Consider the following 142,308-nt stretch of genomic DNA (forward strand, 5'->3'; position numbering starts at 1 on the left):
TCACCAAACTTTTAACCAAAATCCAATGTGATGGTGAATTTGTTTGTTGATTTCACATTGAACTCACATTAGTTGACAACTCAACCGAATGTAAGCAAAAAATAGACGTTGAACTGACGTCTGTGCCCAGTAGTTATATTCATCATCATCGGGTGTGAGAGTTGTTCTTTGAACTAATAACAGAGCTGTACCATTATCATGGACGGAGATGGAAGGTCATCTTTCCCTCTAGGTGTGAGTAGCATGGCCTATGAGTTGCACATGCACAGTGAATTGTGTATGTACACTGGCCCCTCAGAGTGTGGTCCCTGTCTGGTCTTACCCCAGACATGAGGTTATCATGGCACCACTCCAAATATGAGCAGAATGTCCGAAAGGGATCCTCCTCCTTCATTCCTGCAGTCGTGTAAACGCACCATCACCATCACACGTCTAGACAGATAAGGTGTGTTTGTGTCTACTGGCAGACGAGGGTTCTAATCTACTCCCCCTTACCCACTGTAAAGACTCGCTGCTGCGATGGGTCAAAAGCACCAACTCACTCGAACTTGGGTGGTAAAAATGAGCTCTGAGAATACTGCGTAGATTGGAAGTCGATGACATGCTTTCCTTCCGTATGAAGTGTTTTGATCACTTGAAAGAGCAAAATATCTGGTTCATTATCGTAATTCATTCATTATCTCGGAAAATAAATGGATGATGAGAATTTGTAGAGGCTGAAGGTAAACAATCAGACTTTAGTGCGAGGGAGGACTGGCATGCTGTCATATCTCTCTTGCACGTGTCTCAATAATGAACTATCATGTTCATTCCTTCATCAAAAATCACTAAGTATCATACCCTATCACTTATAATTACACATCTGCTGTATTAATTATTCTTCACGCAAAGCGATTCGGAGTGAATGAGTCATTTCCAAGAGCGTGCAAAGCTGTCATCAAGGCAAAGGGTGGATTTTTTTGAAGAATCAAATATTTATAAATATATATAATATATTTTGATTTGTTTAACACTTTTTTGGTTACTATATGACTAAAAGGGTAATTTCATAGTTTTGATGTCTTCACTATTGTTCTACAATGTAGAAAATAGTTGTTTTTTTAAATAAAATAAAAACCTGTAATGAGTAGGTGTGTCCAAACTTTTGACTGGTACTGTAAGTGGGGAGAAATTGTTCGTGTGAGAGAGGGGAGAGGGGGGGGGGGCTGGGGCAAGACATAACATTATGGGACACTGGAACGCTTTGATAAGCACCTTAGTAAAAGTAACCTAATTGAATGTCACTAATCACCTTCAGATTAGGCTATGTCCAAGCGCTGCATTATAGTATTTTACAAAAAGTCAGTCCTACTCTGACTGCTCTTCACGGACAGCGATAGTCATCCAAGGTTCGCTCAATCTGTTCTCAATCGCGTCATTTCTACAGTGGTCGATAATACGCGCATCTCTTTACCTTGACTCAAGACTGTCAATGCCGACAGATACTCAGATTCAGTGAAATTGTTTTGTAAAAATTTGTCTGCAAAAAAAATGAACACTTTTTCCTTCAAGATGCACGTTCTCGTCGGCGTCTCGCAGATTTTGGCAACTCTTATGTTCCACTTGGCACCTACTCAGGTAAAGTAGTATGCCTGTTTTATAGCCTGTCACTATCAAGGGACAATAGCGAACATGTGTTGTGTAAATGGTCAATACATTTTGTCATGTTGTGGTGATATCATTCGGCTTTGGTTCTTGATAGACAATGGTTCAGCCTCCTTGAAAACCTCTGTACTCAGAAACAAATAATGATAGACTATATATATATATATTCCTATTAGTTTTCAGATATGGCAAGTAACACCTTATTAATGGTGTACTTTATTGTATGCAATGTTCCAAACTGGACTCTCTGTAAAAGGTGAGTTCGTAACTGCTTCACATGTCTGTATCTCAAATTTCTTCTCTGGCCCCAAAATGTGACTCTCATTACGACTTCACGTGAAAAAGTCATTAGAGTCACATTTAGAGCTATTCTTTTCTAGTACTGTAACTCACTTTTTGTCATCACGCCTCACTTTTACAACATTAGGGAGATAGTGAAATATAATGAATCCTCTCCTATCGTATATTGACCCCCTAATACTGAAGTGGCATCAAGGTAAATAATGGATCATTCTCAGGGTATTACAGTAGTGAGTCTACAAACGCACTAGCAACACATTCAACAGACACTGAGTGGCGACCACCTGCATTGGGCTGTTGAGGTTTTCTGGGAAATGTAGTTTCAAGTTTATACCGACGAAATAGTTTATACAGGGATGCTTTGTGCTTGTTTATCGTGACAGCGTGTTGCTAATTAGTCATGCGAGCAGATATTTACAGCAGCAGAAGTCACAGAAACAGACATCCCATCTGCAGCTGCTGGCTAGCCCACCTGGGACGGAGCAGATATGTCAACAACAACAAAAAGATGGATGATATTTACATTTCTAAACGCTACAGTCTGAAAGCGAGAACAGCTCACAATTTGGTGCAATAACTTTGTGGACAGGGCGCACCAAATAATGCAGTAATGATGAGTTAGTGTTGCAGCTGGGAATGTAAGACACAATGAGTGTGTTGGGGATCGATAGTGAAAGCAAATCATGATATTGTCGGTGGGAGGGAGCTGGGATCAGAGGAGAGATAGAGACCCGTCGATCACACGGTGGAATAGGAGGACGTCCTAAGTAAGAGGGTAAAAATACATCAAATGTGTTCTTTATTACATGTAAAGTATAACTCTCATACACAATGCAATCACTATGGTGTTGCAGGCAGGGAGAGATGGAGGGACATGGGTTGGTCCTCAGGGACCTAACGGTAAGAGTCTCATTACGCAGGTGCTTCCTTTTCCTGTAGCAACGCCTGACCCTTATTGAGACTTGGGATGTATCTCAACAATCAAAAGTGGCATCCTCTCCTCCTCTCCTTGTGGAACAGCAGGACTGGTGATACTTTCAGCTGACCAGTGTTTTCAGACCAGTACAGATAAACGAGAGGAGATGTTGAACCCACATTATTGCGATGCACTCAGCAGGGTGTGCAGTGTCATTGTCACACTACTGCTCAAGCGAGGAACTGTACCACTTCAGCCTCCATGTATGTGAAGTGTATACGATGGTCCAAAATAGGGGAGGGTTGTCATTTTTTTTGTTTTTGTTTGGAGAGGGTTGTGTGTTTTTTTTTATTGGGCACGGGAGGGTAGTGCGTTTTTCCCCTGGTTTAACATTCTCTATTTTGCATGTTTTACTATATAATTTCTTCCATCCTAGCCTAATTTCCTCATCTGCTTACATGCACCTCCCCAATACCATGGTGTTTTGGTACTTACCTTATGCACAACGCTTTTCTGCCTCAAACTTTTACTATAGCACATGTCAATATAGTCTACCAGTCTAACTGTTTATCCTGGCCTCTATCCACCATTCATAGTGACAATAGTGGTAGGTGGAGGCCAGGTGCATCATTGCTCATGAAAGAACAGTGAAGACATGAGACACGCAGCTCAAAAAGGTACCCCACTGATCTTGTTTAGGGACAATACAATTATCCTAGCAGCCTACAACCCCACAATGCAATGAATAATTGCATTATTGTTTTCAAGTGAGTACACAATTCTACTCTAGGCTGCAGTGAAAATGTATTTTGAAATTAATTGCAATAGCCCTGTGATTTGAATGTTTCATTCCATTTGGATCAGTGGGTGGGTCTACTCTCAACAGTTTATACGATCTAGAAAGGCACAATAGCTGGCCAGCCTGGCTGTATTTTTTTTAAAAACTTCTGATACTGAGATACGCTGTCTGTTGCAGATCATCATTCTCCCAAGTCGTCCTATAATAACGTGGCCACATATGCTTCTGACAGGCCCAATTATTCAGGAAAGCTTCAAGCCCCCTCTGCCTCCTCTCCAATCCGAGCAGCTATACCTCAAGCACCTAGAACCTAACGCTTCATTATAGCCTAACTATTTATCATTTCACTTTTTTAAACACAACCAGTCACAATGTTTTAGTCTGCTTAGGCTACATCAAATGTACCCTGTAGACATGCGCACATTCATCCAAAACATAATTCCAGCATCCTCAAAATGGCTTGACATCCAGTTTTGATGCGAGTAAAGTCGTACCATATAAAATAATCATGACAGCTGTGATGGAAACAATTACAATTATATGAATGCCAACAGATAATTTGATCGCTAGACATGGTGGGATCTTTTTGCGTCGATTAAAGCTGTTATGCGAGAAATGGCGGTTGGAGAACGCCTTTATGCGAACATAAACTAGAGGTTGTCGATTAATTGGAATGGCCGATTTTTGGGCGCCGATTTCCGATTTTTTTTAATATATATATTTTTTAAATATATTTGTATACCTTTTATTTAACTAGGCAAGTCAGTTAAGAACACATTCTTATTTTCAATGACGGCCTATGAACTGTGGGTTAACTGCCTTGTTCAGGGGCAGAATGACAGATTTTCACCTTGTCAGCTCAGGGGTTCCAATCTTGCAACCGCACAGTTAACTAGTCCAACGCTCTAACCATTGCACTCCACGAGTAGCCTGCCTGTTACACGAATGTAGTAGAAGCCAAGGTAAATTGCTAGCTAGCATTAAACTTATAAAAAACAATCAATCATAATCACTAGTTATAACTACTGATCCAGTTTAGCAGGCAATATTAACCAGGTGAAATTGTGTCATTTCTCTTGCGTTCATTGCACGCAGAGTCAGGGTATATGCAACAGTTTGGGCTGCCTGGCTCATTGCGAACTAATTTGCCAGACTTTTACGTAATTTTGACATACATTGAAGGTTGTGCAATGTAAGAAGAATATTTAGACTTAGAGATGCCACCCGTTAGATAAAATACCGAACGGTTCCGTATTATCACTGAAATAATAAACGTTTTGTTTTCGAAATGATAGTTTCCGGATTCGATCATATTAATGACCAAAGGCTCGTATTTCTGTGTGTTATTATGTTATAATTAAGTCTTATTTGATAGAGCAGTCTGACTGAGCAGCAGCAGGCCCGTAATCATTCATTCAAACAGCACTTTCGTGTGTTTTGCCAGCAGATCTTCACAAGCACAGCGCTGTTTATGACTTCAAGCCTATCAGCCTAATGGCTGGTGTAACCAATGTGAAATGGCTAGCTAGTTAGCTGGGTGTGCGCTAAAACTGTTTCAAACGTCACTCGCTTTTAGATTTGGAGTAGTTATTCCCCTTGCGCTGCAAGGGCCGCGGCTTTTGTGGAGCGATGGGTAACGATGCTTCGAGTGTGGCTGTTGTCGATGTGTTCCTGGTTCGAGCCCAGGTAGGGGCGAGGACGGGGACGGAAGCTATACTGTTACACTAGCAATATTATAGTGCCTATAAGAACATCCAATAGTCAAAGGTATATGAAATACAAATGGTATAGAAAAAAATAGTCCTATAAATACTATATTAACTACAAGCTAAAACCTCTTACCTTGGAATATTGAAGTCTCATGTTAAAAGGAACCACCAACTTTCATATGTTCTCATGTTCTGAGTAAGGAACTTAAACGTTAGCTTTTTTACATGGCACATATTTTACATGGCACACATTTTTACATGGCACATATTACTTTGTTCTCCAACACTTTGTTTTTGCATTATTTAAACCAAATTGAACATGATTCATTATTTATTTGAGGCTAAATTGATTTTATTGATGTTTTATATTAAGTTAAAATAAGTGTTAGTTCAGTATTGTTGTAATTGTCATTATTACAAATAAAAATAAATAAAAAATAGTCCAATTAATCGGTATCGGCTTTTTTGGTCGTTGAAAAATCATAATCGGTCGACCTCTAATCACAACCAACATATTGAATTAAACTTGGAGTCACGCGTGATGACATGGCGAGTGTTCCTCCCACTTTGGAAACCATGCATTTTATTAGGCTACAGATGAAATACATTACGATGAACTTCACGGGGTGGTGAAAGTGCAAGGTGATGAGCGTCATGCTCCTTTCAATAAATATTGAGGGTCTTATTCTGGTGACCAAGATGATCAAGGCTTGGATGCTATTTGACAAATAAAAAATAATATCACACCTTTGTCCATAATAATCTGATGATGTAGTAAACTAAACCTGCACTGTATCTGCAAGCTGTTGGCTAGAGCACACGTGCCAATACCAGAGTGGCCACATATGCAACATGTTTAGTGACAAAACCACTGAACTTGTATTTTTTATTTGGTGCATGGAAATTAACCTTAAAAGTATTGTTTTTTTTGTACACTACGTATTTACGCACAGACTTTTACAAGTCAATTTGATGGAAACACAACTCTGAGGGGAAAATGTGCATAGTGTTTTTATGCAGATTTTAGAATATTCGCATGAAAATCTGTCGCAATTTTAATGGAAATCTGGCTATAGACATCCTAAAGCAGGGGTGTCAAACCTATTTTTCCTGTGGTTCACATTTGGTCGAGGTCCGGAGGGCTGCGCTGAAAATTGGTTATATTTCCTTGCAGTCAAAATGTGCAAAATGATTTAGTCTATCCAGTGTTTTTTCCATTTTAGATTATCCCTGACTGTCTAGTGATTATTAGCGAGCTGGACTGTCAAGAATAAAAGTCCATTATCATTTCTACACAGTTTCATTTTAAAGTATATTGGGTTCATCCCCCCCTCCCCAAAAAATAGTTTTTGTTTCAGTTGTATTTTATTTTATAACCTATTTTTTTTTTAAATACTCAAACTACCCACCGGCTGGTCAATCAATCCAATTTATTTATAAAGACATTCTTACATCAGCTGATGTCACAAAGTGCTGTACAGAAACCCAGCTAAAACCCCAAACATCAAGCAATGCAGGTGTAGAAGCACGATGGCTAGGAAAAACTCCCTAGAAAGGCCAAAACCTAGGAAGAAACCTAGAGAGGAACCAGGCTCTGAGGGGTGGCCAGTCCTCTTCTGGCTGTGCCGGGTGGGGATTATAACAGAACATGGCCAAGATGTTCAAATATTCATAGATGACCAGCATGGTCAAATAATAATAATCACAGTGGTTGTCGAGGGTGCAACAGGTCAGCACCTCAGGAGTAAATGTCAGTTGTCTTTTCATAGCCGATCATTCAGAGTATCTCTATCGCTCCTGCTGTCTCTAGAGAGTTGAAAACAGCAGATCTGGGACAGGTAGCACGTCCAGTGAACAGGTCAGGGTTCCATAGGCAGAACAGTTGAAACTGGAGCAGCAGCACGGCCAGGTGGACTGGGGACAGCAAGGAGTCATCATGCCAGGTAGTCCTGAGGCATGGTCCTAGGGCTCAGGTCCTCCTCCGAGAGAGAGAGAGAGAGAGAGAGAGAGAGAGAGAGAAAGTAAGAAAGAAAGAAAGAAAGAAAGAAAGAAAGAAGGAAAGAGAGAATTAGAGAGAGCATACTTAAATTCACACAGGACACCAGATAAGACAGGAGAAATACTCCAGATATAACAGACTGACCCTAGCCTCCGACACATAAACAGCTGCAGCATAAATACTGGAGGCTGAGACAGGAGGGGTCAGGAGACACTGTAAAGGCAACATGCAACAATTTCAAAGATTTTACAGTTCATATAAGGAAATCAGTCAATTGAAATAAATTAATTTCACATGTCTAGGCAGGGGCGCAGCCATGGGTGGGCAAAGGCCCACTCATTTGGGAGCCAGGTCCAGCCAACCTGAATGAGTTTTTCCCCCACAAAAGGAATTTATTACAGACAGAAATACTCCTCAGCATCCCCCCTCCACAGACGATCCTGCAGGTGAAGAAGCTGGATGTGGAGGTTCTGGGCTGGCGTGATTACACATACTATGTGGTTGTGCAGCCGGTTGGATGTACTGCCAAATTCTATAAAAACCTTGTTGGAGGCGGCTTATGGTAGAAAAATGAACATGAAATTATCTGGAAACAGCTCTGTTGGACATTCCTGCAGTCAGCATGCCAATTGCATACTCCCTCAAAACTTGAGACATCTGTGGCATTATGTTGTGTGACAAAACTGCACAATTTAGAGTGGCCTTTTACTGTCCCCTGTCTAAGGATCATGCTGTTTATCAGCTTCTTGATATGCCACACCTGTCAGGTGGATGGATTATCTTGGTAAAGGAGAAATGCTCCCTAACAGGGATGTAAGCACATTTGTGCAAAACATTTGAGAGAAATAATATGATGGTGCGTATGGAACATTTCTGGGATATTTTATTTCAGCTCTTGAAAAATGGGACCAACACTTTACATGTTGCATTTAAATTTTTGTTCAGTATATGTATGACACATATAAAATCAAGAATTATATCAATCCAAACTGTGCAGCAGCCATTTGATGAATGGGAAGAGACATCTGTTACTAAACCATGTAGGGAGGGATGTATTTTCTGTTTGTCGAGATTGACAAAGTCTACTTATTGTGGTGTTGAAAACGCAAAACGTGATATTGAAGAGCCCAAAGTCAGTATGCTCTGTTTATTGGTTGTGTGGTGCATTGGCACAGAAACCATTTGGTGGAAAATGTGTAGCATATATTTTATACAATTGTAAATATGGCATTGAAATGTTAAAAATCTGATTTCCCCCTAACTAATCATCGTCTGCATCCGGCTCTGATCGCATTGTCACGAAACAGGCAGGGAAGAGTGAGCTCGCTAGTGGTGGTTGGCAAACCCTTAAACCTCTGGCCCGTAGCCCTTACGTGGCATCGACTGTGCCACAAAAGCATGCTGAAGTGGCAAAGTCAAAATCCACGTTTATAAACACAGGGTCACTACAGTTATGGTTATTTGTGGTCGTAAAAATGATTCTGAGTTCATTCTATGGTGCGTAATTTATTTTGAATTTAGATTGGAATGGAGAAAGCTGAGAGCAGTTCTCCCTCTCTGTCACACTTAGAGACCGTTCTCTCAGCATGGTGTTTTGGGAAACGTATGTTACATCACTCGTAAACCGGGCCCGGGACTTTCCACTCTTCTACCTAAATCACTACAAAACCTGAACACCGCCTCCGTCTCACTTCGGGGGGTTGTGTGTGATAAAATAACCCGCTGAAACCCGTAGAGAGAAACTAACTCTTAGTGTCAACAGGATACATGTAATGGAGGTCAGTTAAAAAAGGAGCTAATGGTGAGATTTATTAGAGCCATTGAAACCAGCCCAGATGGGACCACTGGATCCAGAGATACAAACTGACATTTATAAAATACAACTTATGAGAGAGAGAGAGAGAGATGAGAAAAGAGCGAGAGAGAAAGGACAGGAAGAAATCGAGTGAGGAGGAGGAGAGAGAGGGAAAGAGAGACCACGTGAGGTCAAGGATGGCTAGCAGACTACTGTGAGAACTCCAAAACTGTCTCTCTCCCATTGTCTCTGTGAGCTGCCTGTTCACTGTCTGGGCTTGTATTTGTGTTTGTTTGTGTTCATAGTTCCTGACCGGAGACATGTCTCTCACTGTGTCCAAACAAAGATTTACAGTAGAGACATCCTGGGATGCCTTTTTGTACTTGTGCTTTAGTGGTCAGTGGGAAGAGACTAATGGTCATGTATCGTTGGCTATGGTTGGTTATGCGGCGTCACTATGGCGACAGAGATGGATGGCTGCAGTTTTGCCACATCACTGCTCCTTGTTGCTGCTCAGCAGCACTGTAACATTGAGGAAAACGTGTCTCCTATAGACAGACATTCTCATTGCATGGCCAAAGGTCTGTTAAAACCACGGCTTCCTTCCATCAACCCGGCTGACGCAAGCAACGTGAGCTTGTGTCAGCAAAACTATCCTTTCCATGGCTTCAAGTTCACAAAACAGCTTGGTGATTAACATAATGTAACAGTTTATTAAAACAGCATGGGGTATCATTCTGCATTGGAACTTTGGGTTTATCCAAACCATGGCTTCACCGGAACTGTCAACTCTCATTGGAACTCAAAAAGCCCCAGAGTGGGTGAAATCAGTAAGTGAAAATAAGGAGAGAAAATCTTTGGTCCTGAGGAGAAAGATCTCTCTCTCTCTCTCTCTCTCTCTCTCTCTCTCTCTCTCTCTCTCTCTCTCTCTCTCTCTCTCTCTCTCTCTCTCTCACTGGAGATGATCCTGCTATCCTACAGTATCCCACTGCACTGCTTTTGTCTGGATATAAGTCTATGGTCTGGAGTCTGAGGCCCTGTAAGATTATTATGTCTGCCCCCTCTGCCTTGGTTGAGCTGAAAATAGGCTGTAACAGAACTCTTGCTTGCTCACAGCTGTAGCATTCTCTTTCTACCACAAGAGTACGCTCATCAGCTGCCCAACAAATATGTTCAGAGTCAAAGTTTCTGTGACTGACTGAGTGGGCGTCAACTGTCGCTATGTATTGGTTATGTTGTTCACAGTGATGTCTACCTGTGATCATTTCCTTCTATCTGAAATGAAACATAGCATTTTTCCCCCTTCTTTTTATTCCAGACTTCTCACTCCCCAGTAGAACCACACTCTAGAGGTAAGTGCCTCTCTTGTTCCTTAAGTTAAGTAACTGTCTTATTAATATTTCTTAGAGACAGTGAAGACATTGGTCCGCTGTCAATCAACCTGGGTCTGAGTGATAGTTCATTGGTCAACTCTTGTTGCAGTGATGCTGTTCCGGGAGGTTTTGGGGCGGAGTTTGTGTCGTTCGATGGAGCGATTAGTGGAGGTGGAGCAGGAGTACCCTGGAGGGGTGGAATATATTTTTAGCCCTGCCTGCGTGCCCCTGTGGCGATGCGCTGGTTGCTGTGGAGACGAGAACCTGGAGTGTCACCCCACCCTCACACGTAACGTCACCATGCAGGTGGGGGTCACTTTGTGTCAGGAGGTCACACATTGCCTTGGGCTACCCTCTTCCAACCTTAAAGAGAATATATGTTCCGGTAAAACACCCAATGTCAGTCCACATCTTTGAGCGCATGGACACCTCAATGCATGTGTTTGTGTTTTCCTCTGTGTGTTTGTATGTGTGTCAGTTGATGAGGATAACTCCGACTGAGAGGACAGGGCAGTACGTGGAGCTGACGTTTGTGGAGCATCAGACCTGTGAGTGCAGGTAATAAAGCCTAATATCATCTGGCATGTAATGCTATCTAAGTAATTCAAAATATGAACAGCCCTTTCACCCAGGCACATTCTCTTAAAAACTGGGTTGTAATTCTCTGGGAACGAAACTGAAGCAATCAGGCCAAAACGGGAAGGGACTACCCTGACTGTATTGAAGAAGAAATGCTTGTTTTCATTTTCCGTTGCCAAATGTTTTGCTATGGTGCGCACTAATGAATATGAATGACCTTGACGAGACTCATAACACAGGTCTTCTTGTTTTTAGACACAGGAAGATGCATTTGAATGAGAGGTGAGTAAATGAATGATTGCTTCTATGGTCACAGGTCTGATATTGGGTAGCACTTTATTTTACAGTACAGTAATAGTGAAATGGTAATCACATAGTAACTACCTAGGAATTACGTGTTTGTTTCTGTAGATTTGTTAACTCAAGCCCCACTCCTTTCTCTCCTTTTCAGCAGTCCCAGAGTCAGGATCCATCCCAGGAGGAGGAAGCACAAGAAAAGATCCAAAGACTGTGGCAAGTAAGTGTCACTAGACTGCCCTCAGCTGGTGATGGGAAGTCTTACACACACACACAGAGATATACACACCAGAGAGAGACAGGGAGAAAGAAGAGAGAGAGGACAGAGAGAGAGAAACTTAATTGCCTACCCATGATACTAACACTCACGCCGCGGTGGTGGGTTCGAGAGTGGGAGCTGAACTACGCAGCGACCCAGACCTCCCACTGTTGAAGACAACACACACTCCCATTCATATATATATATATTTTGTTGTTGTTGTTGTTGTTGTAATGTACGTCATCTGTAATGTACGTCTTGTATTGTAAATGTTTTGTATGCTTTGGCCATACATACTGCCTGAATTTCATGCCAATAAAGCAACCTTGAATTGAGAGAGTTGGAAAGAGAGAAGAGAAGAGAAGAGAGAGAGAGAAAAGAGGAATAGAGAAGAGGAACAGAGAAGTGCTTTTGACAGTGTGAGCATAGCATCAGATGATGGAGCATTTACTCTGCCTGTTTCTTTGCAGGTGTCAGCACCCACACAGTTAGTAGGATACTTGGATCCCCGTCCTTCCAGTCCGCTGTCCAATCACCACTCAGCTGTGGAATGAAGATAATACACTAACCCCAAACAGCAATTTATACCAGAGTAATAACAACTTTAGTTTTCTGATACTGGATACCCAATATCAGCCTTGAGAATACTTTTACGCGGATGATTTCCCACAGTAATAGCAGATACAGTAGCTCCACCTCGTGGACATAGAGGAGATGGACAGAGGGGTGGCAGGACAGGAGATAAGCAATCGCCAAGGGACAAAGGGATTAAGCCGCACTTTACAGGCAGTGTTCTTGAAAAGCAGTAGGCCAATAAATGGATTTAGCTTCAATCGAGTATGGAACAACAACGAAGAAGGCTAAAACAGATGCAGAATGGGTGTGGACTGAACTCGGGAGAGAACGGACACCTTCACAGTATACCTCCCCTTGTTGATCGCATTGCAGTAGAGAATGTTCTGAACTGAAGTGCATGATCAAAGGGAGGGATGGACATACTGTAGGTTATATCGAGACCTGTAATGTTTATATCTCTTAACTTTCATCAGACAGAGAAGAATAACAAATCCACATGGATTCCACTGTATTATATATGAAAATGAAATATATTCAAATGTAAATAAGTTTATAGCGATCACTGTATCAGAAACGGCATCTGGGAATTACATTTTGAGTTGTTCATGTTAGAATTACATCTTTGTCTTGGGAGTGTGCTGTGTTAATTTACTGAGTGTCATGATGTGTCTGACTGACTCTCTTGAAAAGGAGTAAATATAAGATTTTCTTCAGGTGCGTCGTTTCGATTGTGTGTGTGTGTCCTGATGCCGCCCCTTGAAAACGAATATGTCATGTAACAAACAGCACACTATGGTCTCACATCACGGATTCCCCATACAGGCGAAATGCCAGGTTTCCACTCGTTACCACAAACACAAAGTAAAAATGAGCTATATCGTGAAAATTCATGAAAACAAAAATGTGCTTTATGGTCAGGGTTAGTCCCAAGGTTAGGGTTAGGCATAAGGTTAGCAGTGCGGTTAGGTTTATGGTTACATTTCTAACAAATTGTAGAAATGGGCGGGGTTTGCCTTTGTAGCTGTGGTAACTAGTGACGGCCGAAATGCCGGTACTGTGCAACCTAAGATGTTTATAACTAAACAGACCACAGCCTGTCGTTTCAAACTGGAACAAATTAGACATAGTGGGAAGAACAAGCAAGGATGTGGCCAGAGCAGAGCACAATGATATTGGCTCGTTCTAGAACATATCTGCATATTTCCGTTAGGGGACGCCTCCTTTGTAAATTCTCCTTTGCACTCCTTTTAAACAACGCAATTTGTATTATAAACTGTTTTTTTTTTAAATAAAGGCTAAATAAAGTCTACTAAACTTAGTCCACTCTGTTCATAACAGATTTTAGTTTTGAAAACAGAAAACTGTATTGGGATCAAATGTTTAATCGATGAGAACATTTGCAGAAGGTCGGCCAAAATCCATCTCGTTCCATCTTCTCCCGCTGCCAGCCAAAGGGCTTCCTCTCACTACCGTATTTGGAAAGGCCAAGCGGATGCTTCACATTTGTACATCCGGTGAAATATATGTGTCATTGTTCTATCTGTGGTACAACTCCCATAGTTCACTGTTGAACACAATTTCGTCAGATGGCATACGGGTGAAATATAGTAGTGGGTGGGCTAGACAGCACAAAAAATGCTTAGAACAAGACGATACAGCCACAAACTTCCAAATATGGATAGGTGAGGTACACAGACTTTAGACGAGAAGATCGTGTCCCATCCGTTTTCTCACTGCCGGGAGAACATTGTTGATCATTCGGAACATTAGCTACTCACTCACTCCCTGTGGTGTTGCTGCACCGTCTCGATCAAGAAAATCGCATCACATCGGATTCTCCTGGAATTCCTCGCTGCATGTGCGCTAGCTGGCAGGAGTGCACCAGAAGCCTAGCCCCGTGTATATGTGTACTACCTTGCCGACTAACGTTACACACTCACACCAGACCGACAGACTGGCGGAGAGACTGCGAGCGGACGATAGACCACAAGTTAGGATTGAGCAAGGACACGAAGTTGGGTACATTTGTATCGTTTCAATCATGTCTATGCATTGTTCTGTATTGTAATCGTTGCTAGCTAATACGTCCAACGGAAAGATGTAACTAGATACGTTGCATTCAGACATGCTAACGTAGTTGGTATAGCTAGCTAGTGGTCTGTGACAATCAAGTAGCCAACGTTAGTTAGCTAACTTCAAAATCCAGAAATTGGAGTAGCTAGCAGTTATGCTAAAACTGCAGCTAGCTACTGAACTATAATCCTAGCAGGAGGGACACAGAAACGGCTAGATTCTAACAGAATAGAAAGCGTATTGCACCCCTAGAACAGTGTTGCACCCCTACAACACGGAAGGAGTTGCAATAGATATGTAGTAACGAACCATATAATAATGCAGATTTTTTTTTTTTTTTGGGGGGGGGGGGGGGGGTGCATCCCAGGTTTCCTATCCATTCTACTACACTGATGTGGGTGTAGTAGTCTGAGTGACTGACAAGACCATTGAAAATAAACAAGATGAGTAGTACCAAGAGGAAAGCAGAAGGGCAATCTAGGACCAGGAAGTCTGGAAGCTCCAGAACAGACTCGGAGAGAGACTCTGGCTTCTCAGGTTAGTCCCTCACTGAGTCCCTTCGTTCTGATGTCTTTACTACCGTCTTCATCATCTTTAGCTTCGAAGGGTGTTTTCTACTATACTTCCCTTTGTTGATTCCCAACTGTGTTCCCCCACCATATCATTGAAGTTGTCTTTATTTTTCTGGTCCCGAAAACACTGAATCGATTTTTTCCTTCCCTCCACAGATGCCAGCACCATAGACCTGACAGATTCTGAGGACTCATCTCGCACTGTGTCCAAGAGAGAGGCCCAGCGCCCTCCATCCGGGTCGGGGTCTCATCCCTCACAGCTAGCTGTGTTGGGGGGGTCCTACTCCAACATGTTCCCCATGACCATGAAAAATGTCCTCCTAAAACAGGTATGTTAGAAATGTTCCACTAAACCATCAGTGAAGTTGTAGCTATTCATGATTTATTGGAGTGTCTGATTTGATTTGTTATTACTTTGATGGTTAATTATTATTTAATTTTTTTCAAATCATTCGTCATTGAAAATAAGAATTTGTTCTTAACTGACTTGCCTAGTAAAATAAAGGTAAAATAAATAAAAAATCCAGGGTGTAAGAACATTCTTTATTTTATCCTAATCATGGATTATTAATCTGTGTATTGGGACTGATTTCTATGTAGCCTTCTATAATATTTATAGTATTGTTCATGGGCTAGTCTGTATTGTGGTTGACTGTGTCCTCTGTCTTGAGCCTTTTAGTACTCTCTTATAGTATTGTTCATGAGCTAATCTTTCTGTTTTGTGTCTGTGTCCTCTCTCTCTCCAGCCTGGGAACAACCCTCCCTCTCAGAAGCCATCGGGGTTCAGCCCAGCTGTGGAGATGGTCCAGCAGCCTCAGGTGGTCTTCGTCCAGCCCGTTGTCTCCCCTGTGGTCTCCCACTGCACCATATCCAACCCTAAGGAGGCCACTTCCAAACGCCGGCGCCCCAAGAAGTATCTTCCCATCCTCAGGTCCTACCCGAAGATCGCCCCTCACCCTGGAGACAGTTCGAGTTCCTCCGGGGGAGTAAGCTCTTGTTATTTCCCCGCTTCATCCCCCTCTGCCTCTAGCCACCGGGAACACCATCACAACCACAGAAACAAACAGCACAGGCACCAGTCTAGAAGTTCTAGCTGTGGTTCTTCTGGTTCCAGCACCCCCAGTCTCCCTCCTCCCTTTAGCTCCCTGTCCCCCTCTCCCCAGCATAGGCTCACCCCCTCCCTCACAGACTCCAGTGCTTGCAGCAGCCCTGCAAGATCTTCTCTCGCCGTCAGTAGATCAGAGTTCTCCCCAGCCCCGTCCCCTGCCTTAACTGTAACGCCTTCAGACACCCTCACCTCTGAGGTCCCTGAGAAAACCAAGACCCTCTCCCTCCCACAACCCACCGTCGCCACAACCAACGACAACAGCTGCCACGATGACAGCAACCACGACGACAATAGCGATGACCATGACATAAAGCGCAAGCGTTTCTGCAACACGTACAACATCCTGTCCAAGTCTGGCCTGCTGGAGATCACCCTGAGTACCAAGGACCTGATTCGTCAGAACCGCAGGACCCAGGTAGACCTGGACCGGCTCAAGGAGCACACCAACCTCTTCCTGCAGGCCCTGCAGACCGGAGATACCAGCATCTGGAGCAAGCTGCAAACCAGCCTCCAGGAAGAGAAGGGCAGTGGGCAGCAGAGCAGCTTAAAGGCAGATACAGATTAGATCTGAACTAAGTAAAAGCAGGGTTTCATCTGTTAGACTGGGCAGAGACTGAGTTGAAGTGGGGGAGGCTGAGGCAGCTAGACTGGCATTACTATGCCCACAATTATCACACAGACATATAATCTGACCTACATACTAGCAGTAGTCTCTACTAGCAGTATATATATATTTATATACTAATACCTGCCTGCCTTACCCCAGGCCCGGTTGGATGGGAGGTTCCTGTACATTATGAAATCGCTCTATTCCCCATAAACTGCACTACTGTGACTCTAGTGCACTACTTTGATTCTAGTGAGTCCACACACCCTTTGCACAGTCTTCACATTTTGCTGCCTTAAAATTAAATCAATTTTCTTTCCCTACCGATCTACTCCACATTTTCATATTGAAAGAAAATGTATAGAACATTTTCCAAATGAATAAGAAATAGAAAAACAAAGATGTCTTGATTGCGTATGTCTTCACACCCCAGAGTTAATACTTGGTGGAAGCACCTTTGGCAGCCATTACAGCTGTGAATAATTTTGAATAAGTTTCCTCTAACTTTGCAAAACAGAGGGCAATATATATCCATTGTTTTTGTCAAAATACTCTACATTTGGTTGGGAATCATTGATGGACACCAATATTCAAGCATTGTCTCTGGTTTTCAAGCCAATTTAAACAGGAAGGAGACTGGACCATTCAGGAACATTCAACACCTCTTGGAAAGCCATTCTGGGGGGCAGTGCTAGCTGTGTGCAACTAGAGATTCTGGGTTCGAGTCCAGGCTCTGTCCCAGCCGGCCATGACCGGGGGACCCATGGGGCGGCGCACAATTGGCCCAGCATCGTCCGGGTTAGGGGACAGTTTGGCTGGCAGGGGTTTCCTTGTCCCATCTGGCACTAGCGACTCCTGCGCCCGGCCCGCACGCTGACACGGTAGCCAGTTGTATGTGGTTTCCTCCGACACATTTGTGCAACTGGCTTCCGGGTTAAGTGGGCATTGTGTCAAGAAGCAGTGTGGCTTGGTTGGGTTGTGTTTCGGAGGACGCACAGCTCTCGACCTTCGCCTCTCCCGACTCCGTACGGGAGTTGCAGCGATGAGACAAGACTGTAACTACCAATTGAATACCACAAAATTGGGGAGAAAAGGAGATTAGGAAGAAGACATTCTTCGATATTAACATTTGTTTAATTGTCCAGCGGAAAAAATAAAACTCCCAAGCGTAGGTTTTCAGAAGACTGCGGCGGGTTTCCCTCTAACTTTTTACCTGAGCTTTGCTCCTTTAATATTTATTTTGATCCTGACAAACTCCCTAGTCCCTGTCGGTGACAAGCATACCCATAACATGATGCTGCCAAAAAGTTTATTTTTATATTTATTTGCTGTGTTGTCTTGCAGTCTTGTTCATCGTCCTTGTTGCAAACAGAATGGATGATTTGAAGTGGATTTTTAACACAGGCTTCCTTCTTTTCAATTTGTCATACAGGCCAGTAATGTGGAGTGAATGCAAATGTTGTTGATCTTCTGTATTTTCAAGTATTGTGGTGGCAGCATCATGTTATGGATGTGCTTGTCATGCTGGGTATCTCTGAGATAAGCCACATGGGGCTGTTTTACTGAAAGCTGTAAGTGTCCACCAACTGACACTTTAACCAGTTATAGTTATGACTTGAAATGGGGCATGCTGAGTAAAATAGGCCTATTTTGAGGAAAGCTTGCATGGTATGGCTAGTGAGAGTGCTAGAATGGGTACCTGAACTGAACCCAACAAACAAACAACAATTAAAATGTATGGTCTAAATTTTAAATGAAGATCTTTATTGATATGCTTTACAAGAGCCAGTAGGTTTCCACTGTAAAATGTCTAAGAAGAATGGAAAGCAGGCAACACAGAATACTTTTTTCCTCTTTGTGAATTCATGGACCTCTGGACAAGGAAAGGCGGTGCTTTACCTAAAGACTCCTTCAGGACTCCAGTGAGGATTCTGTTCTTCAAAGCATTTTTTTTAAACAACAAAGACTGACGTAAGATCATTTTCAAGGCCTTATCAAAAAGCTGAACTTTATTTAAAACCTTGTATTGTATTTGCATGGGAAGTTACTCCCAAGTAAGACTAAGTTGGCACAATTTATCATGAGGTTTAAGTTATTTTTAAACCTGCGATTGTGTTTTTGTAATAGACCAAGCATCATATCTCCCTGTCCTATGTTACTTTCATGGCCTTATTTAGACAATTGATTATGTGGTGTTCAATTATTTTATTTTATTTTTCAAATAAGGAGTTCTCCATAAGAAGACAGACTGTCAGACGTACAGTAGCCCTTAGTGACATATCTTGTTATTTTGTCCTGCAAAGCATCGGAGTGCCTCGAAGTTGTTACAAATGCAAAGAAGGTGATATAATATGTGCTTTACTGCCAAAAAGGAAAATAACAGTACATGGTATATTCAGTGTAAGTAGTAATAGGCCTCAGGGAAGCCATTTTAAAACTTGAGCATCCTGAATTTCTCATCTATAGGAACTGCATAACACCTGTATGTGCTTGTTACCACAGTTCAAATAGGTAAAAAACTGTAAAAGTTTGTCTTATATTTAAATGTTGGCAGCTGTTTTTCTATCATTGTTAACCTGCCTCCTCATCGCAAGGACATAAATGAAATGTAATTATATTAATATTATAAGCTCAATGTTTCAATAGCACAGCAGTAGTAGCTTGTGATTGATAACAAAATGAGAAAATAACGCTTAACAGATTCTGTACCAATGTTTTGTATTACTATTTTTTTATTTAAATTATAAACTATGTAAAAGCTGCAGAAAAATAAATTGATCATGACTTCCTAAAACACGTTTTTCTTTTTTTGCAGCTATGCAAATCAGGATCCTTTAATTGAATGATGGTTAGTAAATGCAGTATCTGTGTTTGTGTTGCTCAAGTGAACCTTTTTTTGTTAATTTTTTTAGAAGATACATTGCTTGCTTAATAAACGCTATTTCCAAGAACATCGTCTCTGTCTGTGGTGATGAAGCACGATAATATCTAAGTCAATATAATTGAGCAGAGAAGATGGATGAGATCACACACACTGCTGACTCCTTTATATGTTATATTTCAACAACATAAGAACTCATGATCGAGGAAACCACGTGAACAGACCATTGACAGTAAAATAAAACATACTGACAGATTATTGGAATCTGTGTGGGTAGCTAGACAGGTAGGATGACTGACAATAGTGAAGGTGAACAGGTGGTCAGGTCACGGGTCAGGTGACTGAAAGGAATGGAGGAAACTGAGGCAGGAATTCCTTTAACCAGAAAGTGGTATATTTACTGGGTAGTTTGTCTGTGCTGTATAACAAAGGAAACAGAATAACATGTATCCAATCAAATTCATTATCACAAAAGTCAAATAATAACAATCATTCTCATTAACATAATTAGTTAATTCAGCAATTCAGACCAATAGGAATGATGATTGAGTCATTTAGGATCATAACCATTTATTCATAATCATGAGAATGATAATGCAAATAAATCGAACCCGTTATCAATTATTCAATCAGTAATCTCAATCAGTTTGATATCAGGATTTATCAATTCGGCAAATAATCATTACGTTTCAAATTTCATCCTTCCAGGTTTGTCTTCATATGTACATGTCATTTCGTTACATTTTAACCATATGTCAATGGCATAATTGGCCTGTGATGATCTGTAGGGCCGTGATCATTGTCCATTGTCATTGTAAATAAGATTTTGTTCTTAACTGACTTGCCTAATTAAATAAAGGTAAAAACATTTTTTTTTTAAAAACACAGTAGGTTTGAAGCGTGCGCTCCTACTCTGTGAAGTGGGCGTGTCGGCCAAAATCCTTTTCACTCAATTTTCTCCCACTGCAGGCCTCTGGGTTTCCTCTCATCACCATATGTGGTAGTGAGTGGAACCCCCAACCCCCAATTATTCACACTTACATATCCGGTGAAAATATCTGGCTCATTGTTCTATCTGTGATTTTACTCACTTTTACACACTGTCAACACTACAAGCATGGCACAAGAGGGATAAGTCCATACTTACATACGAAGGCTGTACTTCTTTCAAAAAGTAATTTACATTTATTTTAGAGCTGACCGAGACAGTAGAAAGGTTAAAAACTGTTTTCTGCCTTTGTTGAGATAAAAGTAAAGATGGAGAGTAGTCTCTTCCTCTCTGTTTTTATACATTTAACTAATCAGTGTGGCATCGGAAAGACTGCCTCAGTTCCTACCCTGTCACACATACTGTATGATCAGTTAATAAATGCACATCAAATTCATTGTTTTGACAAGACTGACATAGACTTCAGAGACGGAACTAAAATATCAAATAAACATTAAACATTTTATTATAAGCTACAGTTAACTTCTTCCTTGCAGTGGGCTGTACACCGATCGTAGATAAGATATCTATTGATGACAGCCTTCCTTCGAAATTACGCTACACTATCCTACCTCTATCACCTTTACCTGCAGCTGAACATCTCGCCGGGTGCGGTGGCATGTGCCTGTAATCCAAGTCACTGGGAGGTTGAGGTTGGTGGATCAAGTGAGCTGAGGAGCTCTGGGCTGCAGCACGCTATGTCGAACGGGTGTCCACGCTAAGTTCGGTATCGGTATGGTGTTCCTGGGGGAGCCCGGGACCACCAGGTTGTCTAAGGAGGGGTGAACCGGCCCAGGTCGGAAACGAAGCAGGTCAAATCCCCCATGCTGTCCAGTAGTGGGATAATACCTGTGAGTAGATGCTGCAGTGCAGCCTTGGCAAAACATCGAGGCCTAATCTTTTTGATTCATGTAGCTGTATTTGTTTTTTTTTAAAGCAATTCGCGGTGGCAGCTGCTGCGATACAAATAATCGAGCATCCCACAAAAAAAGTAAAAAAGAAAGCAGACAAACAAATTTAACTAGCACTTTTCTCCTGAACATTTTGAATTATACTGACTTCTACTGGCGAAGGGAGTGATAGTACAGTATTTAGAACAGCTCGTCGAAAAGCAGCCTTTTTATTTTATTTTGTGTTTTTTATTCAAAATACAGATCAACAATATACATTCATTCTTACATCATTCAAAACAGAATGCAGGTATTAAGAAAATACTAAAACAAACTATAAATATAAAAATTAAAAAAAATGTCTAATGCAATTGGTAATTGGTAAAAAAATCTTATTGTAATGATTTTGGAAAATGTTACTCTTGTTATTATTCACTAGGGTTAATGTTTTATAAAATAGTTAAATTCAATATAAAAAAAAGTGTAATTTTGGTATAGAATTATGGAATTTTTGTTTGTGTATAAAGTATTTGGCAACAAGAATTTAAACAAATCACAATCATTTCAATGGTCTTGTTATAATTGCAATAGTAACATATTATATCTTTCATGTCAAAAACATGGGTAGTGTTCATAATGGTAAATAAGTATTTAAGTATTTTGCAAGGTTTTCACAAAATTCTGACACAAATTTACATTCAAAGAACAAGTGAGACAGATTCTCACTTTCTTTTTCACAAAAAACGCAGATATCATCAATAGCCACAAATGTGGATATCATAGAATTACATGGATATATCTTATGTCAAATTTTAAAGTGCACTTCCTTAACTTTGTTTGGTATACAATATTTGTAAGGCCTTAACCAGGAATAAGCATGTTCCATAAAAATGTTTCTCTCGGTGTAAGTTGGTTGTGTGAATGAAGAATTTGTCTTATATATTTATTACAACAAGATTTCTCAAGTAAGCCCATGCCTTCCAATCTGAGTTCTGGATAAACTTTGTGATCATTACCAAAGCTAAGATGAGTTTTCATTAGTGTAGTTAGACCACTAGGAACGGCTTTGATCACAGAAATAAACTCTCTGAAAAGTATTGGAAACTCTTTCAATGTTATAAATTGTTCATATGTGAGAATATTACCCTTGTTGTTGAAAACATCAAGAACAAAGTCAATATTCCTCTCATGCCAGCTGGGGTAGAACAAGGACTTATTGTATGTATTGTATGTATGTATTCTTACATATTATCCAGGCCATTAAAGCTTGTTGGTGAAACCTAGCCAATTTAGCGGGTAATCTTTCAAGAATATAATTACATTTCAGTAAAAACTGAAGATCTCCCAACTTATTAAACACATTATTTGGAATGAAATACCATATTGAATCAGTACTGATCAAACATATTTTCAACCAGTTGATCTTGAAAGTGTTATTTGTGTCAACAAAATCCAACACTTCCAGACTGCCTTCAGCTCTTTTATTACAAAGGACTGACTTTTTATGTTTGTGAGACTAATTTTTCCAGATGAAGTCAAGAAAGGTCTTATTGATCTCTTTACAAGTAGCAGGATTTACACATAACGATAATGAGGGGTACACAAAACAAGACAGTCCCTCTGCCTTGGACAAAAGTACTCTCCCAAGTGTAGAAAGATCTCTTTGTAGCCAATTATTAAATATAGTTTTGGTTGTCTTAATTTTAGGAGAGAATTTCAAATGTTGTCTGACTAAGTGGTTTTTTGACAGATGTATTCTTAAATATTTAACACAGTCCTTTACAGGAATATTTTCTATTTCTTTATCATCAGAGTCAAATAAACATTTGATTTCACATTTAGAAACATTCAGTTTTAATCCTGATGCAATAGAAAATGCAGTTACAGCATTAAGGGCATGGGCGACCTGGTCTTTGTCTCTTAAAAAAAGAGTAATATCATCAGCCAGTTGGGAAATTTAGATTTCTTTGTTAAAAATGGTTAAGCCATACAAATGTGCATTATTCTGAATATCTAGAAATAGAAGTTCCACAACCAAAATGAATAAAATGGCGAAATTGGGCATCCTTGTCGTACACTTCTGTCGATACTGAATCTTTTGGAAGTATTAAGGTTTAGTAACACAGAACTATTTATATCTTTGGAAAACATGCAAATTACTTTGATAACATTTTCACCGAATCCAAAAAGTTTGAGACCTAAAGAGAAATTGATGTTTGATTATGCCAAAGGCTTTACAGAAGTCCAAAAATAAGTCAACCGCATCTGAATAATCTATAAGGTCCAAGACTAAACAAATGTTAGAGCTTATGTGACGGCCCTTCATAAATCCTGTTTGAGTCTCATTTATAATGGTATCTATTCCTTTCTTTAATCTTTTGGAATAAACCAGAGCAATCAATTTGTAATCAATATTTAATAAAGTAATTGGTCTCCAATTGTCAGTGAGAGAAGGGTCTTTATTGGGCTTCGGAATCAATGAAATAAGGCCCTGTTTCATAGTGGAGACCATTTCCCCACGTTTTATTTAATTTTTTATAATATGTTTATTATTTTACAATAAAAAATCAAATAAAAAAGACAGCAATACTAACAATGACATTTTAAATGCAATCTTGAAACATTAAAAATCAGGTCTTCTAGTATCTCCCAAAACTGTCTATAGAATTCAACTGACAGGCCATCAGGGCCAGGTGATTTCCCTTTTTTCATTGAATTCAGAGCCTCTCTAATTTCTTCAATTGACACAGGTGAATTGCAAACTGAGTGGAAATCATCCTCAATTACAGGGACATAATTCTGAATGTGGCAAATGTAGCTTTCACAACCATCTTCCTGAAATTGAGAGCTGTAAAGGTTTTCCATAAAAGGAATTGACAAATGATGATATTGTAATGGGATCTTTGCATGAAACATTGTTCATTTTAAGTGCAGTTACAGATGTTCTTTTGTAGTTTCTCTTTTCAAGTGGAAGAAAGTAACTCGTGTTTCTTTCACCCTCTTCAATCCATTTTGCTCTTGACCTTACAAAGGCACCCTTTGCAAGATGTGTGTAAAGCTGTTCTAATACTAGTTGTAAAGACTTCAATACAGACTCCTCTTCTTTAGATAGATTATCTTTCTTTAGAAAACTGTCAGACTTGCTCATCATCTCTTTTTCTCTAAGGTTCTTTAAGTGCATCAGCTCTTCGCCCGTTTAATGGCTACCACTGACTTTATATTTGAAAAATTCCCATCTACTTCCATGACCCAAGTCATATCTTGCAAAAAATATCTTTAGCTAACGATTTTATGTTTTCAATGAGAGTAGTATCTTTAAGAAGTGTGTTGTTTAATTTCCAATATCCTTTGGATTTTGTAGTAGCTTGTAAACTCAGGGAAATCAAGTGATGATCAGAAAAGGGAGCCAACGGATGATCTACATCTATAACAAATTGTAACAAAAAGGGGGAAATTAGGAATAAATCTATTCTAGATTTACGTGACATAGTTTTGTTGGTCAGGTAGAAATCCGGATTGAAATAACGCCAGGCATCCTCAACACATAGATCCTTGCATAATGTAGTGATAATATTGCTATTTTGAGGGCTTTGATTCGTTCTAGGAGGAAAAGGATCAGGAGATGCATCGGGTGTTTCATTAAAATCCCCTGAAATAATTAGAAAAGCCTCTGCTCGAAAAGCAGGCTTCTCTAAACGGGAAGGGGAGGCATGATGACAAGATTTTTGAGGTTTGGCAACGCGAGACTACAGCTGACCACACAGCAACCAGCGGATATCAACTGCCGTTTCCAAACTGAAATGCGGAAGTACTAGTTTTGTCTCTCAGGAAGTCCCGTAGAATTGGGTTGGCCGGTACGTTTATTTGATGTACAAATAAGAAAACAAGGTAAAATGTTTAAATTAATCTTTAGTAATTAATGCTTTGTCTTAGTGTTTTGATTATAGTGTAGATGTGCGACGTAGATTGACTGTTGAGAAGCTTTGTTTTGGCGTAAGAAGCTAGCAAGCTATTAACTGCAATGTTAACAAACTCACCGGCCAACTAGCTAACGTTAAAATAGCCACAGTTTTCGATCCAGTTTTTTATATTTTTTAGCTGCAATGGGAATTAAAAAATATCTTACTGTATGAAGATAGTCAGAAACTGCTTAGCCAATAGAAATCACGGTTGTAGGTGATGGTTGCTAGCTGCTCATGCGCAGTTTTACGTCATCGTGTCTAACGGTCGTCTCGTGCCGAATTTCCAAGTGCAGGCCGTCAAATCGAAGGCACACCTTCGATATAGTGTTTTTTTTTTTTACGAAATGGAAAACTTGTCAGTTTGTCACTTTCAGGAAGGTGGAGTAATGACATGTTCAAATTCGTAAAACATTGTCTCGAATATAGGTTGTTCCTGTAGATTTTGAGAAAATGACCAACTAAGGAATTTTTTTTACTTCTCACATTGATTTCTTAACTCTCCAAACCCCGTCCTGGTCTGTTTGGTCTCTTTCGCAAGCGTTCCCGGAAGTCTCGCGATGTTGCGACTCTGTGTTTAGAAACTCTGTGGATTTAGTTTTTACCGTTGTGTTACTTACTGTTCATCTATCATAACTGGTAACATAGCTATATTCTGTTTGGAGAAACAGTAGCTGCTGTGCTGGTGGTAGCTTGCTATGCAGCTAAACAACCAACATTATTGATGTTGCATTAGCTAAACATAGAGGCTGTGCTAGTTAGCCAGCTAACTAGTTAGCCTTCACAGATTATGCAAAGTTTGTTATGATTCCTAGTGAGTTGACGAACTAATAAATAGCTCAGTTAACGCACGCACTTTTGTTGAGATGTTGGTTGCTAGCTTCAACAAGTCATTCAACCAAAGAGGTTTATATAATATATTTAGGTTTATGACGACTTCATGAATGGAAACTGATGAAACCGAGATGAAAATTCTCACCCCAACCCTAATAGGACATCTCACTTAAAAGCTCATTTTGGGGGTAAGTAATGGCCAGTAAAGTACAATACGTTTTCGTAAGGATGAAAATTACTCCCCAGTTTAATGCATAGTTTGATTTATCCCATCAGATCTCTCAAGACGTAATCCATGCTGTCAGATGAGCTTGACTCCAAACCTGAGGTAACAACACACTATTCACCTGCCAACATGAATGCATGGATGTATTTATTTGGAGTCTTCCATTTGCACTTATAGATCCACCCGTAGCTACATAACAGCTTGATAGATTCTCTCTTCCTCACTTCCCCTTCTGCTTCTGCAGCTGCTGGTTCAGTTTGTCCAGAACGCATCCATACCTCTGGGGCAGGGTCTGGAGGACTCGGAGCCCAAACACATCTGCCTTCCCCTGCTGGCTCCCGTAGACAGCTCCCTGTCCACACAGCTGGGTTTGACAGGTCAGACAGATAGCATGAGACAGCTATCAAAGAGAGTGACTGGAAATCCTCATAAACCATAAAAAGACCTTGTGTTTTTAATATTCTATATTCCCACTTGGACTAAATCTCTCTCTGAACCTGCTCTGTCATTGGTCCTCAGGCAACTAACCACTCCACTAATGTAATCTGTTACTTTATTCCTCAGAGGGTGGTCTCAGCCATGTGTCAGCAAGGTCTCCGTCCCGTTCAGAGTTTGGGGGTCCAGAGCGGAGCCCCATGGTGGTGCACCACCAAGCCCGCAGTCCTCACATGCCCCCCAGCCCCCCTCCCGTCCTCCATGACCTGCAACGGTCAGAGAGCACCTCCTATGTCCTTCTGAACCTTGCCAAAGGTATGGAGACGCAGGCCCCACGCATAAAAAACAACACTTCTATCACCATATTTCTAAATAGACAGCCCCCTTTTCTTCCAGGGCATGCCTGCATGTGGTGCTGTAAAGTGAACATGAGACGTTGATACTCTTTGAAGCGGTAGGGTTTCAGACATTTTCTGGTATGGGCATGGACTCTGCTGTCCTAGCATCATGGGGAAGCTGGTTCCACCATTGGTGTGCCAGGACAGAAAATAGCTTTGACTGGTCTAAGTGGGAGCTGACCTAAGTACTTGAACAAATTTCACTTTTAGTGTATTAAAGTAGTCAAATGTAGTATTTGGTCCCATATTCCTAATGCAATTATTACATCAGGCTTGTGACTTTACACACTTGTTGGATGCATTTACAGCTTATTTTGCTTGTGTTTCAGATGATGTTTTGTCCAATAGGAAGTGACTGGTGAATAATGTATAGTATCATTTTGGAGTCACTTTTATTATAGAACATGTTTGTGAACACTTCTACATAAATGTGGATGCTACTATGATTATGGGATAATCATGATGAATGATGTAGCCTAGAGGTTGAGGGTGTTGGGGCCCGTAACCAACAAGTCTCTGGTTTAAATCTGTAACTGGTTTAAATCTGTGACTTTCTCACTCATCATTATCTACTCGCATAGAAAGAGAATTACTCCAGTCATCATTCACCATTCAGTTCCTATTGTTTCAAGTTTAAACGTTTGTACGCCATGTGCACAGGATACAACTGGTGTAAAACAGTACAGTGAAATTCTTCCCCCGATAGCTGTTTCCCAACAATGCAGTGATAGTAGTAGTAATAATAATAGTAAATATAATCAAGTGAAAAAAAACACCAGAAGTGTGATATAGGTTGAAGAAACAAGAGAATACAAGTATATACAGGTCAGTGTTAGTACCTTATTCAATGTTCAGGGATACTGGAGTAGTTGAGGTTGGTTTATACATAAAAAGTGACAGGGTAGTAGGATATATACAGTTGAAGTCAGAAGTTAACATACACCTTAGCCAAATGCATTTAAACTCAGTTTTTCACAATTCCTGACATTTAATCAGAGTGAAAATTCCCTGTCTTAGATCAGTTAGGATCACCACTTCATTTTGAGAATGTGAAATGTCAGAATAATAGTATAGAAGGATTTATTTAATCTTTTCTTTCATCACATTCCCAGTTGGTCAGAAGTTTACATACATTCAATTAGTATTTGGTGGCATTGCCTTTACATTGGTTAGCCTTCCACAAGCTTCCCACAATAAGCTGGGTGAATTTTGGCCTATTCCTCCTAACAGAGCTAGTGTAACTGAGTCAGGTTTGTAGGCCTCCTTGCTCGCACACGCTTTTTCAGTTCTGCCCACAAATTGTCTATGGGATTGAGGTCAGGGTTTTGTGATGGCCACTTCAATACCTTGACTTTGTTGTTCTTAAGCCATTTTTCCACAACTTTGGAAGTATGCTTGGGGTCATTGTCCATTTGGAAGACCCATTTGCAACTAAGCTTTAACTGACTGACTGATGTCTTGAGCTGTTGCTTCAATATATCCACATAATTGTCCTCCTCATGATGCCATCTATTTTGTGAAGTGCACCAGTCCCTCCTGCAGCAAAGCACCCCCACAACATGATGCTGCCACCCCCGTGCTTTATGGTTGGGATGGTGTTCTTCAGCTTGCAAGCCTCCCCCTTTTCCCTCCAAACATAATGATGGTCATTATGGCCAAACAGTTCTATTTTTGTTTCATCAGACCAGAGGACATTTCTCCAAAAAAGTACGATGTTTGTCCCCATGTGCAGTTGCAAACTGTAGTCTGGCCTTTTTATGGCGGTTTGCTGAGTGACCTTTCAGGTTATGTTGATATAGGACTCGTTTTACTGTGGATATAGATACTTTTGTACCTGTTTTCTCCGGCATCTTCACAAGGTCCTTTGCTGTTGTTCTGGGATTGATTTGCACTTTTCGCACCAAAGTGCATTCATCTCTGAGACAGAACACATCTCCTTCCTGAGCAGTATGACGGCTGTGTGGTCCCATGGTGTTTATACTTGCGTACTATTGTTTGTACAGAAGAATGAATGTGGTACCTTCAGGTGTTTGGAAATTGCTCCCAAGGATGAACCAGACTTGTGGAGGTCTACAATTATTTTTCTGAGGTCTTGGCTGATTTCTTAAGATTTTTCCATGATGTCAAGCAACGAGGCACGGCGTTTGAAGGTAGGCCTTGAAATACATCCTACATCCACAGGTACACCTCCAATTGACTCAAATTATGTCAATTAGCCTATCAGAAGCTTCTTAGGCCATGACATTTTCTGGAATTTTCCAAGCTGTTTAAAGGCACAGTCAACTTAGTGTATGTGAACTTCTGACCCACTGGAATTGTGATACAGTAAATTATAAGTGAAATAATCTCTGTCTAAACAATTGTTGGAGAAATAGCTTTTGTCATGCACAAAGTAGATGTCCTAACCGACTTGCCAAAACTATAGTTTTTGTGGAGTGTTTGAAAAACAAGTTTTAATGGCTCCAACCTAAGTGTATGTAAACTTCCGACTTCAACTGTACATGTAATCAGGGCTGAAAAGTGACTGGAAGCTGGAATATATAAACACTTATGGTAATATATACATGTAAAGAAGAGTAATAGTGACCAGTATTTAGATAACCCAAAACTAACTGCAAATGCATCTGAGTTTGTAGAGTCACAAGCTTGATGTAGTCATTGTGTGTTAGGAATATGGGACAAATGCTAAACTTTTGATTACATTACATGGCCAAAAGTGTGTGAACATCATCGAACATCTCATTCCAAAATCATGGCCATTAATATGGAGTTGGTCCCCCCCTTTGCTTCCATAACAGCCTCCATTCTTCTCGGAAGGCTTTCCACTAGATGTTGGAACTTTGCTGCGGGGACCTGCTTCCATTCAGCCACGAGCATTAGTGAGGTCGGCACTGATGTTGTGCGATTAGTCCTGGCTCGCAGTCGGAGTTCCAATTCATCCCTAATATGGTTGAGGTCAGGGCTCTGTGCAGGCCAGTCAAGTTCTTCCAAACCGATCTCGACAAACCATTTCTGTATGGCCCTCGCTTTGTGAGGACATACAGCGCCTGACTGCATCAAATCTGAGAGAAAAACTTGCTAGCTACGCGAGGCAGCATTTGCTGCACTCCCTGAGCTTGTCTACAAAAACCAACGAGTCCATTCAGATTAAACAGCCTACCTGATGGTTGCTCAGTGTAGCCTACAGTCTGCTCGTTCTCATTTAGCTAACTTTGAATTCCTTAATTTTAATTCCATTTTGCATTGCATCTCTCACTTTACTTACTGCACATGGATCCTCTTTGACTGTAGTGGTGCTTTGATAGGCTGATCAAAACACCTAGCTACACACATGAAGGCTACCGGTATTTTTTATTTATTTTACCTTTATTAACTAGGCAAGTCAGTTAAGAACAAATTCTTATTTTCAATGACGGCCTAGGAACTGTGGGTTAACTGCCTGTTCAGGGGCAGAACGACAGATTTGTACCTTTTCAGCTCGGGGGTTTGAACTTGCAACCTTCCGATTACTAGTCCAACGCTCTAACCACTAGGCTACCCTACCCTAACCACTAGGGCACACGTCATAAAAACTACATTCAGTTTTATTAAATTAAGAATTTCAAATGTCATGGTATATAACAATGTCACATGGATATTTTAATTTAATTTAGACAATGCCTTTCATTGTTAAAATAGGCCTATACAACAACAACAAAGGTATTCACACAAGTAATCGAATACTAACGTCCGTTTGGGTATTAGAATAACCGTGGCCATCCCTAGTTTTGAAATGCAGTATTTAACTGTTATCTGTATTGTAGTGTGACAAAGCAGCTTTGAAATGTCATGCAAATGCACTGACAAGTGTTTATTATCTCATCTCTGGGTGCTCTGTCTCTGTCTGGCAAATGATCACAATTATTCTCTTATGACCTTGTTTTGTTTACTTTGTAGGACTGAGATAACGTGACAAGGACACTTCATCATGCCCTGACAAACTCTCTCTCCCCTCCACCCTCCTTTTTCTGTTCGCCCTCCAACTCTCCCCTCCCTCCCTCTTCTCCCAGGTCTAGCAGCCTCCTCTGAGCCCCTAATCTTCTCAGCAGATGGTGCAGAGGAAGAGGAAGAAGAGGTGATCTCGTCCGGGGACTGTGGCGTGGATGGCACTGCCCCCTGGTACCTGAGGGTACAGGAGCTGGCGCACGACAGCCTCATCGCAGCCACGCGGGCACAGCTGGCTAAAGATGCCAAGGCTAGCCAGGACGCTAGGGCTGGGAATGGCACCAACAGTAATGTCACTTCTTCTTTTTTTGAAGGGTTTTTATGGTGGTGGGTTGACTTTAATGATGGTTTACTGTAGGGCTGTCCCTGACAAAAAACAAATCTTGGTAAGTCAAGAGTTGTCCTGTTCTTATGAACATTCGATTGGTTGAAATGTTTAAACTTATTTTTCCATATATAGACACACACCCTATCTGAATAAAACCAACTACATATATGTCTGATTCAATAAATAAGACACACAAATGACCCAAGAAAGAGCCTGATGGTCACACTATGTTAAAAAAATGACAGTGAGTGCCTGTGTGACTGGCGCACATTGTCTCGCTCTCCTCCCTACTGCATCGAAAAGGCACCACAGCACAGCAAGTGTTTATTCCTCTGTCCGTGCTGAAGCTGCAACATAGTTACAGACATTTAGGGTCTTACTTGTTTCTGACTGAAAAGCATCTCCTATTCCCTCAACCCTTGCTCTCTTTACATGAAACATGTAAGAATGGCATGCATGTGACTAATAGGGCCTGACCAATATCCTATCATAATCACATCAATAAATTGGTTATAACAAACTCCGAACGCGGTAATGTCGACAGCAGAATGGATACCGAAGATGTGAAAATAAACTCAATGGGCGAATGTTTACTGGTTGCTCAGGAGGGAAGGGGAAGTCAGATCTGTGGAAGACATTTGACTTAGTTGTGGAAACTACTGGAGATTTAGAAAAAGGAGGGTATTGGTGCAAGCATTGCGAGTGTGCCAAAAAGTTGCTGTAAGATTACAATATCATTTTTTTCTGACCATTTGGAAAAGTGTAAACAGCATTCGGTAAATAAGTGGACCAGAGAGTCTGTTCTAATGAAAAACAAGATATTTAAAGCCTTTGCTACAGCAGACAAAAAACAGTTGCATGCCTTCGTGAATTGCAGTTTATTTATTGTTTAGGCTAATTATTCAAAGCTCCCTTTGTTATTTAACTTTAAAACTAAAATGCCCGATTGCATTTCAAAGCATGAATGTCTCATATGCTGTGTGATGGCATGAATTAATAAATTATTGGTTGATACAGTAGCCCATTAATTAAAATATGCAGTAGGCCTAAGTTAGGTTATTAAGCCTAAATAGGACATGTTCTTAGGCCTACAGCTCGATGGTGGTTATACAAGGCTACTATATTAAGCCTGCTAATGATAACGACATTACTTATTATAATGATGATCATAATAATAATTGTAATAATAAGAAGAAGGAGATCTAGAAAAAGGAGGGTATAGGAGTGAGATCTGCTTGTATATTGTGTGTGACAAACAGGTGCTGTTAGATTACAATATTATTTTTATGGTTTGGAACAGTGTAAACAACACTTATTTACATTTATTTATTTATTTTTTTAACTTGTTCTCTCCCCCAATTTCATGATATCCAATTGGTATTTTTTTTTACAGTCTTGTCCCATTGCTGCATCTCCCGTTGGACTCGGGAGAGGTGAAGGTCGAGAGTCATGCGTCCTCCGGAACATGACCCCGCCAAGTCGCACTGCTTCTTGACACACTGCCCGCTTAACCCGGAAGCCAGCCGCACCAATGTGTCGGAGGAAACGCCATACAGCTGGCGACCGAAGTCAGCATGCATACGCCCGGCTGCCACAAGGAGTCACTAGAGCGCGATGGGACAAGCACATCCCAGCCGGCCAAACCCTCCCCTAACCCGGACGACGCTGGACCAATTGTGCGCCGCCTCATGGATCTCCCGGTCGCAGCCGGCTATGACACGGCCCAGGATCTAACCCTGATCTGTAGTGACGCCTCTAGCACTGCAATACAGTTCCTTAGACCGCTGCGCCACTCGGGAGGCCCCATACCAGTCTGTTCTAACGAAAAAATGTGGCTTGGTGCTCAGTAGGTTATTAAAGAATCACTCAGAGGCAACTGAAGCAAGAACTTTCTTATTTCTGTAGATATACAGTACCAATCAAAAGTTTGGACAACTACTCATTCCAGGATTTTTCTTAATTTATACTATTTTCTACATGGTAGAATAACAGTGAAGACATCAACACTATGAATTAACACATATGGAATCATGCAGTAACCAAAAAAGTGTTAAACAAATCTAAACATGTTTTATATTTAAGATTCTTCAAAATAGCCACCCTTTAACTTGATAACAGCTTTGCACACTCTTGGCACACTCTTTGCACACTCATTTCAATTAAGAGGTGTGCCTTGTTATTTTGTGGAATGTCTTTCCTTCTTAATGCATTTGAGCCAATAGTTGTGTTGTGACTAGGTAGGGGTGGAATACAGAAGATAGTGCTTTTTGGTAAAAGAAGAAGTCCATATAATGGCAAGAACGGCTCAAATAAGCAAAGAGAAATGACATGTCAGTCAATCCGGAAAATTTCTTGAACTTTAAAAGTTTCTTCAAGTGCAGTCTCAAAAACATCAAGTGCTATGATGTAACTGGCTCTCATGAGGACCGCCACAGGAAAGGAAGACCCAGAGTTACCTCTGCCGCAGAGGATAAGTTCAATAGAGTTACCAGCCTCAGATATTGCAGCCCAAATAAATGCTTCACAGAGTTCAATTAACAGACATCTCAACATCCACTGTTCAGAGGAGACTGCGTGAATCAGGCCTTCGTGGTCAAATTGCTACAATGAAGCCACTACTAAAGGACCCTAATAAGAAGAAGATACTTGCTTGGGCCAAGAAACATAAGCAATGGATATTAGACCGGTTGAAATCTGTCCTTTTGGTCCGAGTCCAAATTTAGATATTTAGTTCCAACTGCCGTGTCTTTGTGAGACGCAGAGTAGGTGAACAAATGATCTCCGCATGTGTGGTTCTCACTGTGAAGCATGGAGGTGTGGGGGTGCTTTGCTGGTGACACTGTCAGTGATTTATTTAGAATTCAAGGCACACTTAATCAGCATGGCTACCACAACATTCTGCAGCGATACGCCATCCCATCTGGTTTGCGCTTAGTGGTACTATAATTTATTTTTCAACAGGACAATGACCCAACACACATCCAGGCTGTGTAAGGGCTATTTGACCAAGAAGGAGAGTGATGGAATGCTGCATCAGATGACTTGGCCTCCACAGTCACCTGACCTCAACCCATTTGAGACTGTTTGGGATGAGTTGGACCACAGAGTGAAGGAAAAGCAGCCAACAAGGGCTCAGCATATGTGGGAACTCCTTCAAAACTGTTGGAAAAGCATTCCAGGTGAAGTTGGTTGAGAGAATGCCAAGATTGGACAAAGCTGTCATCCAGGCAAAGGGTGGCTACTTTGAAGAATCTAAAATCTAGTTGGAAGTTTACATACACCTTAGCCAAATACATTTAATCCCAGTAAAAATTCCCTGTCTTATGTCAGTTAGGATCACCACTTTTTATTTTAAGGATGTGAAATGTCAGAATAATAGCAGAGAGAGTGATTTATTTAAGCTTCTATTTCTTTCATCACATTCCCAGTGGGTCAGAAGTTTACATGCACTCAATTAGTATTTTGTTGCGTTGCCTTTAAATTGTTTAACTTGGCTCAAACATTTCAGGTAGCCTTCCACAAGCTTCCCACAATAAGTTGGGTGAATTTTGGCCCATTCCTCCTGACAGCTGGTGTAACTGAGTCAGGTTTGTAGGCCTCCTTGCTCACACACGCTTTTTCAGTTCTGCCCACAGATTTTCTATAGGATTCAGGTCAGGGCTTTGTGATTGCACTCCAATAGCTTTACTTTGTTGGCCTTAAGCCACTTTGCCACAACTTTAGAAGTATGCTTGGGGTTATCGTCCATTTGGAAGACCCATTTGCGACCAAGCTTTAACTGACTGACTGATGTCTTGAGAAGTTGCTTCAATATATCCACATAATTTTTATATCCTCATGATGCCATCTATTTTGTGAAGTGCACCAGTCCCTCCTGCAGCAAAGCACCCCCACAACATGATGCTGCCATCTCCGTGCTTCACGGTTGAGATGGTATTCTTCGGCTTGCAAGCCTACCCCTTTTTTCTCCAAAGGTAACGATGGTCATTATGGCCAAACAGTTCTATTTTTGTTTCATCAGACCAGAGGACATTTCTCCAAAAATTACGATCTTTGTCCCCATGTGCTGTTGCAAACGTAGTCTGGCTTTATATGGCGGTTTTGGAGCAGTTGCTTCTTCCTTGCTGAGCGGCCTTTCAGGTTATGTCGATATAGGACTCGTTTTGCTGTGGATATAGATACTGGAGGAAACGGGTACAAGGTCCTTTGCTGTTGTTCTGGGATTGATTTGCACTTTTTGCACCAAAGTAGGTTCATCTCTAGGAGACAGAACACATCTCCTTCCTGAGCGGTATGACGGCTACGTGGTCCCATGGTGTTTATGCTTGCATACTATTGTTTGTACAGATGAATGTGGTACCTTCAGGCATTTGGAAATGGCTCCCAAGGATGAGCCAGACTTGTGGAGGTCTACAATTTTTTTCCAATAAATTTGTTTTGTTTTAAAACAAGTTTTAATGACTCCAACCTAAGTGGATGTAAACTTCCAACTTCAACTGTATATTTTGATTTGTTTAACACTTTGTTTTGGTTACTACGTGATTCCCATATGTTATTTCATAGTTTTGATGTCTACACTATTATTCTACAATGTAGAAAATGTGTACAAAATAAAGAATTCTCACGGGACTAGTATTACTAGAGAAAGTTGGTTACATAATTATTACCCCAGAATGTTCGTTATTCCAGTGAATGACTCAGATGGGATTGCACTTGAGATGTTTAAGCTATGGATGTGAAAGTGAACTACAAACGTTTAGGTCAGTTACATTAAATATCCACAATATTTTTTACTGATGCATTTGGCAATATTCAATTCATAATTCATACGCACAAAACAGATGAACAACAGCATTCACTGTAATCATTGATACATGGAGGCCCTTCATATATAGGCTATGCGCAGCACTTTGTTCAATTTATCAAATCACTTATTGTTTTCTTCTCAAACCTTGTGCAACCCCTGTCAAACAGACATTTCTCTCAAAACACAGAGATGGCGATTCGCATGGGACTAATATTATCGCCAAAAAACATGTGGGTTATTCTGGCTGGAATTGTTACTCTTGCAATGTACAAATGACTGACATGGCAGATTGGTACAGGACTAAAATGACAGATTTGACTGTTTTGCGCTGGTACACGTAATTACATTCCCTTCCCCAGTAAAACTAATCCAGTCCGAATAGGGTTTAAGGACAGGGCCGTTTCTGCTGCCGCTGCCTCTGCCGCATTGTTTTTAATCCCAATATGCTGTTTAATTGAGCTATTATGCACATAGCAACATGGGGTAAGGCGCCAATTCTACAGTGCACTGAAGTTTGTTTCAGAACCGCGGACAGCGACCATATCCAATGAGGGAGAAGGCGCATTTGTTGTAAAATTATATTAGAGTGTACCATAATTTTTTTTACATACTATAACCATATACAATTTCAGCATCACATATTTTAGAGTGATGGACTGTGCCATCCCTGTGGTCTCTGCAATTGATTAGTCCACGAGACAGGCGTGAATCAGATAGTTGTCTTGTGCACCATGGGAAAAAATAAAGTTGTGACTGCTCGACTAAAGAAACCTTGGTTGAACAACAGCCTGTTAACCAAACAATCGACCCGTCGACTAAATGGGGTCAGCCCTTATTTACTGTCACCAACTAACCACTGAAGAGCAAGTGTTATCGCTGATAGCTGATACTTTAGCTGATACTGGGTATTTGGTATATATTAGGATCCCCATTAGCCGCTGCAAAAGCAGCAGCTACTCTTCATGTGCACTATAATGCAGAGGAAGACATCAGTATATGGTATCGCATCCCATTTCTGCTTTTGTTGTCTAGGTGACCACCTGCCCAGCTTCCTATCGGAGGGGGCGAAGAGAGAACAGCCGGCGAGGCCCAATCGTACACTGTCGTCTAAACAGATCCTCCGCTGCTCCTTTGAGGGCTGCTACAGAACCTTCACCTGGCCTGCTCACCTCAAATACCACCTCAAAACACACAGGTATACACACACACCATATTCTCCATATTCTCAAATATCACCTCAAATGTTCATATACGTGTGTGTGTGTGTGTGTGTGTGTGTCAGGAACGACCGCACGTTCCGGTGTGGGGCAGAGGGCTGTGGGAAGAGTTTCTACGTGCTGCAGCGTCTGCAGGTCCACATGAGAACTCACAATGGCGACAAGCCCTTCATCTGCAAAGAGAAAAACTGTGGCAAGAAGTTCACCACCGCAGGAAACCTCAAGAACCACAAACGCACACACACAGGTGGGGACAGTCAGAAACACACACACCACACACACACAGAGGTACACAGCGCTACACAGCGCTAGAGCTCAAGTGCACATACGCAGGAAAGACATCTCTTTTAGTCTGCTCTGTATCCAGTAGTAGGGCATAGAAGTAAACTGAATGTATATTATGTGTTTTCAGTGCTGTTTTCAGTGCTGTGGGAGGACATGGGATAAGTGTATTTGTGTGGGAGAGAGTGGTATAATGCTTGGTCTGAGAAAAAAAGTGTAATCATTGTATTTGTATTTATTATATATCCCCACGCTTCTTGGGGTCCAGCAAAATGAAAGGCAGTTTATACAATTTTAAAAACATTACAATACATTCACAGATTTCACAACACACTGTGTGCCCTCAGGTCCCTGCTACACCACTACCACATATGTACAATACTAAATCCATGTGTGTGTATAGTGCGTATGTTATCGTGTGTGTGTATGCATGTGTCTGTGCCTATGTTTGTGTTGCTTCACAGTCCCCACTGTTCCTTAAGGTGTTTTTTCTGTTTTTTAAATCTAATTGTACTGCTTGCATCAGTTACTTGATGTGGAATAGAGTTCCATGTAGTCATGGCTCTATGTAGTACTGTGCGCCTCCCATAGTCTGTTCTGGACTTGGGTGTCTGAGCTGTGTGCCAGTAGTTTAGACAGACAGCTCAGTGCATTCAACATGTCAATACCTCTCATAAATACAAGTAGTGATGAAGTCAATCTCTCCTCCACTTTGAACCAGGAGAGATTGCCATGCATATTATTAATATTAGCTCTCTGTGTACATCCAAGGGCCAGCCGTGCTGCCCTGTTCTGAGCCAATTGCAATTTTCCTAAGTCCTTTTTTGTTGCACCTGACCAAACGACTGAACAGTAGTCAAGGTGCGACAAAACTAGGGTCTGTAGGACTTGCCTTGTTGATAGTTTATTATGGACAGACTTCTCCCCATCTTAGCTACTACTGTATCAATATGTTTTGACCATGATAGTTTACAATCTAGGGTTACTCCAAGCAGTTGTCATCTCAACTTGCTCAATTTCCACATAGATTTAGGGTGTAGTGAATGTTTTTTCCCTAATACAATGCTTTTAGTTTTAGAAATATTTAGGGATAACTTATTCCTTTGCACCCACTCTGAAACTAACTGCAGCTCTTTCTTAAGTGTTGCAGTCATTTCAGTTGCTGTAGTAGCTGACGTGTATAGTGTTGAGTTGCTATGTATGAGGATGACTCAAAGTCAGTGGCATGTCGTTAGTAAAAAAATATATACTTATTTTTTTTAAACCAAGGGGCCTAAACAGCTACCCTGGGGAATTCCTGATTTTACCTGGATTATGTTTGAGCAACTTCCATTAAAGAACATCCTCTGTGTTCTGTTAGACTAGTAACTCTTTATCCACATTATAGCAGGGGGTGTAAAGCCATAACACAAGTTTTTCCAGCAGCAGACTATGATCGATAATGTCAAAAGCTGCACTCAAGTCTAACAAGACAGCCCCACAGTAATTTTATCATCAATTTCTCTCAGCCAATCATGAGTCATTTATGTAAGTACTGTGCTTGTTGAGTGTCCTTCCCTATACGTGTGCTGAAAGTCTGTTAGCATTGTATTTCACAGTAAACAAATTGACATCTGGTCAAATATACTTTTTTTCCAGAAGTTTACTAAGGGTTGGTAACAGGGTGATTCGTCGGCTATTTGAGCCAGTAAATGGGGCTTTACTACTATTGGGTAGTGGAAGAACTTTCGCTTTCCTCCAGGCCTGAGGGCACACACTTTCTAGTAGGCTTAAACTGAAGATGTGGCAATATCGTCTGCTATTATCCTCAGTAATTTTATATCCAGATTGTCAGACCCCGGTGGCTTTTCATTGTTGATAGACAACATTAAAAAAATCCCCTCTTCCACACTGACTTTACGGAATTCAAAAGTACAATTCTTGTTTTTCATAATTTGGTCCGATATACTTGGATATGTAGTGTCAGCATTTGTTGCTGTCATGTCATCCCTAAGTTTTCTTATCTTGCCAATGAAAAAAATCATGAAAGTAGTTTGGTGGGGTTGGGTGGGATTGTCAGTGGGGTTTGTGATGAATGAGCCAGCTGATTCAATGAATGATGGAGCCGAGTTGGCTTTTTTCCCCAAAATGTAATTTAAGGTGCCCCAAAGCTTTTTACTATCATTCTTTATATAATTGATCTTTGTTTCATATTTTATTTGTATTTTTGTTTAGTTACATGATTTCTTAATTTGCAGTACGTTTGCCAGTTGGGCTGCCAGACTTATTTGCCATACCTTTTGCCTCATCCCTCTCAACCATACAATTTTTAAATTCCTCATCAATCCAAGGCGATTTTACAGTTTTTACAGTCATTTCCTTAATGGGTGTGTGCTCATTAGTGATTGGAATAAGCAATTTCATGTGTCAAGTGCAGCTTCTGGTTGCTCCTCATTACACACCACAGACCAGCAAATATTCTTTACATCATCAACATATGAATCACTACAAAACTTATTGTATGACCTCTTATACACTATATTAGGCCCAGCCTTTGGAACTTTGGTGTTCCTAGATATGGCTACTATATTGTGATCACTACATCCTATGGATTTGGATACTGCTTTAAAGCAAATTTCTGCAGCATTAGTTATCAAGCATTTCACACATATTATCCAGATACTGACTGTTAGCACTTGGTGGTCTATAGCAGCTTCCCACAATAATGGGCTTTAGGTGAGGCAGATGAACCTGTAACCATATTACTTCAACATTATTTAACATTAGATCGTCTCTAAGCTTTACAAGAATGTGATTCCTGTACTGCAAAATCGCCCCTTTTCGGTAGATGTTATAACCATGTATTGCTACCACTATCATCAAAGGTATTATCTAAGTGAGTTTCAGAGATAGTCAGAATATGAATATCGTCTGTTAACAAGCAAGTTATTGACTTCATGGACCTTGCTTCTTAGGCTACATATGTTAATATGGGCAATTTTTTTAGCACATTTCTGGGTTGCTTGATTGTCTTTCATTCTTTACTGGGAAGCTTATCAGAAGTAGACTTACTCATGTTATTTACATTGGAGCTGATAGTGCAGGGTGAGCTGCACACAGTGGTCTTCCTGCTAGGGCACATCACCTCAGTGCTAACAGTGTGTGTTGTCTACAGGTGAGAAGCCTTAAAACTGTATGTGCCTTCAAGCGTGCGTGTGTGTGTGTGGGAAACATGTGATCATTAATTGGTGTGTGTGTTGTCTGCAGGGGAGAAGCCCTTCTTGTGTGAAGCAGATGGTTGTGGTCGGTCCTTCGCTGAGTACTCCAGTCTACGCAAACACATGCTCGTACACTCAGGTGAGAACAACACGCCAGTTTCAGCTTTTCAGTCTATATATAGTGAAATTACAACAGTTAGCTTCGTTTATATATGTCAACTGAATATGTGGAAATCGAGTTCCTACTGTCTACAAACACATAACTTTAGCTTCAGTGTGTGTCACTGGTTGTATCTCATGACGCCCTATTCCCTATATAGTGCACTCCTTTTGACCAGAGCCTTATGGCCTTATGCGCAAAAATAGTGCACTGAATAGAGTTCCATTTAAGATGCAACCACTGATATGTGTTATCGTGTTGCAGGAGAAAAGCCCCACCAGTGTGGGATCTGTGGGAAGACGTTCTCTCAGAGCGGTAGCAGGAACGTTCACATGAGGAAGAGACATGGAGAAGAGGCCCAGGGGAACGAGGGCAGAGAAACGGGTAACACACACACACACACAAACTAGGCTAGTGGTCTCCAAGCCTGGTTACGAGCGTTCTTTCTTCCAGTTCCAACCCAGCATAAACGCACCTAATTCAGCCGCAGCCTTGGTGTGTGTGTGTGTGTGGAACCAGCCCGTTGTTTACCATCTGGAATGTTCAATATGGCACACAAACATACCTGTAATGTACAGTATGTCCCCTGTGTGTTATTGACAGGTGAGGCTTTGACACACAGCAGTTTACTGGAGGCCGACGGGTCGCCCGTCGACACCATGGTCACCATGACTACAGGGGTTGATCCAATTAACGTCCACCATGCCATGCTGCGAACCCAAGGTAGACACACTCTCACACCTTGTCATACAACCCGTCACAAATGCAAAACCCCGATACTCTCCAACAGTTAGCGACGCTGTTATATTCTTGTCCAAAACCATGGGAACAGCCTATGACCATGTTAGTTATTTAATGCCTTCCATCCTCTTCTTCCTTTCCTCCTCCTTTCTAGGCTCGGCAGACTCGGTGGTTGTTCTCTCTCAACCCCATGACCTGGTCACCATGACAACAGCAAGCCACACATACCCAGAGGATGTGGTGGCCCTGTTGTAGTCAAGTCTGTTGGGCAAATCTCAGGCATTTGAGGCAAAGCCCTCTGTACATAGATGCATCCTTCACTTTTAGCCCTGTAGATATCTGTAATTAGCTACTAAGGGTTTTATTTTGAGAAAGACCGTATGAAATGTTCTAGAACTTGTACAAAGACGTTTTCTGTAGTTTATAAATACAAATAACTATCAGGTGACTTTCCAAAGAAATAAGACAGATATACAAATCGTGAGTTTTATTAAAAGAAAGTACATGTAGCTACCTGGATTTGTCATTGTTGAAACGTACTAAATCAATTGTGTAAGCTCAACATGCAGTGTTTTGTAAAACAATATTAAGGCTGTTGCTTTTAGCTTGATTCACAAATGAATCAAGTCAATAGTTGACGTAAGACTATTTGAAAAGGACATTAAATGTGCTCCACAGCAATGTGCTCCATCCTCCATCATTCGTGGAAAGGAAACGTTGAAATCAGTTCCAAACTCCCAAGCTGCTATTGGAACTAAAGCACAGTAAGATTTGATGCACAGAGGGCTGCATGTAGAACAATTGAACACACTTTTTTTTGCAAAGCACACTCTCATACCAGTTTATTTTTTTAATGAAAATAAAGATCACACCCAAGTGATATTAAACAGATGGTCAAAATATCCACCTTTTTATACAGTAACACAACTATAGTGGCGTTTCAGTCAGCGACAGCCCCCAGTGCTTTAATAGAGATAAAAATAAATAATATGAGACCACTGTGCTATAGCAACCAGTCACATGAAAACAACAGACCTACTGAACTATAGGACCAACCATTTAGGTGTTGGGTAACAGAAATAGTTGTAACAATTGTAATGTTATCTCAGAAATGTCAAATAGTAAGTCAAAGATATATAGGCATATTTTTAAGACATTACAATCCACAACAAGGCAGGAACAAAGGCTGTTTATGTTTAAAACAACAATAATTCCTCAGTCCATTTATTTTTGAGCACCATCTAATCCAGTGGTTTTCCCCTCCTGCCCACCCAGACCCGTGGCTCCTTGTCTATCTGTGGATCTTTAGGTTCTGGAAGTGGTTGAACGTGGCACCTAAAGCCCAGCTTGTCTCCACGTTGTTGACTTTCTTAGTCAGCTAGGGAAGAGAGACAACACACACCAAATCACTCAACATGTCTTTTTTGTATTTATTTAAATAAATAAAACATTTGAACTGATCCTGTCTTTAAAAATTGTTGTTTTGCTTGACTGACTTGCCAAAAGGGACTATTGTGCATTACGGCTTTACTGTCTCACCTGCAGTACAGTGTTCTCCTTGAAGCCAAAGCCGTCTTTGAGCAGACAGGTGATGTAGGTCATGTCCATACACAGGAAGGGGTTGATCGGACGGTACTTAGACATCTTGTTACACACTGGAATAAGAAACAAAAATCCGTTTCCAGATCAGTGCAGTAAAGGAAAGAGGAAGACACTTTCAGCCAATGAGACTTCTCCAGTACACAGCGCAGTAAGTCTGATATGGGTATAATACATTGCCATGCCCAGCATGTCTGAAGTGCACTGCGCAGAGAAGCAAGTCTCTCACTAAATAGTAATGATAAATCCATTGCTATGCATATCATGATTCGGGCTTATCTGGTTCTCACCCTCTTTAGCTCTCTTCTTGAAGTCCCTGACCTCCAGCATTCCTCCTTGGGTCCTGTCTGAAAGAGAGGAGCGATTGGGGTCGTTAACCTTTCCATCAGAAAGAAACACTTATCACACTATCATTCATAATGACAGCAGGGCTACACAGTACATCTCCATCATACTAACAATTGGGCCTGCAACCTTTCATCTCACTCACTGAGTCGACAACCAAGGACACCACTGTAATAACTCCACATCTTAAACGCACCACTGAGTCCAGTGTTTCCCCTACAGTTTAAGTCGGACGTTTACATACACCTTAGCCAAATACATGTAAACTCAGTTTTTCACAATTCCTGAAATTTAATCCCAGTAACAATTCCCTGTCTTAGATCAGTTAGATCACCACTTTAAGAATGTGAAAGGTCAGAATAATAGTAAAGAGTGATTTATTTAGGCTTTTATTTCTTTCATCACATTCCCAGTGGGTCAGAAGTTTACATACACTCAATTAGTATTTGGTAGCGTTGCCTTTAAATTGTTTAACTTGGGTCAAATGTTTCGGATAGCCTTCCACAAGCTTCCCACAATAAGTTGGGTGAATTTTGGCCCATTCCTCCTGACAGAGCTGGTGTAACTGAATCAGGTTTGTCGGCCTCCTTGCTAGCACACGCTTTTTCAGATCCGCCCACAAGTTTTCTATGGGATTGTGGTCAGGGCTTTGTGATGGCCACTCCAATACCTTGACTTTGCTATCCTTAAGCCATTTTGCCACAACTTCGGAAGTACAGTGCCTTGCGAAAGTATTCGGCCCCCTTGAACTTTGCGACCTTTTGCCACATTTCAGGCTTCAAACATAAAGATATAAAACTGTAGTTTTTGATTTGTTAAAAAAGTTTGAAATATCCAATAAATGTCGTTCCACTTCATTATTGTGTCCCACTTGTTGTTGATTCTTCACAAAAATACAGTTTTATATCTTTATGTTTGAAGCCTGAAATGTGGCAAAAGGTCGCAAAGTTCAAGGGGGCCGAATACTTTCGCAAGGCACTGTATGCTTGGGGTCACTGATGTCTTGAGATGTTGCTTCAATATATCCACATAATTGTCCCTCCTCATAATGCCATCTATTTTGTGAAGTGCACCAGTCCCTCCTGCAGCAAAGAACCCCCACAACATGATGCTGCCACCCCCGTGCTTCACGGTTGGGATGGTGTTCTTCAGCTTGCAAGCTTCCCCTTTTTACTCCAAAGATAATAATGGTCATTATGGCCAAACAGTTCTATTTTTGTTTCATCAGACCAGAGGACATTTCTGCAAAAAGTACAAAAGTGATATTTGTCCCCATGTGCAGTTGCAAACTGTAGTCTGGCTTTTGTTATGGTGGTTTTGGAGCAGTGGCTTCTTCCTTGCTGAGCGGCCTTTCAGGTTATATCAACAGGACAAATTTTACTGTGGATATAGACACTTTTGTACCCTTTTCCTCCAGCATCTTCACAAGGCCCTTTGCTGTTGTTCTGCGATTTAATTAAGTACGTTCTGTCTCCTAGAGATGAACATGTCTCGTTCCTGAGCGGTATGACGGCTGCGTGGTCCCATGGTGTTTATACTTGCGTACTATTGTTTGTACAGATGAATGTGGTACCTTCAGGCGTTTGGAAATTGCTCCCAAGGATGAACCAGACTTATGGAGGTCTACAATTATTTTTCTGAGGTCTTGGCTGATTCTTTTGATTTTCCCATGATGTCAAGCAAAGAGGCACTGAGTTTGAAGGTAGGCCTTGAAATACATCCACAGGTACACCTCCAATTGACTCAATATGTCAATATGTCTAAAGCATTGACTTCATTTTCTGGAATTTTACAAGCTGTTAAAAGGCACAGTCAACTTAGTGTACATAAACTTCTGACCCACTGGAATTGTGATACAGTGAATTATAAGTGAACAATTGTTGGATAAATTACTTGTGTCATGCACAAAGTAGAGGTTCTAACCGACTTGCCGAAACTATAGTTTGTTAAGAAGAAATTTGTGGAGTGGTTGAAAAACGAGTTTTAATGACTACAACCTAAGTGTATGTAAACTTCCGACTTCACCTGTAAATGCATTTAGCAGCAGCACGCCACTGCAAAATCGTTGCCACCAATGCAAGAAAATATATATTTGGGGATGGTAAAATATTTAAGTGTAAACTTAAACTACTAAAACCAGATATAGTATGTAGAAAATATAATGGCGCAATATATTTTTCAAATATGATTTCAAACTGAAATTTGTCTCTCAGCCTCAGGACAAAACCTGTAGAATTGCAGGAAACTAGCTTTAAAACTGTAAAATGTCCTCTGCCCAATGGGCAAAATGTATCGAATTGCAGGAAATTTGCCCTAAAACCATGCATTGGCCCCTCCCACTACCATGAACCCCCAACCCTCTAACTTTGCCACTGCTGCAGAAAGAAATCCTAGGGAAAACATTGGAGTCAATCACCTCAGCAATGAGTCTTTTTTTCCCTGTTGAGAGGGAGGAGGTGAATAAATCTAATTCTAGCAGTGAGTAATTATACTAACTGTGTGTGTGTGTGTGTGTGTCCTCTCACTGAAAATTCCACTGCTTGGTTGAAGTATTGTGTGTAAGTCATAGTGTGTGCTTCCTCTCACCAATAAGGCCTGCATCCACGGCTCGGTCAAAGTAATAGGAGAAAGCGTAGAACACACTGGTGTCTTTCAACTCATAGGGCTGGTGAACTATGCCCTTTACCACCTTCAGCACTTCCTGGTAACACAGCTTGTATCCCACATAACCTGGGACAGGGACAGAAACAGGATACTATTATGACAAGTTTTCAATAAATCAATGAAATGCATGTGTATAGCACTTTTCACACACATTTGTGACAAACTGCTCAACAGCACCCGAGACCTAATACCCCAATGAGCAAACTCAGGTAAATCTTACCATCCTGCATAGAGGACACATTGATAGGTACCTCAGCATGCTATGTTTTGTGTTACCATCCAAAGAAGTGTTCCAAGGTTGATCTACTATGGTACATATTTGACTGTACTTCTAGCAGATATAGTGAGTTGGCTGACTCTCACCATCAGGTTTCCCACTGACTATGTAGGTGAGTCCTCCAAAGCTCCACTCCTCTCTGAACTTCTTAGGCAGGCAGGAGCTTTTGAACACTCTCCACTCTAACCCTGGAGTGTAAAGTAACGAAATAATATATGGGGGTCTATGAATAACATGGCAAAGTAAACATTTAATACATGTTCTGAAACCTATATTGTCTAAATGAAGATAACATGCTGATGATGATATGTAAAATATGTCATCCCTGTACCGTCTGCCCCCAGTGCTCCTAGGGCTGCCAGTCTAGCTGCCATCAGTCCATTACCCAGGTAGCTGTCAATTAAATCAATCAATCAATCAATCTTACTTGGAAAACAGTTTTACAAATACCTACCTTACGGATTTGTTACGAAGAAATATTACTGTTTATACTTGCTGCATCAGTGGATATAGATTGTATACCTGTGAGTGTAGAGTTCATATGTCGAGTTGAACATGTCAATTCTGGCAATGTAGTCATCAGGAGAACTTCCAATGGTTTTCTGCACAGGAAAAATCAATCAATAAATGTTATTACCATTCCAATAAAAACTGTTAACACAATATCGAAAAACACAATATTGAAAATGAATCAACTTGTACAAATGGAAACTAACCTTGGATTTAGGAAGAAAAGTGATTTGAGTCGATCCTCCCCCCAGATCCAGAATCCCCACTGTCTTCCTGGTCTCAGCATACAGGTGACCTAAAATAACATGCTTCACATTTGAACCAACTTTATTGACAAGTTCCCTCTGAAGACGGTGGGAGTCAGCTGTCTGATGTATGTGTATATACAAGTAACTGCCAAAATAAATGAAACACCAACATAAAGCGTCTAAATAGTGTGTTGGGCCCCCACGAGCCAGAACAGCTTCAATGCACCTTGTCATAGATTCTACAAGTGTCCAAAACTCTATTGGAGGGATGCAACACCATTCTTCCACGAGAAATTCCATTATTTAGTGTTTTGTTTGTGATGGAAAACATCTCAGGCGCCGCTCCAGAATCTCCCATAAGTGTTCAATTGGGTTGAGAACTGGTGGCTGATAATGCCATGGCATATTGTTTACTCGTGCCCTTTGGATGGGGGCATTGTCATCCTATGGTGGCATAACCATGGTAGCAAAAATAATGGCCTGCCCAGAATTTTTATACATTACCCTAAGCATGATGAGATGATAATTGCTTAATTAACTCAGGAACCACACCTGTGTGGAAGCACTTGTTTTCAATATACATACTTTGTATCCCTCTTCTACTGTGTTTCCATTATTTTGGCAGTTACCTGTTTATAGCTGACCCTACAACCTGATAATATAATAGCCTAAACAAAATTGTTTGAAAAGTGACAATAATGCATTACAATATGTACTATGACAAAAAGTTACAAGCTTCACCTGTCAAAAAGTTCACAGTAACCCACGCCAAGATTCCTACAAGAACAAAAAAGTATAATTCAAGTGAGGGTAATACTGATCTGACAGTGCAGTTTAGTGCAGTAAATCCCTTGTTTGACATGCATAAGCATTAGTTTGACATTAGTTTGTGTAAGAGGGCTATCATTTAAGACAAAATGCTGACAAATCAATTACACCGCACAAGATTTGGTAAACCACTAAATCCATTCACCACATAATTACACCTTTTTGAGGTGTAACCAAGACAGACTAACAACAACAACCCTCTTTTTCTACAGCGTCATCATAACAGATCGGGGTTAAGAAAGTGTACAGCAAGCTGTCGAAGGAGAACAGTGACTGATGCCACCAAGACGCGAGCACTGCTGAAGCCTGCCTCCGGTGTGCTGATGAATAGGTCTGACTGGAGGTTGACTACGGGTTATGGGTAGACGAGACTTTACCTTCATTTGTACCATTCATTATGCTGACGCTATCGTCTGGGACGAAGAAGGGAGATTCATCAAAAACATCCTGCACCTGTGGGGTGGAGTGGGAAGATGTTGAGATGACAGCAGAAAGGGTGAATGCAGTGTCAACACCTATGGCAGTGCCATACCTGATTTAGAAGTGCTCCAGCCCCCTATCAGATCTAGGAGTGCCCTAGCCCCCACCACTACCTGTTCCAGTAGAGCCTGGGCTTTCTCTGATGGCAGAAGCCTGAGTCCTGCTGTAGCTTTCAAGACCAGCGGGGTTCTCTTCCATTCCAGCCGGGGGACGGTTTTCTTAGCCACTTTCAGAAGCTGCCTCACTGTGTACCCACCCTGGGGAGAGAATGTGGTGGTGGAGATGATGATTATGATGTGCATTTTAGGGACTCAAGCCATTTTAAGTGTTTTTGAAATATTTGAATACCACTTGCTGCATCGACAATTACAACCGCTGCTGTCTCACCATTTCAGGCATGTCTGCATATGCTGACAGACCAGGCTTGATGGAATGGAACATCTCATTATCCAGCACTGGTAACTCCTCTGTCAGACAAAAGATACACATGAACGATCCGTCAACAACAACAAAAAACATACAATTGAGATGACAAAATCCACTTGGAGCAATAAGCATTTAATTTACAATTTGCAAACATGAACAATGTTTTATGAAGATGTGCATAGTGTTATGTTTATTGATGAGCATTTAATAATATACCAATTCAATTTTGCTTGAAGTAAACGGGCAATTCAATAGCACTACATTGCGCAGAGTAACACATCAGGGAGCATCTAAACACCTCCTCTCTCTCCAGTAGAGTTTTAGCATTACTCACCAGGGTCTTTCTGTATGAAGGTATAGACGTGGATGCGTGTGCCAGTGCTGCCAGCGTCAAACATTACCCCATAGAAGATCTGGCTGGAGTTGGCTGGTCGGCTGAGGCTTGGGAGGAGGTTACCCAGGCTGGCTGAGAAGTCCAGGACAGAAGCCTTGGGCTGGGCATGGGTCAGCCCTGTCAGAGCCCACACAACCAGAACCAGTGACAGGACCACCGCAGGTCGGAGAGAAGCCTGGGAAGACATCTCTTGGGGAAGGAGTAGGAGATGAGTGTCCCTCTGATGGGTACGAGGCCAGGAGGATTAGGCTAAAACTGAGGGACTGAAGGGTATCTTAGTCAACTCAACTAATAGGAGAGTGGACACTGAGGCAGTCATGCAGAGGAAAGTTTAGTTTAGCCAACAGCACGCTAGATAATTGACACTGCTCCTGAGTCCTGACCTAACTGGATAGACGACAAAAGGTCCCAACTAGAAGCAACAACCAACAGAAGAGCCCCAAAGCAATAGCATACAGTTATATGCACTTTAACCACACCCTAACTAGCCATTCACCAATCAGAAGGGAGGGAGCCTTCTGGAGGATGACGTTGACACTTCCACCAAGCAGGATTGTTAGACAAATGTACAGTACTCCCCTTACAACTGTTTCGCCAGAGTGGCTCAGCGGTCTAAAGGCACTGCATCTCAGTGCTAGAGACGTCACTACAGACCCTGGTTTGATTCCAGGCTGTATCACAACCCGCCGTGATTGGGAGTCCCATAGGGTGGTGCACAATTGGTCCAGCATTGTCCGGGTTAGGGTTTGGCCGGGGTAGGCCGTCATTGTAAATTAAAATTTGTTCTTAACTGACTTGCCTAGTTAAATAAAGGTTAAATAAATACAAATAAAATAAAAAGAACCAACTATCATATGTGTGACAAATACTATAGACTATTGTGAGAAATTCAGATGCTCTCTCTCCTGTCCATGCAGTCCATCTTGAAAAACGATCTGGCCACGTATACTGAAAACGGTTCCGGTACAGCCAGAACAGGACTGGCAAGCCCTCCGGGCCTGGTTCCTCTGTAGGTTTCTTCCTAGGTTCCTGCTTTCTAGGGATTTTTTTTCTAGACACTTTGCTTCTGTCTGCATTGCTTTCTCTTTGGGGTTTTAGGCTGGGTATCTGTAAAGCACTTTTTGACAACTGCTGATGTAAAAAGGGCTTTATAAAATACATTTGATTGATTGACCTTGTTTAAAGGAATGTGTTATTGGTTTTTAATAGTGAATAAACATGTATAACCTCATGTTAAATAAGCTAACCCCATCGAAAACCTACAGTATTGCAAGTGAAACCACAACGCTGCAGCTGTCAAGAATATAAACATTTCTGTACTGATCCTGTTAAAAAAAGGCTGTTAAAAGGCTACTCTGTTCAAATTTCCAGTGCAGTGCTGTCAAATTCCCAAGACTATGATAGCTAGCTGCTAGCCTCCGTTCACCAGAGGGCTTCCTCTTTGGTTCTCAAGTTGATGCATTGAAGACTGCATGGGATTGTGTACAATAATCCCGAAGCTTTGCCTACACTTTAATAATGCTTGTTTCCAATGCGATTTTGGAAACTTTTTGAAGTTTACTATGATCCAGAAAGATTTTTCATTAAACAAATTGTTGAATTACGACACACACATGTATAGCGTTAGGGTTCCCACATGTCCATGTTACAGCGCTTGTTGACCCGTTCTAGTAAACTATAGCGCCACCAAAACGCCTGTGTGTAATGAAAGGACGCCAGAAGTGTTGTAACTTAACTGAACTGAACTAAAACAGAGTACAGTAGTGTATATTTTGCATTTGTGAAATAATTTTTTGATGTGTTATGAAAGCAGATCTTATGTTTCTAGAACCATATCGCAATTGAGAATCGATTCATGTTTAGAGGGAGCATTTGACTGTTTAGGCTGCCAAAGCCAGTTTACCTCTGATAATGTCATGGTCCTGCCTTGTCGACTCGCCTACATTTCTTTAATTAACACATTTTTGTGCTAGCTAGCTAACTTACACTGCATGCAAATAAAGAAACGTTAGCTGCTACCTTAATAGTGGCATGTTGTGTAAATAAATGCTTGGAATAAAATAGGCACAAAAGTTTATATTGAGCTCATTTCTGACAGCAGTTGACCCATGCCGTTGCACGATTTACCAATTGACAGCTAACGTGCTAGCTATCTAACTAGGCTAATCAGTGACTTCTTCCCGAAGAGACCACAAAATGTACTGCAAATAAAACAAAATGATATACATTTCTTCTCGGGCAATACAGGTCGTCACAGTCATAAGGAAAAATACATATCTAGCTAGCTAATGATATTACTATTCATGTCAACATCCACCTGCTACAGCTAAACTGGAGGGTGTACCTACGTCATCAATGTTGTGCTCATGAACGTGACCTCATGGCTCTTCGCCCTATTGATGCTGCAAAACAACAATGTTGCAACACACGTACCTACTTGTTAACACAATTATTCATAAATATACACTACATGAAGAAGTTTAAGGAAAAAATCAACTCTAATTGCTCCTTTTGTAATGACCACCCAGAAACAGTGTTGCATCTTCTTTGGCATTGTATTCATGTATGAAAACTATGACAAGACATCAGTAGATTTATAATTGAACACATTTATGAAAATCTTACACTGTTGTGGAGAGATGTACTGCTTGGATTCTTTGCCTACGATAGAAATAAGCTGAACATGTTTTATGTAATTCATTTCATTATTCTTTCGGACAAATTTCATATTCACAAATGTAAATTTACAAAGAAAACACCACCTTTCTTACCTTACAAAAGGAAATTGAACTGTATTTTAAGACGATTAAATACTCTACTAACAAAAAAGCTGTTAGAATAATAAGTGTATGTATGTCCCTTAAAGGTCCTTGTGTAATGTAATATTTTACTCCCTAGCCCAATTGTCCTTTGTATATTATTTATATATACTTGTGTTCCCACATGTACTTCCTGTATTGATTTGTTGTTAATAAAAATATATTTAAAAAAATCTAATATAAAAAAACATGCTGCAAAACAATTGGGAACTCAAAGACAAAAAGACGGTAAAATCAAGACCTTGGTGATCTTCAGGTTGGACAGTTAGAGCTGTAGAAAGATGCCAGAATTTCCCTCTTGGAATTCCGAGTTGGTTGACCGATTCATTCGATTTTTCCTCAGTCGGAGCTTCCCCCCCCCCCCCCCCTCAAAGAAAACTGTATAATTCTCATGTAGATTGTTGTTTTCCATACATTAAGGTAATCTTGCTGACAATGTAAATGAAGACCATAAAGGTTAATCCCGAAAGAATGAACATGCTGAGGAAACAAAATAATCAACCCACAATACCAATTTTCAGCATGTTCAATGCAGTCAAGGGAAACTCACTGTAATTAGTTTTGTGCCTGCACAGCAGAAGCATATTTCTATTGTTGGGATTTTGCAACAAGTACCATGGTCTGTCTGTCAAAACATAGGAATTTCTTAGGCAGCCAATTACCAGTTTTACTGCTTAAAGTTTGAAACTCTGCCGCTTTACTGTTCTCAATGTCCACATGAAAGGGTTTTCACAACCAAAATAACCACCAGACAGCAGATTTAGGATTGCTAGGAAAATCTCTGTGCCCTGGTCAGGACTCCGCTATTGATGAATAGAAAAGCAAGCTCTGTAGCCAAAAAAAACATTGCAAACCCCATGGTAATCTGACTACCTAGTGTTGTCAAATGTTTATGATAAACATTTACATCCATGTCTAATTCTGTACTTTAACAACAGCAAAGCCTTGTCAAAGCTTGTTTATGAAGTTCCGTTTATGTAAGTTACAAAATGCAAACATCCATATAACCTACCAGTCGCATGTGTTATTCTGTGGCCTAAAGAACATATCATCAAGAACTTCAGGGACCACAAAGCTTAACCACTCATCAAAGGGTGGCTCTAAAAGGTGTCTGACTCGTAAATGTACAACTTCTCAACAAAACTTGTTTCCCCCAGATTCATGCTTGAGAGAGCATGAATCTGTTATACTTAGTTATAGTTGCAATATATAAAGCTCATCGATGAGGCATAGGAAGAAGTGTCTTTAGCAGCAGTATTCAATGGAAATCTTTATTCCATGTAAAACAGGGTGCATCATTGCATAATTTTTATGTTAACTTTATTTAACTAGGCAGGTCAGTTAAGAACAAATTCTTATTTACAATGATGGCCTACCCCGGCCAAACCCTAACAACGCGGGGCCAATTGTGCACCGCCCTATGGGACTCCCAATCACGACCGGTTGCGATACAGCTCTAGCACGGAGAGGCAGTGCCTTAGACTGCTGCGCCACTCGGGAGCAGAAGTCTAGGCACTAACATCACAAATTGTATTATTGTAATGTATACTCACTGAAATACTAACAGAGACCTGTCAGCACAAAATACATTTGTAGAAATCCTATTAAACCTTTTTATGTGAATAATGCACATTTCGGATAAAAACAGCAAAATGTCAGTAAACTTTCCAAATGTCGACAAAACAAAATACACTAGTTAAGGTGAGATGTTTTCGTATCTGTACAATTAGTTATATTAGAAATGCCGGTGGAAACGTCTTTATGCGCAAATATGAATATAATAGCCATTATATCGCAGTAAACTTGGAATAACGTGATGTTGTGTGGTCCTTCCACTACCACTCAAGAAAACATGCTGTTCACATCAGCCGCGCAGCCAGTGATAGGCCTAAAAAAAATGTCATACGATGGTTTACCGCAACAACCTGGCAACGTCACATGGCTAACCTTTGTAGCGCATAAACTAGCACACTCTACCACGCTAGTTTACTCGAATCGACTCACCAGCTAAGGTAATTTAGTAGTTCTAGCAATGGTAAACCAAATGGAGTGTGTAAAAGGAGTGTGTGCCAGAAAATAATTTGGATCAATCTACCGATAGCTTCCAGAATGAAACATTTAACAGGTGGCGCCAGGATTGAAACAACCGCAATCACAACCGCCAATGCCACGTTGAGCCAGGCATGCTTGCCTACCCCACGGTCTCCTCTCGTTCTTGATGCTGCGGTGAACCAGCAGTAGGTCCACCGATAGATTTGTCTCCCGTTGATGAACCAGCCTGTCAACCAAAAGCTAGCAAAGTTCCCAAAAGCTGGCAAATTATGCAGCTTCTCTTCAAGGTGTTATGACCAGTTCGTGTGGATTGAGTATAGTAAAGCGAAATATATAATTTATTGTAAGTTTTGTAGGCACTTTCCTGGGGCAAATGTCGAATTCAGATTTATATGAGAAGGATTTAAAAACTGGAAACTCGCAAGAAATGCTTGCAGCAAACACGAGAGTAGCGAATTACATGTTCGTGTCATATGTGAATCCTACAAGGCGACCCATGGGCCTAGAAGTCGTGGGACTGTGTTGAACCAAATGCATGGTGATGCAAACATGGATTTTATAGAAAAAAGTGCACGTTTAAGTGGTCATAGATATTGTTTTAATGTGTGCAAAGCAGGATATTCCACTCAGAGGGCATGTAGAAACTGAAGAGGCAATCTATGGAATTTTTTTTAGAAATCTTAAATTTAATCTCAAAGTATGACTCAGAAATAAAAAAAAACAGGCCTAAGGATCCGCCCTTTTCCCCCAATTTTCGCCTAAAATGACATGCCCAAATCTAACTGCCTGTAGCAAGTATATGCATATTCTTGGTACCATTTGAAAGGAAACATTTTGAAGTTTGTGGAAATGTGAAAGTTATGTAGGAGAATATAGATCTGGTAAAAGATAATGCAAAAGAAAAAAACAACAGTTTTGTATTGTTTCGTACCATCTTTGAAATGCAAGGGAATCTAAACGAGAACTTATTGATGTGTGCATCCGATACATTCATTGTAGAATGATTAAAGAAAATGCTGTTGGGTTTATGGAAACCGCTGATTACAGTGTAGTCAACTTCATTAGGGAAAACATTCAGCATCAAGAGTGACAGTGACCTGAGGCAACTTTGTAACAACATTCTAGACAGACAACTGAGTTGAACTCAAGATTTCAAGAAAACACATACAAATCATGCAAGCGGCAGCCTCCTTTTCCAAAGACTACCAAACCTGCGGCCTTAAAGAGCAGCTGCAAACCACATGCGATCATTATGCAATATCAATTGAGGATGCTGAATTCACTGTTTTTATTCAGCAGTTGAGTCGCAAAATGAACATGGGAAAGAGTGACGTTTCCTCCATAATGAGTGCACTTGACAGCTGCCCTGGTGATATTTTCCCTAATATAAACTCTGTTAAGGATCATTGTCACACTTCCAATGACATCATGCAGTGTGGAGACACAACTAGGATTTTAAAAATCGTCTTCACACATCAATGACAAGCGCCCGGCTGAACCACTTCAGTTTGCTGTCTTTTGAGGTGGAACTGACAGAAACATTGGATTATGATAAAATCATCACCATATGATTTTTCAATACCGATACCGATTATTGGAGGACCAAAAAAAAGTTGATACCGATTAATCGGCCGATTTTTTATATATTTGTAATAAATGACAATTACAACAATACTGAATGAACAATGAACACTTATTTTAACTTAATATAATACACTGTCTCCTGACCCCTCCTGTCTCAGCCTCCAGTATTTATGCTGCAGTAGTTTATGTGTCGGGGGGCTAGGGTCAGTTTGTTATATCTGGAGTACTTCTCCTGTCTTATCCGGTGTCCTGTGTGAATTTAAGTATGCTCTCTCTAATTCTCTCTTTCTTTCTCTCTCTCGGAGAACCTGAGCCATAGGACCATGCCTCAGGACTACCTGGCATGAGGACTCTTTGCTATCCCCAGTCCACCTGGCCATGCTGCTGCTCCAGTTTCAACTGTTCTGCCTGCAGCTATGGAATCCTGACCTGTTCACCGGACGTGCTACCTATCCCAGACATGCTGTTTTCAACTCTCTAGAGACAGCAGGAGTGGTAGAGATACTCTTAATGATCGGCTATGAAAAGCCAACTGACATTTACTCCTGAGGTGCCGACTTGCTGCACCCTCGACAACTACTGTGATTATTATTATTTGACCATGCTGGTCATTTATGAACATTTGAACATCTTGGCCACATTCTGTTATAATCTCCACCCGGCACAGCCAGAAGAGGACTGGCCACCCCTCATAGCCTGGTTCCTCTACGTTTCTTCCTAGGTTCTGGCCTTTCTAGGGAGATTTTCCTAGCCACCGTTCTTCTACACCTGCATTGCTTGCTGTTTGGGGTTTTAGGCTGGGTTTCTGTACAGCACTTTGAGATATCAGCTGATGTACAAAGGGCTATATAAATAAATTGGATTTGATGATAAATCAAATCTATTCCGTCTCAAATAATGAAACATGTTCAATTTGGTTTAAATAATGCAAAAACACAGTGTTGGAGAAGAAAGCAATATGTGCCATGTAAAAAAGCTAACGTTTAAGTTCCTTGCTCAGAACATGAGAACATATGAAAGCTGGTGGTTCCTTTTAACATGAGTCTTCAATATTCCCAGGTAAGAACTTTTAGGTTGTAGTTATTATAGGACTGTTTCTCTCTATACCATTTGTATTTCATATACTTTTCACTATTGGATGTTCTAATAGGTACTTTGGTATTGCCAGCCTAATCTCGGGAGTTGATAGATTTGAAGTCGTAAACAGTGCTGTGCTTCAAGCTTTGCGAAGAGCTGCTGGCAAACGCAGGAAAGTGCAATTTGAATGAATGCTTACCAGCCTGCTGCTGCCTACCACCACTCAGTCAGACTGCTCTATCGAATATCAAATTGTAGACTTAATTTTAATATAATAAAACACACAAGGTCATTAATATGGTCAAATCCAGAAACTATCATTTCGAAAACAAAACGTTTATTTTTTCAGTGAAATACGGAACCGTTCCGTATTTTATCAAACGGGTGGCAACCCCGAGTCTAAATATTGCACAACCTTCAATATTGTCATAATTATGAAAAATTTGGGCTAATTTATTACGGTCTCTGAAGAAATGGTCGTCACACAGTTTGCAACGAGCCAGGCGGCCCAAACTGCTTGCATATACCCCGACTCTGCTTTCACTGAACGCAAGAGAAGTGACAATTTCAGGCACAGCATTGATTATATGGACAAGTTAGTTAAACTAGTAATATCATCAACCATGTGTAGTTAACTAGTGATGTTAAGATTGTTTTTATAAGTTTAATGCTAGCTAGCAATTTACCATGGCTCCTTGCTGCCTGCACTCACGTAACAGGTGGTCAGCCTGCCACGCAGTCTCCTCATGGATAGCAATATAATTGGCGTCCAAAAATGCCGATTACCGATTGTTTTGAAACTGTGAAAAATCGGCCCAAATTAATCTGCCGACCTCTACTTATGATTTATGTCTACTGAAGGTAAGGTACCATTTTATAATACTACTGCCCACCGTGGTATAAATTGTAACATAAAATATAGGCTTGTTTGCCCATCGAGATTAAAGTGTGTCTGAAGAGGAGTTTGTTGTTGGCAAATTGGCAACTGTTCTAAAGTGAGTTTTAGTTTAATACGCTGGGATAGGTCATTATTTGTATATGTAATGAGGTTTCTCTAAGTACTATGCACTAGTATAAAACGATTGTATTACGGAATAATATACGGTGCAAGTCGCAAGATAAATTAAGTAGAAAAAAAAAAAATGCATATCCAAATTTTTCTAGGCCTATCCAAAAAATAACAAATTTAAAAAAATACTAATTATGGCTACGTCCCTGGGCTACAGATGAAATAAGTGAACTTCACATGGTGGATGGAAGTGCACGGTGATGAGATTGTTCATTTTTATTCAAAAGGAGCATCATTCTTGTGACATGATGATCAATGCTTGGCTGCAGTTTATTTTTGTCAATCTCACTCCTTTGTCCATAATAATCTCATGTTGTTGGCTGTATCCGCACTGCAGAGTGCGGCTAGAGCGCACGTGCCAAAACCGGAGTGGGCACATTCGCTATATAATGCTACATTTGATGTGACAAAACCATCAGAGTTAAATGCGATGGAAACCAATGTACAGTGTATTTTTTATTCGGTACATGGGAATTTAACTGCAAAAGTTTTTATTTATGTGCACTACGTCATAACCCACAGCCTTTAAATCGGCAACAAGTCAACGTGATGGAAACATCTCTGGTGAGAATTCACGCGAATATTCTCAAATCTGCATAATCTATCGCCAATTGGATGGAAACCTAGCTAGTGTCTCCGTTTCACAGATTGGGAACACTAATGCCCACAAGGGACTGGGTGAAGCCATTTATCGATGGTGTCTCGTTGTTCCCCTCCTAATAGTTGTAGTTAGGATGCAAGCGAACATCTTAGATTTTAAAAATAAAATATTTTTCAGATGTAACCTTTTTAACTAGGCAAGTCAGTTAAGAACAAATTCTTATTTACAATGACGGCCTACCAGGGAACAGTGGCCTGCTCAGGGGCAGCCAACAGATTTTTACCTTGTCAGCTCGGGGATTCGATCCAGCAACCTTTCGGTTACTGGCCCAACACTCTAACCACTAGACTAGCTGCCACCGGCCTTCTCTCACCCATTGCATTCCACCTAGTCCATCCTTCCAATGTGACTCCCAGGGTCAGCATATGACTAGTGCTTGAACAGAGGATTTGTTGCTACAGTAACAGTACATTTCAGATTAAAATCTGCCATCACCCTAGCGGAAGCAATTTCAGTAACAGGGTCAAACGCAAATACAAAAACGTTTCTCATATAGTACACTCGGTATAAAACATATTCCATGACTGTAATAGACCACATTAACAAGTGAACGTTCCGTTTAGCGTCCCATGGTCGGCATGGTAACGGCTGGGCTCTTCGTGGTGGCGTCGTCGGCCTTCCACTGTGATGTAACCGTCTTGACCTGAGTGTAGAATTGGATGCCCTGTAGAGACACAACACAGAGAAGAGGCGCAGACAGTCAACTCTAGAAAATGGCCACCTCATACTGTATAGTTGACTGCAGAAACTATTAAATTAGGACCAATATGGTCATATGATAAAAAAAACATGGGCGAAAAACAGTTGTGGGCTTGTGCTGGTTGTTGCGAGCTAACCTGTTTGCCGTAGAAGTTGGTGTCGCCCCTGAAGGAACCTCTGGAGCCGGTGAAGGAGAACATGGGAAGGGGGACGGGGATGGGCACGTTCACACCAATCTAAATGAGACACACACACAGAGTAGGGTTTAATATTTCCCCCGAAAAATATGTCAGACAGCTTGTTGGCTTATTTTTACTTTACGATAACCCGTTTGTGGTGACTCAGATTATCCCCTAAATAAATCAGATAAACTAATAGCCCTAGGCCAGCGGAGATTCAGCACCACAGATATCGCAGTTGATCGCAGATCTAACCAATTGGCCCACAGTGCGCTTGCTTTTGTTAGCATAACATCATGAAACAATGTTGCAAATGTACATTTCCTCAAGCACTTTTGTGATTAGCAACAGTTTATATTTTGAGCCTCTGCCAGTGTCACACGTTAGTTTGGGGATTTCAATGTGAGCTGGAGATTGAACGTTATCCACCATAACTGCGTCGAGAAGTTGTGTGTAGCCTGCACTTATAGTAAGCAATTAAAATGTATAGAAGCTATGCTGTAGCCTAAGGGCCTAATATCTGCTAATTTGCCCTTCTTTCTCAGCATATCCTCTCACCAGTTGTGATTAGGGCTGTGACGGTCTTGAAATTTAAGTTACGGTAATTGGCTTGGGGGGGGGGGGGGGGGGGGGGGATTTGCGCATATCAGACAAAAGAAAACGTGGCTTTTCTCTGAAACTTCACTATTACGTTATCAGTAGCATTACTATTATCCATGTTCTCTAAATATTAGTCGACTATACAAATTAAGAAGTTTCAGATTGGCAAGGAACCCCCCCCCCACCCCCAACGCAATGAACTAGTCACACCAAGTTTGATTAATTTTTCCCCCTCCACTTTTCAGAACAATTTCACGTCACAAATACTGCTGCGTTCATTGTCTGTGGCAATATGTTGTTCAAAGCCGCTAAAGAGGATGCAGTTGTGGCGGCAGGTAGCCTTAGTGGTTAGAGTGTTGGACTTGTAACCGAAAGGTTGCAAGATCTAATCCCCGAGCTGACAAGGTAAAAATCTGTTGCTCTGCCCCTGAACCCACTGTTCCTAGGCCGTCCTTGAAAATAAGAATTTGTTCTTAACTGACTTGCCTAGTTAAAAGGTAAAAAATAAAAAAGATGCCATTCCATTAGTATATGATATTTTAAAATAAATAAATAAAACACACACTAATGAATAAAATACACCACTGAAAATATTCGTATGCTCTGGAGCAGGTTGACATCAAGGATCTGTCTGTACTTTGCTCTGTTCATCTTTCCCTCAATCCTGACTAGTCTGGCAGTCCCTGCCGCTGAAAAACAGCCCCACAGCATGCTGTTGCCACCACCATGCTTCAACGGATGGTGCCAGGTTTCCTCCAGACGTGGCGCTTGGCATTCAGGCCAAATAGTTAATTATTGGATTCATCAGACCAGAGAACAGTGTTTCTCATGGTCAGAGTCCTTTAGGTGCCTTTTGGCAAACTCCAAGCGTGTTGCCATGTGCCTTTTACTGAGGAGTGGCTTCCGTCTGGCCACTCTACCATAAAGGCCTGATTGGTCGACTGCTACAGAGGTGGTTGTCCTTCTGGAAGGTTCTCCCATTTCCAGAGGAACTCTGGAGCTCTGTCAGAGTGACCATAGGGTTCTTGGTAACCTCCCTGACCAAGGCCCTTCTCCCCTACGATTGCTCAGTTTGACCTGGTGGTTCCAAACGTTTTAAATAGAAGAATGAGGCCACTAAGTTCTTGTGGACCTTCAATGCTGCAGAAATGTTTTGGTACCATTCCCCAGTTCTGTGCAGACACAACCCTATCTCAGAGCTCTACAGACAATTCCTTTGAATTGTTTTTTGCTCTGACTTACACTGTCAACTGTGGGACCTTAAATAGACAGGTGTGTGCCTTTCCAAATCATGTCCAAATCAATTGCATTTACCACAGGTGGACTCCAATAAGTAGAAACATCAAGGATGATCAATGGAAACATGATGCACCGGAGCTCAATTGAGTCTCATAGCAAAGGGTCTGAATACTTATGTAAATAAGGTATTTTTAATACATTTGCAAAAAATTCTAAACCTTTATTCGCTTTGTCATGATGGGGTATTGTGTGCAGATGGAGGGGGAAAAATGTATTTAACACATTTTAGAATAAGGCATAACAAAAATGTGGAAAAAGTAAAGGGGACTCAATACGTTCCCGAATGCACTGTATATATATGGAAGTAGTTTAGTGCCTAAAAAAGGGTTAAATGTGTCAACAAACTACAGATCTTTCCCTCTCAGATATAGGACAGACACTTCAAAAATAAACTTACGATATTTCCCATCTAGTACCGGGTCGGATCTACCTTTGCCTCCAGAACAGCCTGAATTATCAGGGGCATTGATTCTACAAGTCGGAAACTTTCCACAGGTATGTTGGTCCATGCTGATGCGATACACCGCCGCCACTAGCCTGGGTCCATTGACTCATGTCAAATCCTAACTGCCATCAGCATGACGCGGCAGAAACTGGGATTTGTCGGACCAGGCGGTTTTTCCCACTTCTCAATTGTCCAGCGTTGGTGATCGCATGCACACTGGAGCCGCCTCTTTTTTAGCTGATAGGAGTGGAACATGGTGTGGTCGTCCGCTGCAATAGACCATCTGTGACAAGGATCGATGAGTTGTGTGTTGTGAGATGCCGGTCTGTGCCGTTATTTGTCTGTTTGTGGCCCGCCTGTTAGCTTGCACAATTCTTGCCATTCTCCTTCAACAAGCTGTTTTTGACTACAGGACTGCCGCTGACTGACCGGATGTTTGGTTTGTCGCACCATTCTCAGGAAACCCTAGACACCGAAGATCATACCATGCTCAAAGTAAATGTATTTTTTATTGAATATATACTAATCAGTCATCTATCAGACTCCCATCCAGAATGACACAGAAGCAACCAGGGTCAACGCCCTGCTCAAGGACACGTCGATAGATCTCCCACAAGATCAAAAAATGGGGACACGAACCAGCGATCCATCAGCCACCGGCCCAAACTCCCAACCACCAGCCCTCCAAGACCCCCCCCACAGTTCACTAAGAGCTGCCCCTCAACCATCTGAGAACCCCACCCATCTCTTGTCCAATACACCAACAAAATTAACCAAAGATAGAAAAGGAAAACAATGCCCAACGTTAACCTACAAATTACACCTTCAACGATCCATGAAAAAGACTTGCATACACAACAAAAATAGTGCGGTAAACAATAGATGACCCCGTGTGGCTCAGTTGGTAGAGCATGCCACTTGCAAAGGGTTGTGGGTCCGATTCCCGCGGGGGACGAGTACGAATTAAAAATGCATGCACTAAGTCGCTCTGGATAAGAGCATCTGCTAAATAACTAAAATGTCATTAAAGTTGCATTAAATTATCCTCAGAGTTACCACAAGCTATGAATCACTGCATAGTTGCCCATCTATCTAGAAATGAAGTTAAATGGGAAACTACTTGTACTGTTGGATGCCAATCACACAAGTCTTACTTCCCCAAGCACCTACCGGAAGTCTCTGAACTACGGCTCACCTGTCCGACATCCACCTCGTGTGTGTACTTGCGGGCGGTGGCGCCGTTGGTGGTGAAGATGGCGGTTCCGTTGCCGTACTGGTTGTTGTTGACCAGGGAGATGGCTTCATCCAGAGTGTCAGCCTCCAGAACCACCAGCACCGGCCCAAATATCTCCTCCGTGTAGCACGTCATCGCTGGCTGGGGAGGGGAGGAAAAAGCCTGAGATTAAGTAGTGCATCATCAGTTTTCCTCGTCATTTTCCTCATCAGTGCATACTTTAGAGAGCTATTTATAACTTGTCAGAAATGCCCAGACAAACTAGCCAATGTCAACTAACTTTTAAAAAATTGTATCTAGGTTTTGTAGCCCTAGATTGTCGTGTTGGGTTCTGAGAATATGAAATACTTATTCAGGGAGAGAGGGGAATGTATAATGTTTACATTCTGTCCGGATATGTTGTTAGCCATCAGGGATCCTATGGGGGGGGGAAAAAGACAGTCTGGTACGAGTCAACATAACAGCCGTGAGTTGGAGAGGAGTGAGCACTTTGGGGCAGAGGTCAGATGAAGTGAGGAAGAACAGATATCACTACGGTTCTGTCAAGCAACAGAGATGCATGCATTGGCTGTTCAGATGTGTAGGAGGAGACTCAGCCTAGGAGAAAGGGATAAATATCAGTGCTCGTGTGAATGTCTTTTGTCTTATGCAGCTGTTTGACCCAATGGGTTTATAAACTTGGCTTGAGCTTTATTAAGCGTCCATGAAACTTTAGAAGGTTCATTTAGAACCTAACACTGGTATGTCAAAAGTTTGTATATATTTGTTTGTACTTTTGTCAAAGTGTAATTTCCACTGTACCAAGGTTCAACGTTGTTCTGAGATACTCCACTGATGTGCATGACCCTTCCAAGTGTAGTGGAGATGGTTCACCACAATGTACATGATCTATGAAATACAGTAATATGTTTAGTTTGTAGATGTGGAAACCTAGGGTTTAGCTGAGCTAGCTAACAGTCAATCAAAACTTAAACGACACACAATTCTTGCAAACTGAAATGTTATATATAAACTCAACAAAAAGGAAACGTCCCTCTTTCAGGACCCTGTCTTTCAAAGATAATTCGTACAAATCCAAATAATCTCACAAATCTTTATCGTAAAAGGGTTTAAACACCGTTTCCCATGCTTGTTCATTAACCCATTAACAATTAATGAACATGCACCTGTGGAACAGGCGGTAAGACTAACAGCTTACAGACGATAGGCAATTGAGTGTCCTAAGTTCTCATAACTGTGACCTCATGCGTCTTTAGTGTCCTTTCTACTGATTCTGAAAAACACCAAAAGAAAGATGCCTCATCTGCGTGAACGTGCCTTAGGCATGCTGCAAGGAGGCATGAGGACTGCAGATGTGGCCAGGGCAATAAATTGCAATGTCCGTACTATGAGACTCCTAAGACAGCGCTACAGGGAGACAGGACGGACAGCTGATCGTCTTCACAGTGGCAGACCACGTGTAACAACACCTGCACAGGATCGGTACATCACACCTGCGGGACAGGTACAGGGTGGCAACAACTGCCCAAGTTACACCAGGAACACACAATCCTTGAAATACAGCCACAGGTACACCTCCAATAGGCTAATTGACATAATTTGAGTCAATTGGAGGTGTACCTGTGGATGTCTTTCAAGGACAACCTTCAAACTCAGTGCCTCTTTGCTTGACATCATGGGAAAATCAAAAGAAATCAGCCAAGACCTCAGAAAATAATTGCAGACCTCCACAAGTCTGGTTTATCTTAGGGAGCAATTTCAAAACGCCTGAAGGTACCACGTTCACGCAAGTATAAATCCCTGGGACCACGCAGCCGTCATACTGCTCAGGAAGGAGACGCGTTCTGTATCCTAGAGATGAACGTACTTTGGTGCAAAAAGTGCAAATCAATCCCAGAACAGCAGCAAAGGACCTTGTGAAGATGCTGGAGGAAAACGGGTACAAAAGTATCTATATCCACAGTAAAATGAGTCCTATATCGACATAACCTGAAAGGCTGCTCAGCAAGGATGAAGCCACTGCTCCAAAACCGCCATAAAAAAATGCCAGACTACAGTTTGTAACTGCACATAGGGACAAAGATTGTACTTTTTGAAGAAATGTCCTCTGGTCTGATGAAACAAAAATAGAACTGTGTGGCCATAATGACCATCAATAAGTTTGGAGGAAAAAGGGGGAGGCTTGCAAACCGAAGAACACATCCTAACTGAAGCACGGGGGTGGCAGCATCATGTTCTGGGGGTGCTTTGCTGCAGGTTGGACTGGTGCACTTCACAAAATAGATGGCATCATGAGGAGGACAATTCTGTGGATATATTGAAGCAACAGTCAGGAAGTTAAAGCTTGGTCGCAAATGGGTCTTCCAAATGGACAATGACCCCAAGCATACTTCCAAAGTTGTGGCAAAATGGCTTAAGGACAGCAAAATCAAGGTATTGGAGTGGCCATTAAAGCCCTGACCTCAATCCTATAGAAAATTTGTGGGCAGAACTGAAAAAGCATGTGCGAGCAAGGAGACCTACAAGCCTGACTCAGTTACACCAGCTCTGTCAGGAGGAATGACCCAAAATTCACCCAACTTGTTGTGGGAAGCTTGTGGAAGGCTAATAAAAACATTTGGCCCAAGTTAAACAATTTAAAGGCAATGCTACCAAATACTAATACAAAGTTCTGACCCACTGGGAATGTGATGAAAGAAATAAAAGCTCAAATAAATCACTCCACTATTATTCTGACATTTCACATTCTTAAAATAAAGTGGTGATCCTAACTGACCTAAGACAGTTTAATATATTTTTATTTAGAAAATACTTTAGGGGTGGATCAGCTCTAATATTAAAGCTGATCCAACCCTAAAGTATTTTTTAAATAAAAAAACAGTAAATCACTCAGCTAACCTGAGTTCAAAGCCAGGTCGGTTATAGAGACACACACCCCCCTCCCACCCCTTACCGTAACATTGGCGATGATGGTGGGCCCTACAAAGTTGCCATTCTCGTATCCTTTGACGTGGACATTGCGTCCATCCAGCAGCAGCGTAGCTCCCTCGTCCACGCCGCTCTGGATCAACATTTCAACACGGGCCCTGGCTTCAGGGGAGATCAGAGGACCCACGTCGGCACCCGGCTGGTCACCTAAATACACACAGAGGAAGAAAACACACAATTAGAACTATATTCTATGACATACACTATGTGGACTGGCGCTGGTGGTCATATTGGATGTACTATTTGAAATGTTTAATTAAATCAATGTTCTCACACAGGGGGAAAACATTGATTTGTAAGAAGTTTTGTGGAGGAAAAAAAGTCATAAATCTACACAAGGCATTGAAAGTCCCTTTAAGTAAAAGAGTGAGAGGTACAGTGCCTTGTGAAAGTATTCACCCCCCTTGGCATTTTTCCTATTTAGTTGCCTTACAACCTAAAATTAAAATAGATTTTTGGGGGGTTTGTAGCATTTGATTAATGCAACATGCCTACCACTTTGAAGATGCAAAATAGTTTTTCCTTGAAACAAACAAGAAATTAGACAAAAATGTACTTGTGTGCATAACTATTCACCCCCCCCCAAAGTCAATACTTTGTAGAGCCACCTTCTGCAGAAATTACAGCTGCATATCTCTTGGAATATGTCTCTATAAGCTTGGCACATCTAGCCACTGGCATTTTTTCCCCATTCTTCAAGGCAAAACTGCTCCAGCTCCTTAAAGTTGGATGGGTTCCTGCTGGTGTACAGCAATCTTTAAGTCATACCACAGATTCTCAATTGGATTGAGGTCTGGGCTTTGACTATGCCATTCCAAGACATGTAAAGGTTTCCCCTTCAACCACTCGAGTGTTGCTTTAGCAGTATGCTTAGGGTCATTGTCCTGCTGGAAGGTGAACCTCCGTCCCAGTCTCAAATATCTGGAAGACTGAAACAAGTTTCCCTCAAGAATTTCCCTGTATTTAGCACCATCCATCATTCCTTCAATTCTGACCAGTTTCCCAGTCCCTGCCAATGAAAAACATCCCCACAGCATGATTCTGCCACCACCATGCTTCACTGTGGGGATGAGAGGTGTTGGGTTTGTGCCAGACATAGTGTCTTCCTTGATGGCTAAAAAACTCAATTTTAGTCTCATCTGACCAGAGTACCTTCTTCCATATGTTTGGGGAGTCTGCCACATGCCTTTTGACGAACACCAAACGTGTTTGCTTATTTTTTTTCTTTAAGCAATGGCTTTTTTCTGGCCACTCTTCTGTAAACCCCAGCTCTGTGAAGTGTACAGCTTAAAGTGGTTCTACGGACAGATACTCAAATCGCTGCTGTGGAGCGTTGCAGCACCTTCAGGGTTTTCATTGGTCTCTCAGTTGCTTCTGATTAATGGCCTCCTAGCCTGGTCCGTGAGTTTTGGTGGGCGGCCCTCTCGTGACAGGTTTGTTGTGGTGCCATATTCTTTCCATTTTTTAATAATGGATTTAATGGTGCTCCGTGGGATGTTGAACGTTTGATATTTTTTATAACCCAACCCTGATCTGTACTTCACCACTTTGTCCCTGACCTGTTTGGAGAGCTCCTTGGTCTTCATGGTGCCGCTTGCTTAGTGGTGTTGCAGACTCTGGGGCATTTCAGAACAGGTGTGTATGTATGTATGATATATACACATACTTGTGGACTTTAATGGACTTTAATTAATTATGTGACTTCTGAAGGTAATTGGTTGCACCAGATCTTATTTTAGGGGTTTCATAGCAAAGGGGGTGAATACATATGTGCACACCACTTTTCTGTTGTCTAAAATAAAATAAAAAACAAGTTAGTTTTTCACTTCACCAATTTGGACTATTTTGTGTACGTTCATTACATGAAATCCAAATAAAAATCCATCTAAATGACAGGTTGTAATGCAACAAAATAGGAAAAACGCCAAGGGGGTGAATACTTTTGCAAGGCACTGTACCTGCATTGACGCGCAGGGCTTTGGAGCGCTCCACCAGCTCTGGGAGCCATTCACGAGCCTCGCCTACGAGAATGGCGGTTGAGAGAGCCATACAACGCTGTCCTGCAGCGCCAAAGGCTGCGCCCACCAGCTGGTTCAGAGTATTCTCCTTGTTTGCGTCAGGCATCACCACACCGTGGTTCTTAGCACCCTACGAGGCAGAATACAAGGGTTGGTAGGTTTACTGACATGCGTTTTCAGAATGTGCAAAGACATAGACAATAAGAAACAAGCAATAAGAAACTTTAGACATCTACTGGTTCAGGATTGATAATGTGGTAGAACTATTCATCTTGGTTAAGGGCACTGTAGACAATTTAAGGCAGACATATTTCCCTAAGCGTCTAAGGGTTCCCTTCATTTGTTTAGTCCCCAATTGACCCTATTCACAGACCCTATTCGGTTATCATATTTACCATGTTGGACTGCACTCTCTTGCCATTCTTGGATCCTCTCTCGTAGATGTACTCTCCTGCCTGGTTGGAGCCCACGAAGCTGATGGCCTTGATGGCAGGGTGGTCACAGATGAAGTTCACAGCTACGGAAAGAGGTCAAAGGTCATATTATTTCACTCCTCAACAAGGGCACAAGATGGAGGTGTAATCACCTTGGAAATGAAACCTGCAACAAAACAAACAGTGTTTCCTATATGGACTGCTACCCCCTACGGCACTTAAACACATTTACCTACACACACATTAGGCAAAGCGTTTACTTAACATAAAGTGCTGGGTCTACAGGACATTCAAAGACTACCAATATACCTCAGGCACTAGCTAACACACATGATCAGCATAACCTGGTTTGTCCTTACATCCTGGGAAACAGGACACACTTCAATAGCATGTTTTATAAAGACTCAACACACACACGCCCCCTGGTCTTACCAGCGTGCTGTCCATGGATGATGTTCAGGGTCCCGTCGGGCATCCCTGCGTCCTGCAGCAGCCTGGCCAGCAGCATGGTGCATCCTGGGACGCGCTCGGAAGGCTTCATCAGGTAGGTGTTGCCACACACCATACCCATGGGGAACATCCACAGAGGGATCATGGCAGGGAAGTTGAAGGGGGCGATACCAGCACACACCCCGATGGGCAGGCGGTAGGTGTAGGTATCCATGTCTTTGGTGATGGAGGGCAGGGTCTCCCCCAGCATCAGGGAGGTGATGCTGCAGGCGTGCTCTGCCACCTCTAGGGGGAAGAGAGACGGTGAGTAAAGCCAGGAAGCAGAAGGTCAAGCTGCTACTCTTAGAGATAAGAGTAGCAGTGAAAGACATAGAAGTGGTGGGCAGAGGGTCAAATATTTGTGGTGCAAGGAAATAGCGATTGCAGAACAGAGATTTCAATACAGACTACAGAGACAAGTTGTTGTCGTATCTCCCCGTTTCAATCAGTTCAAACATTTTCTCCCGTGTTTCCCCATGCCTACTTAGCATGACTGGTCTACCTACGCAATCCTCTGAAGACGTCTCCCTCCGCGTCAGCCAGAGTCTTGCCCTGCTCCAGGGTGATCAGCTTGGCTAGCTCTTTCTGAAAACACAGATGAAAAATAAATAAATGAACCAAACATCTTTGATGAACATTCATGTTTGTTGCAAAGAAACTTGTTTGTAGCTTATTCTTTGGATCACGATTTTCAATACAGCTCAAAAGGCATTATATTGAACAAAATATTGGGAACCATTCCTATGGAGGCCCATTTTCAGACCAGGGTCTTTCCTTACAATGTTTTCCTTGATGAGCTGCTGGTATCGGAGGAAGATCTGCTGGCGGGTGAGGATGGAGGTCTCGGCCCAGGAGGCGTAGGCCCTGGAGCAGGACTCTACTGCAGCTAACATCTCTGTCTGGGTGGCTTTGGGCACGCGACCCACCACCTCGTTAGTGGCCTGAGGTAGGGACAATAGATTAATAATCATGTCATTGTGAACGGAGACACACTACATAAGGGGCCTGTCCAGGAGGGTGTAACGTAAAAATGGATTGTGTACAGGTATAACGTTATATCATGACATGTAGAATAGGCAGTTGAGTCAGATAGCGCTTCATTATGGTCTTTTTAGTGAGACTGAATGCTTGAGGGGGACTTTTCTGTCTTTTACCAAGGTTTTTAGCATTATAAATAATACATAAATCATTTTTAGGCTAACATTTAAATGAAATTATTTGTAGGGAAGAGATTTATGGTCTTCTGGGTGTGTAGCTGATTCTGCATTCAACAGCAGTATATAGTTGCCTTGCCAAAAGCAAGTCAACAGCAAGTTTCCCTGAAGTAGATGCAGAGTTATAGTTAATGTTAGTGCATAAACATGTCAAGGGTCAGTTGGCTGTGAAGAATAGGCTTCCATTTCTACACTTTGCAAATCATACAGATTAAAATATGACACCCTCAAGACATATTCATCTTCCGACCCGACCGGCTTATACATTGTGTACACCTGTTGTGGTGTGTGTGTGTGTGTAAGCATTGACACTTACAGGGTTGTGAATGTCCAGCCATTCTGAGGTGCTGGACTCTACAAACTTGCCGTCAATGAACAGCTTGGTGGTGGGCTGCAAGAAGACAGGAAATGACAACCTCACAATGGACATGTCATCGACAATGTCAAACTTGTCTGTGCAGGTGTAGATTGCATGAGCATATATTTGACTACAAGTCTTCGATAGCGAGCTACAGTATACATACGAACACTCATAAATCTAGTTATTATACGATTGCAAGATGTTAACTCACCACTGATGATGAATAACACATGAGACCCATCTGAAGTGGTGCCTGAAGAGAGGACACACGAGGATCAATTGTCAACGTTACGTTATTGCCATTGACCAGCTAGCTAAGATCCAAAACCCTACCTTTCTGCTAGCTAACTAGTTAGCTAAGCTAACTAACTGTGACATTGAAGCTAGTTAGCTAGCTAGTTGACTCGTTCAACCTGTTAATCATGCATTGACCGCATGCTACAGAATATAGCTAACGTTGCAATGGTAAAAAGGATATAATCCTACATGACTGCTTAGACTTTTTTTCCCCAAAAGTGTGGCGATACTTAGCTAACTAGCTACCGTGCCATGCTACTATGCTAGCAGTTTATATAGCTAGCTAGCCAATCAAGTATAAAACAATGCATTTAGCTAGAAAAGCTGCACGGGGAATGTGGTTGACCTTTTTGCTCCATAACGATCTCGCTAGAATCCCTGCCATGGTAGAAGAGATTGTGATTACTTTCAGCCCAAAGTTCACACACCACAGTCCCTAAACACAGACACCTCTGGCCATTTATAAGGTCAGCTATCTAGCAGCTAGCTTATACGTTGATGAAGTCAAACAGACTGAGAACGTAGAAAACGCAAAAGCTGCACCTTTTATTTGATCTTTCAATGAGACAGCAAAGTTAGGCTACGTTGATGAATGCAGCAGATACTTTATTCATCTGTGAAATGGAAACGCTAGAGTCCCGTGAAGAGGACGCAACATGTGAGGGACAAACGCTTGGACGAGAACCAATCAGTTGGCGAAAACAAAAACACGCCCCAAAATGTATGAAGCGGATTGGCTGGCCTTTCATGATAGGGACCAGTCGTCGTTGACATTGGATGAATTCGTTTTACACGGTCCGGTATTCCGGCTGAGTGGATTTCACGTAAGGACCAATGGAATGGTCTAAAATGTATAAACTCCAAACACCCAGGACACCGAGCCATGCTAAATAATTTTCCCTTGCAATTAGTGCCCGCCCAAGCTCTGTTACATGTCTTTCATTGGTGCAAAATCGAGTCCATCATTTCACCTTATGCATTATTTTATTATCCAACAGAGCCTAAAGTATCATATGAGAGCTGGTCTTTTTTCGGAACATACATTAAATTAAGTAAATTGAACTTTATAGAATAAGGTAGAATACATTATAATAGTATTAGAATAGACCATAGTCAATAAGTCACAACATTACTTTATTCCTGATTCCACTTTTTATAATGTGACAGACACTTTTTACATTGGCCTTGGTCTGAGTTTTTATGCTATAATTAAGTTACCTATTTCTATACCTAACATGTTATATTTAGGCGTGAGCAAAGTAATTTGACCCAATGGAAAACTGTGGCTGAGCTACGTTAGCTTCTTTCCTTACAGCTAGGTTGAAGATGACATAAACACTTTCAACCTAGCTTGACATGTGACCGTTTCTATGATACCACACACACACACACACACACACACACACACACACACACACACACACACACACACACACACACACACACACACACACACACACACACACACACACACACACACACACACACACACACACACACACACACACACACACACACACAGGCAACATGGCATTCCTTCACTGGAGTTGCTGCCAGGCCTTGACAAAATGGATAGGATCCTTAGGATATCCACATTATACAGTGAGTGAGCTATCACATTGTTTTATGAAGTTACTCATTTCTTTACAATGCCAAATAACTTTTCCATTTTCTTTTTGCTAGCCTAACATTAGTGCACAGCAGTCCACTTTGCTGATGGCGACTAGTCAACGACTCTGTCTTTATCCACCCCAGGCCTGTTCACTGAGAACCTCATCACAGGTAAAAAGCTGATTTATGTAAATTACCACTATCTGTCAAGATTAGGAATCACAGACTTTGAGGATATGAAGGTAAAGGGAAATTAAGCTGAGAAGCTTTCAGATTCTAAGCCTGCATTGGATACTTATAGCAATTTCAGTAGAGTGATGTTGATTGAAAAGGTCTGAATGTAAAGTAGAAATAGGCTAGACTACAGTAATCTCTAAAATGTCCTGGAAGCGCCACCAGGATTGTTCCAACCCAAATAAGAAAACATTGGGCAATCTTCCCATCTCGGTGGTTGGCTAATTATTCAAGATGGGTCGCACAACATGATATATCATACACAACCAAATGCAGACAATCAGATTCAGCACTGAGAATAATTCATATTTCATAGGCCAACTAACGAGGGTAGCATCTAAACTGGACCCTGGGTTTATATTTCTAATGTGCATGGTCATATCATAATTTATAGCCTTTTATTAAGTTAGGGTTATACCTACATGTCAGGTGGCAGCCGATGACCCTCTCCGCAGACCGGAGTTTGCCCTTGGAGGGAGGAGTGGTTTAGTTGTGTATGACGAAGCAATAACGTTCCAATCAATTACAGATGTTGATGTTGACGTTGATTGTAACGACAGGGGTTTTGTGATGAAATTGGTGTTGTGGAGAGTGTATGAATGTTTTTCTGATTCTTTCATTTGTAATATCATAGTGATTGAGGAGTAACACCAGGTTCAGCGCAGGGTTTAGGACTATGACCCTGTAGTTATTATACTACCACATGTGCCAATAGGATCCAGACCTCCTGGCATAGTATGCATAACAGATACATATCCTTAGCCAAGGGCCCAAGGCTATGTTCCACTTATTCTCGTTTTTTTTTTTCAAAAAATATGTTCTACTCCGCTAGCCAGCACTTCGCCTAACCAGGCTTGCGTTTCTTCCATCTCCAGATTGACCACTTATTCATGGTCCAATAGAGTAGGAAGGTTTGATTGGAGAATATTAATACTCCATTGGTCCATGAACAAGTGGGACACAGTTGCCTTGTCACAATGTCCTTTATTGATTAACTAGGTAATGAAAGCTACAACATCAGGATGTCATTTTCTGCATTCTAAAGAATATATTAGACACATGAAAACTGCAAAGGCTCCTGGAATCACCATAGATTTCTTCGTTCCAACACCTTGGGCATACATTGTCTCTATTGATCTCAACCCTGCCTGTATACAGTGGCTGAATGAGGCTATATATTGATTCACAGTAGAACTCCTCAGTGCAATGCTGTAGTAGATGAAACCCAACACCTTGTGAATTATGAGGAGCTGGGCTAAGAGGCAGGAAGGGCTTTGTTTTGAGGACCAAAACAGCGAGTCTGATGGTATTTCCTGTTAAGAGAATGCATTTAGAGAACACACATGGCCTTTGTCAACGTGAAGAAGTGCAGAATAAGATCAGAAGATGACATGACCTACAGGTCATCTTCGGGCACGTCACAAAACCGTGTAAGCCTGCGGGGCTAAAACCTAGACATATTTAGGTCTCAAGCAAGGTTGTGATTTTAATCTTTATTTAACAAGTCAGTTAAGAACAAATTCTTAATTTCAATGATGGCCTAGGGAATGGGTTAACTGCCTGTTCAAGGGCAGAACAACAGATTTGTGCCTTGTCAGCTCAGGGATTTGTGCCTTGTCAGCTCAGGGATTTGAACCTGCAACCTTTCGGTTACTAGTCCAACGCTCTAACCACTAGGCTACCCTGCCACCCCGTGAGTCACCGAACCACCTCCATTACATAACCACAGCAGCCTTTGGCTAGCCCTGTGCTTTAGCCTGAGGAGTGGGTGCCAAAGACAGGGCAGAGAGTACCAAGATGGTTACAGCCAACCTGCCATTTTATTGTGACCTCATCGAATGCAGAAGTAGTCATGTTGGTACCCAACTACCTGGGCATCTCTTGAAAGCTTTTGAAATTAGCATATGGTAATCTTTCAGTTTGCCAATAGATCATACACATTTTAAGGCTATTATTTCACCACATGTTCAAAAGCCTATACATTTTTGGTTATTTGTGTGCTTGCTTGTTTGCAGAGGTGCCTGATCAATTCTTAAATTGTGTTTGTATGTCACTGCATCAAATCATTGAGCTTAATTGACTTAATGATTGCTTATAAATGTGTTCAGCTCATAATCATTGTGATGATAAATGAATAACATCATGGTGATTAATAAAGTATTTCCATATAGCCTACTATAGGGACACTGCATTGTCAGATGTGAAGCTGAGTTCATACAGCCTACTAATTTAAATAATCAGTATACAGGTGCAAGATTGTGCTGGGAGGCATTGCAACTGTCTGTCTGTCTGTGGATGAATGCACAAATGGCCCTAGTGCTGGGGGGCGCCCTCGATTACCATTCCAAGCACAGCAGTGCACCTCTGGTCACCCGCGAAATTGAGCTGGCTCGCTGGCGGGTAAAGGTTGATAGTATAGTCCACGACTTGTGTGACGCCCGGACCGGAGGACAGAGGGGATCTAGCGGGGTGTCAGTCTGACTAGGTTGCTTTGAGCCCGCATGTCACCTGCGGACCTGCTGAGAAAAAGCGATGCGAACATCTGACTTCTACGCGATCCGAATGCAGCACCAGCAGTCAGTAGACAGCGCCGTATCGCTACAAAGGCGTTTTCTCTGCTATTAAACGGTTCATGCCGTCCGAGTGTGGTGTAGCTGGAAAGCTGTAGACTCAAAGCGATAGCGGGACCTCATCCTCCTGCAGTTTTCTTTTAGATAGCCAACACCAAGCGAGCATTTCCCACGTAGATACACCGGGGGAAGTAAGTAAGGCGTTGGAATGTTGCTTTCTATGGTCATGGATTTCTTGAAGGGCATCGCTGGTTTCGAAGGCCATTCTCACAGACTATATTAGGATCCAGCGCACATTTTTGGGAGACCTGAGTCGGCTCAAGGAACCACCATTTACATTACACAGAATTCTGTCAAAATGTTTTGGCGCTCATAACAGCATTTGCTGAAGAATTTACGCGGTAGGCCTACTACCCCAGATTGAACAGGGTTGATGCTCCGTCTTCAAGGTAAACTTTAAGCAATATTTGTATAGCCTTAAATGCATTGCATTGCTGTTGAACTCTTTTGGGTAATCGGCTTTGAAGAAATTGCATGGGGAGCAGCAGTACGGTTTTTACTGCAATTAGGCTCCCATCCTCATTGCCTCACGGCGGGGTATCTGAAAAGGTGAGGAATCTCCTAAAGACAGCTGTCATGCGCCTAGATCTTTGAAAAGCTAGGCTATAACACCGCAAGGTCAAAAAAAAATCCCATCAGATGATGAGCAAAGCAGTCAGATTACAAATTGTATTTATAGAACCCCCGTGCTTGCATGCTGAGGTTTTTTGTCTAGTTGAAACTGAAAATCATGTAATGTACCAATTATCGTCTTGTCCACTTACAGATGCATGGTGGATCACATCAAATTGAATTAAGATGCGAAATGACTGCGCTTGTGCTCGGCATTATATGGGTTCTTGTCAGTCCAACCAAAATAACTTGCAGAGTGGTAAGAGAGAATGAAATATGACCACAAACAAAATATTAGCCATAAACAGCCCTTACTGGAATGCAAATGAGTCATTCACTTGTTATCTTGTTTAATAAAACAGCCTGGATTGAGTAACCCAATGAAAGATTGGACAAGGTACAGTTCAATACGGATGCATGTTGATACAGTTCTCTGAAATGCGAATATGTGGCCCTAATAACTTATCAACCTGTTTCATCTTTTTATGTCTGGTGTTGGTTATCATCTATTTGATTATTCATGGTAGCCTGAGGCACCATTGTAACTGCCACACCAAAGCACCCTGCAGGCCTGATTATAATGCTTCTGTTTGCTGACTGCTCGGAAGGCTACAACGCTCTCTGATCACAACATTCCATATCACGCCGAAAACATTCATCCTAGCCTTTCCATTGAAGGCAATGCTTATGTCTTTCACCAACATGATTCATAGTCTAAAATGAGAGGGCTGTGTAGTATAGTTCCTTCCACCACCAACGCATCCAAGGAGCTGTGGCTTGGGCTACAGTAGAGTGAGCACATCGACCTAATTTACATTGCTTACCTCACAGTAGCCTTGCTGAATGCACAGCATATTCAGTAAAAAAGTGGGCCTATTGATTAGTCGGCTCATAGGATTGGATGTATTTGCCAGGAGAAACAATCTATTCCATCTAAAGGGTGAAAAACAACAGATGCATTTTTGGATCTTCACGCCAAAAGGGAAAAGGAGGGTTCACACCAAAAAAAGAAGACTCTAAAAGCACTGAAGACAATTCTATTGATAGAGAGGGGCCTGTTCACTCAGCTTGCTACGACGTCCCTCTTCATTCTGAAACTGAACCCGTGCCACCTCAGACCCCACAGTTCTTTGGGATCCCCTCGACTGGAGAACGTAGCTGGCAGCTCATTACATCCACGGTTTAGGTCACCTCAGCCATGTTACCTACGGTACCTATCTAATATCAATGGGAAGGAAAGGAAAGGATTGAAGTATTATTTTATGCCTCTGTGTAGATCGATCTGACGGTGTGTGTGTGTGTGTGTGAGCGAGAAAGAGAAAGAGAGAAAGAGAAAGAGAAAGAAGGAGAGAAATAGAGAGAGAGCTATAAGATCAGTTGGATTCAGTCACCCCATTCATTAGGCCACGCTAAATGTAATTTACCTTTTCCTCCATAATTCGGACCTCATCAAAGTATGACCCCAATGGCAAACAAAACACCAGATGTTATTTATGGACCTGCCGTAGTAGCATTGGAATCCAATAGGCCATTGAAAACTGTGGGACAATAGTACCGGCTCAACGCAGTATTCGGTTGTCTGAGAATGAACCTTTAAATACATGCCATCCCAAAGTGAGGTTTTGGTGTTGCCATGGTATCAAGGATGTCACCCTAGACCTAGCACATCGCATTGGCAGACACTGATGTAAATTGGTATTCCAACAAACACACACTCTCTGTCTCACACACCCACCCACACATACTCTTTCTCTGACTCGCTCTCGCATGTGCAAACACACACACACGCATGCGCACGCACACACACAGACACACACACACACACACACACACACACACACACACACACACACACACACACACACACACACACACACACACACACACACACACACACACACACACACACACACACACATAGGCTGATGGTGTGTTCAGGACATACTTAAACCATTCAACAGCAATTTTTCAGTTTAATTAAGGAATGTTTTGAATCAAACACTAACTCATTTCATGTGGTGAACAATTCCCTCCAGGTCAACAAATCAGAAAGTGTTTATATCAGCATGAGGGTATCTGTAATGCTACCAAGCCCCTAATGTGTTTCTCCTTATAAAATATGAAATATCAGTTTCGTACCACAACCTCAATACATGTACTGAAAGCATTTTCCTTCCGATGGAGAATGCAGTATCTAGCTGTGTCTCTGCAGTACCTAGGTGAAACAGGGCCACTATGCAGAAGTTTCATCTGTAGGCATGACAAGCATTTGCTCTCTCTCTCTCTCTCTCTCTCTCTCTCTCTCTCTCTCTCTCTCTCTCTCTCTCTCTCTCTCTCTCTCTCTCTCTCTCTCTCTCTCTCTCTCTCTCTCTCTCTCTCTCTCTCTCTCTCTCTCTCTCTCTCTCTCTCTCTCTCTCTCTCTCTCTCTCTCTCTCTCTCTCTCTCTCTCTCTCTCTCTCTCTCTCTCTCTCTCTCTCTCTCTCTCCCTCCCCCCCCCCAGATCCAAGCCCAGGGCCCAGCAGCAATGTGATGATGCAGTAGAGGCTTTCTCTATATGAGGCCCAGCATACGTTAGACCATCTGAAAACAGATCCCTCATGACCCAACTGGCCCAGCTGCCTGCCTGCTGCAGAAGTGTGTTTATGTGTGTGTGTGTGAGAGAGAGAGAGAGAGAGAGAGAGAGAGAGTGTGTGTGTAGGATGCTGTATAAGGCTTTTCTGGATGATCGCTGCCCCAGGGAGAGCATAGATATCCTCCACTAAAACAGTAGTATGCCTCTGCTGCTGCCATTGCGCTTGAGTGTCACTGTAAAGGTTGATGTCTACCAAGCTGCTTTCTATTAGGAATAATCCACCCATGTGTGTGTGTGTGAGTGTGTGCATTTGTGTGTGTGTGTCTGAAAGTGTTCTCTATATTATCTAAGGTTTGACATTCTAAGGTTGAGTAAAGCATTGATTAAATCATTGATTGATTATCTAGTTATTTGTTCATCTAGGGGATGAATGTGACCTGCTATGCAAATGGCTGTGTAGAAACCCCACCGTAATTAAATGCAAATTAGGGAGACAGGCGCCGACATGTATTTCCTGCTGCTCATCATGTCTTGGCGACGGGGTTGTACTTTTGTCCTCACAAAACGAATTTCGCAGTGATAACCGTCTCAACCATTCTCTTCACGTTTGGCTGAGTTATCACCGGCGAAAAAAGCCCCATCTCTACGGAGTGAATCAATATCGCGTCTCCATTGCCATTTGAGTCGGGAAGGAGCAGGCCCTTTCTGCCTCATTGCACATCCAGAGGCTGTGCCATCCGGAGCAAAGCAGAAGGCTGGTTGACACGCACGCATAAACACACACTCACACGCATACTAACTCGCGATCTCTCTTTCACACACAGAAAAGCACACACACCTACACACATGCAAACCCACCTACACACGCAACCACTATCACAAAAACAGACAAACACATAACCCCTCAACACACACACACACACACACACACACACACGCACACACGCACACACACACACACATTCTCCCATTACACATTCTCTCTCTCTCACACCCACACACCACCAGCCGTCTTTCCTCAGTTCGGGTCACGATCTGGCAGTCGTTCGCCATGCTTAAGGAGTGTCATAACTTGTCCATTTAACAATTACACCACAGTCCATTTGTCATCGACTTACTTCGGCCCTCACTGCTAGGGCTACCACTCCCCTCTCACCAGCACCAGCCAGTCAACACGGGACCGAGAGTCAACACATTTCTATAACTGTTACTCAGTCGTGGTTAAAAACGTCCTGTAAAACAAGGGCATAAACCTGTTCTCCAAGAAAAGTGGGATTTTTATGTAGCGTGGCGTTCATTGAAATGTCAGACCAGGGAGACAGTGTGTGCTCTTGCTCTCTCTAAAATGATATCACTGTGTTCCCGTTTTTATTGTCGGGCCGCACACTCCTAGGCGGCAACCTTTTCCCTTTAGTCGTCAGGCCGGGATGTGTTTTACAGCTGTCGGATGACAGGTGTTGTCACTATGTTCCCGCCAGGCCTCAGTCTCCGTTAGTCTCCGTTCCCCCATGGCAGTTTGTCACTCATGTTCCATCTGCAGAATCCTTCCGTCCCTGACACATTCAGAGAATTTCGAGACATTCTTCAAATTCCTCACACTATTTTGACAGTTAAGGTTATCGTTTTACAGATTCTATATTAAAAGCTTGCAGGTGGAAAAAGCTTTTGAAGGTGTACAGAGAGCTTCCAGGCTTTTAGTCGGCTAAAAACGCATTCATACTGACACATTTATTCAAGACGCAGAGATATAACCTCAGTTATTTAAAACATTTTTTTTTATTCAACCAGGCAAGTCAGTTCAGAATCAATTCTTATTTACAATGACAGCTTACCAGGGAACAGTAGGTTAACCGCCCATGTTCAGGTTGCAGAACAGATTTTTACCGTGTCCTCTCAGGGATTCAAGCCAGCAACCTTGCGGCCCAACGCTCTAGCCACTAGGCTACCTGCCACCCGAGGACCAAAGAAAAACCAATGATGACAAAGCAGGTAAAACATTCTGTCTCCTAAAGGTTAGGCTTTTGAGTTGTGCTGTTGTTGTGAGATCTTTAGGCGTTGGACATTGCACCTTCCTCTCGTAATCAAGAACCATGAGACACGCATGGTAGATTCATGTTTACTGTACATGTAGCCAATAAGAATGAGTTATATAACTCATTATGAGCAGGTGTAGTTAGGCGAACTCTCTCTGCACTCCAGCTGCAGTATCCCCCGCTACTCACTAGACTACCCGCGGAGCTCTTTTTCTAAGGTCTAAGGATTCAGAGTAGAATGCTTTGCTGTCTCTGGCATTGTTTTTGTTTGGGTGTATGATTGTTTTGTTCTGTTTTGTCTGAACCCCAGGAAGAGTAGCTCTGGATAAAGTAACAGCTAATGGAAATCCAAATACAATTCTGTCTCTCTCGTCTCTACTTCGTTGTTTTTGTGTGGGTGTATATGATTGCTTTGTTTTGTGATTTGAGTGGACCCCAGGATCCAGGAAGAGTAGCTGTACCCAAATGAACAAATACAATCTTTTCTCTCCAGTCTCTACTCCAGCGTACGCAGCCATCCTATCAGGAGAAAAAAAAACAGACCTTAGATCAGTCTGGTGAAACTTCATCTAACTGCATGTAATTAATATCCTTTCTATGTTGTCTCCTATTTAGGCGGAAATTACCTTAGATCAGTGTCTTGGGGTTATCTCTATCCAACTCCACGTAGGATATTACAATTCTTTCTCTCTCTTATCTGGCCAGGTGTGTTTGCCTGACTGGAAAGCCTGATGGAGACCCTGCTAGTTTACCTGATGGTCGTTGGCATGGCTGTAAAGGCCCACAAGGTCCAGCTGTGCCCAAAACGCTGTGTCTGCCAGATGCTCAACCCCAACCTGGCAACCCTCTGCGACAAGAAGGGCCTCCTCTTCGTCCCGCCAAACATCGACCGGCACACCGTCGAGATGCGTCTGGGCGACAACTTCGTCACGAGCATCAAACAGCGGGACTTTGCCAACATGACCAAGCTTCAGGACCTGACGTTGTCTCGGAACACCATCGGTTCCATCTCGCCTCACGCCTTTAAAGATCTGGAGAACCTCAGGGCCTTGCACTTGGACAGCAACCGTCTGACGAGGCTCACCAACGACACCTTCAGTGGGATGTCCAAACTTCACCATCTCATTCTTAACAACAACCAACTAATTCATATCCACATTGGGGCCTTCAATGATCTCACGGCTCTAGAGGAGTTAGATCTGTCCTACAACAACTTGGAAAGCACCCCCTGGGTGGCCATCCAGAGAATGACCAGCCTCCACACCCTGGGCTTGGACCACAACATGCTTAGCTACATCCCTATAGGAACCTTCTCCGGCCTGCAGAAGCTCAAACGGCTTGACGTCACCTCCAACAAGCTCCAGAAGCTTCCGCCAGACCCTGTGTTCCAGCGGGCTGGGGTTCTGGCCACGTCAGGAAGCATGGGCCCGTCGTCATTCGCGTTGAGTTTTGGGGGGAACCCACTGAGGTGTAACTGTGAGCTGCTGTGGCTGAGGAGGCTGAGGCGGGAGGATGATCTGGAAACGTGTGCAGCTCCGCAGCACCTGGCTGGACGGTACTTCTGGACCGTGTCTGAAGAAGAGTTCCTCTGTGAGCCACCTCTCATCACCAGACACTCTCAGGTAAGGCTGAGATGATAATAAAATAATTTGTCAATAGGATTGCAATAATCCACTGATAACAGAAGCATTATAACTGTTTTTATCATGCTATTTGACACTGACAAAAAAGTAACTATCACTGAACACACTTTTTTAATATGATAATGAATGAAATTTTGATCATCATCTCATCCCTTTCCAGAATAAACACATTTATTGCAATAATTGTCAAACATCGATTATCATGCTACTGCTAACCACGATAACTGTTCTAATCAGGATAATTCAATACTTATCACGGTAATATCGCTAACCCTACCACCATCTAACCGTTTCTAGGAGCTGCGAGCGCTGGAGGGTCAGACTGTAGCTCTGCGCTGCAAGGCCAGGGGTGACCCAGACCCCATCATCCACTGGATTGCGCCAGACGGCCGGCTCATGTCCAATTCCTCCCGGGCCGTGGTGCACAGTGACGGGACTCTGGACATCCTCATCACCACTGTGAAGGACTCAGGTGGGTGTCATTGAAACATCTGTTGTGGTCGACTATGTTGAGTGTTTCTGTTTGTATGCTCTGGTTTTTCAGTAGGCCCTGAGGTCAGCTTTTCAGACCATTTGATCTGTATCAAAATGATCCTACTATGATCCTACCTCTGCTCTCCCGTTACATTTAGTTCTCCCTTTTGTTTTAAAGGAAACAGGAGAGCTAATAAATGTTCATAGAGTTGTGAATGTTAATGAAGTTTCAACATTGAAAAACAATTATCCATACACCCATCCGCCAATATTTCACCCATTACCAGGCAAATCATTTATTTATATATTTACAGCAATGCTGGCCTATAGAGTCCATTGGGAAACCCAAATACTGAACCGTCCAATGATGGGATTTATAAATAATTGATCTTGGCTCTCGAAAAGGACTGATCTCTATAATATATAAACAACTTTTTTTAATCTGAACAACCTTTTAACTTGAGCAGAATATGGAAAAAAATATGACCTTGGCATCCTGTAACCCGAACCATAAACATATACATTTTACGTTTGTTTAAAGACTGTATTTAACACCAACTGTTCACTGTGTCCCCTAAATCAGGTAGGAACATTCCTCCGTATGATGTGGGAGTGCCCTGCAGTTAAATGCTTCTGGGGCAAAGTCACAAAATTCATTATGAATTATATGAATGTAAATATTCTATGCTTTGCGTCTGTTATGGTACTTAACTATGATAGCTCCTTGAATCTCTCAATCAATCAAAGACGATTACTGCTGCTGCTGCTGCTGCAAAAAAAGATGTTGGCTCTTAGATTGCAATCACCTCACTCTCTTCCAATTCATAAGTGAATACAGTTACTATTAGAAGCTATAACATTAGAATTATCAACAGCGAGAATAAATGGTGCTAGTCAAGGAACAATTGAGCCCTGGACAAATATCCTTGACTCTGTAAAGAATAATCTTGGCTTAAGCCCAACACATCTCGCTCTTGCTCTCTCTGTATATATATATATATATATATATATATATATACACTGTATATACACCGACTCATTCAATGGTTTATCTTTATTTTTACTATTTTCATTGTAGAATAATACTGAATACATCAAAACAATGAAATAACACATGGAATCATGTAGTAACCAAAAAAGGGATAAACATCCAAATATATTTTATATTTAAGATTATTCTTTGATGACAGCGTTGCACACTCTTGGCATTCTCTCAAGTTGGCATTCTCTCGAGTTCCCACATATGCTGAGCACTTGTTGGCTGCTTTTCCTTCACATGGTTTATTTGGGAGTGGGGGTAGGGGGTGGGGCGGGTTGGATGGAGACATGTTGGCTGGGTGGGATTAGGGGAATGGGATGGGAGCTTGGGCTGGAGGACTACTTATTTTTTTGTTTTGCTTTTTCTGTTTATACTGAATTTATTATCACTTAAACGCTGTTAATCAAATCAAATTGTATTTGTCACATACACATGTTTAGCAGATGTTATTGCGACTGTAGCGAAATGCGTGTTTTTCTAGCTCCAACAGTGCAGTAATATATAACAAGTAATATCTAACAATACACACAATCTAAAGTAAAGGAATGGAATTAAGAATATATTAATATTTGGACGAGCAATGTCAGAGCAGCACAGACTAATATAGAATAGAATAGGATAGAATACACAGTTGAAGTTGGAAGTTTACATACACCTTAGCCAAATACATTTAAACTCAGTTTTTCACAATTCCTGACATTTAATCCAAGTAAAAATTCCCTGTTTTAGGACAGTTAGGATCACCACTTAATTTTAAGAATGTGAAATGTCAGAATAATAGTAGAGAGTGTCACGTTCTGACTTTTATTTCCTTTGTTTTGTATGTATTTAGTATGGTCAGGGCGTGAGTTGGGGTGGGCAGTCTATGTTTGTTTTTCTATGATTTGGGGATTTGTATGTTTCGGCCTAGTACGGTTCTCAATCAGAGGCAGGTGTCATTAGTTGTCTCTGATTGAGAATCATACTTAGGTAGCCTGGGTTGCACTGTTTGTTTGTGGGTGATTGTCTATGCTAGTTGCTTATGTCAGCACAGGTCGCATTTATAGCTTCACGGTCGTTATTGGTTTATTGTTTTTGTATTCAGTGTTCAGTACTTTCTTTAATTGAATATTCACCATGAACACATACCACGCCGCATTTTGGTCCTCCGATCCTTCTCGCCTCTCCTCTTCAGATGAAGAGGAGGAAGACTGTGACAGAGAGAATGATTTATTTCAGCTTTTATTTCTTTCATTACATTCCCAGTGGGTCAGAAGTTTACATACAGTTTACATGCATTCAATTAGTATTTGGTAGCATTGCCTTTAAATTGTTTAACTTGGGTCAAACGTTTCAGGTAGCCTTCCACAAGCTTCCCACAATAAGTTGGCTGAATTTTGGCCCATTCCTCCTGACAGAGCTGGTGTAACTGAGTCATGTTTGTTGGCCTCCTTGCTCTCCCATGCTTTTTCAGTTCTGCCAACAAATGTTCTATAGGATTGAGGTCAGGGCTTTGTGATGGCCACACCAATACCTTGACTTTGCTGTCCTTAAGCCATTTTGCCACAACTTTGGAAGTATGCTTGGGATCATTGTCCATTTGGAAGACCCTTTGCGACCAAGCTTTAACTTCCTGACTCATGTCTTGAGATGTTGCTTCAATATATCCACATAATTGTCCTCCTCACGATGCCATCTATTTTGTGAATTGCACCAGTCCCTCCTGAAGCAAAGCACCCCCACAACATGATGCTAGCACCCCCGTGCTTCACGGTTGGGATGGTGTTCTTCGGCTTGCAAGCCTCCCCCCTTTTCCTTCAAACATATTGAGGGTCATTATGTCCAAACAGTTCTATTTTTGTTTCATCAGACCAGAGGACATTTCTCAAAAAAGTTGCTTTTTTTTATGGTGGTTTTGGCTTCTTCTTTCTTTCTTGGCTTCTTCCTTGCTGAGTGGCCTTTCAGGTTATGTCGATATAGGACTTGTTTTACTGTGGATATAGATACTTTTGTACCCGTTTCCTCCAGCATCTTTACAAGGTCCTTTGCTGTTGTTCTGGGATCGATTTGCACTTTTCGCACCAAAGTACGTTCATCTGTAGGAGACAGAACTCGTCTCCTTTCTGAGCGGTTTGACAGCTGCATGGTTCCATGGTGTTTATACTTGCGTACTATTGTTTGTACAGATGAACGTGGTACCTTCAGGCGTTTGGAAATTGCTCCCAAACCAGACTTGTGGAGGTCTACAATTTTGTTTTGAGGTTTGAGGTCTTGGCTGATTTCTTTTGATTTTCCCATGATGTCAAGCAAAGAGGCACTGAGTTTGAAGGTAGGCCTTGAAATACATCCATAGGTACACTTCCAATTGACTCAAATGATGTCAATTAGCCTATCAGAAGCTTCTTAAGCCATGACATCATTTTCTGGAATTTTCCAAGCTGTTTAAAGGCACAGTCAACTTAGTGTATGTAAACTTCTGACCCACTGGAATTGTGATACAGTGAGTTATAATTGATATAACCTGTCTGTAAACAATTGTTGGAAAAATGACTTGGGTCATGCACAAAGTAGATGTCCTAACTGACTTGCCAGAACTATAGTTTGTTAACAAGACATTTGTGGAGTGGTTGAAAAACTAGTTTTAATGACTCCAACCTAAGTGTATGTAAACTTGCGACTTCAACTGTATATACGAGATGAGTATTATGTAAAAATATGTAAACATGTAAACATGATGTTTTTCTTACTGGGTTTATTTCTTCTTTTGAGTAGCAGCCTACTGGTACATGTTTTAATAAACATATCATTTAACATGGATAATGTACCTTCAACCCCCCCTAACAAAAAATACAAATTTGGTTAAAAATAATAATAATTAAGTTCTCAATCGCTCCATCAGGCTCCTTCACCTGTGTCGCCTCCAACCCGGCCGGGGAGGCTCAACAAACTGTGGACCTGGTGATCGTCAAACTCCCACACATCACCAACAGTACTGTGAAGAAGGAACCGAACCCAGGTTCTTCTGATATCGCCACGGTAATGAAGACGGGTGGTGGTGGGGAGGGCGGAGGCATGGTGCCACTGGGAAACACGAAGACGAGCCAGGAGAAGAAGGTGGTGATCACTGAGGCAACGTCTACCTCCGTCCTGGTCAGGTTCAACTTCCAGAGGAGTATACCAGGCATCCGAATGTTCCAGATCCAATACAACGGAACCTACGATGACTCTCTGGTTTACAGGTGAGCCTTGGCTTATATAGGGACTGTTTTTTGATGAGTGATATTGATGCCTCATTTCGACTCTCAGAACCAAATGAGAACAAACAAGAACTAGGCACAATGGTCTGTTGTAGTATTCCTGATGGTGTTGAGGGGTGTTTCAGTTGTTGAAAAATGTATTCAAATGTCAAATGTGCAAAGTTTCATTGTTTGACGGGCTGTTACTCTAACCGCATTAAGTAATTCATTTACTGACATTCTTGTTCAGTGACTTAAAAAGTCACCTTGGTATAGTGTATTGCAGTACGTATACAGTACAGGGTCATTCCAGCAATTAGGTGCCTTTTGAATAACTTGGAGAAAATGTTTACATTCTGTCATGTTCAACTTAATAAAAAACATGTTTTCCCATCTCAAGAGGTAAAAAAAAAAAAAGACTATAGTAAGTGCCTATTAAGTACCAAATAAAGTAACAGTTTTGATGACTTTATCTTAAAACCTCCATAAATCTCCTTGTGACAGGGGGAGATTTGTCCTTTCTTCCTATCAAAGGAACGCAAAAGGCACTCATTTCGTGGAACGACCTTACACAAAACATGTTCACTACATGAGCAAATATATGCAGACACCTGCTCGTCGAACATCTCATTCCAAAATCATGTTGCTCCTAGACATTTCCACTTCACAATAACAGTACTTACAGTTGACCAGGGCAGCTCTAGTAGGACAGACATGTTGGAAAGGTGGCATCCTATGATGGTGCAACGTTGAAAGTCACTGAGCTATTCAGTAAGGCCATTCTACTGCCAATGTTTGTCTATGGAGATTGCATGGCTGTGAGCTCGATTTTATACACCTGTCAGCAAAAGGTGTGGCCGAATCCACTCATTTGAAGGGGTGACCACATACACTATGAAACAAAGATAAATGACATAATGAATGGTAAAAAAACTTTGGAGCTTTGGGAAAAAAGGCTAAATCAGCTCCATCATTAATTCATCACAAAACCACTAATATTGCCACCGGGGTCTGACAACTTGGATGGAAAATTACTGAGGATAATAGCAGACGATATAGCCTCTCCTATTTGCCATATATTCAATTTAAGCCTACTATAAAGTGTGTGCCCCCAGGCCTGGAAGGAAGCAAAAGTAATTTTGCTACCTAAGAATAGTAAAGCACCCTTTACTGGCTCAAATAGCCGGCCAATCACCCTGTTACCAACCCTTAGTAAACTTTTGGAAAAAATTATGTTTGGCCAGATACAATGCTATTTTACAGTAAACAAATTGACAACAGACTTTCAGCACGCTTATAGGGAAGGACATTCAACAAGCATAGCACTTACTTAAAAGATTGTGGGGGCTGACTTGAGTGCAGCTTTTGACATTACCGATCATGGTCTGCTGCTGGAAAAAGGGATGTTATGGCTTACACCCCATGCTATACTCTCGATAAAGAGTTACCTGTCTAACAAATCACAGAGGTTGTTCTTTAACGGAAGCCTTTCCAACATAATCCAGGTAGAATCAGAAATTCCCCAGGGCAGCTGTCTAGGCCCCTTACTTTTTAAAATCTTTACAAGCGTCATGTCACTCACTGACTTTGAGTCAAGCCAGTGTGTCTCTGTATGCGGATGACTCAACTAGAGGTCGACCGATTATGATTTTTCAACGCCAATACCGATACATCAGCAGATTTAAAAAAATGTTTATTTGGAATAATGACAATTACAAAAATACTGAATAAACACTTATTTTAACTTAATATAATACATCAATAAAAATCCATTTAGTCTCAAATAAATAATGAAACATGTTCAATTTGGTTTAAATAATGCAAAAACAAAGTGTTGGAGAAGTAAAAGTGCAATATGTGCCATGTAAAAAAGCTAACATTTGAGTTCCTTGCTCAGAACATGAGAATATATGAAAGTTGGTGGTCCCTTTTAACATGAGACATCAATATTCCAAGGTAAGAGGTATTAGGTTGTAGTTAATATAGTATTTATAGGACTATTTCTCTCTATACCATTTGTATTTCATGTACCTTTGACGATTGGATGTTCTTATAGGCACTATAGTATTGCCAGTGTAACAGTATAGCTTCCATCCCTCTCCTCGCCCCTACCTGGGCTCGAATCAGGAACACATCGACAACAGCCACACTCGAAGCAGCATTACCCATCGCTCCACAAAATCCGCAGCCCTTGTAGAGCAAAGGGAATAACTACTCCAAGTCTCAGAGCGAGTGACGTTTGAAACGCTATTAGCGCACACCCAGCTAACTAGCTAGCCATTTCACATCGGTTACACCAGCCATTAGGCTGATAGGCTTGAAGCCATAAACAGCGCTGTGCTTGCGAAGAGCTGCTGGCAATACGCACGAAAGTGCTGTTTGAATGAATGCTTACGAGCCTGCTGGTGTCTACCATCGCTCAGTCAGACTGCTCTATCAAATCATAGACTTAATTATAACATAATAACACACAGAAATACGAGCCTTTTGTCATTAATATGGTCGAATCCAGAAACTATAATTTTTGAAAACAAAACGTTTATTCTTTCAGTGAAATACGGAACCGTTCTGCATTTTATCTAACGGGTGGCATCCCTAAGTCTAAATATTCTTGTTACATTGCACAACCTTCAATATTATGTCATAATTACGTAAAATTCTGGCAAATTAGTTCGCAATGAGCCAGGCTGCCCAAACTGTTGCATATACCCTGACTCTGCGTGCAATGAATGCAAGAGAAATGACACAATTTCACCTGGTTAATATTGCCTGCTAACCTGGATTTCTTTTAGCTAAATATGCAGGTTTAAAAATATATACTTCTGTGTATTGATTTTAAGAAAGGCATTGGGGTTTATGGTTAGGTACAGTCGTCCAACGATTGTGCTTTTTTCGCAAATGAACTTTTGTTAAATCATCCCCCAGCGTTGCATCGATTATATGTAACGCAGGACACACTAGATAAACTAGTAATATCATCAACCATGAGTAGTTATAACTAGTGATTATGATTGATTGATTGTTTTTTATAAGATAAGTTTAATGCTAGCTAGCAATCTACCTTGGCTTCTACTGCATTCGTGTAACAGGCAGGCTCCTCGTGGAGTGCAATGAGAGGCAGGCGGTTAGAGCGTTGGACTAGTTAACTGTAAGGTTGCAAAATTGGATCCCCCGAGCTGACAATGTGAAAATTTGTCGTTCTGCCCCTGAACAAGGCAGTTAACCCACCGTTCCTAGGCCGTCATTGAAAATAAGAATATGTTCTTAACTGACTTGCCTTGTTAAATAAAGGTATAAAAATAAACACAAATATCGGCAAAATCGGCGCCCAAAAATACAGATTTCCGATTGTTATGAAAACTTGAAATCGGCCCTAATTAATCGGCCATTCCGATTAATTGATCGACCTCTAGACTCAACACTATACATCTACTACAGTGACTGAAATGACTACAACACTTAAGAAAGAGCTGCAGTTAGTTTCAGGGTGGGTGGCAAGGAATAAGTTAGTCCAAAATATTTATTAAACTAAAAGCATTGTATTTGGGACAAATCATTCACTAAACCCTAAACCTCAACTCAATTTTGCAATAAATAATGTGGAAATTGAGCAAGTTGAACTGTCATGGTCAAAACATATTGATACAACAGTACCTTAGATGGGGAGAAGTCTGTCCATAATAAAGCAGCCTTCTTAAGGCTTACCTTCTTTACATCACCATCAACAAGGACTACTGTTCAGTCGTTTAGTCTGGTGCCATAAAAAGGGACTTAGGAAAGTTGCAATTGGCTCGGAACAGGGCAGCCCGGCTGGCCCTTGGATGTACACAGAGAGCTAACATTAATAATATGCATGTCAATCTCTCCTGGCTCAAAGTGGAGGAGAAATTGACTTCATCACTACTTGTATTTAGGAGAGGTATTGACATGTTGAATGCACTGAGCTGTCTGTCTAAACTACTGGCACACAGCTCAGACACCCATGCATACCATAACAGACAGGCCACAAGAGGTCTCTTCGCAGTCCCCACGTCCAGAACAGTCTATGGGAGGTGCACAGTACTAAATAGAGACATGACTACATGGAACTCTATTCCACATCAAGTAACTGATGCAAGCAGTAAAATTAGATTTAAAAAACTGATAAAAATACACCTTATGGAACAGCGGGCACTGTGAAGCAACACATACACCTGCATGAACAAACAATAACATACGCACTATACACACACGTACACATGGATTTTGTACTGTAGATATGTGGAAGTGGTTGAGTATGGGCCTGAGGGCACACAGAGTGTTGTGAAATCTGTGAATGTGTTGTAATGTTTTTAAAATGGTATAAACTGCCTTAATTTTCCTGGACCCCAGGCTAGAGTAGCTGCTGCCTTGGCGGGTCCATAATTGATACAAATACTTTTGTATATATACAGTGGGGCAAAAAAAGTATTTAGTCAGCCACCAATTGTGCAAGTTCTCCCACTTAAAAAGATGAGAGAGGCCTGAAATTTTCATCATAGGTACACTTCAACAATGACAGACAAAATGAGAAAAAAAATCCAGAAAATCACATTGTAGGATTTGTAATGAATTGATTTGCAAATTATGGTGGAAAATAAGTTTTGGTCAATAACAAAAGTTTATCTCAATACTTTGTTATATACCCTTTGTTGGCAATGACAGAGGTCAAACGTTTTCTTGGTATTTGGTATTTTGGCCCATTCCTCCATGCAGATCTCCTCTAGAGCAGTGATGTTTTGGGGCTGTTGCTGGGCAACACAGACTTTCAACTCCCTCCAAAGATTTTCTATGGGGTTGAGATCTGGAGACTGGCTAGGCCACTCCAGGACATTTAAATGCTTCTTACGAAGCCACTCCTTCGTTGCCCGGGCGGTGTGTTTGGGATCATTGTCATGCTGAAAGACCCAGCCACGTTTCATCTTCCATGCCCTTGCTGATGGAAGGAGGTTTTCACTCAAAATCTCATGATACATGGCCCCATTCATTCTTTCCTTTACATGGATCATTCGTCCTGGTCCCTTTGCAGAAAAACAGCCCCAAAGCATGATGTTTCCACCCCCATGCTTCACAGTAGGTATGGTGTTCTTTGGATGCAACTCAGCATTCTTTGTCCTCCAAACACGACGAGTTGAGTTTTTACCAAAAAGTTATATTTTGGTTTCATCTGACCATATGACATTCTCCCAATCTTCTTCTGGATCATCCAAATGCTCTCTAGCAAACTTCAGATGGGCCTGGACATGTACTGGCTTAAGCAGGGGGACACGTCTGGCACTGCAGGATTTGAGTCCCTGGCGGCGTAGTGTGTTACTGATGGTAGGCTTTGTTACTTTGGTCCCAGCTCTCTGCAGGTCATTCACTAGGTCCCCCGTGTGGTTCTGGGATTTTTGCTCACCGTTCTTGTGATCATTTTGACCCCACGGGGTGAGATCTTGCGTGGAGCCCCAGATCAAGGGAGATTATCAGTGGTCTTGTATGTCTTCCATTTCCTAATAATTGCTCCCACAGTTGATTTCTTCAAACCAAGCTGCTTACCTATTGCAGATTCAGTCTTCCCAGCCTGGTGCAGGTCTACAATTTTGTTTCTGGTGTCCTTTTTCAGATCTTTGGTCTTGGCCATAGTGGAGTTTGGAGTGTGACTGTTTGAGGTTGTGGACAGGTGTCTTTTATACTGATAACAAGTTCAAACAGGTGCCATTAATACAGGTAACGAGTGGAGGAGAGAGGAGCCTCTTAAAGAAGAAGTTACAGGTCTGTGAGAGCCAGAAATCTTGCTTGTTTGTAGGTGACCAAATACTTATTTTCCACCATAATTTGCAAATAAATTCATTAAAAATCCTACAATGTGATTTTCTGGATTTTTTCCCCTCATTTTGTCTGTCCTATTTGAAGTGTACCTATGATGAAAATTACAGGCCTCTCTCATATTTTTAAGTGGGAGAACTTGCACAATTGGTGGCTGACTAAATACTTTTTTGCCCCACTGTAGTATACCTAATCAACAGAATCAAAATGAAATGTCAGCACTGAGCTGTAAGGAGAAGCCGAGATGAAAGAGAAACCAGAATGTTACAAAAAGCTTCTGAAGATCTTTCAGGCCCCTTCTGAGAAATGAGTCTACACAATGTCCTTTCATCCGGCAACTCTTTTCTTTCCATATTTGAAGCTTATCTTCATGATACAATGTGACGTGACCATTTAGAACACACTTTTATTCAAAGTGACTTACAGTCAACAAATACTGTACATACAGTATATTGATCGTAAGAGATCCATTTGGGAATAAAAAAATCCACAGCTCCGGGTCATTCAAGCACACAGCACCATGATCCAACAACCGAGCCATTGGATCTATTGTGACTTTCTCTTCTGAGAAATGGGTGTGCACACAATCTTTCATCTTTAATGCCTCCGACTTCTCAGTAGGGGTTTTTGTGTCTCCGGGGATTGGGTAAAAATAACTCATTTGGACAATAAAGTATTCTTTTTCCTCTTTCACCCCTTTCACTGCACATTAGCAATTCTACTTTCTTTTTTTTAACCATTGGAACCCCTGCAACCTTGTTACTCGTCCACTCGTGACAATGCTGTTTATGGCATTCTCTCATCTCTTACCATTTTCAGGCCATAGCCCTGTGCTCTTTGTTATTGCAATATAATGTACAGTATACTACAGTTGGTCTAGTATGCTCTCACCTCTTTCATTCCACGCTATCCATCTCTCTCTCTGTATTTTCAGAATGATCCCTTCGAGCAGTAAGAGTATCCTGGTGAACAACCTGGCGGCCGGTACACAGTACGACCTGTGTGTGCTGGCCATCTACGATGACCTGGTGACCTCCCTGACTGCCACGCGGGTGGTGGGGTGTGTCCGCTTCACCACCGAGCCCCAGTACCTCCGCTGCCACTTCATGCAGTCCCAGTTCTTGGGAGGGACCATCGTGGTCATCATCGGAGGGATCATCGTGGCGTCTGTCTTAGCTTTCATCATCTTCCTCATCGTGAGGTACCGAGTTTGTAAAAAAGGCGATGAGGATAAGGTAGGAGTATTGAGTGGTACTCTGTTCTTTGGGGCTACTGTCTCTGGATTATTTGTATTGTACAGATGTGATGATGAATATTGAGGTCATTTCTCCCTGGGGATGAATAAAATCTCTCTCAATCTCTTTCATAAGGCTTTGGAGATGGGTGAGATCCCATCTCTGAGCAGTGACGGTCAGCTCCAGGGCTGCGGTGTCCCCAAGGCCATGTCCAAATCTCTGTCCAAGCAGATCCTCCAGCCAGAGAAACCAGAGACGGAGGACAAGGAGTCTCTGAGGGTGGCCCTTCCTCCTCGCAAACCGGTCAAGCAGCAGCAGCAGCAACCCCCAGCCCCAACCACCACCACATCTACCAAGCCCTCCATCCCCGACTGCACTGTCTCTACTTCCTCAGCCAGCCACTCCTGGCACCCTGCCTCCCCGGTCACCCTGAGGCAAAAACGGGCCGATATCACTGTCGCCGGAGGTTTGAAACCCGGAGAAGCACGCCGAGCCGAAGGCCAGACGGATGTGGAGTTAGAGAACACAAACCGTAATAACTCGTCGGAAGCCAAAATGGCTGCCGCCTTGGCCGTACCTGTTCCTGCCCGTTCCACAAAATGGACGCCGGTCGCTAGGCGGCCGCGCCCCCCTGGAGCCTCCTCCCACCATTACATGACGGTACCAGCAGGGGGTGTGAGGGTGAACCGGCGGCACTCACTGAACGTGGACTCGTACAAGGAGCGCTGCTATGTCAGCCTGGTACAGCAGCAGCCAAAACCTGGCGGGAGTTTGTGCTCCAAACGCAGTCTGTCCATGAGTGGAGAATTGCCCACGTTGGAGAGTGCAATGGCAAACATACGCAGAGGCAGAGACAAGCTGTCCCGATCTGAGTGGCTTCTTGAAAGCACTCTATGATCTGGATTTTACTGGCTTATAGGCTCTTTGTTTTACTGGATTGGATTTGTGGCCCGTCGTGGAGCATACAATAACTTTATGCCTTGTCTTTTATCTACAAGACCCATAGATTCCTCTTGTATATCTGAAGACAAGGCAGCAAAACAGGGTTTTAAAAATGTTTCACATTTGTTTTTCTACCTAAAAAGCAAATATCCTCTCAAAGTCATCTGTATAGCGACTTCGGATATAACTTTGATGAAAGGCACAAAGAAAATGTATAAAGCAACTTCATGTACAAAAATGTTGAGTTGTGTAACATATAGGCTAACACGATACACCCGTAAGTGTTCATATAGTACTGAATGCAGTATTCTTGGAGGTCTAGCATCATTTAGAGAGAGGGTGAAAAAGGGATGGATGATCAAGCTTGTTATAACATTGCCTGTTACTTAAAGTGATTACAATAACTGTGTAGACAATGAATGGACATATTTCTTGTCGTCAGTTTTTCAGACAGTTGGTGACATGTCTCAATTAACTTGGCGGCGGCGTTTGGAGGAATTGTGAATGTGCCGAGATGTAGAACACAAGGTATCCAGGCTGTGTCCCAAATGGCGCCCGATTCTCTTATAGTGCTCAACCTTTTGACCAGGGCTCTGGTCGAAAGTAGTGCACTATATAGAGAATAGGGTGCCATTTGGTCCGCACTCCTCAGTCTAGTGACAGAGCTGGATCTTTTCATCAGGCCGCACCAGACACACAGCACAATGCAGCATTCATGGCAACCCGTCGGTGTTGATTGAGCCTAATACTGCCCTCCGGGTTGAATCGATACATTTTTATCACGTAATTACACCTAAAGACTCAAGCTCATAGGATTCCTGTCGCAACTGACTTGACAGTCTAAACCAACGCAGACAGGATGACTGGCGCGATTCCAATACGTCAACAGGTGGATGAGGCTCGATAAAGGATTGGTGGTCCATTTTCATGTTTTTTTACTATTATTAAGACATCATTTGTCATGTCAGGCCAAGAACCGTTGTAAATTGACTGGTTGGTAAAAGAGAAAACGAAAGCCACAAAACAGTAGTCTATCTGAGAAGTCGGCTCTTGATTTTGCTGTTGTTTCTGTTTGATGTTTACCAGTATAAATAAACCAATGAGAAAAATCTATCTATTGTAGAAAATACCTGTACAGTTATTGCTTGTGACATCCATTTGCCAGGTCTCTACTGTAGCTTTCTTAAGTCCTATCACATGAAATGCAACACTGAGGACACAGCAGAAGTCATTTCAGTTTCAGCTCCATTTTCCAGGCACCGTCTGACACTAACCCTTCTGAAGTCTGACAACATAACATGCAGAGGGATACCTAGCCCACATTTTGGTAGATAGAATCTATCTCAAACTACCTTCAATCTTGAGTCATGACTGACAAAATAAATATATTTTTCTCTGGCGAGCCAGCCAGGAGAATCATCTCATCTGTAATGATTTTTAAGGTTCATTATAATCTTAAAACATTTTAAATCCCCCCTCCTTCTCACTGAGAGTAGAAAGAACGGTAAAACCTCTGACAGATCCCTGCTCTCAGCTCCTGTGTTTGTTCAAAGGCAATGGGAAGCAAATGATGAAAAGAGGCCATGCTAGTCACCTGGGACTTCCCCTTTCCCTCTCCCTCCCCCTACCCGCCTGCACATCTACACTCCTAGTCAGAGAGAGCCTCGTGAGGAGGATACCAGTCAGGCACTGCCGAGAGAGAGAGAGAGAGAGAGAAAGAGGGGGGAAGAGAGAGAGAGAGAGAGAGAGAGAGAGGGGGGAAGAGAGAGAGAGAGAGATGACGCTAAAGACGGACGGTCGGTCAGTAGGAATCATGGCATCATGGGCCTTGCAGTCACAGAAACTAATCTGCAATCACAGTAATGTTTCAGTTTGTGTAGAGTGGGGTCCATTTCACTTCAATCATATGATCAGTATTTATATCTGCTGTTAGACAGTATGCGCTCTGAATCCACGGTTTTGATGTTGGATAGATGTTCTCATGTGGTCTGACTGTGGCCGAATTAGAGCTGCACCTTGAGAAAGAGACACAGCCCATTACCTTCGCTCTGAAACTCTCTGGTAAAACATAGTTGAGTATTAAACAGTAGGCTTGTTAAGATGTGCTGCACATATGTCAGACATAAATTAATTAATGTCATCCAAACAGACCGGGTCTTTTAATATTTATTTCTCTCTCATTATGCATAATTATAAACGTGTAGTGGAGGAGCCGGGTCTGGACGTCCACTCAGTCTCTTGAGGGTGCCAGAGGTGTGTGATAATAATACATGAGTTCCTGGGGAGAGAGAGAGAGAATGAGACAGAGAAAGAAGGAGAGAGCGAGAGAGAGAATGAGAAGAGGGAATAGAGAAAGGGAGAGGAGGAAAGGGAACCGTGACAGGAAGAGGGGAAGAATAGGGATTTTTGAGAAAGAGGGAGAGTGGGGAGGTAAAGAAAGCGAAGCAGAGGCCAGAAAGAGAAACACAGAGAAAGTGAGAAGGAGAGAAAAGAGCATCTGTGTAAGTCAGCCATGCAGCCTACAGCTTCTCAGCATTCACTGCACCTCTGCAGGAGTGAGGTGGGTGGGGGGGGGGTCACGGGGGGCTGCTGAGGGGAAAAAGGCTTATAATAAATCGACGGAACGGAGCAAATGGAATGGTATCAAACATGTGTTTGATGTATTTGATACCATTCTACTAATTCCGCTCCAGTCATTGCCACGAGCCTGTTCTCCCCAATTAAGTTCCCACAAACCTCCTGTGGTGGCAATGGACCAATGCCGAGTGAAGTGTGCCCTGCAGCCAAATACAGAACCACACGTTTACCCTCACACACTGCAGGGTTCCGGCCCTCCTCCCTTGTTAACCCGCATCTGCCCCTACTCCCTCCTCCTGCACCCTCTGCTCCCCACCATCCTTCCTTGATCCACTACAGGGCTCTTCTTCCTCACTGAACACCGCCCTGTCATCGAATCCTGACCTGCAATGCCCCTTAGACCCAATCGCTGTCCCGCTGAAAGACTCACCCGCCAATCATGAGTCACTGGCCCTGCCAGTCTGTCGGAGTCAGTCAAACAGCCAATCACCTCTCAGTAGGGGTTTGAACAGTCAATCATAGATCACTGGGCTTTAACCAACTGTCAGAGCAAGAGGCAAGCTGGCCAATTACTTCTCAGTGGGGGGAACTGATCCACCAATTATTTCTCACATATTCATCATACCTGTTACATTAACTACCTGCTGGTACAGGTGATGGATTGGCATACTCTTTTTGTCCCGCTGTACATGTGTTTCTCAGAATTGGTTCATAACCGCTAACATTCCGATAGAAATCTACTGGAACGATTACTGACGATACAATTATCTTTTGCTAATTGTAATTGGGACAGGGAGAGTAGCTATCCCACCAGGCCACTGATGGCAACAATTTGTGTCCAATTGCATGGTTTAAAGTGATCTTTGAGTCTGTTTCAGTGTGAACGGGCTATTACGATCACAGTGAGAGAGAGAGAGAAGATGATAGAGATGTTTAACTGTTGATGACAGGGGTGCTAACAATGTTGCATTAGATTGTTCTGTAAACACTTGGCACCCCTTCATAGAGTGGGCTAAATCACCTGTCAGACATATGTGAAACATTGAAGCTTCTTAAAGCTGGAATCCTTAATGGTGAAACAGCACATTAGTTTGCTAAATTACAACAAAGACGTTACTGCAAACAAGGAACACAGTTTTTCCACCTCTGACATCATTGCACGTGCGATAAAAGAGCACAATATGTAAATGACTTTTTTTCAACTTAAAAAAACTAAACATTTATTTATTCAGGGGAACCAACTGAGACCAGGCTCCCAATTACATTGGTGTCCTGAGGACAACAATACAACAAATTCAAAATGATCCATAAAAATAAAATAAATCTACAAATGACAGAATCAACACTAAAGCTTCAACCACCACAAATTCAATCCAAACAGTTGCAATTCTCATTAAATTCATTCAACATTAAAGTCATAGACTGCCATAGAAGCACCAGTCAAGATGTTGGGAGTTTTGTAATCAATTCTAAAAAATGGGGGGCACTAAAAGTGAAGGCAGATTTACTGGTACATATTAGTTGAACCTCGAGAGTTAGCCATCCCTGTGAACGGGTTTGGTGTCTCATATTTGTACATTTTAACAGTGAAGTTATGATCTATTTCTATAAAAGAAGGCTAGCCTACTTTAAATCTGAGCTTCATAAACTCATCCATATGTTTTTTAAACGTAAAATGATTGTAAATCCAAAAGCCCAGATATTTATTGGCGGGAACCTGATCGATGAAAGAATTATCCAATGCATAAATGTGTAAGCCATCTGAAATATTTCTATGAGAATTAGAAAACGGCACACATTTAGTTTTTCCTGCATTAAGTACCAATTTTAAATCAACAAGGACTTTCTTCAAGGTGACAAAATCAGATTGTAGCTACAACATAGCCTACTGTAATTGTACCATGCTACACAACGCTCCTCAGCTTAGTAACAAAAACAATAACAACGGTGGTGGAGCACTGTTTCCACCTACTGCGGATTCCTGCTTAGAACAACCCCTGAGATACAAACATACACACGCCCGCATACAAACCTAGCTTTCCTGTTCGTATACTGCCATAAGCAAACAGGAAACCGCTCATCCAGAGGAGGCACTCCAAGTGGCCGGGGACTTTAATGCAGTGAACCTTAAATCCGTTTTACCTCATTTTTACCAGCATGTTAAATGTCCAACCAGGAGGGAAAAAAACTCTATATCACCTTTACTCCACACACAGAGACGCATACAAAGCTCTCCCTCGCCCTCCATTTGGCAAATCTGACCAGAATTATGTCCTCCTGATTCCTGCTTACAAGCAAAAATTAAAGCAGGAAGCACCAGTGACGCGGTCAATAAAAAAGTGGTCAGAGAAAGCACATGCTAAGCTACTGGTCTGTTTTGTTAGCACATACTGGAATATGTTCCGGGACTCTTCCGATGGCATTGAGGAGTATACCGCATCAGTCACTGGCTTCATCAATAAGTGCATCGATGACGTCGTCCCCACAGTGACTGTACGTACATACCCCAACCAGAAGCCATGGATTACAGGCAACATCTGCACTGAGCTAAAGGGTAAAGCTTCCGCTTTCAAGGAGTTCGATCCTAACCCAGAAGCTTATAAGAAATCCTGCTGTGCCATCCAACGAACCATCAAACAGGCAAAGCTCGATACAGGACTAAGATGGAATCATACTACACCGGCTCCGATGCTCATCGGATGTGGCAGGGCTTGCAAACTATTATAGACTACAAGGGGAAGTACAGTCAATAGCTGCCCAGTGACACAAGCCTACCAGACAAGCTAAATCAAGTAACACAAACATTCATGAGAGCATCAGCTGTTCCGGATGACTGTGATCACACTCTCCACAGCCAATGTGAGTAAGACCTTTAAACAGGTCAACATCCACAAGGCCGCAGGGCCAGACGGATTACCAGGACGTGTACTCTGAGCATATGCTGACCAACTGGCAAGTGTCTTCACTGACATTTTCAACCTCTCCCTGTCTGAGTCTGTAATACCAACATATTTCAAGCAGACCACCATAGTCCCTGTGCCAGAGAACACTAAGGTAACCTGCCTAAATTACTACTGACCCGTAGCACTCACATCTGTAGCCATGAAGTGCTTTGAAAGGCTGGTCATGGCTCACATCAACACCATTATCCCAGAAACCCTAGACCCACTCCAATTTGCATACCACCCCAACAGATCCACAAATTATGCAATCTCTATTGCACTCCACACTGCCCTTTTACACGTGGACAAAAGGAATGCTAATCATTGACTATAGCTCAGCGTTCAACACCATAGTGCCCTCAAAGCTCATCACTAAGCTAAGGACCCTGGGACTAAAACACCTCCCTCTTCAACTGGATCCTGGACTTCCTGACGGGCCACCCCCAGGTGGCAAGGGTAGATAACAACACATCCGCCACGCTGATCCTAAACATGGGGGCCCCTCAGGGGTGCATGCTCAGTCCCCTCCTGTACTCCCTGTTCACTCAAGACTGCACAGCCAGACACGACTCCAACATCATCATTAAGTTTGCAGATGACACAACGGTTGTAGTCCTGATCACCGACAACGACGAGACAGCCTATAGGGAGGAGGTCAGAGACCTGACCGTGTGGTGCCAAGACAGCAACCTCTCCCTCAACGTGATCAAGACAAAGGAGATGATTGTGGACTACAGGAAAAAGGAGGACCGAGCATGCCCCCATTCTCATCGACAGGGCTGCAGTGGAGCAGGTTGAGAGCTTCAAGTTCAACAAACATGGTCCAAGCACACCAAGACAGTTGTGAAGAGGGCACGACAAAATCTTTTCCCCCTCAGGAGACTGAAAAGATTTGTCATGGGTCCTCAGATCTTCAAGAGGTTCTACAGCTGCACCATCGAGAGCATCCTGATGGGTTGCGTCACTGCCTGGTATGGCAACTGCTCGGCCTCCGACCGCAAGGCACTACACAGGGTAGTGCAAACGGCCCAGTACATCACTGGGGCCAAGCTTCCTGCCATCCAGGACCTCTACACCAGTTGGTGTCAGAGGAAGGCCCTAAAAATTGTCAAAGACTCCAGCTACCCGAGTCATAGACTGTTCTCTCTGCTACCACATGGCAAGCGGTACTGGAGCGCCAAGTCTAGGTCCAAGAGGCTTCTATAAACAGCTTCTACCCTCAAGCCATAAGATTTCTGAACAACTAATCAAATGCTACCCAGACAATTTGCATTGCCACCCTCTTTTACACTGCTGCTACTGTCTGTTATTATCTATGCATAGTCACTTTAATAACTCTACCTACATGTACATATTACCACAATTACCTCGACTAACCGGTGCCCCCGCACATTGACTCTGTACCGGTACCACCTGTATATAGCCTCGCTATTGTTATTTTACTGCTGCTCTTTAATGATTTGTTACTTTTATTTCTTTGATTTTGTAGGTCTTTTTCTTAAAACTGCATTGTTGGTTAAGGGCTTGTATGTAAGTGTTTCACTGTAAGGTGCTACACCTGTTGTATTCGGAGAATGTGACAAATAACATTTGATTTCACTTAATTTGATGATACATTCTCATATTTTCCTTAAAAGTATTACGCCTGAGGCAAGACAGATAACATCACTGAACCACCAGAGATCTGTCTTGCAGAAGGACATGGAGTGTGTGTGTGTGTGTGTGTGTGTGTGTGTGTGTGTGTGTGTGTGTGTGTGTGTGTGTGTGTGTGTGTGTGACATGCACACAGTGTCATACTGTATATGCAAAGACAATTACAAAGCGTATGCATTATTAAGAGCAGTAAATGGGTCCAGAATTAACGTTTCTCATTATTAGTCAATGTGATGGCTGTTTCGGGGAAGCTCCAGTAGTCTGCCTGCACTGGGAGGGGGGAGGGAGAGATGGATAATTGAAATGGTCAAATCAAAACTAAAGACTTCCTCCCAGTGGGCATACGACGTAATAAAGACGTCTCTCACTGGTTAAAATCTGTCCGGGACATCTTATATCCAGATCACAACCAGATTAAGACGCATTTTCATGACTTGTTTTTGACATCATGAAAAACACGTCTTATTTTGGTTGATATCTGTTTTTTGGTTGAAGTCTGATTGAACTACAGACCAGTTATCTAAATACTACTCAATTAATAGACACCAATCTATACTGAACAAAAATATAAACGCAGCATGCAACAATTTCAAGAATTCTATTGAGTTACAGTTCATATATGGAACTCAGTCCATTGAAAAAAATTCATTAGGCCCTAATCTGTGGATTTCACATGACTGGAAATACAGATATGCATCTGTTGGTCATAGATACCTTAAATAAAAGGTAGGGGTGTGGATCAGAAAACCAGTCAGTATCTGGTGCGACTACCATTTTCCTCATGCAGCACGACACATTTATTTTGCATAGAGAGAGTTGATCAGGCTGTTGATTGTGGCCTGTGGAATGGTGTCCGACTCCTCTTCAATGGCTGAGTGAAGTTGCTGGATATTGGCAAGAAATGGACACGCTGTCGTACCCATCGATCCAGAGCATCCCACACATGCTCAATGGTTGACATGTCTGGTGTATATGTAGGCCTTGGAAGAACTGGGACATTTTCAGCTTCCAGGAATTGTGTACAGATCCTTGTGACATAGGGCTATCCATTATCATGCTGAATCATGAGGTGATGGCAACAGATGCCCAGTATCTCTGTGCATTGAAATTGCCATTGATAAAATGCAATTGTGCTCGTTGCCCATAGCTGATGCCTGCCAATACCATAACCCCACCACCACCATGGGGCACTCTGTTCGCAATGTTGACATCAGCAAACCTCTCGCACACACGACACCATACATGTGGTCTGTGGTTGTGAGGCCAGTTGGACTTCCTAATTATCTAAAACGACGATGGAGGCGGCTTATGGCAGAGAAATAAACATTAAATTCTCTGGCAACAGCTCTGGTGGACATTCCTGCAGTCAGCAATTATCAAAATTGGACTAACGTTATTTTTCTGCATGATTCAGCTTAGCACACTTGGCAAACAACAGCTGTCAGAGCGCAACAAAGCGGGTTAGGGTCTCGTGGCGTACTATACCCAGGCAACATGCTGGACTCGGGCCTATTCCATTTGAGACTCGGGGGACTCCCGAGCAGAGTCCACTTCAGCTTATCCGGCCCAATTCACTTTTTCAGGAGTAGTGCCATGTGAGGATTTTATTTATTAGGTGATCAAATCAAATCAAACTTTGTCACATGTGCCGAAAACAACAAGTGGAGACCTTACCGTGACATGCTAACTTACAAGCCCTTAACCAATAGCGCAGTTCAAGAAGAGTTAAGACAATATTTACCAAATAAACAAAAGTAAAATATAATAAAACATAACAATAACGAGCTATATACATGGGGTACCGGTACCGAGGGGGTTCAGGTTAGAGGTAATTTGTACATGTAGGTAGGGGTGAAGTGACTATGTATAAATAAACAGTGAGTAGCAGCAGTGTACAAAACAAATAGAGGGGGGGGGGGGGGGGGGGGGTCAATGTAATAGTGACCATTTGATTAATTGTTCAGTAGTCTTATGGCTTTGGTGTAAAAGCTGTTAAGGAGCCTTTTGGTCCTAGACTTGGTGCTCCGGTACCACTTGTCATGCGGTAGTAGATAAAACAGTCTATGACTTGGGTGATTGGAGTCTCTGACAATTTTATGGGCTTTCCTCTGACACCGCCTATTATATAGGTCCTGGATTGCAGGAAGCTTGGCCCCAGTGATGTACTGGGCAGTACTTTCGATGCTCTCGATGGTGCAGCTGTAGAACCTTTTGAGGATCTGGGGACCCATGCCAGGGTAGGCATGGGTCCCCAGAGGTCCAAGAGGCTTCTAAACAGCTTCTACCCTCAAGCCATAAGACTCCTGATCATCTAGTCAAATGGCAACCCAGACTATTTGCATTGCCCCCCCCTTCCTCTTTCCACCACTGCTACTCTCTGTTGTCATCTATGCATAGTCACTTTAATAACTCTACCTACATTTACATACTACCTCAACTAACCTGTGCCCCCGCATATTGACTCTGTATCGGTACCCCCCTGTATATAGTCTCGCTATTGTTATTTCACTGCTGCTCTTTAATTACTTGTTACTTTTATCTCATTCTTATCTGTATTTTTTTTAAACTGCATTGTTGGTTAGGGGCTCGTAAGTAAGCATTTCACTGTAAGGTCTACCTGTTGTATTGGGAGCATGTGACTAATAAAATTTGATTTGATTTGTCTGTCTCAAACACTTTCTCCCAGACTCTATCTCTCCTCTCTCTGTCTCTTCTTCTCTTTCTCACTTTTTTCTCATTATGCTTTCTCTCCTGTCTCTCTATCATTCTACCCCGTGTTCATTATGCTCTCTTCTTCCCTCACTCTGTATCCATCACTCTTATCCTCTGTCTATGCCTCTCTCTCCTTCTCTCCCAGTTCCTCATCTGCTCTGGGGGGGATGGGTAAAGAGGCTGGCAGCAGTTTACACCAGACAAGCCAGGCACCATTAGGAACCATTTTCTGCCCATTTGCCTGATAGCTGGTATCGCTTATGGAGGTTATTTTCTCTCTGTCTCTCTCCTAAGCACCTGTAGTGATGGATTCCTCATTGATTAGCCAGTGATAGAGAAATGTGAATAGGAGCTACCTAATGGGCTAGCAGACTGCCAGTCAGTCAGAGTCAGCTCTATAACTATCAGCTCCTGGCAAAGGGCGAGAGGAGACTAATCCTCTCTAAGAAGCCCTTTCATTTTCAGTGACTTGCTAAGACAAAGCTTATGCTAATCTTGTTATCACTGCAGATTTCCGGTAATGGAGGATATTGGAGGATAGAGACTGCTAGGGGAGTCAGGGACCATTTCTCTTTGTTCAAATACAACTCCAGCCCCTGCAGTCAGCGATGCAGAGTAAGATGAAGTTGACCCTAGTTGGTGATCTGAGGCCAGTGTTGCATTTTTGCTTCACTAATGGTTAAGGTTAGGTTTTTAAGGGAAGGTAAGCTGATCCTAGATCTGTGCCTATGGGCAATGTCAAAATAGGTCTATCCTCTGCAAACTGCAAACTGTATGTAATAATGAAGACGGGTCATTTAACAACAAATCACTGCATGGATGTCATCCCTCTTGGTTTATCCCGCGATTACAAATACAGTAAAACTATTTATTAACACCAAAGCTCCGCCTGCTCAAATAGGGGTTGCTTATATTTGTCTTGTTTCACTGCTTGTTTAAGTGATTTTAACCTGTACAAGTGTGAGATGGAAATGTGTTTCTTGCATATCCCAACTTCCCCCTGAGACACATCATGTAAGGGAGTGCGTAACTGGCGGCAGGGAAGTCAGGCGCAGGAGAGCAAAACTGGGAAATCAACGGAGCCAGAACAATAAACAAATGGGTACAAAACCCACCAGAGAAAACGTGCGCATGCACTTACAATAAACAATTCCGCACAAATCATTTGTTCTTAACTGACTTGCCTAGTTAAATAAAAAATAAATGGTTAAAAAAAAAGACATGGGGGGAACTGAGGGTTAAATACACAACATGTAATGAGGGAAATTGAGACCAGTTGTGTGAGAAGGCAAGACAAAACAAATGGAAAATTAAAAATGGATCGATGATGGCTAGAAGACCGGAGGCGCCGAGAATCGCCTGAACAAGGAGAGGAACCGACTTAGGCCCCCCCTTGACGCGCGGCTCCAGCTGCGCACCAACACCGGTCTCTGGGACGACCCGTAGGGCGAGGCGCAGGGCGATCCGGACGGAGAAACTCCTGCAGCATTGAAGGGTCCAACACGTCCTCGACCGGAACCCAGCACCTCTCCTCCGGACCGTACCACTCCCACTCCACGAGGTACTGAAGGCCCCTCGCCCGACGCCTCAAATCTAGTTTGGAGTGAACGGAGTACGCCGAGGCCCCCTCAATGTCCAGAGGGGGCGAAGGAATCTCCCGCACCTCAGAATCCTGGAGCGGGCTAGCCACCAACGGTCTGAGGAGAGACACATGGAACGAGGGCTTAATACGGTAATTGGGGGGAGGCTGTAACCTGTAACAAACCTCGTTCACTCTCCTCAGGACTTTAAATGTCCCCACAAACCGCGGGCCCAGCTTCCGGCAGGGCAGGCAGAGGGGCAGGTTTCATGTCGAGAGCCAGACCCGGTCCCCCGGTGCGAACACTGAGGTAAGGCTGATCGAGACCCCCAGACGTTCCATGAACGACTTCCAGACCCGCAACGTGAACTGGGGACCTCGATCAGAAACCATATTCTTCAGGCACCCCGTAGTGCCGGAAGACGTGCGTAAACAAGGCTTCCGCAGTCTGTAGGGCCGTAGGGAGACCGGGCAGAGGGAGGAGACGGCAGGACTTAGAGAACCGATCCACAACGACCAGGATCGCGGTGTTACCCTGTGAGGGGGGAGAGATCAGTAAGGAAATCCACCGACAGGTGCGACCACGGCCGCTGTGGAACGGGTTGTAACTTACCTCTGGGCAGGTGCCTAGGAGCCTTACACTGGGCGCACACCGAGCAGGAGGAAACATAAACCCTCACGTCCATAGCCAAGCGCGCCCCGTGCATTGACTCAATCGCTGTGGCCACGAGCGGTAGCAGGTAGCTATACTGGTTCAGGCCTTGATAGTCAATACACGGGTGCAGACCTCCCTCCTTCTTCACAAAAAATAAACTTGAGGAGGTGGGTGAAGTAGAGGACCGAATGAACCCCTGACGCAGGGATTCAGTGACATATGTTTCCATAGCCACCGCCTCCGCCTGTGACAGGGGGTAAACTTTACTCCTGGGAAGTGCGGCATCTACCAGGAGATTTATCGCACAATCCCCCCGATGATGAGGTGGTAATTGAGTCACCCTCTTTTGAGAGAAGGCGGGAGACAAGTCGGAATATTCGGGAGGAATGCGCACGGTGGAGACCTGGTCTGGACTTTCCACTGTGGACGGAAACCCCTAAACACCTCTCCGAGCACTCTCGCGACCACCCCGTGAGAGCCCTCTGTTGCCAAGAAACAGTGGGGTCATGACAAGCTAACCAGGGTAGGCCTAGGACCTTGGGAAACGCAGGAGAGACAATGAGGAAGAGACTAATTATCTCCTTGTGACCCCCCTGAATCACCATGCCCAGAGGAGCGGTGGCCTCCCTAATCAACCCTGACCCTAATGGTCGACTATCTAAGGCGTGAACGGGGAAGGGCACAGCCACGGGAACAATGGGCTAAACGATGGGCGAACGATCTATCTATAAAATTCCCAGCCGTGCCTGACTCGACGAGCGCCTTATGCTGGGAATGCGGGGAAAACTTGCATATGTGCAACAGAGGGCTCTGGGTGAGAATGGTGCCAGCTTACCTGGGGTTACGCCAGAGTGCCCTGCCTGCTGCTTCAATCCCCAGAGGAACCAACCCGGCACCGACCGGCAGTGTGACCTCTGCGGCCACAGATGGTGTACGAGCTGGAACCTCCTCTGGTCTCCCTGTGCACCGCACCTCCCAGCGGAGAGGTGGTGCGGGGGGTTGGAACCGACAAACTCCGATCTGGACGTCCGTGGGTAGCCAGCAGGTTATCCAGACGGATGGACAGGTCCACCAGCTGGTCGAAGGTGAGGGTGGTGTCTCTGCAGGCCAACTCCTGATGGACGTCCTCGCGCAGACTGCAACAATAAGGGTCGATCAGGGCCCTGTCGTTCCATCCCGCGCCGGCGGCCAGGATCCGAAGCTCCGGATGGGCGCTCCTCGTCCCCTGCCTCAGACGGAAGAGGCGCTCACCCACCGCTCTACCCTCGGGCGGGTGGCGAAGACTGCCCAGAAGTGGCTGGTGAACTCTTCGAAATGGTCCAACGCTGCATCTCCCTCTCCCCACACGGTGTTGGCCCACTTCAGGGCTTTACCAGAGAGGCCTGAGTCGAAGGGCGGACACCCTCTCAAGGCCCGAAGCCGTCCCGTCATATTCCCGGGGAAGGGCGAGACGAATCCTCTGGAAGGGCGAGACAAATCCCAGGAGAAGGGGGGACGGGACGAGTAGTGGAGACCCCAGTTGTGCTGGGGGAGGAGCTGGAAGAACTCTCCCAGCGATCCATTGTTTGGACAACGCGGTCCATGGCGGTGCCAAGATTGTGGAGCATTGCTGTGTGCTCCCGGACGCGCTCCTCCACCCCTATACCAGGGGCACCTGCTCCTGCTGACTCCATTAGTGGTGCGGGATTCTGTAAGGGAGTGCGTAACTGGCGGCAGGGAAGTCAGGCGCAGGAGAGCAAAACTGGCTAATCAACCGAGCAGTTTTATTTATAAAACCACCGGAAACCAGAACAATAAACAAATGGGTACAAAGACATGGGGGGAACAGAGGGTTAAAAACACAACATGTAATGAGGGAAATTGAGACCAGGTGTGTGAGAAGACAAGACAAAACAAATGGAAAATGAAAAGTGGATCGATGATGGCTAGAAGACTGGCGACGCCAACCGCCGCTCGAACAAGAAGAGGAACCGACTTCGGGGGAAGTCGTGACACATCAGCCATTATCGACAGTGACCCTGGAGTATTTAGGGTTCAGTGCCTTGTTCATTTCGGCGGGATGTTAACACCTTGCCGGCTCAGGGATTCGAAGAAGCAATCTTTGATATCTGATGCTTCCTCTTCCACTGTGCATAGTAAATTGAGATATCAAACCATTCTCAAACAATGTCTCATTGGGCAGAATGTCATATTGCACTAACTTGTCTAAATAAACTGAAAATTGGACTGATCAAATGAACTGATCAGTTGAATAGTAATACAATAATTTGTTTGATCAGTTGTCACTGGGTTATGTTTATGGCACCGTGCCCCAGGTGGGAATCCATGTGTTTAAGGAGAAAATGTCAGCTAGCTCATCAGAAACAAGGCTTTTAGGGTATTTTGATCTAAAACGTGACCATGTTTTCTGTGTAAAACCAGCTACAGGATACAGCCATTCCTATTGCTATTCAGTGCTTTTGAGACCGCTGATTTGAAATGTAGACGCAATAGCTATACTCTTTTGAAGAGGAGCGCACGTGGCACATTTGGTAACTGGGTGGAATGAGGAGGAGACTTGATAAGGATTATAAAATAGAAGTAATCAAATAAAAAGGTTGACACGTTTGTGATGTGCATTGCATTTGAACGCTTTGCATTTACATCAAAAGACAGAGAGGGAGGTGGATGAGAAAACACTTTGATCCTTACAAGGAACATTTTGGCTAAATTGTCACATTGACACCTAGGCTAAAATATGACATTTCAATGTTTCAAAGCTACACAATGGTAGGCCTAATGTTATTTTTGTTGTTGTCAGTGAACCTATCTGCCCTGTTCTTGATGCAGAGTAACGTATGTTAGGGCTCTGCTCGCCCCACGACTACTGCTGCAGTCCTGGAATTCAGATAATTTCCCAGCGCTCACTCAGCCTCTCACGTCTCTGTTACCTTGGCAACATATTTCTGCATGAAAATAGCATCTGAGAGAAGCGAGCTGTTCCCACCGCAAAGAACCACAACCACAACATTTATATGTGTCAGTGTCAAGAGCGCCAATGATCCTCACAGAGAGACACCTCAACCGCTGTTATCACAGCAGCAATTGGACAGGTATAAGTGAACCGCTTCATGCATGTCATTTGTGATAAGCTATTTAGCTGGCCCCTAGTGAAAGGCCGGGTAAGTGACTACATGTGCATATTTTAAAGGAAAAGTGGTGCACTATGTGGGGAAAATGATGTCATTTGAGAATTAGTCTAATCTGTAACCAAACGTATGGAATGGAAATTGATATTTGCCACACTAGCACATGCATGCACTCATAAGGCAGAGTACAGAGCAGCGCGAGTATCAGGAACATCATTAATAAATGTTAAATAATAAATAATATATCAGAAAAGGGCTCAGGGTCAAATCCTGGTGGATTTCCTACTTTAAATTTTCTGGGGAGGATTTGTGCTGTATGCTTTGCTCATACTTCTTTCCCAGTTAGGATTGGTTTTGATAGGTAACCATACACTACCTTTCAAAAGTTTGGGGTCACTTAGAAATGTCCTTGTTTTCGAAAGAAAATGACATTTTTGTCCATTAAAATGACATACATTTGATCAGAAATACAGTGTTGACATTGTATATGACTATTGTAGCTGGAAACGGCTGATTTTCTTTTTAATGGAATATCTACATAGGTGTACAGAGGCCCATTATCAGCACGTTGTGTTAGCTAATCCAAGTTTATCATTTTAAAAGGCTAGTTGATCATTAGAAAACCATTTTGCAATTATGTTAGTGTAACGGATGTGAAACGGCTAGCTTTGTGGAGCGATGGGTAACGATGGGTAACGATGCTTCGAGGGTCCCTGGTTCGCGCCCGGGTATGGGCGAGGGGACGGTCTAAACTTGTACTGTTACATTGATGCTGTTGACCCGGATTACTGGTTGCTGCGGAAAAAGGAGGAAGGTCAAAAGGGGGGTGAGTGTAACGGATGTGAAACGGCTAGCTTAGTTAGCGTGGGCGCTAAATAGCGTTTCAATCAGTGACATCACTTGCTCTGAGACCTTGAAGTAGTAGTTCCCCTTGCTCTGCAAGGGCCGTGGCTTTTGTGGCGCGATGGGTAACGATGCTTCGAGGGTGACTGTTGATGTGTGCAGAAGGTCCCTGGTTCGCGCCCGGGTATGGGCGAGGGACGGTCTAAATTTATACTGTTACATTAGCACAGATGCACAGATGAAAACTGTTGTTCTGATTAAAGAAGCAATACAACTGTCCTTCTTTAGACTGTTTGAGTATCTGGAGCATCAGCATTGGTGGGTTCGATTACAGGCTCAAAATGGCCAGAAACAATGAACTTTCTTCTGAAACTCGTCAGTCTATTCTTGTTCTGAGAAATTAAGGCTATTCCATGCGAGAAATTGCCAATAAACTTAAGATCTCGTACAACGCTGTGTGCTACTCCATTCACAGAACAGCGCAAACTGGCTCTAACCAGAATAGAAAGAGTGGGAGGCCCCGGTTCACAACTGAGCAAAAGGACAAGTACATTAGAGTGTCTAGTTTGAGAAACAGAAGCCTCACAAGTCCTCAACTGGCAGCTTCATTAAATAGTACCCGTTGTAAATGACTATTGTAGCTGGAAATGGCTGATATTTTATGGAATGTCTACATAGGAGTACAGAGGCCCATTATCAGCAACCATCACTCCTGTGTTCCAATTGGACGTTGTGTTAGCTTATCCAAGTTAATCCAGCTACAATAGTCATTTCCAACATTAACAATGTCTACACTGTATTTCTGATCAATTTGATGTTATTTTGATGGCTTTTCTTTCATAAACAACAACATTTCTAAGCGACCCCAAACTTTTGAACCGAAGTGTAAATTGTATTGTTATGTGCTCTGGGTGAAAGTTTTTGGACAAACAGCAACACCAAATCACATTTTAATGTAATGTCCAACTGTTAGATGCGGTGAAGGCCAGAATATTTGGCATGGCAACAACAATCTAGAAGAGTTGTCTGAAGCAGAGAGCGACAGAATGGTATCCAGGCTAACCTTCCACCAATCCATCATAAAAACAAGAAGTCTCTTCAACATGGGATAGAAGCGCTTAATGAAATAAGCATCTGAGAGAGCAGGTGTTGGAGGCTTGACAGACTTTAGCTGCATAACAAGTAGCACCCTTTAGCATCCCCTGCCTTTGTCAATCAGACGGCCAATCGCCTGAATAAATGCTCCCTAAATAAGCAAAATGCTTGGGCGCCCATGTCGTCATGCCTGAGCAAGATTTACAATTATAGGCCCGCTAGTACAAACAAACAAAACCACGCACACACACAGGTAGGAGTAACACAGTTGCTTTAAACACCAATCAGAAAGTTGCATCCCACGCGCCATCTTCAGATTCAATGGAATGGATAGACAGGTTGTGAATATTAACTAGGTGTCAGAGGTGCGCCTGTGAGTTCTCTGCGATGTTTAAGAAGCTGACAACACATCAAGAATGCACTTGAATTGAAACGATGTATTTCTTTAGGGGGTATAATTAAATAAGTAGCCTACTTTCCCTTTTATATGTCAGTTTATATGTCAGTGATCTTTGAAATAATGTTATTCTCGCTTCAGTTCAGTTAAAAAAATCCACTGGAGACAAGGTGAATTTGAGAGAGAGAGAGAGAGAGAGAGAGAGGGGGAGAGATAAAAGAAAATAAACCAATATACCTTCTGTTGTTGTTGAATGCAAATGCTGTTCTGTCTGTAAGCCATGATCCAGATTTATTAAAAAAGGGTATTTTCTTTTAAGCATTGACCAGATGCCAGCCTTTGTATCAGAGCAAACAGAGCTTATAGACATGTGCAGCACAGATATAGCCCAGCCAGGCACCGTTTCTCAAATCCAAACCTCTAGGTCAGAACAGAAGAAGGCCTACTGCCCTCTTATCACGGACTGATTCAGCACTCGGACACCAGGTGAGAGAAATCTTGCTAGTCAGTGATATGAATAAATGATATTAGGTTTCACACCTTAAGTATTGAATTCAAAATAAAATTAACCATAAACATGAAAAATAAAGTTGAAAATTTAAAAATAATATTAGATAGCGGAAAGGTTAAATTATAGATTGTTGAAATAAAAAATGTAATAAATTGAGTGCAAAATGAGTAGAATTGTATACAAAAATGAAATCGGAAGCAAAACAAAAACACTTGCAAGCAAATTATTTAAAAGCTAGAGCAAATGATTTGAAAACTAATACAGAAATTGTTCAGCTAAACTTTTCCAACAACCCTATTGAATCCATTTTGCAGTTACACGTACCTTTAGTTAGGTTACTCAGATATTTTCCTTCTCCGTCTGTTTTTTAGCTTTCAGTGCCATTTCTTTCGATTGCAAGATTTAGCACAGTTTTTCCATGAATGCGGGATTTAAAGGGAAGCGAAGATAATGCATCTCCATTGGTCCACTAGGGAGTAAAGAAAACCAGCAGTAATGCCTACACTGGCTCGGATTTGGCGATCACTGTCGTGCAGGTTTGCCAGGTCTAGCAAAAATCTATAGTTCAATGACCTTAGAAAACCGGCCCACAAGGCCTGAAAACTAGGCTAAAAATGTTTTTCACAGCAAGAGAGGGGCTGCTACATTTATCCAATAAACCCTTGTTCCATAGTGTTATTGAGCAAATTAAGAAGGAACATCAGTCATTTTTTAGTGATGTAGGCTAAGACGCAAAATACATTTTTTCCATCAAAATAATAATTATTGCGAGTTTAACAATATGTTGCAAGAGAAGAGAAATCACCCTTATTAAAATCTCCAGATAATTTCCCATCAAGCTAAGACCCAGATGCAGACACAGGAGGCGGATAGTACGAGTGTCACGTTCTGACCTTAGTTCCCTTGTTTTGTCTTTTGTTTTAGTATGGTCAGGGCGTGAGTTGGGTGGGTTGTCTATGTTAGTTTGTCTATGATTTTTTTCTGTTTAGTGTTTAGGACTGTTCGTTGGTTGTTTATTGTTTTGTTTTCAGTGTTCATTAAAATATTTAAAATGTGGACACTTACCACGCTGCACCTTGGTCCTCCTCTCCTTCCCCAGATGACAAGCGTTACAGAACCACCCACCAAAAAAGGACCAAGCAGCGTGGTATCGGGCAGCAGCGATCTCAGGACTCCTGGACATGGGAGGACATTTGGACGGCAAGGGTTGCTACACATGGGTGGAGATCCTGGCTGGAAGGGATCACCTCCCATGGGAACAGGTGGAGGCAGCCAGGAGAGCGGAGGCAGAAGGTAATGGGGCCAGCGCTTCGAGGGAACACGGCTGGCAAGGAAGCCCGAGAGACAGCCCCAAAAATGTATTGGGGGGGGCACTCGGGGAGTGTGGCTAAGTCAGGTAGGAGACCTGAGCCAACTCCCAGTGCTTACCGGAGAGCGAGAGGGACCGGGCAGGCACCGTGTTATGCCCATGAGGCGCACAGTGTCCCCGGTGTGTGTGCATAGCCCAGTGCGGTACATTGCAGCGCCTCATATCAGCCGGGCTAGAGTGGGCATCGAGCCAGGTGCCATGAAGCCGGCTCAGCGCATCTGGTCTCCAGTGCGTCTCCTCGTGTACATGGCACCAGTCTTACGCATGGTGTCCCCGGTTCGCCAGCACAGCCCAGTGCGGGCTATTCCACCTCGCCGCACTAGCCTGGCTACGGGGAGCATTCAACCAAGGTTGGGCAGGCTCAGTGCTCAAGAGCTCCAGTGCCCTTCACGGTCCGGTCTATCCGGTGCCACCTCCACGCACCAGCCCTCCCGTGGCAGCCCCCGTACCAGGCTGTCTCTCTGTCTCCTCCCTACAGGTGCTCCCGCCTGTCCAGCGCAGCCAGAGCCTTCCTCCTGCCTGTCACGTTCTGACCTTAGTTCCTTTGTTTTGTCTTTTGTTTTAGTATGGTCAGGGCGTGAGTTGGGTGGGTTGTCTATGTTAGTTTGTTTATGATTGTCTATTTCTGTGTTTGGCCTGGTATGGTTCTCAATCAGAGGCAGCTGTCAATCGTTGAGAACCATATTTAGGTAGCCTGTTTTCCATTGTGTTTTGTGGGTGGTTATTTTCTGTTTAGTGTCGTGTTGCACCTTACAGGACTGTTCGTTGGCTGTTTATTGTTTTCAGTGTTCATTAAAATGTGGACACTTACCACGCTGCACCTTGGTCCTCCTCTCCTTCCCCAGACGACAAGCGTTACAACGAGTCTGAGTTTATTATGGTACAAGTGGCAGGCAAAAGGTAAGCCAAGGCAGGCAAAGTGTCGTGATCCAAATCAGAGTCAGGGAGGTACAGGCCGGCAGGCAGGGTCAGTACAGGCAGAAAGGTCAGAACTGGGAAAACTAGAGCACAGGAAACACACTTGTAGGACTTGACGGGGCAAGACGAATTGGCAACAGACAAACAGAAAACGCAGGTATAAATACACAGGGGATAAGGACAGGAGATGGGAGACACCTGGTGGGGGGTGAAGACAAGCACAAAGACAGGTGAAACAGATCAGGGTGTGACAACGGCTAAGGGCTGTTCTTAGAACATGGCTACGGGCTGTTCTTAGGACATAAGCCTTAGTTGTGGTATATTGGCCATATACCACAAAGAACAGCCATATACCACAAGCCCCTGAGGTTCCCTATTGCTATTATAAATGGGTTACCAATGTTACCAAAACATAAATTTTTACTGCTCTAATTACGTTGATGACCAGTTAATAACAGCAATGAGGCACCTCAGTGGTTTGTGGTATATTGCCTTATATTGGCTAAGGGCCGTATCCAGGCACTCCAGGCCATTCACCACACTCCCTCGAGAGCCAGCCTTCTTGCTGAAATAAATCCAGTTTGCGCTTGTGCATAACTACAGAAAAATCTGACAGGTGAGTTTGAGTGATGAAAGTTGGACAGAGGATCTCGAAATCTCTGTGCAAGAAACACTTGGCCTAACTTAAAAAAACAAACATTTGGTTATTGTTTGGCAGAAACTGCAGGGGTTCAAACTGTAGAACCCAGTTCCTACATTTGAATATAAAAATTGATTTTTAGTAAACAAAACTATCTTACATTTTATCTCTGGGACCCTCAGGATGACAAATCAGAGCCAGATTACTGAATGTAAGTACATTACTTACCTTCAGAGGTGAATGTATCAAACCAGTTGTCCTAATAAGTGTTTTGTTGTTGTGCACTCTCCTCAAACAATAGCATGGTCGTTTTTCACTAATAGCTACTGTCACAGGTGGGGACTGGAATCAGGTGTGAGCGGTGCAGGAGGTGTGCTCATGAGTTGTGCTCCAATTTTACTGGGGGATAGCTTTATTTGTGACCTATGTAGAAATTAGAGTTGTGCAATAGAAGAGCGTAAGATTGATGTAGCAACAATGTTACACTGGGTTAATTAGTGTTATTGTTATGTCATTTTAAAAACTGCTGGGATTTTAAATCTTGCATTATTCAAGTAATATTTAGTGCAATTGTACATAATGGATTGTGTGGAAAAGGAACAAAGAAAGAACAAAGACAATTAATGTGCAAGTGAGTTATTAAAAGGAGGGACTTTACATCAAATCTCCTCATAGTGCAGATATTAATGGTGACATGCGCAACACCATTTCCCCCCCATATTCTATTTAAATAATTACAATAAGACAAGACACAATTGGGTAAAACCCTATACCATAATCTTCTACCGGGATAACTGGCATGGGCCTGTCATTTCATGAAATAACAAACAACAAAAAAATAGTAAACTGTAGCCATTTATTTCCTATTAAAGTTAATTCGCCTAGGCATGACCTTCATCCAAATACAACTTTTTTTTTGCCCCAAACGTTGCTTTTTTACATCAGCAACCCGACATTGTTCTTGGGGGGGCTAGTACCCTATGCTTCAATCTGTATGTGTAGAAGGCTTGGCAGAAATGGTAACAGAAAGTGAATGTTGACATTAATTTATCCAGATAATGCTGCTTACCATTTTGCGCCATAACGCTATCGGTGTGATAGAGGCATAAATAGCCTAGCTAAAACTAGTAAAAAGTTGTCACAACACGTCTCTCTGTCTCCGTGTCAACATGTCTGTCTCCGTGACTCAGCAGCCTCAACTGCAGCACTCTCTCATGTCTTAATCACACCTAAAGAGTCATTGCACAAAATGGTATGCAGCATCATCTGGATATGTGTGCAACAAAAGTTCAACTTCTGCTACCGTTTCGGTCAAGCCTATGCATACCAGTTTGACGGATACGTTCGGAAACATCCAAGGTGTGCACTAAACAGAACGCACTGCCTCTGTACCAATGCGGCAAGGCAAACGCAGCATTCAATTGGAAATGAATGTACTTCTGGTGTACCAAAATGCAACGACCCTGTCGGTGTGATGCCACACCCCTCCGGCCCTCCCCCTCCCCACCATTCACTCACTCAGTAACAGCCTGCTCATTGCCTGATAGTCAGCAGCAGCAGGTCACAGTGGAATTTACAGTACCAGTCTAAAGATGAGGATACACCTACTCATTCAAAGGTTTTTCTTCATTTTGTATTGTCGAATAATAGTGAAGACATTAAAACTATGAAATGACACATGGAATTTATTTTTTATTTTTATTTCACCTTTATTTAACCAGGTAGGCTAGTTGAGAACAAGTTCTCATTTACAACTGCGACCTGGCCAAGATAAAGCATAGCAGTGTGAACAGACAACACAGAGTTACACATGGAGTAAACAATAAACAAGTCAATAACACAGTAGAAAAAAAGAAAGAGTCTATATACATTGTGTGCAAAAGGCATGAGGAGGTAGGTGAATAATTACAATTTAGCAGATTAACACTGGAGTGATAAATGATCAGATGGTCATGTGCAGGTAGAGATACTGGTGTGCAAAAGAGCAGAAAAGTAAATAAATATAAACAGTATGGGGATGAGGTAGGTAAATTGGGTGGGCTATTTACCGATGGACTATGTACAACTGCAGCGATCGGTTAGCTGCTCAGATAGCAGATGTTTAAAGTTGGTGAGGGAGATAAGTCTCCAACTTCAGCGATTTTTGCAATTTGTTCCAGTCACAGGCAGCAGAGAACTGGAAGGAAAGGCGGCCAAATGAGGTGTTGGCTTTAGGGATGATCAGTCAGATACACCTGCTGGAGCGCGTGCTACGGGTGGGTGTTGCCATCGTGACCAGTGAACTGAGATAAGGCAGAGCTTTACCTAGCATGGACTTGTAGATGACCTGGAGCCAGTGGGTCTGGCGACGAATATGTAGCGAGGGCCAGCCGACTAGAGCATACAGGTCGCAGTGTAGTAACCAAAAAAAGTCTAAAACAAATCAAAATATATTTTATTTTATTTATTTCACCTTTATTTAACCAGGTAGGCAAGTTGAGAACATCATTTACAATTACGACCTGGCCAAGATAAAGCAAAGCAGTTCGACACATACAACACAGTTACACATGGAGTAAAACAAACAAACATACAGTCAATAATACAGTAGAAAAATAAGTCTATATACAATGTGAGCAAATGAGGTGAGATAAGGCCATGGTGGCGAAGTAAATACAATATAGCAAGTAAAACACTGGAATGGTAGATTTGCAGTGGAAGAATGTGCAAAGTAGAAATAATGGGGTGCAAAGGAGCAAAATAAATAAATACAGTAGGGGAAGAGGTAGTTGTTTGGGCTAAATTATAGATGGGCTGTGTACAGGTGCAGTAATCTGTGAGCTGCTCTGACAGCTGGTGCTTAAAGCTAGTGAGGGAGATAAGTGTTTCCAGTTTCAGAGATTTTTGTAGTTCGTTCCAGTCATTGGCAGCAGAGAACTGGAAGGAGAGGCGGCCAAAGGAAGAATCGGTTTTGGGGGTGACCAGAGAGATATACCTGCTTGAGCGCGTGCTACAGGTGGGTGCTGCTATGGTGACCAGCGAGCGGAGATAAGGGGGGACTTTACCTAGCAGGGCCTTGTAGATGACCTGGAGCCAGTGGGTTTGGCAACGAGTATGAAGCGAGGGCCAGCCAACGAGAGCGTACAGGTCACAGTGGTGGGTAGTATATGGGGTTTTGGTGACAAAATGGATGGCACTGTGATAGACTGCATCCAATTTATTGAGTAGGGTGTTGGAGGCTATTTTGTAAATGACATCGCCGAAGTCGAGGATCGGTAGGGGGGGTCAGTTTTACAAGGTTATATTTGGCAGCATGAGTGAAGGATGCTTTGTTGCGAAATAGGAAGCCAATTCTAGATTTAACTTTGGATTGGAGATGTTTGATGTGAGTCTGGAAGGAGAGTTTACAGTCTAACCAGACACCTATGTATTTGTAGTTGTCCACATATTCTAAGTCAGAACCGTCCAGAGTAGTGATGCTGGACGGGCGGGCAGGTGCAGGCAGCGATCGGTTGAAAAACATGCATTTAGTTTTACTTGTATTTAAGAGCAGTTGGAGGCCACGGAAGGAGAGTTGTATGGCATTGAAGCTCGTCTGGAGGGTTGTTAACACAGTGTCCAATGAAGGGCCAGAAGTATACAGAATGGTGTCATCTGCGTAGAGGTGGATAAGAGAATCACCAGCAGCAAGAGCGACATCATTGATGTATACAGAGAAGAGAGTCGGCCCAAGAATTGAACCCTGTGGCACCCCCATAGAAACTGCCAGAGGCCCGGACAACAGGCCCTCCGATTTGACACACTGAACTCTATCAGAGAAGTAGTTGGTGAACCAGGCAAGGCAATCATTTGAGAAACCAAGGCTGTCGAGTCTGCCGATGAGGATGTGGTGATTGACAGAGTCGAAAGCCTTGGCCAGGTCAATGAATACGGCTGCATAGTATTGTTACTTATCGATGGCGGTTAAGATATCGTTTAGGACTTTGAGCGTGGCTGAGGTGCACCCATGACCAGCTCTGAAACCAGATTGCATAGCAGAGAAGGTGCGGTGGGATTCGAAATGGTAGGTAATCTGTTTGTTGACTTGGCTTTCGAAGACCTTAGAAAGGCAGGGTAGGATAGATATAGGTCTGTAGCAGTTTGGGTCAAGAGTGTCACCCCTTTGAAGAGGGAGATAACCGCAGCTGCTTTCCAATCTTTGGGAATCTCAGACAACACGAAAGATTGGTTGAACAGGCTAGTAATAGGGGTTGCAACAATTTCGGCAGATCATTTTAGAAAGAAAGGGTCCAGATTGTCTAGCCCGGCTGATTTGTAGGGGTCCAGATTTTGCAGCTCTTTCAGAACATCAGCTGACTGGATTTGTGAGAAGGAGAGATGGGGAAGGCTTGGGCGAGTTGCTTTGGGGTGTGCAGTGCTGTTGACTGGGGTAGGGGTAGCCAGGTGGAAAGCATGGCCAGCCGTAGAAAAATGCTTATTGAAATTCTCAATTATAGTGGATTTATCAGTGGTGACAGTGTTTCCTATCCTCAGTGCAGTGGGCAGCTGGGAGGAGGTGTTCTTATTCTCCTTGGACTTTACAGTGTCCCAGAACTTTGAGTTTGTGTTGCAGGAAGCAAATTTCTGCTTGAAAAAGCGAGCCTTGGCTTTTCTAACTGCCTGTGTATATTGGTTTCTAACTTCCCTGAAAAGTTGCATATCACGGGGGCTGTTCGATGCTAATGCAGAACACCATAGGATGTTTTTGTGTTGGTTAAGGGCAGTCAGGTCTGGAGAGAACCAAGGACTATATCTGTTCCTGGTTCTAAATTTGTGCATGCTTATGTTGAGGAAGGCATTTTTTTTTAAATAACCGGGCATCCTCTACTGATGGGATGAGGCCAATATCCTTCCAGGATACCCCGGCCAGGTCGATTAGAAAGGCCTGCTCGCTAAAGTGTTTCAGGGAGCTTTTGAGTGGAGGTCGTTTGACCGCTGACCCATTACGGATGCAGGCAATGAGGCAGTGATCGCTGAGATCTTGGTTGAAAACAGCAGAGGTGTATTTAGAGGGCAAGTTGGTTAGGATGATATCTATGAGGGTGCCCGTGTCTACGGCTTTGGGGTGGTACCTGGTAGGTTCATTGATTTTTGTGTCAGATTGAGGGCATCAAGCTTAGATTGTAGGATGGCTGGGGTGTTAAGCATGTCCCAGTGTAGGTCACCTAGCAGCACGAGCTCTGAAGATAGATGGGGGGGCAATCAGTTCACATATGATGTCCAGAGCACAGCTGGGGGAAGAGGGTGGTCTATAGCAGGCGGCAACGGTGAGAGACTTGTTTTTAGAGAGGTGGATTTTTAAAAGTAGAAGTTCAAATTGTTTGGGTACAGACCTGGATAGTAGGACAGAACTCTGCAGGCTATCTCTGCAGTAGATTGCAACACCGCCCCCTTTGGTCGTTCTATCTTGTCTGAAAATGTTGTAGTTAGGGATGGAGATTTCAGAGTTTTTGGTGGTCAGGATTCAGAAGAAGCCAGGATTCAGACACGGCTAGGACATCCGGGTTGGCAGAGTGTGCTAAAGCAGCGAATAAAACAAACTTAGGGAGGAGGCTTCTAATGTTAACATGCATGAAACCAAGGCTATTACGGTTACAGAAGTCATCAAAAGAGAGCGCCTGGGGAATAGGAGTGGAGGTTGGCACTGCAGGGCCTGGATTCACCTCTACATCACCAGTGGAACAGAGGAGGAGTAGGATAAGGGTACGGCTAAAAGCTATGAGAATTGTTCGTCTAGGACGTCTGGAAGAGAGTAAAAGGAGCAGGTTTCTGGGGGCGATAAAATAGCTTCAAGGTATAATGTACAGACAAAGGTATGGTAGGATGTGAATACAGTAGAGGTAAACCTATGCATTGAGTGATGATGAGAGAGATATTGTCTCTAGAAACATCATTGAAACCAGGTAATGTCATCGCATGTGTGGGTGGTGGAAGTGAAAGATGGTTTAAGGTATAATGAGCAGGGCTAAAGGCTCTACAGTGAAATAAGCCAATAAACACTAACCAGAACAGCAATGGACAAGGCATATTGACATTAAGGAGAGGCATGCTTAGTCGAGTGATCATAAGGGTCCAGTGAGTAGTGAGGTTGGCTGGGGTCACAGCGATTCAGACAGCTAGCCGGGCCATCGGTAGCAAGCTGGCAGAGGATGGAGGTCTGTTTTTAGCCACCTCGTGCGTTTCCGTCGGTAGATTAGTGGGGTTCCGTGTGGTAGAGGGGACCAAGCCAATTGGCAAAATAGATATAGTTATAGTGACCCCCAAAAATTGTCCTATGGACATATTCAGATAGCAGCCGATAAGACAGCTAACGATTAGCCACCCGTTGCCTTGATAACAGCTTTGCACACTCTTGGCATTATTTCAACCAGCTTCATGAGGTAGTCACCTGGAATGCATTTCAATTAACAAGTGTGCCTTGTTAAAAGTTACTTTGTGGAATTTTAATGCGTTTTAACCAATCAGTTGTGTTGTGACAAGGTAGGGGTGGTATACAGAAGATAGCCCTATTTGGTAAACGACCAAGTCCATATCATGGCAAGAACAGCTCATATAGAGAAATGACAGTCCATCATTACTTTAAGACATGAAGGTCAGTCAATCCGGAAAATGTCAAGAACTTCTTCAGGTGCAGTCGCAAAAACCATCAAGTGCTATGATGAAACTGTCTCTCATGAGGACCGCCACAGGAAAGGAAGACCCAGAGTTACCTCTGCTGCAGAGGATAAGATCATTAGAGTGACCAGACTCAGAAATTGACACACATCTCAACATCAACTGTTCAGAGGAGACTGTGTGAATCAGGCCTTCGTGGTCGAATTGCTGCAAAGAAACCACTACTAAAGGACACCGATAATAAGAAGAGATTTGCTTGGGCCAAGAAACACAAGCAATGGACATTAGACTGGTGGAAATCTGTCCTTTGGTTTGACGAGTACAAATTTGACATTTTTGGTTCCAACCGTCGTGTCTTTGTGAGATGCAGAGTAGGTGAACGGATGATCTCTGCATGTGTGGTTTCCACTGTGAAGCATGGAGGAGGTGTGATGGTGTGGGGTTCTTTGCTGATGATACTGTCAGTGATTTATTTAGAATTCAAGGCACACTTAACCAGCATGGCTACAACAGCATTCTTCAGTGATACTCCATCCCATCTGGTTGGCGCTTAGTGGGACTATCATTTGTTTTTCAACAGGACAATGACCCAACACACCTCCAGGCTGTGTAAGGCCTATTTGAACAAGGAGGGTGATGGAGTGCTGCATCAGATGACCTGGCCTCCACAGTCACTCAACCTCAACCCAATTGAGATGGTTTGGGATGAGTTGGACTGCAGAGTGAAGGAAAAGCAGCCAACAAGTGCTCAGCATATGTGGGAACTCCTTCAAGACTGTTGGAAAAGCATTCCAGGTGAAGCTGGTTGAGAGAATGGCAAGAGTGTGCAGAGCTGTCATCAAGGCAAAGGGTGGCTACTTTGAAGAATATAAAATATATTTTGATTTGTTTAACACTTTTTGGGGGTTACTACACAATTTCATATATGTTATTTCATAGTTGTGATGTATTCCCTATTATTCTTCAATGTAGAAAATAGTAAAAATAAAGAAAAACCCTTGAATGAGTAGGTGTGGCCAAACTTTTGACTGGTACTGTATATTTATTTTAAGAGAATTGTCATGGCAGCCGTCATACAATTTAGAAATAGCCCCAAAACCCGCCACCCGCAACCAATAGATTTTCACCAACGACATCTGGGAAAATGTGAACATACAGTAGAAACACTGCTGTAGCAGCAGGAGTTTCAGCCGTTCTTCATAACTCAGTGGTTTCAGCACCACTTATGTAATCCTTTAAGATGGATACGCGACTGCAGCTGAGACGCTTACCATATGGTGGAAATGTCATATTCGGTGTCTCAAAAACAGATCTTGCTCCCAATTAGTTTTCTTTAGAGGCACAGAGTAGGGTAGATAATTTGGCAATTTAGTATTCAACCAAAAAACATTATGATGCTCTCTTAGATACATTATGGGTGCGTTTGTAAATTCACTCTGGCTATCTACTCAGATTTCAGAGCAATCTCGTCTGTGTACCAGAGCGCAGAATAACTGATGAATTAAAGAACGCACAACACCCGATGAATATGGCCAGTGTCAGTCAACTCTGCAAAAAAGCGTAATTAAATTGTTGCCAACAGCATAATTACATTCCCCAGTGCTCTCTATTACATGAAAACAGCCTAACCAGCTATGCTAGGGCGAGTAAAATGGTCAGAGTGAGGTTCTCTCATTTGTGTCTGGAAGTAGCTAGCAAGCTAGCCAGCTTTAACCAGTTAGCTTCGCTGCTTGACTGCACTTGTGAGGTCAGAACGCTTGGATCAACCCTACTCCTCGGCCAGAGCGTCCAGTGCAGAGTGCGCTCTGAACGCTCATTTATAAATGCCCAGAGCGCACTCTGGCACTCCAGGGTGAATTTACCAATGCACCCTTAAAGATATTTTCCCATACTGTACCATATTCATTGATTATGCGTGTACAATAGCTTTGGTCCAGTTTTTCGCAAGTACTCATTAAATTGTTGCTCGTGGTTGTAGTAAATGATCCTCTAATGACACAATTTGCTTTTGTTTTACATTGTGAACTAGCTAGAGTTTCTGCTAGATAGCTTCTTGACTTCATTAAATCTTAGTACAATAACCAGTGGTGTATAGTCGAGGCCATATGCAACCAAAAATCTTCTTTCTCTCTCATTATTTCAATTCACAAGATAGAATGAATGCGATTATTGAGCTTGGACGCCATTGGACGTGATGCAACGCAAGCGCAACACAGGCAGTATAGCAGCCTTCATTGATTTCAAAGGAAGGATTTACTCTGGCAATGCCGGACTCCCGATGGTTATCGTGTAACAGGGCCGTAAAGCTGCTAGACTGCACCCTGCGGGGAAGAGGAAAAACATTCCCTGAACTTGTGAATAGTCTGTTTTGATGCATTTTCTCAACTTCACCACAGAGTGTCAGTAAAACTGACTACTGTCAGACTTGATCATTGATGAGGCCAAGAGTTCCTGGAAGCAGGATCAGCAGAATGCTGAGGTATGTGGGAAAAACCTGCAGCTCATGCAGAACAGCACAGAACTCCTGCCTTTGTATTAACAACCATGGCTCTGTTCCAAATCGGCCCTTAGCACCTACCTACCCGGCTAACCCTTCCCCTGGGCACCTTATGTATACTGAACAAAAATATAAAACGCAACATGACACAATTTTAAACATTTGACTGAGTTACAGTTTATATAAGGAAATCAGTCATTTGAAATACATTCACTAGGCCCTAATGAATGAATTTCACATAACTGGGAATACATACACGGTATGCATCTGTTGGTCATAGATACCTTAAGAAAAAGGTCAGGCCGTGGATCAGAAAACCAGTCAGCATCTGGTGTGACCACCATTTGCCTCATGCAGTGCGACATATCTCCTTTGCATAGAGTTGATCAGGTTGTTAATTGTGGCCTGTGGAATGTTGTCCCACTCTTCAATTGCTGTGTGAAGTTGCTGGATATTGGCAGGAACTGGAACACACTGTTGTACACGTTGATCCAGGGCATCCCAAAAATGCTCAATGGGTGACATGTCTGGTAAGTATGCAGGCCGAAGAAGAACTGGGCCATTTTCATCTTCCAGGAATTGTGTACATCTCCTTGCGACATGGGGCCATGCAACATCATGCGGTGATGGCGGCGGATGAATGGCATGACAGTGGGCCTCAGGATCTCGTACCGGTATCTCTGTGCATTCAAATTGCCATCGACAAAATGCAATTGTGTTCATTGTCCGTAGCTTATGCATGCCCATACCATAACCGCACCACAAGGGCACTGTGTTCACAATGTTGACACCAAATCCCTCGCCCACACAATGCTATACACGTGGTCTGCGGTTGTGAGGCCGGTTGGACGTACTGCCAAATTCTCTAAAACGACATTGGAGGCAGCTTATGGTAGAGAAATGAACATTCAATTCTCTGGCAACAGCTCTGGTGGACATTCCTTCAGTCAGCATGCAAATTGCATGCTCCCGCAACACTTGAGACATCTGTAGCATTATATTGTGTGACAAAACTGCACATTCTAGAGTGGCCTTTTATGGTCCCCAGCACAAGGTGCATCTGCGTAATGATCATGCTGTTTAATCAGCTTCTTGATATGCCACACCTGTCAGGTTGATTGACTATCTTGAAAAAGGAGAAATGCTCACTAACAGGGATGAAATACACATTTGTGCACCAAATTTGAGAGAAATAAGCTTTTTGTGCATATGGAACATTTCTGGGATCTTTTATTTCAGCTCATGAAACATGGGACCAACACTTTACATGTTGTGTTTATATTTTTGTTCAGTATCTAAAAGGATTGCTCAGGTAGCCTAATCTTTCTCACCAGTATTGACAAGCAATAAACTATTGCCTAATCTCATATCGACCCTTAAAGGAATAATCCACTCAAAAACAATATTTTGGTATTTTTGAAGGACTGTTCATAGTCCCAAAATGTTTTAAATGTCAGCAATCAAGTTTTCAAGATATAGGACTTTCAAAAAGCAAATTGTAACTTGCCTTGATACGTTTTGCATCATATATTATTTAATTTAGAAGAATCTCAAAGACGCTTTGAAACAAAAACAAGAATTAAGTAATTGATCATTTATGGGCTGCATGGTAAGATATTAGACTCAGACTGTCTCAACTCCACTATCTGAGCACAGTCTTCCCCCTCAAAGTCCCTGGCTCGTCTGAATGCCCCAATGAAGCTGGTTTGAACAAGGTGGTCACCTCCAGCAGGAGGGGAAGACCGGAGGACAGATCTGAAGCCATTGATCAAGGCACCCCATCCCCAGCCGCGCTCTGTAGTCTGTGGTAAACCACTCCCTAAAACATTCTGTAGTACCAACCTGGGTGATGCCAGGTGCCGCTAGGGCGCCAGAAGCTCACTGCACATCAGTAACAGGAAAAGTTTAATAACCACTTGAGAGATTAGCAGCTCAATTTCAACAAGCCTCCGCCACTTCTTATTTCAAATAAAAACAATACTGGGCACCGACGTCAGTTCAACGTCTAGTTTTGATTTACATTTGGTTGAGTTGTGAACTAATGTGAATTCACAGTAAAAATAGGTTGAAAGTTGGGTGAATTTTTTTTCCAGGTTTCCACTTTGATTCAACAGCTTCACATAGATTTTTTAGGGTTGAAATGACATGGAAACATTGATTCCACAAGTTGTTGCCCAGTGGGTAGTAATTATCCTTTCAGGTGATTTAGCAAACCAACTGGCTTGGTCTTCAAACTCCATGGATTGAAATAACCAACACTTAATCAGATTACAAAATATAGAGTAGAAACTAAAATACCACTAAATCACAATTTACTTTTTGAAAGTCCTATATCTTGAAAACGTGATTGCTGACATGTGGGACTATTATCAGCAGTGCACTATTGAAAAAAAAAAACGAAATATAGTTGGAAGTGGAATGGGATTATTCCTTCAATCCCTATACACTTGTGGAGATCAGCGGTGTTAGTATTATGGCAATAGCACCACCTTGCCCTTTGATAGACTAGGTGGAAGTTTCACCATATTGCTTATACCAATAAATCAGATCTCCAGAAGTGCACAGGGGTCAATTTAGGATTGAGCCCATGTCTCCAGTATTATGCAAGCAATATGTTTTTTTTAAACCACACTTACGAGAAACACTCCGGGCTCACATCAGGGGATCTATTCACTAGGAAACAAACAGGGAGGGACCTACCTGAATTTGCCCCCCCCCCCAAAAAAAACTTGTTTTAATTGCAAATGCAACATTTTGGACTAATGATTACACCCCAGGCCTAGAAAAGGAATGAGAAAAGTAAAAAATGGATTTGGGATGACCGTTTTATTGTGGGCCATTGAAATACATGGGTGTAAATATCAACAAAGAAAGTTCATGGTTGACGGACGCCTGTACATTACATTCTAAAAAGAAACTGATGGTCACGTTGGCGATTTCATTTGATGTGTTTCAGTATTCCAACATAGACAGGCTTGCAGTGAATCAACGGTAGGGACACGTTTCTCTGCAAGGGGACAATCCATATAAAAGAAAGCAACTCATGACTAAAAGTTAAATTGGTTAACACTTTTAAATCACACCTCTATCAAGGTCTACATCATTTCAATACAGCCATACAATACAGGTATACAATATTTTTTTAATGGTTAGAAGGAATACAACCAAAAGTAGGGATGAATATGCAAACCAAAACTTTTTTACAGAAAATACTATTTGAAGCTATGTGATGGTACAGTAAGTCTTGTCTGAGGGACTATCATATGGTAAGCGGATCTCAATAATAATCACAAATTGTCTTACTGAACATATCCCAAAATAAGTGTACAATATGCACACTTGGAGAAATAGAAAATTAAAAGCTATGCAGTAGATATGAAGACCGGTCAGTGGAAATTCATTTAAAGTGGGAAAACAAACAGATTGCTCCCTCCCTCTCGCAGCTCCATTGTAGAAAGAATAGTCTCTGATGTTTGTCCACGAGTTCCATATTTCTGGCAACAACACGATGCCACTATGAAGGGAGGAGAGAGAGGGGGGTGGGAGGAGGGTTTATTATTTTTCCAAGAGTGCCGCTGTACTTTAGTCAGCCTATCCAATAGGAGAAGAGGGGGGGAGAATTTCAGTACCTTCTGAATTTCTTTAGTCTTTATTCTTCTCCCCCCCCCCCCCCCCCATTTGTTTCTTTCCTCAAAGGAAGTTGACGTGTGGTGTCATTAAGATGCTGCTGTGGGGGTGGGATTTGGGGCAGGTCGGAGGGCTCTCATTGGTTGTTTTTAGCTTTGGCGTGTGTGAGGATGTGAGACTTGAGGTTGGTTGACTGGGCAAACTTCTTATTGCAGCCGTCGAAGGGGCATACGTAGGGCCGGTCTCCGGTGTGGATACGAACGTGTGTGCGCAGGTTAAAGTCCAGAGAAAACCTCTTCCCACAGCCCTCAAAAGTACACTGCACACAGAAAGGAGACCATGGATGGACAACAAGAAACATTTATTAGGATATACGAATTAATAGTAAGTGTGTGCAGTTAAATTCTGTGCTCAACATGCATTAGTCTTTTTGGGCCATTGTCCTAGCAAAATGTACGCAGATCCTCAATGCAAGTTAAGGGACTTATTTTAAATTTGTGAATAAACCCTGCGGCAAAAATGTTACACTACAGTGTCAAACACAGAGTACTTGGGAGGGTTTCTCCTTTATGTGAGTGTGTGTGTCTGGGTATTGTACCTGGAAGGGTTTCTCCCCTGTGTGAACGAGTTGGTGGCGTTTGAGTTTAGAGCTCTCTACGAAGGCCTTGCCACACTCGGCACAGACGTGCACGCGAGGCCCGTGGGTGTGGAGATGCTTCCTCATCGCCGAGTTGTCCCTGAACATCTTAGTACAGCCCTGAGTGAGAGAGTTCCGTTATTGAGCCATGTGGGACGCCTTACGGTTCAATGGGGACCAAGACAACTGTCAAGTCGGGCATAAACTGAGAAAGAGACCGGGTAGGAAAGATAGTGCTGGAAACTGACTACTTACTTTATGAGGGCAGGCTATCGTCCTGGGAGCGTCATCTTCTTTTATCTTCCTCGGCTTCATCCTGAGAAAACATCAGATATGGAGGTAACTTTCATCCTATTGCATTCACAGGAAACAGAACTCAAATAATGTTGCCCATATACAAAATTCAAGTAACCATGTTCAATTGCTAACCAAATAATATAAACCAGCACCCATGGAAGAGTTTCAGCATGGCTGAAACAGCCGGTTTCCTCCTTTCACTGTGTCCAGGTGCTCTGTGTCAGTGCGTGGGTTGAAGTCTAGAACTTACCGCACTGGGCTCTGACCATAGGGACCCGCAGAGTTACTGAAGGGGCTAAGAACACAACATCCAAACGGGAGTCAGAAAGAGCTCATCACTCCCTTTAGGAAGGAGATTAGGCTATATACCTCCGACATCTACTACAGGAAAGCTGCCACATCAAAGTGCTACCTTCCAAGACTTGAGTAGCCAGGCAACATGAAGAGAATCACAAATCCTGGCATCTTGCTAAATACCACTTTACAAGGTGTGCCACAATTATTTGTGTGTCAGAGCTTAGACTATGCAATAGTTGTGTGTGTTCATTGTATATATCCTTGATGGACAGGTGAGTTTAAACAGACAGACACTGACCTGGCGAACTCTGCCAGCTGTTTGGGGTCTGACAGGTCAATGCCAGGTATCCCTCCAGGGGGCAGCTTCTTCCCAGTCATGTATTCAGAGTAGTCCGGAGGGGAATTGTCACCAATGATCTGTTCTTCAACAACCGACTCATGGTCGATGTCTTTTTTGTCATCTAGGATACAATGCAGGGACTTAACCGAAAATAGCCTTACAAGACCGGGGTACACCATCACAGTTTGAAAACAGTCATGTTAACAACAATACTGCAGCAATATTTCTAGACAGTGTACCTAGTCTGGCTGTGTTATTACCAAAAGTAAATACAATGTATACAATCATGCATCACCTTGATCCCCCTGCACCAGCCCAAATAATGTCTAGCCCTGATGGTAGTCGCATATTTATTTTTTGTAGCCACATTATAATGGGTTTACTAGCACGCGAACAGGGGACTATAATTCTAATGTATCAATCATGCATAATCCAAATGCGGATACACTTTGCTCATGCAATACTGGGGTCTTCGTGTTTAGGAACGTCTTACTTGTGTTGGAAACTCGCTAGCTGTAACTTATAGAACATTTGTTAACAGTAACAGAGCTAATATATATATATATATATATTTTTTTAAAGCTAGCTAACGTTAGCTGGTTATGCAGACGAAGTGTGTGCATCAATGCGTGGGCGTAGACTAGAAATGTGATTCGTTTTTAAGCAAACAAATATATTTGCCCAGCTATTTAAAATCTAAGTTAAAACTCAACTGGTGCTAAATTACAGGGTTACTGATCTAGATAATCACGGAGGCAGCTAACTAATTGTCCGCATAGCCAACTAGCTAGTTAACCGAGTGGAAAATAGCTAGCTGGCTACGCCACCGCGGCCTAGTCTCTGGAGCCAACAGCGCGCTTGCTCCCCCAACCGCCGCCATCTTCGCCCCGCCGCTCTATCGCCATTTTTTCGGGCCGCCATACTGGTTCTCGGGGAACATGGCGGCGCCCATCAACATCTAAAAACATGGCCTCCCTTCATAACAAAAACATTTCAACCTAACCGACAGGCAATTCTGCACCGAAAACAACTCAAAGTGATCCCGACCGTGGCCTGGTGAACTACCCGAGGAAATAGACTGGTGCAGAAGGACAACGCCCTGCAACAAGGCCCCTTGCACAGGCTAACGAACAATGCCGGGAGCGAGATACACTTTTCGAATTAACAGATTACATACAACCGACCACTTACCCGAAGCCCACATTGTAACAGAGAATTCCCCCTCCAGAGTCTTTATTTGCACCTGCTTCTGTTCCCATTTTCTACCGCTTGCTTCTGCAGCACCCAAATAGCTCTTTTTCCCCGCTTTCTTGCCACTGCCGCCTCCCCCTCTCTTCATCCGACCCACCGAGCTTTTCCCGGCAACAGTCACCAGAGTCTGTTCGATGTACTCGTCTTCGACGCCGGGTGCTGGGACGGGGATGAGGATTTGATCCTCGTAACTCCCGTCCGCATGCATATCCGAATCATCCCCGCCAACAACCTCCTCTCTTGTCTGCACTAGGATCACTTCTTGATGGTGGTGGTGGATCGAATTCGGGTCGTCTGATACCAGCGGCTGAAGTGCTATCATCGGCTGGTCATCATCATCGTCCTCGTCTTCGTCGTCTTCTTCCCCGACCACCGTAGTCTCTATAGTCTCCACTGGTATCGTTTCCACCTCTATCTCGTGCAACTCCACTATTTCGGCCGGCATCTCCGAGCCGTCCGCCTCAATATACAGCGTATCGCCGGATGCCATGTTGAATTCCGCCAGCTTGCTTCTCACGCACCCTGTGCTGTGTTCGTTTGCCCAACAAACACACCCCCTGTTCCGTTTCTCTCTCTCTACGATAACGCAAATAGCTATCTAACTCAATTCCGTCCCACACCACCAATTCCCGTCGCCACTATGCCCCCCCCCAAAAAACATCGCGAGACTTCTGGAACAGGGTGTCTGGTGAGGGATATGTTTAGACCAAAAATTAAATGAATCACATATGAATTAATAAATTAATGGCTTGGTGAATATTTTTTGGGTTGCTAAAACATGAAGGGCCACAAAGGCTTTGACCAACTCACTGCTATGCGTAATGCAACATAAGACTTAAATAGTTTTCTCAATGCAGAAAATGACTATTTCATAGAGAGAGGTTTCCCAAACTCAGTCCTGGGGCACCCCAAAGGAGCATGTTTGGTTTTTTGCCCTAGCACTACATAGCTGATTCAAATAATCAAAGCTTTATGATGAGTTGGTTATTTGAATCAGCTGTGTTATGATAGGGCTAAAAATAAAATATGCACCCAGGGGGGGGGGGGGGGGGGCCCAGCACCGAGTTTGGGAAGCCCTGGTCGAGAAGCGGCCACCTCCAATACCCACGGGTATTTGGTCCATCTAATCCTATATATGTACTTCATACCGTTTCATATACTTCTTGAATATTACCCTACACATCCAAAGGGAAATACTGCCCTTGATTTATGTTTGTTGGGTTTTCTACAAATACACCTTTACTGTAAAGTAGGTTACTCTATATACAGCAGCTGGTCTTTGACCTCTTTCCTAATCTGACCTCCAGATGGCGGTATATACATGGGGACAAAATCCACATTCCAGACAGTATATTGTATTGTCTCTTGTGGTGCAGTCATGTATCTGCAATACCTATCCTGCCTACTGCCTGCAAGAGTCTATTCTTATCAGGATCTCCTTTATGTAGAGAATCATTCAACCCTATACATTGCACTGTTCTAAATTGATCCCCAATGAATTCGAACCCAGGATAGTATTATGTGTTGTTACAAAGTGAAACTGAAAGGAACCGATAGACCAAATGATGTACATAGTGGCCCATAGTGTATGAATACACAGTCTGACTAGGTGAATACTTGAGAATGAACACTGAATCAAGCAGTTAATCAAGCAGAAATAAATAAAAAAAAACAGACAAAACTCTCACAATCAGACCACTTCTTGTATCCAAGACATTGTTCACAGTTTTATTTGAATTCATTTTTAATGTAGTGTGTGTCGTTTTAAAAATTTTAAACCAGGAAGCACTTGGTCATAAAGGTAAATAATACAACGAACAATACTTATTCTTGCAGCCAATAAACAGTTTTAACAACATCATCACAAATACTCTGGTGTATTGATGTCTTCCTTTTCATAAGATTGCAATATCCAAAGAGCAATAGTTTATATACCACCCTCCCTTTCAGGTTAAAGACCTGTTTTTAAAAATCTTTCAGTCAGTGATTCCACACACACACACACACACACACACACACACGCAACTGTGTTGGCGAAAAAGGATACAAAACTCTTCAAAAAATCTCAAGGTCAGGTCATGAGAAAGAAATCCGTATGTGCTTATTATTGTATTTTAAAACAAAACCAAAAGGAAAAAAAAATACAATATAAAATATAAAAGGCTGACATAAAATGATGTGTTATTATTATCATCATCCATATCATTATCATGATTATTTTGTCATTTTTACTATTGCCATCACTTAAACTACAGCGATTCATGCTCACACCATTACATCTACAATAATAAAAATAATAGTCAAAATAATGACAATGGTAGTAATAATAACCCCAAACAACATATTTTTTAAAACAAAACAATAAACTCCTAAAAAAAAACAAGAGGTTACTTCATTGAATTGAATAAATGTTGCCTTTTAGACTGGGAAAAAGAACAGCAAAAACATGGGTTACCGATGGACAGATCGAAGGGAAAAAGAGAGAGAAAACCTAAACCAAAGAAACAGAGAAAAGCAGTGAGAGTGTCCATCCGTCCTATTCTTCCAAACCAAACGTAACATTCCTGTAGTCTTACAGCAACATTGTTACGTTGCTACAACATCACAGCAATGTACAATAAATAAAAGGCCGTAGTCCGGGCCTTTGATCCTCTCCTTGCTTCCTAACAGTAGTTGGCGTGGGGGGCGATGGTTCCAAAAGCTGGGGTCACATGAAAGATTATGTCGTACTGATTCTGCTCAGTTCTTGTCTAATGGCTGGAAGAGAGAAGTGACACACACGAGGAGTGTTACAGGCCATGTCATAAACATAAAAAGGTGCTGTCAAAGCCCAATAATAGTATATTAGCATTATGAGTTACAGTTTCTCTGTTTCTGATGCTCTCTGGTGGATAATGCGTCTCACTTCTCCCTCTCTAACAATAACAAGCACATTTGATCAGGTACAAACGTATGTGTAGGAAACTACACTCAATTTCCCATGGAGACATTCTCTGGCGAGGTGAGTGAGGATGACGTACCATCAATGATCTCATCCTTCACCTTGTGCAACTCACGAACGACTTCTTCCAAGATTTCCTGTTTCAAGGACAAACGAGTTAAGGATAACAGGTATAATACCTCTTCAGATTTACAAAGCGCATGTGCCACTGACTGATTGCAGGCCACCTTACCTGCTTCATTCTGTCAAAGTCTAAGGCGTCTGTGTCGCTGCTACTCCCCACAGGCCGTACCCTACAGAAACGTAAAACACTCTGACAGTTACACCCTTCATTATATCACTGGTATTTCAATGTATTTACTTGACAAATGCACACAGAGCGAACATGCAAGAGAAAAGCAAGTGCACATATAAGGCGTTACGTGTACCGAGGGAAACATGTACAGTCATTTACACAGCTGAACAGGCAATCCCTTGATTCAAATCAAATACAATTGTATTAGTCAGATGTGCCAAATACAACAGGTGTAGCCCTTACAGTGAAATGCTTACTTACGAGCCCCTAACCAACAATGCAGTTTAAAAAAATACGGATAAGAATAATAAATAGAAGTAACAAGTAATTAAAGAGCTCCAGTAAAATAACAATAGCGAGACTATATGCAGGGGGGTACCGGTACAGAGTCAATGTGCGGGGGGGCACCGGTTAGTTGAGGTAGTATGTACATGTAGGTAGAGTTATTAAAGTGACTATGCATAGATGACAACAGAGAGTAGCAGTGGTGGAAAGAGGAAGGGGGGGGAGGCTGCAAATAGCCTGGGTAGCCATTTGATTAGATGTTCAGGAGTCTTATGGCTTGGGAGTAGAAGCTGTTTAGAAGCCTCTTGGACCTAGACTTGGCGCTCCGGTATCGCTTGCCGTGCGGTAGCAGAGAGAACAGTCTATGATGAGGGTGGCTGGAGTATTTGACCATTTTTAGGGCCTTCCTCTGACACTGACTGGTATAGAGGTCCTGCATGACAGGAAGCTTGGCCCCAGTGATGTACTAGGCCAGTCGCGCTACCCTCTATAGCGCCTTGCGGTCGGAGGCCGCGCAGTTGCCATACCAGGCAGTGATGCAACCAGTGCTCTCGATGCTGCAGCTGTAGAACCTTTTGAGGATCTGAGGACCCATGCCATATCGTTTCAGTCTCCTGAGGGGGAATAGATTTTGTCGTGCCATCTTCAAGACTGTCTTGGTGTGCTTGGACCATGTTAGTGTGTTGGTGATGTGGACACCAAGGTACTTGAAGCTCTCAACCTGCTCCACTGCAGCCGCGGTGATGAGAATGGGGGCGTGCTCTGTCCTCTTTTTCCTGTAGTCCACTATCATCTCTTTTGTTTTGATCACGTTGAGGGAGAGGTTGTTATTCTGGCACCACCAGGCCAGGTCTCTGACCTCCTCCCTATAGGCTGTCTTGTCGTTGTCGGAAATCAGGCCTACCACTGTTGTGTCATCGGCAAACTTAATGATGGTGTTGGAGTCGTGCCTGGCCATGCAGTCATGAGTGAACAGGAAGTACAGGAGGGGACTGAGCACGCAACACTGAGGGGCCCCTGTGTTGAGGATCAGCGTGGCAGATGTGTTGTTACCTACCCTTACCACGTGGGGGCGGCCCATCAGGAAGTCCAGGATCCAGTTGCAGAGGGAGGTGTTTAGTCCCAGCGTCTTTAGCTTATTGTTGAGCTTTGAGGGCACTATGGTGTTGAATGCTGTCAGAGCAGCTCACAGATCACTGCACCTGTACATAGCCCATCTGTAAACAGCCCATCTATCTACCTACCACATCCCCATACAGTATTTATGTATTTATCTTGCTCCTTTGCACCCCAGTATCTCTACTTGCACATTCATCTTCTGCACATCTACCATTCCAGTGTTTTAATTGCTATATTGTAATTACTTTGCCACCATGGCCTATTTATTGCCTTAACTCCCTTATCTTATCACATTTACACTCACTGTACATAGACTTTTTGTTTTCTTTTTTTCTACTGTATTATTGGCTATGTTTTGTTTACTCCATGTGTAACTCTGTGTTGTTGTATGTGTCAAATTGCTATGCTTTATCTTGGCCAGGTCGCAGTTGCAAATGAGAACTTGTTCTCAACTAGCCTACCTGGTTAAATAAAGGTGAAATAAAATACATGTAAAAAATGCTGAGCTGTGGTCAATGAATAGCATTCTCACATACGTGTTCCTTTTGTCCTGGTGGGAAAGGGCAGTGTGGAGTGCAATACAGAATGCATCATCTGTTGATCTGTTGGGGCGGTAAATTGGAGTGGGTCTAGGGTTTCTGGGATAATGGTGTTGATGTGAACCATGACCAGCCTTTCAAAGCACTTCATGGCTACAGACGTGAGTGCTACGGGTCTGTAGTCATTTAGGCAGGTTACCTTAGTGTTTTTGGGCACAGGCACTATGGTGGTCTGCTTAAAACATGTTGGTATTACAGACTCGGACAGGGAGAGGTTGAAAATGTCAGTGAAGACACTTGCCAGTTGATCAGCGCATGCTCGCAGTATTCCGTCTGGCCCTGCGGCCTTGTGAATGTTGACCTGTTTAAAGGTCTTGCTCACATCGACTGCGGAGAGCATGATCACACAGTTGTCCGGAACAGCTGGTGCACACATGCATGTTTCAGTGTTATCTGCCTCGAAGCGAGCATAGAATTAGTTTAGCTCGTCTGGTAGGCTCACTGGGCAGCTCTCGGCTGTTCTTCCCTTTTTAGTCTGTAACGGTTAGCAAGCCCTGCCACAGCCGACGAGCGTCAGAGCCGGTGTAGTACGATTCGATCTTAGTCCTGTATTGATGCTTTGCTTGTTTGATGGTTCGCCCGAGGGCATAGCGGGATTTCTTATAAGCTTCCGGGTTAGAGGTCCATTCCTTGAAAGCGGCAGCCCTAGCCTTTAGCTCAGTGCGGATGTTGCCTGTAATCCATGGCTTCTGGTTGGGGTATGTACGTACGGTCACTGTGGGGACGACGTCATCGATGCACATATTGATGAAGCCAATGCCTGATGCGGTATATTCCTCAATGCCATCGAAGGAATCCCAGAACATATTCCAGTCTGTGCTAGCAAAACAGTCCTGTAGCTTAGAATCTGCTTCATCTGACCACTTTTTTTTATTGATCGAGTCACTGGTGCTTCCTGCTTTAATTTTTGCTTGTAATCAGGAATCAGGAGGGTAGAATTATGGTCAGATTTTCCAAATGGAGGGCGAGGGAGAGCTTTGTATGCGTCTCTGTGTGTCGAGTAAAAGTGGTCCAGAGTTTTTTTCCCTCTGGTTGAACAAGTTTCCCTGCATTAAAGTCCCCGGCTACTAGGAGCGCCACCTCTGGGTGAGCATTTTCTTCTTTGCTTATGGCGGTATACAGCTCATTCAATGCTGTCTTAGTGCCAGCCTTGTTGATTAATTACGAGATGTATGTTGACAGACTGACTGAGTCCCTCAGGTTCTCACCTTGACACCAGTGATGACCTCTCGGCAGAGTTGGCTCTGTCCCATGGCTTCTTCCCTCCTTCTGAGAGGGAAGGAGAAGAGAAGACAGGGGTCAGGTGATGGAAAACCTTACCTAAACATGTCAATTGTATTGTTTCTATACAGCATACATTGTGTTGTTCTTGTGTCGTACAGTATACATTGTGTTGTTCTTGTGTAGTACAGTATACAGTGCCTTGCGAAAGTATTCGGCCCCCTTGAACTTTGCGACCTTTTGCCACATTTCAGGCTTCAAACATAAAGATATAAAACTGTATTTTTTTGTGAAGAATCAACAACAAGTGAGACACAATCATGAAGTGGAACGACATTTATTGGATATTTCAAACTTTTTTAACAAATCAAAAACTGAAAAATTGGGCGTGCAAAATTATTCAGCCCCCTTAAGTTAATACTTTGTAGCGCCACCTTTTGCTGCGTTTACAGCTGTAAGTCGCTTGGGGTATGTCTCTATCAGTTTTGCACATCGAGAGACTGACATTTTTTCCCATTCCCTCTTGCAAAACAGCTTGAGCTCAGTGAGGTTGGTTGGAGAGCATTTGTGAACAGCAGTTTTCAGTTCTTTCCACAGATTCTCGATTGGATTCAGGTCTGGACTTTGACTTGGCCATTCTAACACCTGGATATGTTTATTTTTGAACCATTCCATTGTAGATTTTGCTTTATGTTTTGGATCATTGTCTTGTTGGAAGACAAATCTCCGTCCCAGTCTCAGGTCTTTTGCAGACTCCATCAGGTTTTCTTCCAGAATGGTCCTGTATTTGGCTCCATCCATCTTCCCATCAATTTTAACCATCTTCCCTGTCCCTGCTGAAGAAAAGCAGGCCCAAACCATGATGCTGCCACCACCATGTTTGACAGTGGGGATGGTGTGTTCAGGGTGATGAGCTGTGTTGCTTTTACGCCAAACATAACGTTTTGCATTGTTGCCAAAAAGTTCAATTTTGGTTTCAGCTGACCAGAGCACCTTCTTCCACATGTTTGGTGTGTCTCCCAGGTGGCTTGTGGCAAACTTTAAACAACACCTTTTATGGATATCTTTAAGAAATGGCTTTCTTCTTGCCACTCTTCCATAAAGGCCAGATTTGTGCAATATACGACTGATTGTTGTCCTATGGACAGAGTCTCCCACCTCAGCTGTAGATCTCTGCAGTTCATCCAGAGTGATCATGGGCCTCTTGGCTGCATCTCTGATCAGTCTTCTCCTTGTATGAGCTGAAAGTTTAGAGGGACGGCCAGGTCTTGGTAGATTTGCAGTGGTCTGATACTCCTTCCATTTCAATATTATCGCTTGCACAGTGCTCCTTGGGATGTTTAAAGCTTGGGAAATCTTTTTGTATCCAAATCCGGCTTTAAACTTATTCACAACAGTATTTCGGACCTGCCTGGTGTGTTCCTTGTTCTTCATGATGCTCTCTGCGCTTTTAACGGACCTCTGAGACTATCACAGTGCAGGTGCATTTATACGGAGACTTGATTACACACAGGTGGATTGTATTTATCATCATTTGTCACGATTCTTCAAAATCGAACCCAGAAGCAGACCAGGACAAGGAGAGTAGGAAGAAGGTGAGTATTTATTTACAAGTGAATGTGAATGGGTAGATATATCCAGGTGGCGTAGCGGGTAGCGGTGGTGAGTTGATGGGAGTAAATAGGTGGATCCAATGGGAAAGCGGAATCCTCCGACGACCAGGCGGGAATGGGGTAAATGATCCGGGTGAGTAACTGAAGACAGAACAAACGGAGGTAAGTTCAAGGCAAGCAATACGTAACAAACAACAAAACAAATTCTATCCAACTTGAGGCTGATACTCTGGCACAACATACTGTTCATGGCTAACGATCCGGCAGGGAATGGATGTCAGGTCCGGGCTTATGAAGAGGAGAGATGATGATCAGGACCAGGTGTGCAGATAGCTGATGGGATACAGGTGCGGGTAATCAGAAACCCCAACTGGCTACATTGCCCGGCAACCAGACAGGGTGCGTTCCAGGACGCCGGAAAAAACTCTCCAGGACAGAACATAGGCAAAAAACAGACTCAAGAAACGGGATTCGTGACATCATTAGTCATTTAGGTCAACATTGGATCATTCAGAGATCCTCACTGAACTTCTGGAGAGAGTTTGCTGCACTGAAAGTAAAGGGGCTGAATAATTTTGCACGCCCAATTTTTCAGTTTTTGATTTGTTAAAAAAGTTGGAAATATCCAATAAATGTCGTTCCACTTCATGATTGTGTCCCACTTGTTGTTGATTCTTCACAAAAAAAATACAGTTTTATATCTTTATGTTTGAAGCCTGAAATGTGGCAAAAGGTCGCAAAGTTCAAGGGGGCCGAATACTCTCGCAAGGCACTGTATATGGTGTTGCATTTGTACTGTATATATTGTATATAGTGTGTATGACTGTAGTACCTGTGGCATTTTGTCCACCCCTGGTGCTGGGTGAAGGGGATCCGTTGGGGTCATCCTGAAAAACAACAGGAGGAAAATGTTGAGGTCAACTAAGGAGAAGTGAGCCATACATTTAATGATGAAAAGAGACATATGTCACTGTTGTATCATCATTCAGCATCACTCACGTTTTGGCTGTCTTCAGGCTTCTCTGATGCTGCTTTCCTTCTGGGGGCAAGAAGAAGCCTCAAGTCAGGCCCTCATTCGGTTTGATATCAAAGTAGTACATTCAATATGGCTGCCGGCCCACTCCACATATGACAGGAAATTATGTTGAATAGAAATGTCTGTTGTGGTGGTTTTAACAATGCTCTGAATAGGAATGTCTGTTCTAGTGTTTCTAACTCTATGCTCTGACCTCCGCGCCAGCAGAGCATTCATCTCCTCCATCAGTCCTCCGCTGCTGCCACTCGACCTGTTGGCATCATTTTTGGCCCCCGATCCTGAAGAGTTAGAGTCCTCAGGCTGGAGAGAGAAGGAAGACACACACACACACAGCGTATGTTTAGGTGAGGATAGAACGGAGTGTGTGACGTCACCTGGTTATAAGAGGCGGAGCACAAGTTAAGGGTCTGAAGGGGCTTCCTTTCCTAGTTCTGCTCCACTGATAGGAAAGAGCTGGGCTTGGTGAACATTGTGCTTTCACCCATCCTCTGTTATGAGATCAGTGCAGATGAAGGAACGAAGAAGAGGAGGTCTTTAGACTTTTGAGATGCACACGCCGTGTGTTTGCCTGGGCCTTTTTGTTACTACTATAACGCTCATTACATCTTTATAAACCCTCATAGGATGCTCTTACATCCCCATGTCTATGACGGTATTGATAGATTGTCTGAGAGGGTAAGTCCATGCACTACTTTATGTTATGTAACATGGTGATTAGTGTGATTGGCATCTTACTCTATTGACGCGGCGCAGTTTGGCTCCAGCGATCATGGCGGCAAGTCCCGTTGGGGCGGGAGCCTCCTCACCCTGTCCCCCTCCACCCATGGGCAGCGGAGGAGGCAGGGGGGGCGGGGGAGCCCCTGCTGAGGGGGGAGGGGGCCCAGGAGGGGGAGGAGGCATAGGGGCACCCAGGGAGGGGGGGCCTCCACCTAAAGAGGAGCCCATGGACATGGGGGGCGGCATGGGGGCTGGGGGGGCTACAGAAAGCACCCCGGGATGGCCCGGGAAAGGAGAGCCTGGTGAAATTGAGAGAGGGCGAGAGAAAGAGAAGAGAGAAAATAAGACTTTGTTTATAGTGTCACATAGTGTCTGACTTTGAAAGGGAGTATGCACTCACATCAGGCCCTTGAGACTGTAAAGACGACCTTTACTTTTAAAACATTTCCATTTCACTGTTCAGTAGGTTGAGTTTAGCGTTTTCCTCACCTGGGTTTGAGGAACGTCGTTCCCTCTCCATGTGGGCCTGCATCTGCTGTTGCTCCATCATCTGCCTGGGGAGACAGCAGACACAGAGTCAGTCAGCCAGCCCACC

The 142,308-nt window shown here is 42.7% G+C and overlaps 8 protein-coding genes across 20 annotated transcripts in view; 4 read left to right on the plus strand and 4 right to left on the minus strand.

The window, feature by feature from the left end:
- The first annotated feature begins 9,619 nt into the window (after window positions 1-9,619).
- Window positions 9,620-12,179, plus strand: LOC139415440 (placenta growth factor-like). Its single transcript, XM_071163531.1, has 7 exons — window positions 9,620-9,793; window positions 10,481-10,514; window positions 10,645-10,841; window positions 11,014-11,093; window positions 11,370-11,396; window positions 11,566-11,631; window positions 12,141-12,179. Exons 1-7 carry the CDS (start codon window positions 9,620-9,622, stop codon window positions 12,160-12,162), a joined length of 600 nt encoding a protein of 199 aa, XP_071019632.1. The 3' UTR covers window positions 12,163-12,179.
- A 1,606-nt stretch (window positions 12,180-13,785) lies between these two features.
- Window positions 13,786-19,400, plus strand: LOC139415345 (CLOCK-interacting pacemaker-like). Its single transcript, XM_071163415.1, has 4 exons — window positions 13,786-14,265; window positions 14,687-14,856; window positions 15,048-15,220; window positions 15,638-19,400. The coding sequence occupies exons 2-4, from the start codon at window positions 14,763-14,765 to the stop codon at window positions 16,562-16,564; spliced, it is 1,194 nt and encodes a 397-aa protein (XP_071019516.1). The 5' UTR covers window positions 13,786-14,265; window positions 14,687-14,762; the 3' UTR covers window positions 16,565-19,400.
- A 5,748-nt stretch (window positions 19,401-25,148) lies between these two features.
- On the plus strand, window positions 25,149-43,393 carry LOC139415346 (zinc finger protein 410-like). Of its 2 annotated transcripts, none has more exons than XM_071163417.1 (12): window positions 25,149-25,253; window positions 26,250-26,346; window positions 26,435-26,486; window positions 26,629-26,761; window positions 26,949-27,134; window positions 31,267-31,488; window positions 37,369-37,531; window positions 37,619-37,800; window positions 41,082-41,171; window positions 41,457-41,576; window positions 41,796-41,915; window positions 42,088-43,393. In XM_071163417.1, the coding sequence occupies exons 3-12, from the start codon at window positions 26,454-26,456 to the stop codon at window positions 42,186-42,188; spliced, it is 1,350 nt and encodes a 449-aa protein (XP_071019518.1). In that variant the 5' UTR covers window positions 25,149-25,253; window positions 26,250-26,346; window positions 26,435-26,453; the 3' UTR covers window positions 42,189-43,393. The 2 variants fall into 2 exon arrangements, with proteins under 2 accessions (XP_071019518.1, XP_071019519.1); XM_071163418.1 differs by having other exon boundaries at window positions 25,166-25,219.
- Window positions 42,745-52,032, minus strand: LOC139415347 (ectonucleoside triphosphate diphosphohydrolase 5-like). The gene is made up of 13 exons (XM_071163419.1): window positions 49,645-52,032; window positions 49,272-49,351; window positions 48,998-49,141; window positions 48,782-48,857; window positions 48,318-48,353; window positions 47,535-47,623; window positions 47,341-47,420; window positions 47,150-47,211; window positions 46,905-47,006; window positions 46,464-46,607; window positions 43,823-43,879; window positions 43,473-43,588; window positions 42,745-43,311 (listed from the first exon to the last, which is right to left on the minus strand). Exons 1-13 carry the CDS (start codon window positions 49,889-49,891, stop codon window positions 43,225-43,227), a joined length of 1,320 nt encoding a protein of 439 aa, XP_071019520.1. The 5' UTR covers window positions 49,892-52,032; the 3' UTR covers window positions 42,745-43,224.
- Window positions 52,033-55,150: 3,118 nt separating this feature from the next.
- LOC139415348 (methylmalonate-semialdehyde/malonate-semialdehyde dehydrogenase [acylating], mitochondrial-like) lies at window positions 55,151-71,757 on the minus strand. The gene is made up of 12 exons (XM_071163420.1): window positions 71,570-71,757; window positions 71,138-71,179; window positions 70,882-70,956; window positions 70,131-70,292; window positions 69,858-69,936; window positions 69,295-69,597; window positions 68,824-68,945; window positions 68,369-68,558; window positions 66,376-66,557; window positions 63,384-63,563; window positions 59,803-59,901; window positions 55,151-59,630 (listed from the first exon to the last, which is right to left on the minus strand). Exons 1-12 carry the CDS (start codon window positions 71,606-71,608, stop codon window positions 59,526-59,528), a joined length of 1,578 nt encoding a protein of 525 aa, XP_071019521.1. The 5' UTR covers window positions 71,609-71,757; the 3' UTR covers window positions 55,151-59,525.
- Window positions 71,758-72,660: 903 nt separating this feature from the next.
- LOC139415349 (leucine-rich repeat and fibronectin type-III domain-containing protein 5-like) lies at window positions 72,661-96,416 on the plus strand. 3 transcript variants are annotated; one of them, XM_071163422.1, is made up of 8 exons: window positions 72,723-72,825; window positions 72,907-73,005; window positions 78,811-78,944; window positions 81,621-82,537; window positions 82,856-83,030; window positions 86,950-87,289; window positions 94,047-94,347; window positions 94,483-96,416. In XM_071163422.1, exons 4-8 carry the CDS (start codon window positions 81,647-81,649, stop codon window positions 95,242-95,244), a joined length of 2,469 nt encoding a protein of 822 aa, XP_071019523.1. In that variant the 5' UTR covers window positions 72,723-72,825; window positions 72,907-73,005; window positions 78,811-78,944; window positions 81,621-81,646; the 3' UTR covers window positions 95,245-96,416. The 3 variants fall into 3 exon arrangements, with proteins under 3 accessions (XP_071019522.1, XP_071019523.1, XP_071019524.1); XM_071163421.1 differs by lacking the exon at window positions 78,811-78,944 and having other exon boundaries at window positions 72,661-72,825; XM_071163423.1 differs by lacking the exons at window positions 72,723-72,825; window positions 72,907-73,005; window positions 78,811-78,944 and adding an exon at window positions 75,501-76,087.
- Window positions 96,417-128,245: 31,829 nt separating this feature from the next.
- LOC139415350 (transcriptional repressor protein YY1-like) lies at window positions 128,246-132,539 on the minus strand. 4 transcript variants are annotated; one of them, XM_071163425.1, is made up of 6 exons: window positions 131,828-132,464; window positions 130,595-130,745; window positions 130,250-130,294; window positions 129,958-130,018; window positions 129,664-129,822; window positions 128,246-129,384 (listed from the first exon to the last, which is right to left on the minus strand). In XM_071163425.1, exons 1-6 carry the CDS (start codon window positions 132,375-132,377, stop codon window positions 129,202-129,204), a joined length of 1,149 nt encoding a protein of 382 aa, XP_071019526.1. In that variant the 5' UTR covers window positions 132,378-132,464; the 3' UTR covers window positions 128,246-129,201. The 4 variants fall into 4 exon arrangements, with proteins under 4 accessions (XP_071019526.1, XP_071019527.1, XP_071019528.1 ...); XM_071163424.1 differs by having other exon boundaries at window positions 128,253-129,384; window positions 130,595-130,757; XM_071163426.1 differs by lacking the exon at window positions 130,250-130,294 and having other exon boundaries at window positions 130,595-130,757; window positions 131,828-132,539.
- A 1,038-nt stretch (window positions 132,540-133,577) lies between these two features.
- Window positions 133,578-142,308, minus strand: part of LOC139415658 (ena/VASP-like protein) — a 65,138-nt gene continuing 56,407 nt past the window's right edge. For 3 of the 7 annotated variants that reach the window (XM_071163777.1, XM_071163775.1, XM_071163771.1), the window contains exons 5-13: window positions 142,203-142,267; window positions 141,732-142,012; window positions 141,190-141,296; window positions 140,960-140,999; window positions 140,793-140,847; window positions 138,335-138,395; window positions 135,061-135,121; window positions 134,908-134,965; window positions 134,493-134,644 (exon numbers count right to left, since the gene is read on the minus strand). In XM_071163777.1, the coding sequence (XP_071019878.1) occupies window positions 134,607-134,644; window positions 134,908-134,965; window positions 135,061-135,121; window positions 138,335-138,395; window positions 140,793-140,847; window positions 140,960-140,999; window positions 141,190-141,296; window positions 141,732-142,012; window positions 142,203-142,267 (766 nt within the window). In that variant the 3' untranslated portion in view covers window positions 134,493-134,606. Of the gene's footprint in view, window positions 134,645-134,907; window positions 134,966-135,060; window positions 135,122-138,334; window positions 138,396-140,792; window positions 140,848-140,959; window positions 141,000-141,189; window positions 141,297-141,731; window positions 142,013-142,202; window positions 142,268-142,308 lie in introns of all 7 variants that reach the window. The other 4 variants (XM_071163773.1, XM_071163774.1, XM_071163776.1 and 1 more) reach the window with 4 other exon arrangements.

Source organism: Oncorhynchus clarkii, chromosome 8, assembly GCF_045791955.1.
Source record: "Oncorhynchus clarkii lewisi isolate Uvic-CL-2024 chromosome 8, UVic_Ocla_1.0, whole genome shotgun sequence".
Taxonomy (NCBI): Eukaryota; Metazoa; Chordata; class Actinopteri; order Salmoniformes; family Salmonidae; genus Oncorhynchus; species Oncorhynchus clarkii.

What these genes read in the sequence shown, in the direction of transcription:
- LOC139415440 (XM_071163531.1), top strand. Translation starts at nt 9,620, where the DNA reads ATGGCGACAGAGATGGATGGCTGCAGTTTTGCCACATCACTGCTCCTT. An exon ending in ACCCGGCTGACGCAAGCAAC is followed by an intron (nt 9,794 to 10,480) that starts GTGAGCTTGTGT and finishes TTTTTATTCCAG; the next exon opens with ACTTCTCACTCCCCAGTAGA. An exon ending in AGTAGAACCACACTCTAGAG is followed by an intron (nt 10,515 to 10,644) that starts GTAAGTGCCTCT and finishes CTCTTGTTGCAG; the next exon opens with TGATGCTGTTCCGGGAGGTT.
- LOC139415345 (XM_071163415.1), top strand. Translation starts at nt 14,763, where the DNA reads ATGAGTAGTACCAAGAGGAAAGCAGAAGGGCAATCTAGGACCAGGAAG. An exon ending in GAGAGACTCTGGCTTCTCAG is followed by an intron (nt 14,857 to 15,047) that starts GTTAGTCCCTCA and finishes TTCCCTCCACAG; the next exon opens with ATGCCAGCACCATAGACCTG. An exon ending in AAAATGTCCTCCTAAAACAG is followed by an intron (nt 15,221 to 15,637) that starts GTATGTTAGAAA and finishes CTCTCTCTCCAG; the next exon opens with CCTGGGAACAACCCTCCCTC.
- LOC139415346 (XM_071163417.1), top strand. Translation starts at nt 26,454, where the DNA reads ATGCTGTCAGATGAGCTTGACTCCAAACCTGAG. An exon ending in AGCTTGACTCCAAACCTGAG is followed by an intron (nt 26,487 to 26,628) that starts GTAACAACACAC and finishes CTGCTTCTGCAG; the next exon opens with CTGCTGGTTCAGTTTGTCCA. An exon ending in CACACAGCTGGGTTTGACAG is followed by an intron (nt 26,762 to 26,948) that starts GTCAGACAGATA and finishes TTTATTCCTCAG; the next exon opens with AGGGTGGTCTCAGCCATGTG.
- LOC139415347 (XM_071163419.1), bottom strand. Translation starts at nt 49,891, where the DNA reads ATGTCTTCCCAGGCTTCTCTCCGACCTGCGGTGGTCCTGTCACTGGTT. An exon ending in TACTGTGAACTTTTTGACAG is followed by an intron (nt 47,624 to 48,317) that starts GTGAAGCTTGTA and finishes ATGTTATTTTAG; the next exon opens with GTCACCTGTATGCTGAGACC. An exon ending in AGTCAGTGGGAAACCTGATG is followed by an intron (nt 46,608 to 46,904) that starts GTGAGAGTCAGC and finishes TCCCTGTCCCAG; the next exon opens with GTTATGTGGGATACAAGCTG.
- LOC139415348 (XM_071163420.1), bottom strand. Translation starts at nt 71,608, where the DNA reads ATGGCAGGGATTCTAGCGAGATCGTTATGGAGCAAAAAG. An exon ending in AGCTCATCAAGGAAAACATT is followed by an intron (nt 69,937 to 70,130) that starts GTAAGGAAAGAC and finishes CTGTGTTTTCAG; the next exon opens with AAAGAGCTAGCCAAGCTGAT. An exon ending in AGACGTCTTCAGAGGATTGC is followed by an intron (nt 69,598 to 69,857) that starts GTAGGTAGACCA and finishes TCTTCCCCCTAG; the next exon opens with AGGTGGCAGAGCACGCCTGC.
- LOC139415349 (XM_071163421.1), top strand. Translation starts at nt 81,647, where the DNA reads ATGGAGACCCTGCTAGTTTACCTGATGGTCGTTGGCATGGCTGTAAAG. An exon ending in CACCACTGTGAAGGACTCAG is followed by an intron (nt 83,031 to 86,949) that starts GTGGGTGTCATT and finishes TCGCTCCATCAG; the next exon opens with GCTCCTTCACCTGTGTCGCC. An exon ending in AAAAAGGCGATGAGGATAAG is followed by an intron (nt 94,348 to 94,482) that starts GTAGGAGTATTG and finishes CTCTTTCATAAG; the next exon opens with GCTTTGGAGATGGGTGAGAT.
- LOC139415350 (XM_071163424.1), bottom strand. Translation starts at nt 132,377, where the DNA reads ATGGCATCCGGCGATACGCTGTATATTGAGGCGGACGGCTCGGAGATG. An exon ending in CAGCTGGCAGAGTTCGCCAG is followed by an intron (nt 130,295 to 130,594) that starts GTCAGTGTCTGT and finishes TTGTGTTCTTAG; the next exon opens with CCCCTTCAGTAACTCTGCGG. An exon ending in TATGGTCAGAGCCCAGTGCG is followed by an intron (nt 130,019 to 130,249) that starts GTAAGTTCTAGA and finishes ATGTTTTCTCAG; the next exon opens with GATGAAGCCGAGGAAGATAA.